This window comes from Xyrauchen texanus, chromosome 45 (assembly GCF_025860055.1).
Source record: "Xyrauchen texanus isolate HMW12.3.18 chromosome 45, RBS_HiC_50CHRs, whole genome shotgun sequence".
Taxonomy (NCBI): domain Eukaryota; kingdom Metazoa; phylum Chordata; class Actinopteri; order Cypriniformes; family Catostomidae; genus Xyrauchen; species Xyrauchen texanus.
This window is the reverse complement of record NC_068320.1, coordinates 19,713,185-19,835,080: the sequence shown is the minus strand read 5'-3', so window position 1 is coordinate 19,835,080 and position 121,896 is coordinate 19,713,185. Positions and strand designations below refer to the sequence as shown.

Here is a 121,896-nt window from a genome sequence, read left to right as displayed (position 1 = left end):
ATAAAGTCAGGGGCCGTTTTATGATTTCTGAGGCCCCAAGCAACCAACCAAGCTGTGGCCCCATTTTGAAAAGATTTGCTTAAAAAATGGCATTTATTTTAAATCATAATTTTAAATACATTCTATCAATCATTGTAGTCAAGTTTAAATTTATATATAGTAAATACAAATAAATAAATACAATTAAACAGGGTGTGCAAACCTCACCCAGTAGCAGTTTGGAATTCAGTTGCTATTTATTAATTTTGTCAGTTTCCATTATAACATGATACAGTATTATTATTACTTTGAGGATTTGTTGTATACAATAGTAATATATTTCTGTCTTATTTACTTTACTTTCACCTGGAGTTTATATTCTTAAACTGAGGCTGTATTTTATGTAAGCATTGTAGGCAACATTCGCAATTAACAATAAACATACAAAGCACGGAGGTCCCTCAACACACTAGAGTAGGACAAAATCATTGCTGTTTATCAAGCGCTGAAACTTTGCTTGTTGCAGATCTGGAATAATGTGAAACATTGTAACAGTCACCTCTTTGCCACCTGAACTTGTTCAGAACGTTAAACCTTTGTGACACCAACCTAGACACAGTTCAACGACTGATACAGAACGCAGGTGTCTCGGCATGTGTTTTTTTTAAACCTGAAGCTCTTATTAACTTGACACTAACAGTGTCTAAAAATGTGCCAGTCCTCCGTGTGACACTGAAAAAACATCGAGACGCGGTGCAGCAGGTATGGACGTTCATCCAGAGCGTTTACACAGGAAATCAATGGAAAAACATAGCAGACGAAGGGTAAAATACGTTCGGTGTGAACAGCCCCTAACGCAACCATTTGCGCATATCGCGTAACTGTGAGTGAGAGCGCGTGCGTGAAACAAGTTCAGACAGCCTATATAGTTTTTCATAAATTACAAACCAGAACCCTACTTTAAAAAACTCACCTGTCCCGACCCCAGCGGCTTTAAGGTGAACCGTTCTATGAGCGCTGAAAACAGCGTATTTTATATATAGGCCTATATAAAAAAATATTTTAAAAAAAACATAAGAGGTATGCAGTTTATACTGCACAGTATGCAGTAAGCAGTGTGGTAAGCAATGTAGCATACTACACATTCATTTTATCTCTGCATGTGTATTATTTGACATAGTATTTTTTTAAATAGTAGGAAGTATGCAGTGTTTGTAGTAAGCAATGTAACACACTACATCTTTCAATTTTATCAATGCATAATACTTACTAAACATACAATTTTTAAAAAAAGAAGTAGGATGTATATAGTGTCTAATGCACAGCATGCAGTAAGCAGTATGCTAGGGTTTCTTTCAAAAATAGCTTGTCACCTCTGTCACGTGTCTATTTCCTCTCCGTTTCTTTTTCTCTTGTTCTCTCTCTACACTGTCAATTGTGGTGTTTTATCCATTGCTTTACATCTGTTTAAATTCATGAAGCAGGCCAGACCTTAATCCCTGCGCTTCCCTCCCTCAGCCAAGGATGTCGCCCATCAAGTCCAGAGCAGGGCCAAAGATTCCCTCCATGTTTCCACCCAGTAGCTCTTAAGCGTGACACCTGGAATGCTCACACAAATAAACAGATTGCTGGGCAGAAAATCTGCTTGCTTCAGCGGAAGAAACCGCTTGGTAAGAAACGAGGCTCCGTTACATGCTTCATCTGTTTGAAATTGCAGGGTTATGGACTTATGGTTACTGCGTGGCATGAAATGAATATCTTATGTGTCAGATATGTTACTAAAACGCGCCAGACTGTGCAGTATATGGCAAAAAGAACTTTAAATCTTGGTTACAGCCAAACAGATATTTATGTGAAAGAAGTTGAGATGTCAAAGCATTTGACTGAAAATCGAAACACTTCATGTTTAATGCACTGTGATTCACATGCAAGACAAAACAGAGGTTTCTCAAACACTAAACACAGTGCCTTGAAGAGTTCGGCCCTCTCTTGTAACCAAACAGTATGTGTGCACTATTATTGTATTAAAAATGAATACTACTCTGGTTCTAAAACACACTTGCAACAGTCCATATCATATATAACTGTGCTTTTAAATTAAGACATGAAAATCCACAATGTATCCCAGTATCTTCAATATCAGCCTTCAGCAGCAATGTCTTTAATTCCATCTGAAATCTTTCATTAAGCCTTAAGCTTGTGCATATGTGTGACTACATATGTCTGTGTGAGTGGAATAAAAATGACCTAGCTTGTTGTCTTTGTTAGTGATTTACAGCTAGGTCTGTGTTAGCTGTGACTGTCCTTTCTGTTAAAAGAAGAAAGGTTTAAAGAAAACCCCTTTCTTTTTTATCTTCCAAGTTTATTCCAGAACACCTCCTTTAGTCTATAGAGTGAGATCCAACAGCTTTATTTAGGAAGAACATAGTGAATCTTCCTCATCTTTCCATGAATGGACTACAAAAAATAGCTCCAACTTCCACAGGTAGATACAGGTAGTTTTCAAAATCAATACGCTTAGCTTTAGTTCACACCTTTGCCCAATGCACAACCAATCTTGACATCCTACTTCGTATTCCATAAGGTCCACTTTTTTGGTCTAGCTCTACACTGTCTGATCCAATCAGTGTCAGCAGAGCAAGAAAATCATTTTGAGTGTCTCCAAAGTGTCATGGTGGCAACTGATTTGTTGTCATGAAGACGGCTCTGGTCTGATTGACTGCTAGGAAAGCTGTTCCATCTCAAACTGAGTGTGTCCGTTAGGGGTCGTGTTGGCCCAAGCCTCAGGCACTCGTGAATGTGAATGGCTGGGCTTCAAGGAGTCTTCAGCAGGGCTGTGCGTATGGGTATGGGTTAGGGTGTCCGGGGATGCTGGGTCGGGTGGTCTATGGTCATAATAAAGAGCCCATAGGAGTGTAACAGTCAATGTCATGGCTAAAATCTGGGCTACTCCAATTGACACACCCAAGAACCTTAAAACTTGCAACTTCTTGGTGCCCCGGATAAAACTGTAGATCTTAGGACCACAACCCTGTTGAACAAACACAAACACACACACACACACACACACACACACACACACACACACACAACATTTTAGTAAGAACAGAATTTGGTATGTGGAATTAAAGCTGCTGTAAGTGGTTTAAGCCATCTTGCTAATGCTAGCTTTCACCAGACTTGGCAGTTGAATTGGTGCAACGTGTCAGAAATGAAAAATTATTTTCTACATTTGGGAGACTAATTCAATGAAGAGTTACACCAGAGTCATTAGTTATTTTTCCATCAAAGTTATAATTATAATCGCAAAAACAATTTGCGAATAAAGAGGAGTTTCCATCCCGTGTGTTCAAAAGAACAATGTAAAGCTTTACTGTTTGCCAATTTTATATACACTGATGTTTTTGTAATCATGTAACTTTCATTTATGTATCATTTGGTGATTATTCAGAGCTCATATTATTCATAATATGTTTTTGGTTATCACCATCATTGTGATTTGTGTGTTTAATGACAAGGTCTAGACATGGGTCAAATTCATTGCGTGAGCTCTGAGAAACTTAGAGCCACAGTGAATTTCAAAATAAATGTTGCAGAATTTCTTTCTGTGAATCTTAATTGCTGGTCCCCCTTAGCACGTCAGGGACCAAGATGGACATCTATTGCACAGGCCAGCACTGACCACATGGCCTCTTTCTAAAACCATTCTCCAAAGACATCAGCAAATCTGATGTCAACAAACCTCAATGTGCAAAATGATTCAAAAGTGTAAAATGATTCAAAGGTGCAAAATGATTCAAAGGCTGAGAGGCAATTCTACATGTTCTAAATGGCTAACACCAGGGATTTTGATCATTAAGTTGAGTAGCTATTTATTTCTATGCAGGACCGGGGGTGGTCCTCCTTGATAATTTAGCTTGGGTTGGTCCCCATTGTTCGCGTTTCAGCATTGGTCCTGGAGGGCATCAGAAGTTGCCCCACCACCACCTTTAGGCCCGGCCATGGCTAACATGCCTGGGTTGCACTTAGATTGTTGTTTTTGTGTGGTTTACAGAGTCTGTGGCTGTCACAGAGACAGGTGTGATTTCTCACAACACCTATTTCAGTGATACCTGTCATGTAACGGGGACATTTTATGCGTGGTATTCCAAAAAAATAAAAATTTGCTTGCAGCAGCTTTGAGAGCTTGTTTTCCATGTTTTCATAACTCTCTGCAGATCCAGCATACATTTCTGCCAGCACAACAGCTGCCAAGATAATATGTGAGCAATGTGACACGTTCATCCGCTCGCGTGTGTTGGGTATTTCCCATGTTGAATGGGGGAAAGGCAGGTAAACTATTTCCTGTTAGTGAGGGATTTATACTGCAGATTGAGATGCCAGACATAACTCTTCGTCAACCATTCAGAATGAGCGTCTGCTTAAAAAAAAAAAAAAAAAAAAACTGCCTAAGCTAGTTTGCTGGTCTTAGTTGGTCTTTCAGCCTGGTCAGGTTTGCTGGCTAAGACCAGTAATCCTAAACCACAAGAGTGGGTGAGGATCAGTCTCCACACCCTTGGTCTTTCACTTCTAACTGTCCCTCTAGTGATTAATGTTCCTGTCTTTAACAAAGCACTGTTTCACTCTTCTGCTATGGGACGGTCTATAAGGCTGGGCAGTTTTAGCTGGGTTTACCACACACACAGACACTGTATTCAGAATGTTTACTCTATTTAGTATAAAAATGAACCTCTCTCTCAGAGGACAGTGGTTCAGCCTGAGAGAAGGTGCCAGATGTGTGTGTGAAATATTTGCATCTCTGTGTGTATGGCCAAAAACATACTTTACACAAGTGTACAAACACAGATGTGAATGCTTGGCCAATACATTGCAATAATATGGTACCTTTAACTTTCATTGTATGGAAAAGTGAATGGGGATGGAGACTAACATTCTGCCTAACATCTTGGCGGAAAGAAATTCAAACAGTTTTGGAACTACATGAGGGTAAGTAAATTCATTAAAATTTTTGGGGGAGTATTGCTTTAAATTTGTATATTCCTTTAATTCACATTTAAATTGTATTATATAAATACTGGCATTGTATCAGACATTGCCCACCATGTTCTCTTGATATCGGCATCGTCCATTGAAAAAACAATATCAGTTGACTGCAAGTACCATGACCTCTCATGCAAGTACATTTATTATTCCATATGGATCCATTGGATGCATACACTATCACAAGTTAATGTAACTTAAACTCTGTTGTTGTGCCCTTCACATGCCGGAATCGGACCATACTGCACACCTCAACGTTTGAATATGTTTCAACAAGACAAGCCATCATAAAACTGATGTTGTTTTGGATTTTATGAGCAATATGTGGTGTGGTCTGCTGGACTTGCAAGGAAACAGTGCAACCTAATCTGGTAGGATAATTTTATTAAAATGGTTAAATGTACACATTTTTCAATACATTACTGAAACGTCCCCATACCTCCAACAAATATCCTAAATCATGAGTAAAAATGACATATACATCTTTTTCATCTGGCCTATGGTCTAATGTATCTTGGTTTATCTAGGATTTTGGGTCACAATCAAAAATAATCTCACCTCTTGATGAAGGTCACTGAGGTCATGGTAGTGGGCATGGCGGGCACATCCTGGATACTGATTGGAGCAGCAGGAGTCGGGTGGCCACTCCATCTCAGTCATCTCCAGCCAATCAGTAAAGTAGATCACTCCACAACACTTTAACTGCAACAAAGGTGGGAATGTTAGCATATAGGCCTACCATGTCGCACTAAATTCTGACTTTTTAACTTCACACAGCATTTTCACTTTAAGGACAGGAAAATGTGTCATGCTAGAAATGTGTCACAACATGCCAAGTTAAGTCACATGAAGTGCTATCCTGGTGATGTTTTTGTCCTCTTACCTCAGTTTGTATGGAGTTCCATGCGTGTGTGAGCCACTGGTAGCGTTGAAGGCCAAAATGAGACATACGTGACTTTAGACTGATCATATCAGACCTCTGTACCATAGGCTAAAGAAAAAAAGAGAAAGAAGTATGTTTATGTTATGTTATGAGAAAGAAGCCAAACTTTTGATGGAAAACAAATTAATCCAGAGTATTAAGGTTAAAAAAAATGAAGGTTTTGTAAGTAAAATTACAAAATAGTTTTGATAGCCCTGTCACTCAACTTTGTAAATAACTTCATAAATCATATAAAATCTATCCCCAAAAGTTTATTAATCACGTATTATCAATAAAGAAAACACTGTGATTCAATCGGGCAGTTTAAAAGACCATCCATAAGCCCACACGTCCAAATTTTGGCTCTCTTATGATAATTTTATTGGGTGATGTTATGAAATGCCCTATTCACAACTGCGCCCATGTGCTATTTATACAAGCTGGAATTTCACAGTCTGGTCCAAGACATCTCTGTTTTTCACACCTACATTGTGATGAGCACATGATAAGCCAAGTACTCAATGCCTTGAAGCTAGGAGTGTCAGCTCTTGTTTTGGTGGCAAAACGGCATAAATGCTAGTCAGTTTTAAAATCAACATGAAATTCAAAATTGACTGTTTACTTTCCTAATACAAGTGTCTTATTTTGCACGATTCATCAGTGCACGTTATTTCATAGAAAATGTTTGTCTTTGTTATCTTTCATCAAAAAGTAATAAACTGCTCTACCTCTGAACTAACTTTCCTTTTTGACTGATGTCACCAATGCCGTGTGGGTGGGAAAAATAATGTTAAGCGATAGCCAAATAGCTATTTAGGCACTGGAACACACATATTTCACAATCCAATCAATTCCTAATGGTTAAAATAAATTCCAGGCCTACATTTTTATCACATTAAATCTTCTGTTTCACTCAGAAACATGTCATATTATGGAAGTAAAATGGGTTGTGATTGCCATTCCAAGTTGATTGTTCCCAGTTCAATACAGGTTAAGCTCAGGCTACATCCACACTAATATGTTTTCGTTTTTTGACCATAAAGAAGGCGTTTTTGTCAGCGAAAACACTCTCCAGAGTGGATGCATTTGAAAATGCCGTCTTCGCATTGTAGTGTAGACAGGGCAGACGGAGATATCTGAAGACGATGACATATTTGTTGTCATGTGATGCAGTCATGTGATCCATTCAATCCAAAACAATCAAGATGACTACCCATGCTGTAGCTGTGTTGTTTTTTCTGATATCCACTTTGGTAGGATTTTTTTTTTGTTATGGTTTTTTCTCACCCTTTTCTCCCCAATTTGGAATGCCCAATTCTCAATGCACTCTAAGTCCTTGTGGTGGCATAGTGACTCGCCTCAATACGGGTGGTGGACAACAAACCTCTGTTGCCTCCGCGTCTGAGACCGCCAATCCGCGCATCTTATCACATGGCTTTTTAAGTGCTATTCTCCGCGCCATCCACGCACAACTTACCACGTGCCCCACCGAGAGCGAGAACCACACATTATAGCGACCGCGAGGAGGTTACCCCATGTGACTACCCTCCCTAGCAACCGGGCCAATTTGGATGCTTAGGAGACCTGGCTGGAGTCACTCAGCACGCCCTGGAATCGAACTCACGACTCCAGGTGTCGTAGTCAGCATCAATCCTCACTGAACTACCCAGGCCCCTTTTGACAGCATTGCTGAAGATAAATGTTACTTTGTACAACCTTCATATTGCATTCAAAGGCGATGGGAAGTTTACTGAGAATTGCTGTCCGGCGATGGAACACGAGGACAATTGCGCTTCAGACCGTACATGGATAGGCGATTTTTCGCATGCGCTTGAAAACGGCAGTGTGGATGTAGAGCATTTTTAATCTGGGATGGCATGAGGGGGAGTAAATGATGAGATAATTTTCATTTTTGAGTGAACTATCCCTTTAAAACATTTAATACCTATGTCTTATGGCAACAATTGAAACTGTTTGTATTTTTATGTTTACAGACTAGCCCCATTCACTTCCATTGTAAGTACTTTAAATGCAATTTTTCTTTTTTGTCAAATAAACGAGGGACGAGCCGAAATAATTTTTGTGGTAATCAACATTATGGGACAAATTCCACATCATGTCGTTTGAGCTTAATTTGTATTGAACCCGGAATATCCTTTTAAACAGAGAAAATTGAAAGTGGATGATACAATTGGTTAAAAGTAACCAAGCCAGGTGTATTGGTGTAAACAGGCTGATTTACCACCCACTCACCCAAACACAAAGGTCAGATTAGTTCAGAAATACACAACAGGACCATCAAACCCTTTCAAAGGCTTTTGGGTTACTGATAAGACCCTGTCTTGAGGAGTCTGTCTGAATGAGAGATTAAAGGCAGGTGTGTGATATCTCTCCTGAAACTCAGCCTTATCTCTTCTCTCCCCAGTTTAACAGAAGCAGATGCTACCTGAAATCCCTTTCCCCCTCGTCAATCAAATCTTTTAGTCTGCTTAGATCAGGGACAGCTTGATGGTAATCTTGCTGCAAGAGCCAACAAGATCATTTACATAGATGACTCCACCCTTGACACATATACACATGCTCTTGCACGTTAAAGCACCCCTTATTAACTCCCCAAAAGGAAATGTGTTTGAGCCAGGCTTTTGAACTCATAATAGTTAAGATTAGACTGTAAGCAGGCAGCTTAGAAATCCAATCCTTATTCCGCCACGCCTAGGAAGGGCCATGTTGTTGACGCAAGAGATGAGGAGGAGAGAGAGAGAGAAAGATGAGAGGGCTGGTTAAGAGAGCAGTTAGTAGGCTGGCATTCCTGTTTATTCATAGCACTACATACCTCGTCATATGTCCATACTCCGCTGGCCAGCTCCACACAGAATATCACCATCAGACTGCCAAAATACTGCAGACACACATACACACGCACAAAGAAAAAGTTGTCTGGTTAAAAATATCTCAAGCAGCTTTTGAAACAATGGAGCAGACGGAAGGTGTTGTTGATGAACAAACATTGTGGAGAGAAGGGTAGCATGTATGTGTGTGTACGTATGCAGAGATCTGGTTTGTCACTCTGTCGTCTCTTGAGAGTTCTGGGTAATCGTGACATGGGCTCTTTGAATTAGAATAGTGGTATGGTAAGTATCACACACAATTTTTAAAATCAACATTTCAAAATGTACCATATTTACTTTTTTAATACATGTTTATGGTCTTGTTCTGAACAATTCATTAGTGCACTTTATTCCAAAGAAAACAAATTCTCCGTAATCGGTCGTCAACAACTTGTGAAACACCGCCTTTGAAACACCCAGCATTTCCCTTATCTGGCCAAATGAGGGTGTGGTTGTGCATGCCAGAGCCAGTTGCGTTCCCACCAGTAGAGGTTCTAGCTCGTATGGCACCCTGGGCGAAACTCGCTTCAGCACGCCCCCAAAGTTGTTGACCCGCCAAGATGCCGCCCTGTCTAATGCCCACCCTGCCTATGCCTAAATCCGCCACTAGTTCCCACTGTCACTTTCGGGGCTTCATCGTGCCTCTTTGGGTCAAACAGCCAAGCACCCTGCCGTGCCAATTACCCTTGGGCCAAAGAAGGCCGACTTGGGATTGAGCCAGAGTAAATGTCAGCGGCGGAGTTTTGCTGACTCAGGTAAGAGGTTTCAGCACCAAGATACTCATTTCACAATTTTTGATTTTCCCTCTTGCTTGTGAAATGGGTGGGGTGTGTGATGTTGGCACCAGGGCGGCATACTAAGGGAGGGTTTTAGGGCATCACTGCGGGGCTATTGGCCCGATAGTGGGAATGCAAATCGATTTTGGTCTCACGGCTCTAGGCTTTTGGCCCCGGCTGACAAGTTGATAGCCCTGGCTCACCCGAAAAGTGGCTTATAGAGGCCTCTTTAGATCCACTAAATTCCTGATGGATAAAATCCCACCTTATATTTGTTTTCACCGTAAATATCCCGTTTCACTCAGAAATGTGTACATTATGGAAGTAAAATGGGTTGTGAATGTTATGTTAAATTTAACATCTCAGTAACACTTTACAATAAGGTTCCATTTGTTAACATTAGTTATTGTATTAGGTATCATGATCAAACAATGAACAATATTTTTTACAACATTTATTAATCTTAATATTAGTTAATAAAAATACAATTGTCATTGTTAGTTCATGTTAATTACCTTTACATTAATAAATACTGGAAAATTCATGCTAACTAATGATGTTAACTAATGTTAACAAATGTAAACTTATTGTAAAGTGTTACCAACTAGAAGTTCCCTCAACATCTCCTTCTTGTCTAATAATCTGATAATTAAAAATAATAATAATAATAATACTAAATAAAACAACACTGTGGCTTTCACTCCAGGTCCTAGTGCAGCTTTATACCCTGCACTGCCCGTATACAGTTTATACTGTGCAGTATACTTGTATTCTACCCAAATATCACCATGATGGAATACAAGATTCATTTAGAATTTTTTATCTTGAAAAAATGGTTTCAAAATAAGAGGGAAAGGGAGAGCGCTCATCCCAATTTTTTTTTTCACTCACATATGCACAAATTTAGTCTTTAGAACCATTTGAACAAACACACACCTCTTATCTCCTTCCTTCCCGAAGACAAACATGCTCTGTCCTTCTCAGGATCTCAGTAACATGTACACAGTTCCTCTCTGTTGAACACGCACTTTGAGAGAGATTATCAAGATGAATGACAGTGTTAGCAGCCGCATTCATAGCAGGTCCGCCTGACAGCTTGTTTATTTGGAAGACTCTAAATATTTGTTTCTGACAGATTGCTTGAGCTACGACTGTGTTAGCATTTCGGCACATTTGGAAACTGCCAGACGCCCACCACAAAAAATTATAACCTTTCCTTTTAACCCCCTTGCCTGCTAATAGTTTGAATTCAGTGGAATCCAAAACTCTGGGATTCTTATTTAAACAAGTTTTGGAAAATTGTAAAACAAAGAAACATTATGATGTTAAATGAATAGGATGCATTAAAGATTCTGCACTATTTCTTGGTCACTAATCAAATCAACATATTTGTGACATTGGCCATGTTAACTCCTTAGTACAAATGGTCAGATTTCCTTGCTTCCATTGAACCACACAAAATACTCTTTGGAACATTCTCAAATAATGCTGGATAACATGAATAAGTCCATGCCGGCTCAAGTACATGCTCTCATTAAAACAAAAGGGCAATAAAGAAATACTAAGAAATTCTGAATTTCATGTCATTTTTAAAGTTTTAGTTATTATGCTATAATATACACTCACTGAGCACTTTATTAGGAACACCTTGAACACCTACTTATTAATGCGATCAGCCAATTGTGTGGCAGCAGTGCAATGCATAAAATCATGCAAATACAGGTCAGGAGCTTCAGTTACTGTTCACATCAACCATCAGAATAGGGATCTCATTATCTCAATACTGTTCTCATTCCAACCATAGGATGTTTGTTGCTACCAGACGGGCTGGAACTGCTGATCTTCTGGGATTTTCATGCACAACATTCTCTAGAATTTACTCAGAATGGTGCCAAAAACAAAAACATCCAGTGAAGGGCAGTTCCTTGTTGATGAGAGAGGTCAATGGAGAATGGCCAGACTGGTTCGAGCTGACAGAAAGGCTACGGTAACTCCCTCTATACAATTATAGTGAGCAGAACAGCTCAGAATACACAACACGTCGAAACTTGAGGCAAGTGGGCTGCAAAAGCAGAAGACCACGTCTGGCACTTTATTAGGACCATAGTCTTCCTAATAAGGTCCTCAGTGATTGTAATTTGAAATGAAAAAAAAAACATATTAATTAGAAAATTCCAAAAAGAAGACTGGACCACACAGTACATCCCGGGTGAACTTCTAACCCCTGGAAATTCCCTCAGATACCTAATACACGCTGGCTCATCTGAAATCACACATTGTCAGAGAGGTTACATTCTCTCAGTGACCTCTCAGTTTATTGATTTGTTGAGAGTTTTACTGTTCCTCTCTCAAACGTATACATATACACAGACAGAAAACAGGACACGGCAAAATAGATGGATTTCCTTTTCACCGGAACAACCCCTTTCGCTTAGTCATGCTCAATGCAAACAAAACGAGTGACAGACACGTTTAGAGTCGATTACTACATTTTTCAGATTTGTTTGGACAGATGGCTTCTACTAACATCATTATTCTCCAATAAGTGATGCTTGAGAAAGCTATTGCTATAAATGTTTCAAAATCACAGACCCCAAGTATTACATTTCATCAGTTAACCTGTATGAGTGAGTTTTGGTTTGGCAAGCACCACACTCATATTTTCCAGAAAATCTCAAAATGAATTAGGATAGACTTTTGTGAGCTACTTTTAATCAATTCACATTCTAGAATATAAACTCTTTTCTCCTTTCATCGCTCTTGTGATCTCCTTGTCGCCTCCTTTTCTTTGCCCTGATAGGACAAAGGAGAGTGTGTGAGAGTGTTTGAACAAATGTGTGTGTAAGAGTGTGTGTTCTGCCAGGTCACAGCTCTCAGTGAGAGTGCTGCTTCTGAATAGAGCCACCACGTAACCCAAGTGCCTCTCCTCTCTTCATGTCTTCCCGCTCCCTTCGTGGATTGGTTTACCTATTGTATCTCAACCAGATAATATTGTTTGTGGGTAACACAAGCCTGGTGGGGCAGGGAGGACAGGAGAAAGGCTCCTAAGGAGATGAATGGGGATCCAGAGAGAAAATGACGAGGAGGGGGAGAGATGGGCAAAGGAGTCCCAGAAAACAGGCTCTCTGTCTGGGTCAGCAGACGGGGAACCCCACCCTCTCCACTGCCGCACACCTGTGATCGAGAGCCACAAAAAAAAAAAAAAAAAATGTCTGCCTGCCCTCTTCTCCCCCTCCATGCTGGGTGTTCTTTAGTTCTTCATAGTAAAACAGAAGCCAGATTTGCTGGCTTCCAAAAAACAGCATATCATCAGAATTCCCAAAATGTTTGACCATTGAATTTCTATGGATTTTACATGAATTTTGCAGTTGTTTGTAAATTCTAGGTTCAGGATTTTTTATATTATTCCAATTCAAATGTATTCAATAATAAGTTATTCAGACAAATTTGAGAAATGGTTAATTTCATTGAAGAGAACCAATTCAATTTTCTTACAAAATTGTTCATCACTATGGCCTGCGAATAGGTTTCTTTCAACACAAAAGCAATATTTATTCAATGCAGTATTTTAATGCAGTGCATATCTAGAAAAGCTATATTCACTATATGCCAATTAATTTTTTCATTTCCATGACTATTCAGGCCTGCCAATCAAAAATGTAACTTAAATGAATATTCCAGGTTCAATTCAAGTTGAGCTCAATCAACAGCATTTGTGGCATAATGTTGATTACCACAAAAATGTATTTCAATTTGTCGCTTCTTTTCTTTAAAAAAGCAAAAATCTGGGTTACAGTGAGGCACTTACAATGAAACTGAATGGGGCCAATCCTTAAACGTTCAAATACACATATTTTAAACATTGTAGCCACAAGACAGAAACAGTATGCATGTGAACATGATTTTAGTGTGATAAAATCATTAATAACCATTCCTGTGTAACGTTATAGCCAATTTTACAACTTCGTTGCCATGACGACGTAACACCACAAACACTAAAATCCTACAACGACTGTAACAACATAGATTTAAAAAGCTTTAAAGTTGAAATAAAATAAAAGTTTTAACATATAAAATAATAAGTTGCACATTTCAGCTTTTAAACCCTCCAAACATTGACCCCATTCACTTCAAGTGCCTCACTGTAAAGTTGATTTTTGCTTTTTTTGAAAAATAGGAGGGACGAGTCAAATATATTTTAGTGGTAATCAACATTATGCCACAAATGCGGTCAACTGAGCTCAACTTGTATTGAACCTGGAATATTCTCTTATTTACCTGATGTTTCAAGGCTTTCCATGACAGTGTTAACCCATTATCATTGAAAACAGCATTGATTTTCCTTGCTCTTTTGAAATACTGCAAAAAGCGGTCAAGCAGTCCTGACTAATTATTAGTGGGCTTCAGGGGGAAAAAAGTAATATGCTGCAAAATTTAAGAATATAGCCCCTTTAAAATGCAGAATTATGTCTTGAATTCCAACTCTCCTTGCCCATCAACTTTTTTTTATCTATGCTTACATTCTGTCAAGATCTTCAGAGGTAATTATGTCACTAATACATCCCTCAAAACACAAACACACACAAACAGCTCTGACAGTGGATATAACTGTGTGCCCTTTATTTGGCCCTGCTTGACAGTGCATCTTGTTGACTGATTGATGCGCAGTGCTCATCAGTTACTGCCATCTAACTCTTTGCCTCCAAGACTCAAAAGCTTCACGGCTTTCATAACCCACAGGAGCGAGTTGCTACACGTGTCTGATGGTGCTATTATGATCTGGAACACTCTCTCTGCTGACAATCGTAAGTAGACACAGGGTGTGCGTACCATGTCGGGATCATGTGAAAGAAATATTACCTTGTAGTGTTTAGATTCACAATGTAGTTATTAGATGAGAATATAGAAACTCTGTGTTCGTAATCGAGGTATGAAATAAAACATTTTGCCCACCGACCACAGTGGCTGGTAATTGACCAATTTTACCAACCACTTTGTTTTTATTTCCAGCCACTGTGATATATATATGTGAACCTGCAGAGCTGCATTCACAGTGCATGTAAAGTGCAAAATGCTTGGTAGATATAAAGCAAACTCAACTCAGAGCACCTCCTGAGATGGTCTGAGATCATTTGCAGCATTCTCAATTTGTTTTCCGAAGACCGAAACAGAAAAGAGTAAGAACTCTTTACAGGCAAGTATTCCACGAGACATGCTCACACTGCACACGTAAGCAGTAGACCGACATTGAACCTCTGAACAAACTGCGAATCGGCATTTCTTTCATCTGTTCTTCAAATATAATAAAGTGGGTTTCTTCAATGTGTATTTGTGTCTAACAGCATTTCTTGTCATGTGTTACTCTGAGATGTCTTACAAAATACTCTGGTCTAAACAGAGTGCAACTGTCTGGTTCCAGAAGTAAAAATTCCATTCATTTTCTTCATAGGTAATTGATTTTTAACAATAACAGAAACCTTTAAAGACAGTTCTGCCATGAGCTCTGAAGTTGTTAATCAATGGAATAGGCTTCTGTTGAATCTACATACTCTTGGTTGCATTAAAAAAAATATTTCTGAGGTGGAAAAAATGTATTACATTTTGATGAAAGATTATGAAAATAAATGTTTGCCTTTATAATAATGTGCACTGATTAACAATAAAACCAGGGGCATTTATTAAGAATGTAAACGGGTAAAATTTGAATTTCATGTTTTCTTTAAAGTCATCATGAAATGGCTTGTGCAAAAAATATTGTGAAAAATTTTATTTTTTTAAATAAGAGTGCTTGGTGAAAAGGAAAGTCTTTTCAGAGGCAGAACAAGATATTACATTTCAATGAATGATTATGAAGGCAAACATTTTTATTCTTTGTAATAGTGTGCACTAATGAACCATGTGCATTAAAACCAGGGACATTTATTACAAAAGTAAATAAGGTCAATTTTGATTTCATGTTGTCTGAAATCTCTCTCTCTACTCCCCTCTAGTGAATAAGATAAAGGTATCAGTGAGGGGCAAATGGATGTTGATAGCAAATATTATTTTAAGTCTGCAGCGCAGGGTGTTCAACCATACCAACAGCAGCCAAACTCAGAATAATCTATGCACATTAAACTACACAGAAGCCTTTTTTTGTTGTTTTTTTTTTTACTCCCAGTTATACGTACCCAGCACAGTAGGAGAAGATTGCACTTGAGTGTTCCGCAGTAGCCTACCATTGCCACGATGATTAGAAAACAGCACACAGCAATTATGACTGGATGGACAACAGGGGAGTATGTGAGGACGGCTGCCTCCTCCAGTCTGAGAGAGAGAGAGAGAGAGAGAGAGAGAGGGGAAGAGTCAATTCTTGGCAGTCTTTTTGTTTATTTATCTGTCCATCCTGCTTGCATTCCCACATCTCTCAGAGAAAGTCTCCTCTCTTTGGGCTGTATATATGAGTAATGCACAAGTTACAAATAAACTGTGATTATTCTCTGTAGGAATACAAACTCTCTCTTCCTTTCTCTTGCAGTCTGTACTTTTGTTTGGCTCTCTTTTTCTCCATTTCTCACCTTTAAGAGCTCACCCTTATTTTCACATAGGGAAGACATGGGAAAGTTTTTAAGTTAAACAAGATTTGCATTTCTTAAAGGGGTCATGACGTGGCTTTTTATTATTTTGATATGTTCCCTGAGGTTCACTTATAATATTAGAAAAGTTATTTTTTTGCACAATATATTTTTAAAACATGTTCATTTTACACCCTCATTCTGTCAGAAACACTCAGTTTTGGTGCTGCTTCTCCTTTAAGACTTGACCGTAAACGCCCACTGTTCGGATTGGCTCTCTGTTCTTGACTGATCTGCTTTCTCTTCTTGCCATCTCACTGCTCAACACTACTGGGCGGACTACGGTAGTGACTAAAGGTAAAGTAGGCATTGATGTGTTGTTGTGGAGACGGTCAGATGTGACGTCACAATGTGATGTCACAATGTGGAGGAAGTAAAGAACGAGTCTCCAGCTTGGTTTCAACAAATGCTCTTTTTGAAGTGAGGTGGAGATTTTGAGTTCTGAAACTTACAGTATGTTTTTATCAGCCTGATCTCATTAATATACATAGTGATGATTAATCGAGTGAAGAGTTTTTATTCATTTTAAGATTTTAAGATTTAGTCTTGATTAAAAGTGAATTAATCCTTTTATATATATATATATATATATATATATATATATTATAATGTCAGTTGCATTAAATAAATGTTAACTAATCTAATTAAACATATATGCAATCGAATTAATTGATTCATTCCATGCATTCAATATTAATCATTTCAAAAAGTACACATAAACATCTGTACATTTCTAATGGTGTTAATACATAATTATGATGTTTAGATGCTGTAAATACGTAATGTTGTCTGTGCAAACGTAAGAGAATGTACGTTTGCTTGTACCAAACTTTATGTAAGAATACATTCACATTCTCATGAGATCAAGTTGTTTTTATAGAACAATGACATCTTATATGCCATGGATCAAGTAAAATGTTATTCCTCATCTCATGACCCCTTTAAAAGGAAATTACAGTGCTTGCAATGCAGTAAAAGAATGCTAAAAAATGTCAAAGTACATATCATTAATATACCTAACAGCTATATGCAAAAAAGTTTGAATGGAGTCTGTTAATTCAGTGGTTCAATCTGAAGTTTAATACTTTGAGTTAGGTGTTTTGTACAAACCCTAACCAGAATGTTTCAGGAATATCAATAGAGTGCTGCCCTGAAAACACCATTTAACTAATAAAGAATGTGTGAAAACCACCAATAACCCAAACAAAAACCATCTTCAGTCACCTAAAAATAAATTCTATGCCTCCTCTTTGGCACCATAGAAAGAGCTATCACTGGAAGAGATTCAAACACATAAGTATCATATATTTAAAATGTTCAACTCTAATTAATATCAACTCTCTTTCTTTCTGTGGAGATGAGATTTTTAGAGTCGTCAAAAGGGGGGCTAACTCAGCAAGTCCCCACGATGCAACTCTGGAAATCCTAATGTGTTGTGTAGAATTAAGTCTTCACACAATTTTCACTCTGTTGAGTTCCACTTATGATGTAAGCCACAGAGGTCTCTGTGACGACTCTGTATTATAATACACACCTTGGTAATTAATAGTTTTTTCTATCAATCAACACTAATTAGATATCACTTGCCTCCAGGTATTATTGGGACTTTTGGGAGGGAAAAATCTGATTTTTTTGTAATGCTCAAAAGCATTTTGAAAAAAAAAAAATAAAAAAAAATTTTGATTTTTCCCTAGAATTGCACACCTCACTTATGCTTGTAATTAGTTCATAAGCTAGAGGCCAGGCCGGCTGAAAATTGGGAAAACAGTAAATTAGACATTTACATGGACCACTGCCCCAAATGAAAGGATTTTTCGGCTCACACCTGTCCGTCCACTAACACTCACCTGGTGTCGGCGGTTAAGGTGAGCACATTGTTCAGGTGATCCCTGAGGCAGGCGGCCACTCCTAGCACACACAGGGCCATAAGCTTGAGGGGTGTAAAGAGAGAGAACCAAGTTGCATTTATATTAAAGGAAGATCACATGCACACATTTCAGGCAAAACATAAAAAGAAGAAGGTTAGGTTTTGCTAGGTTTTAAATGACAAAAAAAATGATCTGCAGTTCATAGATAAGACAAAAAAAGTATTTGGACACGTTCTGGCTGTCAAACTTAGTGGAACATGTCTATTGTTAACATGATGAGTTACATCTGTGGTTACTCTGCTAGGACACCAGTGTGAACGTGAAGGGAGCTGACTTTATATATCCACTAAATAGTAGGGTACATGGGGCTAGAGGCCCACCGGGGTAAAAGGCACATTTGATTTGATTTTCTCCCAAAACACTAAATAGCAACAAAAACCACCACAGTACTTACCTAAACACCTGTTTGTCACTATATACTGCAAAACATTCCTGATCCATGAGATTATTGCATTTACTGTCTAAAGTTTTATTTTGAGGTAATTTGATCTAATATTTAATGATTTTAAAAATCTTGCAAATTTACGTTGCTAATGTGAATCTCTGAAATTATCACATTTATTTTTAGCTAAACTACTTATTTGTCATTTTTAGTTTAGTTCAAGTTGATTAAATGAATAGTATTTTAAAAATTGTACAATAAGTGAAAGGATGGTTTCTGGACTTAAAAGCCCCTTTGCTGCAGAGGCTAAATGCCCCAATAAAACATATTGTTTTTCTTAAGTGGGGTGAATAGATTGTTATGAACATTTTAAAAGTGGGCTCATATTTACTGATCCATTCACAATAGAGATTAATTTGTTTATAGAATATTTGAGATGTTATGAAATGCCAAATGTGACTGAAATGAACAGGAATGGTTAACCATTTTCTGTAGTTATTTTGAATAATAATGATCTTAATTTGTTACTCTTACTGTCTCAAATGTATTGCCTAAGTTTACAAAGTTTGCCCTATAAATATTTTACCCTATATCTAGTGCACATGATATCACTATAACCACCCTGTGGGCCTTTTACCCCAAGTGTCGGGGCCTTTAATATTTTGTCATCTCTAATTCCATCAAATTAAACAATTCTACTATGTTATGTCTAAATACCACAAATGTGTTACATGAATCTGTGTTTTGTGTATAGTGTTGGCTTGGAAACCTATTTAGGTACTGGGCTATGTTTGACATGCAGCAATATTATAGTGGCCTACGCAAGCATTCTTGGTCTAAAAACACCCCCTAATGCTTATCACATTAATTCCCTAAAATAGTTCGCAGCAGAATGTGAGCTGTGTGCCATTTGAGCATATCTTAGATTCAGGCTGCACTCCACATGAATATAACAAGATGGTGAGTGAGGGAAACAGATTGCGCGTTGGAGAGCGAGTGGCTGTTGCGCATCTGTAGCTCAGAGCGCACTGCAGCAGCAGCAGCTCGTCGGCGCGCCATGTAACGTGAGCGCTCACTCGGCCACCTGCTCCAACTTGGACTCGTCTTACCCAAAAGAGAAAGTTGAGCGCGTAGAGCAGACAGCGCAGACACTTCACCGAATCCTCCCGGGCCATTCTGAGCGCACCAACTGCTCGCCAAAAGCCCTCATTTTAACTTCTGCCACCATGGCACCATAATCCGCTTAGGGGCAAATCAGTTTTAACACTGCACTTTTTAATTGTTTAACATATATACAGCTTGCTTGAGATGGCAAGTGAATTATAGCTATGTTTTTAATTCATTCCCTGTTACATGTCCTTGTGCGCATTCAGTGCGCATCCATAATAACTTGCTATAACGCTGTATATATCCGTGGGAGGTTTAAGAAAGCAACAAGATGCAATTGTCTTGTCCTGCGGGGTGATGAAATGAATCCAGATCATTCAGGACAATTCAAACCAAAAAAATCCCAGGAGTCCCACACTTGAAAGAAAAACATTTCTCAGACATCACCAGAGTTTGTCTTTTAAATGTTGTGTGAAATAGCGTTGCAGGACAACTCCTCAGACTTGGTGCATAAAATGTTGACATTCATAACGGGGCGACGCGCAACAGTCACTGCCATCCATCCATTCACTCCGCCACTGTCATTCCAGGCGTTGTGTACTCCAGTCAATGCCAGTTGTGCACACCTCGCCTTTCCACAAATGTTGTGTTAAACTTGTGCCTGTACGAGACTTCCACTCTAAAAGTGCTTTCTGTCATCCGGAGCAGCGGTTCCTCTGGGTCCTAGAGGCAAACTTTGGATCAATGCACCCAGCCTGATCATGGGACGGGATATTACTGACTGTTTCCTATGATAAATAAAGAGCCTTCCTCAAGGGGCGCATGGTGGCTCAGAAAAGCGTATCCGCCATTGGGCCGCATTCAAATCTCAAGACGCATTACTGATGATTTTGTACACTAAACGTATAATATTTTTAACACGTTTATTCCAATTATTAGTTACTGACATTAAAGTGAAAATCTACTTTTAAAATTTAAAACATGTTTTCCACTAATCACAAACGACTTTGATTGAGCCATCTTCAACAGCGCGGAGAAAAGTTACAGCTACCATGTGAAAGCGATGCTCCGACCGCACTGCTTCTTCTAATTAAGTAACGCTGAAAAAGTACTAAACGACAATTAATTTAAATACACATCCAAGGTTGACTATTTAAATTGTGAGAATTATTACGGAGACCCATGTGAACCTGACTAATACGGTTCAACACCTAGCCGCTAAGCTCTCCCACGCTGGAACTCTTGTTTAATGCTTATTTCAATTTTACCAGGCTATTTTGTCTCTATGGTCATTATTGTATGCATCCCAATGCATGTATCAACAGTCCTTGGAATGTGTCCAGATCCCCGCCTCAGAGAGATCTGATCTCTGAGGTCAGATCTGATGAGTGTATTGTCTTGAGAGAGACAGTCACAATCTGCTATTATCTGGGGATGTGTTGATGAACTACGGTGCTTGCAGCTGTCCTAGATATCACTTTATATCACAAATGCAAATATAATTAGTTACAACAGAAACAATACAGTTTATTGGTTGCTTTACAAAACAATTACACAATATGAATATGCTAATGTAACGGGAGTGTATGATCAGGTTTTGTGAAGGACGACTCACAAGATGACTTCTTGTCTTTTCACAATTTATTGGTTCCTGTAGAACACAATGCACATTAAATTGCCTTCTGGCTTCCTCTCACTGCACCTCTGCTTCCCTCAGCAGTATAAAACGAGACTGAGCACTTATGTATTTAAAATACATTACAAATGCATTCATTCAACATTACATGAGGTATTTTGCTCAGAGTGCACATTACCTATAGAAAACCATTAACACTTCAGAAAATATTAAGCATTAAATGCAACAAACACATAAACACAGTACATATGTTTCCATAAAGAAAATAACAGCAACCCATGTTAGGCTGAATGAAAAGTGTGTGTAAAGTCATAGAGAAACGAAAATTACATTAATAAACAAAGAGAAAAATGCATACCTGTAGAACACAATGCACATTAAATTGCCTTCTGGCTTCCTCTCACTGCACCTCTGCTTCCTAAACATACATAAATACAGCGTTTACACAAAAGAGGCCCTGAAATCTCCGACGAGCTACATTGTTCACATGGCGACCCGCCTGTCGCTGGGTAAAATGGCGGCAAAAAAAAGTGAATATAAGAACACTGCTAAAAAGTATTTGTGCGATTAAACTAACACAAGACTGCTACATAGCATTATTGTATTAATATAAGACGTTAAAAGTAACTTAAATAATTAAATTTCCGAAGAAAACAATACTTTAGCCCAGCAGCACATTTCCACACAACTTACCCTCAGCAGTATAAAACGAGACTGAGGGAGATGGAGCACTACGGAAGCTTAGGAGGTACAAAAGGGTATAGTGTGCATGTAGGGTCATTTCCACAGGCACATTCGCAAAAATAAAGATAAATAAAAATAACACAATGAGATAAAATTCACAGATATTCAATAAAATAATTAAATGGCAAATAAAATTCACAGATGTTCAATAAAATAATAAGAATTATTAAAGTGCATTTTTAACTCCGTTACACCCACCCCCACTGAATTTTATCGAACTTGGGCACCTAGTACACAACCACTGAAGAAAACACTAACAAAATTACAAATTACAGAGGGTCAACATCAAGAAAACCAACACCAAATGTATCCCGTAAGGATGAAGTGGTATGAGGGCAGCCTAAACCCTCAATCCAGCAACTGGCAACACAGGGGTGCCTTGTACACCCCACAAGACCCTAACGCAGTGCAATGTAGGCCCATGATAGTAAAAAAATCTTTTACAGTTTAAAAGGATACCAAACACCAATACAAAGAAACTACAGCCAAAAACATAAGCTATATGGTATTGCTTTAGTCAGTAATAGCCCGAACATGGACTTGCAAACAGTCTTAACATTAAACTTTTCCTGAACAACGTCCTGCCTGGACATAGTTTGTATAAGTCTGTTTACAGGTTTGACTAAGCGTCCAAATCTTGACCTAACCTGTGTGAGTGCACTAGAGTCACTAGAGTATATGGATGAGGTCTGAACAGTAGTGTGTAAAGTGTCTGACAAATTGTCTGTCTGTGTCACAGTGTCATGAATGTGGTCTGATTGTCTCAGGACGTCCACAGCAGTCACAGGTCTAGAGTCATAAGTTTGGTTGTCCTCAGACAAGACTAGGGAATCGTGAGGGTCACGGGTCACACTTGTTACATCAGCAACATCCACTTCTGACTGACTAGGTGTAGACAACTGTGTGATCCATTCTATGGTTCTTTTCTCAGAGTCCACAGGCTCTGGAACCGTCAAGGGCTCTGTCCCTCTACCACAGTCATAGCTGAGTGTCCATCACTGCCATCAACAAGGCTGTCACTAGCATTGAAAAGAGTCCTGCTCGCTCTCTCAGAAGAGATCTCTCCTGCCTCTCTCACATCATCAGGTGTTGGGGCTGAGGATACTGCAACAGACACAGATGAAGCGTGGTCAGACAGTCCAGATGAGTCACCCACAGGGAGGAAATTTACAAGCATCAGCAGGTTCCTGTGGATCACCTTCTCCTGTCCAGTGATTGTGTCGCGGATCCTGTATGTGTGTGTCTCTGCGTTCATGTCCACCACAGTGTAGATTGTTGATTCCCAGCGGTCAGCAAGTTTCTTTTACCCCTCTCTTTCCTGTTGGCCATGAGCACCCTGTCACCAATGTCAATTTTGGAGCCCTTCACTTTCTTGTTGTACAGCTGAGCATGTCTACACTGCTCTTTTGCAGCATGGTCTTGTGCAATAACCATTGCTTCTTTCAGATCATCGGCGAGACATGCCACGTACTTGTCGTAGTTCGTCACAGCAGAGTCATGAAGGACACTCCGGAAGAGGACGTCAACAGGTAGGCGAGGGATACGACCAAACATGAGGTAAAAAGGGGGTAGCCAGTCGTCTCATGGGCTGTGCAGTTGTACATAAAAGTCAGAGTCTGTAAGCGTCGCGGCCAGTCAGCTTTATCTTCAGGAGAAAGTGCGTGAATCATGCCACCCAAGGTTCTATTGAAACGTTCCACACTGCCGTTTCCCATAGGGTGGTAAGGGGTTGTGTGTGACTTCCTTACACCTGAGACTTTTAGCAGCTCACTGATCAGCCGACTCTCAAAATTTGCACCCTGATCACTGTGGATCCTCTCTGGGAATCCAAAGACACAGAAGTACCGGTCCCAGAGAACTCTTGCCACCTGCTTAGCCGTCTGGTCTTTACATGGAAACGCCTGAGCCATCCGTGTAAAATGGTCTGTTATTACCAAGACATCAACAGACTTGTTTCTGGAATTTTCTGCCGACCAAAAATCTATACAGACAAGCTCCAGTGGCCTGGTTGACATTATACTTTCCAAGGGGGCCCGCCCTTCAGGCTCAACAGTCTTGCTGACAATGCATCGCTGACAATGACGGACATAGTCTCTCACATCTCTGTCGAGGTTTGGCCAGAAAAATCTCTGTCTTGCCAAGCTGAGGCTCCTGGACTGAGCTTGATGTCCAGCTCTGTCATGAACTCCTCGCAGAATATCAGTCTTTAGTGAGTCAGGAACCACATATTGGAAACGTTTTGCCTTGGTTTTCTGGTCTCTTGAAACCCTGTACAGCACGCCATTGCTCACTGTGAGCCTGTCCCAATGCTTCAAGTACCTAGTGACATACACTGACTCTTTGAACCTTTCTCTCCTAGAAGGCCTCCTACGTCTCTCAACATAGGACAGAACACGAGAGAGAGTTCCATCCTCCAACTGCTTATCACGGAGTTCCTTTTCAGTGTAAGCTGGTAAGCTATCTTGTCCAGGTGGAACCAACTGAGGTAGGTGTTGCAACACTGAAACAGCACGAGCCCTCGGGCCAGCATCCCACTCAATGTGTGACTGTAGCACAGCAGACACATCCTCCACTTCAACAGATTGGGCGTGCATGCGAATTGGACTGCATGCGGACTGGGAGTCGTTACTGACTGGATAAGGTTTCCTGTGACCACTGGATGACCGGAAGGCATTCTGGACAGAGGTACTTGACATGTCTTTGACCTCGTTCAAGAGGCCCGCATAAGGTTCAGCAAGCAGCCTGCAGCCAACACTCTCCTTGACAAATGGCACACGGCTCAGGGCATCAGCAACGATGTTCTGCTGACCAGGGACATACTTGATATCGAAGTCGTAACTCGCCAACTTGGCAACCCAGCGTTGCTCACAGCAGTCTAGCTTTGGCTTAGTCAGGATATGAGTCAGTGGGTTATTATCTGTCCAGATTGTGAATTTGTGGCCTTTTAGCCAGTGGCTGAACTTGTCACAGACTGACCATTTCAAAGCCAGAAACTCCAATCGGTGGGCTGGATAGTTCTTTTGGGACTGAGATAACGACTTGCTGGCAAAAGCGATGGGCCTGGCACGTGTTTCACCTTCTTGAACTTGAGACAGAACAGCACCTATTCCATCCAGAGATGCATCAGTCGACAGCATAAAGGGACGGGTGAAGTCAGGATGAGCCAAAACAACACTGTGAACCAGTGAAGCCTTCAGGTTTGCAAAAGCCTCTTCTTGCTCCTGTGTCCAGTCAGATACACACAACTTCCTGCTTGACAGTTTGTTTTTATATTGCTTGCCTTTCCTTTTCTCACCTTTCAGTAGTTGAAACAGAGGTTGGGCGATGGCAGAATATTTGGGCACGAAGTGCTGATAGTAATTAATCATCCCCAAAAATGATCTTATCCGCTTCTGCGACGGAGTAACACCATCAGTCTCCATGAGGTCAGAGCTCGTCATTTTTGTTATGTTCTCAACCTTACTGGGGTCCGTTGACACTCCAGTCTCATCAATTATGTGACCGAGAAACTTAACAGACCTCCTGAGGAAAAAGCACTTCTTGGGGGCCAACTTTAAGTTGTGGCTGCGCAGTCTGTCAAACACCATCTTCAGGCGCAACAAGGCAGTCTCTTCATCAGGAGCAAACACCAACAGATCATCCAAGTAGCACAGTAGACTTAGGTAGTTTTGGTCTCCAAAGATGCTGGTCATCATTCGCATGAAACTGCCAGGGCTGTTGCAAAGGCCCTGTGGCAGACGATTATACTCATACAGGCCTATGGGAGTGGTGAAGGCAGAGTATTTCCTGTCGTCCTCATGCAGTAGCATGTTGTAGAAACCAGAAGTCAAATCCATTGTGCTGAAGAAACAGTTGCCTCCCAGCTGCCAAACAATCTGCCTGGTGAGGGAGGGATGAGCATCCTTGAAGGTCCTCTTATTCAACCAGCTGAAAGTCTGTACAGATGCGGAGATCTCCGTTCTTTTTCCACACAAGCACCAATGGTGACGCATATTCACTTGTCGATTTCCTGATGATTTCCTTCTCCTCCATCTCGCTCAGTACCTGGCGAAGTTTCTGGTACTGGCCAGGGGCACTCTCCTGTATGGAAGCCTGAATGGTCTGCTGTCAGACAGGTGTATGCGGTGTATAAAGCCCTTCGCCTCCCCACAGTCCAGGTGGTGGCGTGAAAAGATGTCTTCATACTGTAAAACAAGGTTCGACATCCTCCTCTTACAGTCCTCTGAAACTTCACATGATTCAATGTCAACAGTACTGAGCCCAACCGACCTGAGCTTGTCCATGGCGGCGTTTCCATCAGCAGTACATGATGCAGCTGATTGGGTGCAGCTGACCAGTGGAGCCTCTGAACGCTCAGCAACATCCATGTCTTCAATAGACACACAGGAATAGACATCTGCCAGCTTAGCATTGCGTCTCAACAGCACCGGTCTGTCAGATGTGTTTATGAGCTTTAGTGGGACCCACCTGTCTCCCCACAGGGAAGTCACAATCTTTGCAACCAAAACACCTCTTGGAGCTGAGCGGGATGACGTGAGCTCTGTCACGATGGTACTGCCTGGGGAAACAGCTGTGTTTTTGGGTAGTTTCCCCAGATGAGATACTCACGGCCAGGCTCGAGGCATGTAGCTGAGTTACACCTAACTGTCCCGATTTTGACCGGAACATCCTCACCTCTCCAGGGGTTCAGGCCAGACAGCATAGACAGGAAATGTTCAGCTTCTGGGTCTCTGGCAGGGCAGGGGCCGGACACTGTCTCCCAATAGGACTCACATAGCTTAGACTGATGCAGGATGTGCTTTATAACATTGGTTCCTAGTATCAACTCATCGTGTTGTCCTGGAACTACAAGCGTGGGGACTAACACTTTACAGCCATACACTTCCATTTCCACTTCAAAAGCACACTTTGGCTTAACACGAATTCCACCACATCCAACAAGTACAACATTCACATCCATCAGCTTTTGGTCTGTTATCAGCCCAGCATCTCTCAGTTTTGTCTCAGCTGCCTCACTAATGCTGCAAGCCATTGAACCACTGTCCAACATTCCGCCCATTTTCACTGAATCACCCATTATCACAGATGTGTAGAAAAGACTGCCACTGTTGCCAACTCTGTGAATGTTCTGATAAACAACAACTTCAGATTCATTACATGAGTCTTTCACAGACGTGTAAATTATCTCAGCATCAAACATATCATCGGTATGGGAGTCTAAAGAATGACCTGTACTAACTCCCTCTGGATACAGGTCCTCTAGTTTCCCTCAGACTGGGATTGGGAGGAGTTGTTAGCGGGGCAATTCTGTCTGGTATGGCCTGGAGCAAGGCATACAAAACACAGTCTCTCCGACATGCAGTGGGAAATGGTGGTGTGACTGGACCCATTACAAACTCTACAAGCAGCTTCCCTGGGACGCCTGTCTCGCACTGTGCGCTGAAATCTCCCACCTCGGATGGGCTGGGAAATATTGCGCTGCTGCATTTTATCCATCATCTCCTGAAATATGTCGGCCATTCGAGTGAGGAGTCTATCCTCTGACTGTTGGAGGTTTTGAGCAACAACTGGGACAGAGGCATGGCTTGGAGTACGTTGGGACTCACCTTGAAATGGGACAGGTGCTGGAGAAGAACAAGGAGGGTGACACCCTGGGCGCTGAGCATGGAGAGAGGAAAGTGAGGGGCTTGAATCAGTGCGCTGCTCTGGCAACGCCAGACTTGAAGGTGGTAGAGAGGCCTGCTCAGAGGTGATGGTAGTGATGTGGCTTTTCAGCTGAGCAGTGCCAGTTGATCTGTAACTAGCCCTCAGCTCTCTCTGATAATCATCAATCCTCAGCTGAACATCACGTGAGGTCCACTCATGAATTGGCTTACACTTTAAGGTGCAGGACAGCTCTGGGTCGGGGCAGTGTTTGACAAACATGAGAGCCACTTCATCATTCATATTCTCTGTCTGTTTCCCTTGTCTGTGTAACCCTTCAAGAGCTAGGTCTGCTGCCTTGTTCAGTCTAATCCAGTAGTCGACTGGGTTTTCCTTGTGTTTAGGTAGAGTAGCATAAAAGTCTGCGAGTGGGAGACACGAGGGAGCCTCACTGAAATAGTGGAGAAGCACATTGTATATCAGTTCAGGTTTACGTTTAACATCAAGTGCAGGATCACTACGCAGGGCAATCTTCACAACATCTCTGGCCTTGCCCATTAAATGGCTCATAATTTCTTCTGCTTGGTCATGCACAGGAATCTCTTGTTTTCTGAGATGATTTTTAGTCATGTAAATCCAGTCCTGGACTGGGGTTTTGTCAGTGTCGTCACCTCTGAAAGACTGAAGTCCTTTATCAGATTTAAGATGGACTGTCACATGTGGGAGGTCACGTCTATTAACGTCACAGTGTGTGTTCTGGTCGGAAGAAATAGTCTGATGGTCACCAGTCATGTTCACAACACCAGCTGACATCAGCTTTGCAACAATGGATTCACCTATTTGAGCACCTAGCTGCCCTACCATATCTGTGAGATGGTGAATGACATCAGCATCACTGCCAGGTGTGGAAGTGTGGGGACCATCCCTAAAATACCCACTAACAGGAGTACATCCCGGGCTCTGACCTAGCCCTGTATCTGTATTATCAACATTTTTACACTTGGAATGTCCCACATCCCTACTGATAGTACCATCATTGAGCCAAGCACCCCTACCTTTTGGCAGACTAGGACTAGCAAATGTATCCATAGTTATATTATAGCATCTGCTTTCAATTTATCAAATATACTTGCGTTGTGTGTACTCATAAAAAAAAACAATAGTAATGGCAGATTAATCTGAAGAACAAAATGATGTATACAACATTAACAAAAGTCACCAAAAACTGATTAGTCTTTTTTTTTTTTTTTGTTTGTCCGTTTTGCTTTGTCGTTTCAACCTGACCACAAAGTAATCTTGATTGCAGAACAGGAGGACAGCATCCACGGCGATGAGCATCAAGCTGATCTGTAGATCCGACAGGTCACGGCACCAGTGTAACGGGAGTGTATGATCAGGTTTTGTGAAGGACGACTCACAAGATGACTTCTTGTCTTTTCACAATTTATTGGTTCCTGTAGAACACAATGCACATTAAATTGCCTTCTGGCTTCCTCTCACTGCACCTCTGCTTCCCTCAGCAGTATAAAACGAGACTGAGCACTTATGTATTTAAAATACATTACAAATGCATTCATTCAACATTACATGAGGTATTTTGCTCAGAGTGCACATTACCTATAGAAAACCATTAACACTTCAGAAAATATTAAGCATTAAATGCAACAAACACATAAACACAGTACATATGTTTCCATAAAGAAAATAACAGCAACCCATGTTAGGCTGAATGAAAAGTGTGTGTAAAGTCATAGAGAAACGAAAATTACATTAATAAACAAAGAGAAAAATGCATACCTGTAGAACACAATGCACATTAAATTGCCTTCTGGCTTCCTCTCACTGCACCTCTGCTTCCTAAACATACATAAATACAGCGTTTACACAAAAGAGGCCCTGAAATCTCCGACGAGCTACATTGTTCACATGGCGACCCGCCTGTCGCGGGTAAAATGGCGGCAAAAAAAAGTGAATATAAGAACACTGCTAAAAAGTATTTGTGCGATTAAACTAACACAAGACTGCTACATAGCATTATTGTATTAATATAAGACGTTAAAAGTAACTTAAATAATTAAATTTCCGAAGAAAACAATACTTTAGCCCAGCAGCACATTTCCACACAACTTACCCTCAGCAGTATAAAACGAGACTGAGGGAGATGGAGCACTACGGAAGCTTAGGAGGTACAAAAGGGTATAGTGTGCATGTAGGGTCATTTCCACAGGCACATTCGCAAAAATAAAGATAAATAAAAATAACACAATGAGATAAAATTCACAGATATTCAATAAAATAATTAAATGGCAAATAAAATTCACAGATGTTCAATAAAATAATAAGAATTATTAAAGTGCATTTTTAACTCCGTTACACTAAAAAAAAGTGTGCTTGTGGTCAGTTCATAAATACAATGGCCTTGGTTAAGAAGTTTTGATAACCTCAAGCTTTATTTTAAATGTCCATTTACACATTGGCTTGAATATGTTCACTTCACTGAATATGAAATAAAGACATCATATGGTGAGTAAATGATGACAGAATTTTAATTTTTGGGTGAACTATACACTCAAATATATATACGTTTTGTTGCTTGTTGAATGAACTAAATCAACACATATCTAGTGCATTTTGTTTTAAACTTGATTGGACATTAACATTGCAACATAATGCCCAATTAAATTTGAAAAATGGAAGGTTACTTAATCCATTTGAGTTGGAACTACATGAATACTTTTTGTGGTGTTAATGTATCTTTGATGAAACTGCAGGGGATTTTCATATTCCTTGATTTGATAGGGAGAGTAAATGTTAAAATTAAGTGTTATTTGAAGTGTTTTTGTGCTAGATTAATATTAAGAGGGATGATTGTACATTTTTAATGTTGGAGTTGGAGTTTTGAGGGTACCATTATCACGAAGAGTGAAGCTTGAGCTAACTGTCAAGAGAGTTAGATGTCACACATTAAATTAATTGTAATTAATTGCTTCGTTGAGCAAATTTTGCATTAACTGCTGATCATAGCATAGTTATTAAACTATACTCTGTAGTGCTTCCAATCACCATGTAGTTAGCATGCTAACTTTCACTTGTTAGTGCATAAAGACATAAAAGAGATTTATTTGAGTTACTGTTATGTCTAATTTTGTTGGGTTTACCCAATTCAACTAAGTTCTTTCTACAAAAAGGGTTAGTGTGGAAATTACATAGTAATATTAAGTTAAGAAGCCTCATTTCAAACATGTGGAACAACTGTGACTGATCGACTCAAGTGTATTCCTTAAAGAGGTCTTGCCAGCATAAAATTAGACTGAAGTTTGTTTCTACTCATTCTAGCACTCTAAATATATATTTTTAAAGCATCTTCATTTAATAATTCTTGTATAATTATAATTTAAAAAGATAGCAGAGAAAAGGTAAAACGCAGTTCAAGAATAAATACACAACTCCAGTCTGCATTATACTGTATTTAGAGCATCCTAGCAGCTGACTGACTGATATTATGTGATATTCAAGGAGAGTGCAAATATAGCAGCAGGAAACTCAGATGAGACGAAATATAAAAAGACAACTAGAAATAGCTTTCACACTGGAACTGTCATCAGAGAAACCACACATCCTGTTTATGATCTTGAGCATATTTTTATTTGATCTAATTTGAGCTCTGAGATGCAATGTCATTTTGCAAAACATTTCATCTATACAACTGTGTGGTAATTTTGTCTTAGAAAGGAAAGATTTAAATGGAATGTTTTATAAAGCCTCTTCCGCCATGACTGAACCAAATCTGTCTACAGTAAACATGAGGGGTCAAGTTGAGGTCTCTTCCACTGAGGAGAGACTTACATTGTCATCCACAGTCTAATTTCCAGTGGTATGTTTTATAAAGACCTCTTCCACACAGACAGCACCAAATTACAAGTGTCTAGAGCAAATGCAAGAGGTGGATCTAAGGGCTAAATTGCAGTCAGTGCTGCCCTCCACAGGCCAAAGCTGAATGAAATATGCAGCACACGGGGACAGTATACTGAAGAACAAGGGTTGTGTGTCTCTGATACAATGACGCATAAAAATAACGCAGAATAAATCGTATTAGCCTATTTTTTAACTGTAGAAAAGAAATTTGTTACCAAATACACACATGTATTTTTGGTCATGCCATTACATTCAACAGCTACTGAGAGACATTATTATGCTTATTGCAAATAACGTCTTGCAAGATTGTTCAATGCATTTAAAAAATATTATCTTTGAATATTTTGAAAGAGACCCCACAAAAGAAAGTTTTCTAAGAAGTCAAACACTATGTGAATACTACATCACAATATCTGTTAAAGGTGCACTCTGTAATTACGCCTAATAGCGTGGATGCAGCATCATATAGCCCTAAACGCAATAGTTTTCAGTTACCAATGCCATTGTGGAAATTCACTATTCACAGTTAGCCATAATTAATTCAATCCAAGTGGGAATGTATTTAATAAAAGAGATAAAGCAAATAGGATTCGGCTGGTCATGTGATCATAACATGGCCGCCTCATGAGGGGGACCCTCTTCATGTAGAATAAAATAGCTTTTATCAAGATGTTAATTTGACTAAAATTATATATATATATATATATATATATATATATATATATATATATATATATATATATATATATATATATATATATATAGTATAATTCCTACTGGGATTGCACAGATTATAGTTTTGTATTTTTACACTACATATTGTATTTTTCTCTCCACTGCTATTTTTTTGTGTGCATAATTTTTACATAAATTTAAATTTTCACTCTCTTTCCGTCAACTCATTTTAATCTTAGACTCGCTCTCTATAGCAGTCATTTCAAGACAAAGGATATTTTTTTTCATATGTTCTACTCTCGCATATTAAGGCATATATTAGCTCATAAACAACTAGCTATCAATGTGTGATGAATCTAGTTTTAACTCCGCTCATTTAAAAAACTACAAGTCCAATAAGCATCAAACACGAAGCCGTCTTCCGCGCAACGCTCATGTTGCCTCGTGGCCCAATCAGATCGCACGCCCCAGACGCAAACCCCTCCCCCTCCCAATATGTTTTTTTTAATCTCCTTCAGTTCTCCGCAACCTGCGACGCCATATTGTCGAAAAACACCCTTTTCCTAAAACGCCTGAAAACTCCTCTCTGCCAGAATGCTGTACCTAGAGGACTACCTCGAAAGTAAGTATACGAACTCTCTTAATTGTTCATGTTCATATAAGGGGGATTTTGGGTCTGTGAAGGCTGTTTAAGGCGCGTAAAGACGTCGCTGCTGTTAGCCAGTAACGCGAGGCTCTGTTTTTCTCCCCGGCAGTGATCGAGCAGCTTCCCATGGATCTCCGCGACAGGTTTACGGAAATGAGAGAGATGGACCTCCAAGTGCAGAGTACAAATACACTCTAAATACACTCTTAACACACTCTTCTGACATTAAACAGCACATTTACCCCTGACTATTACAGAATGCCATTTATAACAGTGGGGATGTGTTTGGTGTTGATTGTGATTTGCATGCATAATGAGATGATTGTGTGTGTGATGTTGCATCCTGATGAGAAGTGCTTGAGAACATGTGAAAGTTTCTAACTCCGATCAGGAAAGACTGAAGACTGTGTTGCGCTGTTTAGTTAGATTATATTTGTACTATCTGCTGAATTTGTTGACAAAGTTGTCAATCTCACTTCTTAAATACATCGGCTCTAGTAGCTTCCATGGTAGTGGTCCTGTTTAAGTGTTGTTTTTACCTTTATAGGTTTTATATGGTGCATAGACCATCAGAATTAATTTTGCCATGTAATTCATGCAGTTTATTAAGTATTCCTGCTAAATTGTAATTTAGCTGATGATGGAAGGCAAAACGTACAGTACACTTTAACTGGGACAGTATTTCTTAAAGCAACCAAAGATTAAGGCTAACAAACCTGTCATATCTGTGTCAAATTTAATTAAAAAAAAATATATATATTGTGTAAGAAAATGAGGACTATTAATATTTTATGAGTTGTGACCTTATTTACATGAGTTAGTTTATCATATGTCACCTCTACCTTTTGTTGCTGTTATGCTTAAAAGTCTATTTCACATAACCATAAAGTGAAGAAAAAGATACATTGTTTTAAATGGAGACATCTTGTTACATCACAGTATTATATGTTATATTGCTTTTAGTTTATTTAAAGTTTATCCTGTATAAAGAGAAATATAATTTTGAGTAACATTCTGTATTGTAGCAATGAGTGAGATTTCTTTGCATTACAATCATTAGAATTAGGTGGAGTTGTTGTGAAAATAAGTGTCTTAAAATATTCTTCATTTTCTTAATGCAAATTATTATAACATAATTTTCTTTTGAAATTGGGGTGAAAAACGACAGACATTTCTTAAAGTAATATTCCAGGTGCAATACAAGTTAACCTCAATCGACAGCATTTGTGGAATAATGTTTATTACCACAAAAAAATATTTAGACTCGTCCCTCCTTTAAAAAAAAAAAACAAACATCGAGGTTACAGTGAGGCAATTACAATGGAAGTGAATTGGGGGAATTTATGGAGGGTTTAAAGGCAGAAACGTGAATCTTGTAATTTTATTGAAGCACTAACATTAATTCTTCTGTTAAAACTCACGTTTTATTTGAGTTGTAAAATTGTTTAAATTGTAATTTTTACAGTCATTTTAAAGTTTTCATCATGGCAACAAAGTGGTAAAATTGGCTATAACTTTACACACAAAAGGTTAGTAAGTGATTGTATCACACTTAAATAATGTAAAGTAATATTCCTTTAATGAGATTGACATTTAAATCAATTCAATAGATTAAATTCACAGTTCACCCCTTCAATTAATATGTCATCCAGTGATCTGATCATGGATTTTCTTAGTAGTCACACCCTTTGACATCGTTGTTATTGAATGCTGGGCTATTGAACACTCTTTTACGTTTGTTCAGATGCCATGGATCAGCTAGAGCAGCGGGTTAATGAGTTCTTTACTAATGCAAAGAAGAACAAGCCTGAATGGAGGGAAGAACAGATGGAAATCATTAAAAAGGTAAAGAACAGATGCCTCAATTCACACTTCTCTAGGACTCTGTTAATCCACAACAAGTAAGAATAGTGATATTGCTAGGAATAACTAATTATTTGTAATCTATAATAAGATGGCATATAGAATAATTGTAATAAAATATTTAATTAGAAGTCTGTTCATTGGAAGCAGCACAAACCAAAGCCATAAGTAAAAGCGAACAAACAAATCACTTCTTATTTCAATCATTGACAGGGTTTTTTTTCTCTCTTTCTCTTTTCATCAGGATTATTATAAAGCTTTGGAAGATGCCGATGAAAAAGTCCAGTTAGCCAATCAAATTTATGATCTGGTGAGTAAAACCATTAGGGGATGGGATGTGATGGATGTACTTTTGTGGCAGTACATCGTTTTCTCCTGTAGGTGGCAGCCCATCACATAGTTAATGGCAGGATGTCTGTTAGTGCTCCCTCTACTCCCACTGTACATAACAAACACTGCTGCCTTTTCATGTGCTTGATCCAACATTAAAGATGGTGCATGCACATGTCCCTGGCAAGATGGGTGACATTAAATCTGCTGTTTATTGATCATGTAATGGTATATGGGTCTCCAATTAGGTTGATCGTCATTTGCGGAAGTTGGATCAGGAGTTGGCAAAGTTCAAAATGGAGTTGGAGGCTGACAATGCTGGCATCACAGAGGTCCTGGAGAGACGTGAGTTTAATGGTTTTCCTTCATGAGTAAATATAAAAAGTTGCAATGCCTTGTAATGAAAAGAGAAAGAAGCAATTTTGCCTTAAGCTTCGGTGAACTGACTCTTCCGGGTCCTGTACCATTTAGTCTTTGTGCTGATTTAATTTATGAAGCTGTTTGTAATGTCAATTTTACCTTTTTTCAGGATCTTTGGAGATGGACAGCCCCTCCCAACCTGTCAATAACCACCACGTTCACTCACACGCCACTGCTGAGAGTAAGCCCTGCCCCCCAAGCCCTTGCAATCAGTCTTTTCTCTCTCTCTATCCCCCAACTTGCTGTCCCTTTCCTCTGACCTGTGTCATGTGGGTTTGTGTTAACAGAGAGGAAGTATAGCACACCAGCCCACCACACTACTGAACACGTACCAGAGAAGAAGTTTAAATCAGAGGCCCTGCTCTCCACACTCACATCAGATGCCTCTAAAGAAAACACACCAGGTAAACACACACACTCACACAAGAGCATATTAGGTATAATGCATGCATTCACCCTTGCTCTGAGTCATATTTATGAACACACACTTATATTAACATGCTTGGTTTTTTGCCTGACAACTTGAATGTCTATGTCTCAATTACACATTTTGTTGTCATTACCATTCAAATCAAAATCTAAGCCCATAAAGAAATATTCCATGTTCAATACAAGTTAAGTTCAATCGACAGCTTTTGTTGCATAATGTTGATTACAACAAAAAATTATTTTGACTCGTCCCTCATTTTCTTAAAAAAATAAAATAAAAAAAGGAAAAATCGAGTTTATTTTAACGTTTACGGATTGGCCCCATTCACTCCCATTGTAAATGCCTCAATGGAACACAGATTTGCTTTTTTAAAGAAAAGGAGGGGCAAGTCAAAAATAATTTTTGTGGTAATCAACATTATGCCACAAATGCTGTCAATTGAACTTAACTTGTTTTGAACCAGGAATTGTCCTGGCTAAGGCCTGGATTTCGGGTTTTTATTTATTTTGGCTAAGGCCTGGCTTGTGACTAGTGTGCACACATATATACATAGATTACACATGTATCTATAGAAAGCACTGATTCCACTAAATATGTTGTGCATTGCACATTAACTGAAATTAATAGTTGATGTTTTATAGTCTTAAGTTAAGTTTGGATAAAAGTGTCTACCAATTGGAAACATGTAAATAAGTCTAATATATGTGATCCTATGTGTCTTTCAGGCTGCAGAGTGAACAGCACGTCGTCCTCTAACAGCGTGTATAACGTAAACTCCTCTCAGTCTCTTCCCTCATACAACCCACTTCCTGCCGGGCCTGCTGCAGGAGCGGGGGCTATTTCCATGGCAGCAGCCCAGGCAGTGCAAGCTACCGCACAGGTAAAACCCTCAATCCCCTTTCCACTCCAATTCTAGATCTATTTGTACACCCCTCTTCCCTTCACTTCCTGTTTCTACTGTTTTTGGCCTCTTAGGGGTCTTTTATATTTTTCTTTTTTTCTTTCTAGTAGTTCTGCTCTGTCTGCCATCTTTCTGTCAGATTGCCTGGCACACGGCTCATGTTAATTTCAGAGTTCACTACACAGAGGCCCTTGTGATATCCTATGATGTCTTGAGGGAAATTACATCGACTGTGCAATCATTTTTGGTTTTTCATTAGAAGCTTTTATTTTATTTTTTCATTTAGGTCCAGGGAGACTCTTTTTCCATTAACCATTGATTTTGTTTTTGTTTTCTTCAGCTTATATATTGTTTTTCTCTTGGCATGGTAATGATACTTATAAAAACATCAACACGTCTCTTGGGGGTTTAATAGAGGAAGTGCATAGCAGCTGTTTCAGTCAGTGTATAAATGAAATATCATTACTGCTGTAAGGGTGTGACCTCTGATATTTTTGTGTGTTTCAGATGAAAGAGGGCAGGAGAACGTCCAGTCTCAGGGCCAGTTACGAGGCCGTCAAGAATAATGATTTCTTGGGGCGTGAGTTTTCTCTGAGCAGGGACTCCAGTGGTTACACGTCTTCTGCATTAGCTAACACACTCACACAGCCCCTCACGTCCAGCAACAGCTCAGACGCCCGCACGGGACGCAAGACCAAGTATGACATGCTCTCATTCTCCTTAAACTAGTGATTTGTCATTGTCAAATTTTTCACAAACCCCCTTCTTGATCATGATTTTTATCTGTTTTTAGCATTTTATTGCATTATTACTTGAATACAACTTCTTTTAAAGAAATGTAAGTTCTTTAAGTCTTGCCGCCCCATTGGAAGTTTGCTGGTTGAGAACATTGCCTAATAGCATTTTTCCACTGCACGTTACAGTTAGACTCGTCTCAACTCTACTCACTTTACTTTTCTGAGCTTACTTTTCCACTGCAGTTTAGTGCCGCAACAATGTGGGTGGGATTATAGGCTGATCGTCATAATTGCACCGCCTCTACTGCCATGACATCATCTTAAACTCGACACAATCAGACCAACACAATAACACAACCGCTAGTTGTTAGCTACTAGCTCATTGTACTGCATAAAGCAGTTGTTTCATGGTGATTTTACACAAGTGTAACAGTTAATTTGGCCTGATTGTTTTAGAAACAAGCATCCAGTGGCTGGTCAACTAAATAAAGTGAAGCTTTCAAGCAGAGTATAGGTAACAAAACGTACCATCCTCCAGCGTGACTGAGTCCAGGGCACTCTCCCTCCCATTGCTCGCCGGTTTAGATAGCGTCCGTTTTATTGAACCACTTCAACTTTTCCTTGATGGTTCTGTAGTCACTTGCAAGTTTTTTGTTTTTTTTTTAGTTTTCCCTACACTGTTGCTAGGTCCGGTGGTAGCCATGTGCGGCCAACAGCTGAGACACTTCCTGAGAGATCTTTTAGTTTTGCGTGATTTCTTTCTAAGCTAACGAGTGGACAGTCTGCACCTCGTTTATTGATCACGTCATGGTTTTGCGCACAGTGCACTATTTTCACAATTTGAAAGGTGCGTGTACAAATGATACTGTTATCTCTGTTGCTTACTTTACAACTAGCGGATTGATGTCCCGTGTCGGAAACCCAGTGACATTGGTAGTGACTGTTCTCCCTGACCAATCAGTGATCTGCAGGATTTTGACATCGCATTTAGTATCGGCTCGGCTCGCTTCGAACCTCAACCAAGGTAGTACTAAAAAAAAAAAGGTACTATCCACAGTGGAAAACCCCCCAAAAAGCGAGCAGAGTCGAGTCGTACCGTGCAGTGTAAAAGCCCCATAAGATTCCTCACTAGGCTTGTGGATGAGCTCTCTCAGATGCACGAATGTCTGTGGGGCTTGGTTTTGTCTAGCATAGTCTTGTTTACATCCTTTCTTAAAATAAATTTTCATATGGATGATTTAATGTACAATAAATACATTAAAATACAAGCATGTATTACAAATTAAAATACAAGCATATGCATAAGTGATTTGATTAAACCAAGTCTCAAACTGTCATTGCCTGTTATAGAGGCAACACAAAGTCTTCCAACCACCAGTCCTCTTCGTCATCCTCTTCCTCCTCACTGTCGTCCTGCTCATCATCCTCAGCATTGGCTCATGAACTAGTACAGACCACCATCACAGAGACCGACACCAGCAGCCAGGTGGACTGGACATATGACCCCAATGAACCCCGATACTGTATCTGTAACCAGGTATGCTCTTTGATGCTAATAATTATTGCTTATAGTTGCACGTTGAGCCATGTTGCTCATAGAGTTGCAATTTTGAACCAACCCTGCTTGCGTTCTTGATCTCTTTTCCCCCTTCCAAAAATATGTTATTCATCATTTATAAAATAATTCTGCTTAATGCATTACAGCTATATTTTGGGTCAGTTATGTGACTCATTTCTTTGCCTGGATCTATATAAATATTTACTTGGCATAATGGGGTTCAAAAGTCTGATTCAAAATTGAAATTAACACTGGAAATAAATAAGTTTGAGGATTTTTGTTAACTCCTGTGCAAAAGGCCAGGTTTTAAATAGATTTAGGGGTTTTAAACCACCCCTACTTTTAACACAAGATCATAAATCAAAATTAAAGTGCTCTTTAGAAAGGAGAGGTTATCACTCCAAAAACTGATTACCAGCAACCTCACGCTGTTTTACAGATGATTTGTGTGTGCGTGTGCACGCGCATGCAAGTTTTTTTATTTTTGTATGCGTGCAAAAGAATTGTCTCCCCTGAAAGCATTTGTCTTATATCCTCAAAGTAATATTGCTTTTGTATATCAAAAATAGAAATGTGTGTGTGTGTGTGTGTGTGTGTGTGTGTCTTCAAATAGACATCAAAGACAAAACTTGCTGAGAGTCTTTGTTTGCAGGTGCACATATGCGTGTCTCTCTAATGCAGGTGTGCCTGTGTGCGTTTGTCTCTAAAGTTCTTTCTCTCTCTCTCTGTGTGTGTGTGTGTGTGTGTGTGTGTGCAGGTGTCATACGGAGAGATGGTCGGCTGTGATAACCAAGATGTAAGTCACCCCTTTATCTCCATAGACACTGCCATGTTTCCCCCTTCAAAGAACAAATACTAGCTCTTTTTCTGGGCTTTGTGCTCTACATGCACTTACAATGAGACCCTCGGGGCAAGCTGAGATGATCTCTAGTGATAAGAGCAAACCTCTTCTCTATTGAAATAGTAATCAGTATTACTGGGCTAGTGTTCCAGGAAGAGAAAAATCAAGTTTACTGAACGATGTTTCTGTAAATTCCATTTCCCGGTCAAGAACCCAGTATGGAACAGAGGATGTTTTAAGTTCAAATTAGTCTCATTCTGTTCTCTAATGGCCATTTTTATGATGGTTGGAGTCATGTAAATCTGTAACTGTGCACCGATAAATGAAGTGATTAGTTTGATCCTAAGCTCAGCCGCCGATGGCAGAAGAGATGCATGTTGCACACAAAACTGAAAACCATTTAAAAAAAATAAATGCAAATGAAAACAGACAAACTAATAGGAAAAAGTGATATAAGTGCACAAAAAAAGATAGGGGAAAACATAAGTGCAATTACCAATAATATTGCACATTTTGTCCAACTGAAATGCTCATTTGATGGCAAGGCATTGATTTTCATTCTGCTTATAGAAGTAAATTGACTGGTAGTCAAGGATTATTCTAGGTTCAATACAAGTTAAGCTTAATCGTCAGTATTTGTGGCACCGTATTGATTATCACAAAAAAATTATTTAGGCTCGTCCCTCTTTAAAATATTTGCTGTTTCTCCCAGATGCAGCTGAAATTAAGCACAAATGCAACATTTCGCGCAAAACGATAAATTATTTTATCGGAGTTCCTATGTGTGCTTTTCATTTGTGCAACTGCATGTTGATATCAGACACACTGAAGGAGATTTGGGAAGTTTGCATGCTTGTGTATTTATCAGTTTTTTTTCAAAATGTAATTTTTTTTTATTTTTTTTTTTTATTTTTTTTTCACTTTAAAGGCTCAGAGTAACCAGAAAAGTTTAAACTCTTGGATCTCACATAAATGATCTGTGCTCCTTGAGTAAATGCGCCTGCTCTTTGCTCGCGCTGTGCTGATAATTGGTCCTGATAGCGCAAAGCTCTGTTTCATTCTGCTTTTGATGCATGTGCATTTTGATGTTGCGTAGCCTAAACGGGGAGAGAGTTGGCCAACACTGTAGTCGCAGCAGTGTGACCTACAAAAAAAATTTCCACCGGCTGGAAGAATTGGTATTTTAAATGCAACCTATGTTGCAGTCTGGACCAGGTCTTTTTGTTTTTTTTAGTCTGATATCTGTCTATGTAAGATTTGTTTGATTCTGACTCTCTTGTCTTTTTTTTTTTTTTCTTTTCAGTGTCCAATCGAATGGTTCCACTACGGCTGCGTTGGCTTGACTGAGGCACCTAAAGGGAAGTGGTACTGCCCACAGTGCACGGCTGCCATGAAGAGAAGGGGAAGCAGGCACAAATAAATCCCAAAATCATTACCGCCACGAAACTCTTGGAAATTGCCGTCCCCCTCAACCAAGACTTATCTGCACTCTATTAAAACTCTCCAAGATGCAGTGAGCTTCACTGAGAGTGTACATGTTACATCGTCATGCAATCAGGGTTTGTGGATATGCGTGAGTGAAATGTGTATGACAGAAAGATGTGGCTGGTGTGTGTTAGTCACATCCAGATCAGGAGTTTTACTTGGTGAATCCGTCTAGAAGCACACTGCCCTCAAGACTGTTGTTTTTATTTCTTCATCTTCATTAATCTGTATGAAAGGGGACATCCAAGTTGTTTTTTTGGAAACCTATGTATTTTAACATTCAAGACATTCCTCGGCTTGCCATGCATAATCACACCTGGCAGAGTATGGATTGACATGATTCAGACTGGGAATTGTAGTCCTGATGGATTACATAATATCAGAGACATTCAATTGGAGCTCTGACAAATCTTACAGGATCCTGATATGAACAGATGATGACAGAAGCAGTGATTATCATCACTGAAGCCTATAGTTCGTGTTGCTTCCAAGTGAAAACTTTCATTGGTTTATTTGTGTGTAATGGATAGATGATGTATTGTGCTCCACTTACAGGATCAAAAGTTTCTTAATTCTTAGCGAGGAGCTCTTAAACTGTACAATTCACAAAATGAACAACTGCGACCTGTGTGTATGTTTGTGTGTCTGTGTCTCTAGCCTGTACTGAAGTGGTGATGCAAAGATTTGAGAGATGTAGAGAGAGAAAAAAAACAATAAAATGATCGAGAACTTTTGGTACTCGCTGTCTCAAAAGGACATTGAAAAAACTGAAACCAACACTGGTCAATTGAAGTTTGCTTTGTTTTTCAAATGAGGGAATTTACTGGGTTGACATATTTTGGAGCCAAACCATTTTCCTATCAACCAACCAGTCACCTCTGATTGTATTAAGCATGTAGGATTTATGTGAAACTGGGGGGAAACATTAAGTGTATTGATTATTTACAAAAATACTGTGGGGAGTGACACAGTAACTCCTAAATATGGAGGTGGGCATGTCCTCTAGTTATAAATGTTTGACCAACAGAGGATGTTTGTCCAGGGACATGGTCTACTTGGATATATCATGTTATGTCTAACGTTTAAATCAGGAAAAAATTATTCTAGTAAAAATGATGTATTACTGTCACTGCTACAACAAAAAGCACATGGCCCCCCCTTCCATTTATAAACCAATGATGTCCAAAGCTAAATAAATGTGATCCTGGTATTGGGACCTATGGCCGTAGCTAGTGAGGTGAAAGGTGGTAACGATTCCAGGGGGACCTCCACAACAAATTCTATACTATATGTTTTTAATAGGAAAGGGTTGCTGACCAATATACAGTCAGGGTGCCCAGAATACCTTGCTACGGCCCTGTTGGGACCCCCTGACAGAGTGGTTATGTTTATGAATCTAGACAATCTAAAACACATTTTCAGGATCTTCAAAAAGAGGATTAAGTTCCTTTTGCTGTTTTTAAAGTCTTTAAACTACTAGAGGGACTTTCCAAAAAGTATTTTCTTCATGGTCTCATTTATTTTCAAAGAGCAGCAGCTGGATCTTTTTATGGGAATCCAGACCTCCGTCCGTGAAGGGGACCTTCTGTTTACTTTTCTCTCCTCTCCGTAGTAACGCAAACCGGGTGTTCCTAGTTCCTCTCTGGTGTTTCAGGACAATAATTGTATGTAAACACGCGCTGGACACACGACCTTCGAGACAAGAATTTTAGTCACTGTTGCAAGTTAAAAAGAACTGTTAAAATGCGCCTTGAGACACCTTGTTCCTGCTCTATTTGTGGCGACCCGTCTAGTCCTTTTAGCTGTAGGAGACATTTTTGGTGTGAACAGACCCTATCTGTTTTCCATTTGAAACCCCGTCTTTAAAACGCAAAGTTTTGGGCGCTCAAGGCGCTGAAACGTCAAGAACCGACGCAGTTGCTTAAGGTGTCCGTTATTGTATTTTAGCAAAAAACAGCTCAGACTGTTTCAAGTACGAGCCCTGTGTGAACGCCCCCTTGGGTTGAGAGCGAAGGCTTTATAACGGTTTGATAAAAGGCGGCAGACGCTTTCTGACAGCGCTGTGTTTAGGAGGCGTATCATTACTCTCAGTCATGAGGTTTCGCCACTCGGGAGTGTTTTTAATCAACCAAGGGGCTCAACAGCTTTAAGAAGAAGAAAGAAGCCTTTGGATAAACTTTTCACTCTATTTGGATCCTCAGACCGTTACACTGAACGGTTACGACCAGCTCTGACGCACGTCGAATTAGTTAAAGGGGACGTTTTTGTTTTTTCTTGGGGGACTGCTCAAGAGGATGCGTTTGGTTTAAAGGACTCCAGTTTGTCCATGTTTTTTCTCAGATATGTGCGCTTTTAAAGAGCGCATTGGATTCCTGAGGTGCGCGTTGGTGGACGCTTCTCTGCGCAACAGCGCGACGTGATCCTCCGAGGGATCATGCGGGTATCAAACGCACATTCCCAATTGTATGTCTCTTGACTCTGCCCAGGAATATTTGTGCAGAAGTGGGAATGCTTTTTCGTGTTATCTGGACGCTCCGCCGGAGGTGTTGCACGGGTCCCCTTCTGCTGCTGGGGATTGCGCTGGGGCTGTTTTACCACACATTGACTATTGACAGGGACAGCACGGAGTTCAAGTCCAGTCATCGGGACCACAGAAACAAATCAGTGGCGTTTGATTATAAACAACTACTTAAGAACACGGAGAGGCTCATATCTCTTCTAGAAGCCTCACAGACTGATAGCTTTGTAAGTATGACTCTTTCATTAGTTTGAAAACTGCTTTATTTTGCCAGCTGTCTCGTGGAAAAAATAAAATAAGAATATATATTACTTGAATATTATTTTGCATTAACATAGACATAGTAAAAATATTCTATGCATTATATTTATATTTTATATATATATATATATATATATATATATATATATATATATATATATATATATATATATATATATATATATATATATATATATATAAGCTAATAATTCAACATTATCAGAGAAACTCTTATCTCCTCTTTAAGCATCACAGACTGATGGTTTTATAAATATGACACTTTCTTATGTTTGAAAACGACTTTATTTTGTCAGTTGTATTTTGCAGTTAAAAATACAAGTTGAATAAAGTTATATGTTTAATAATATAATGTAATATTTTCCATATTTTTGTATTATTTTACATAGAAATAATATTTTTTTTTTATTATGCTTTATATTTATGCTATAGTTTAATACAAATTTTTATCATTTATTAAATATATTTAGGTAAATTTGTAATTTAATAATAACCTGATACTAATAAATAGTCATCTAAAAAGCTGACATAATTATAAAATAGAAGCATCATGTTACAAGTTTTGTAACCTAACACACACACATATATATATTATAAATACATATTTTTACATTTAATTAAAACAATTTATATAAAATCCTTTTTTTCATGATAACCATAAATTAATAATAACCAAACAGTGATTTTACTCATTAGTTACATTTATTTTTTATATCCATAACATTATTTTATTATTGCTGTAGCCTTTGTTTAAAAACTATGGATAGGCCTAGTTCCATAATTTGCAGCAAGGCTTGCCTTGGGATTTTTGTCTTCCCCGTTAAGCATGAAACCCCTGGTTAAAGATAGCCAGTCCCTTTGTTTATTTATGATTGGTGTCTTTATGGGGGTATTTTAGGTAGAAACTCTAGGCTGGAAATCCATTGGTTTAAGAGACCACATGGAGGAGGAGTTATTTATGAGCGCACACATGCTTTCGTTAGAGTGCTGGGATGATTGACATCAGCAGGGAAGTGTTATGTCAGTATAGAATTGTCGGATTAAAGGGGAGATGCCATTCGTAATGACGGCTGTCATGCTAGATGCCTAGCCATAGATTTATTTATGACTTTTTTTCAAGAGGGTGTGGGGCATGAGAGAGAGATCTCTCTTAGATGAAAATACTGTCCACATTTACAGTTCCAAAACATAACTTTTTCTTCTGTGTGAAGCATAAGGACATTTTAGGCACAGTGTAAGCCTTAGTCAGCAATCACTTTATTCTTTGGAATAAAAGTGAATGCTGACTGGGGCTAATATTGTGCCAAAAATGTCCTTTTGTGTTGCTTGGAAAAAAGAAAGTCATACAGGTAAACGTGAGGGTGAGTAAATCATGCTAGAATTTTCAGGTGAACTATTCCTTTAAGAAGAAAAACAAAGGGATACAAATCTGAAAAACGAGACAGAATCAGAATTGACGTTCAATGGCCAAACATCATTTTCTCATCCTCCTGCCATCCCAGATGCATATGACTTTATTTCTTCTGCTGAACACAAACAAAGTTTTTTAGAAGAATATTTCAGCTCTGGACGTCCATACAATGCAATTGAATGGTGACCAAAACTTTGGAGCTCCAAAAAGCACAAAGGCAGTATAAAAGTAATCCATAAGACTCCAAAGTGATTCTGAATCGATCCAATCGGTTTTGAGTAGGTAAAGAGAGTCATAAAAATTTGGGATGGCATGTGGGTAAATAAATGATGAGAGAATATTCCTTTTTAGGTGAACTATCCCTTTAATAGGATCATGACTTGGTGGTTTGTACCAAAGAACACAAAAAATATGCCATATAACACACAAAATAAATGTATTGCAATACAAAAGTACATAATACACAGTATACAAATGAACGTGTGTGTGTATATATATATATATATATATATATATAGACATGGTTGTGGCGGTGTGCCTCTGATAATTCTACACTAACTAAAAGCTGCCACATCTGAAGTGGAAGTCGTGTTTACATCCATTGTTGTCAGAAAGAACAGGAAACATGGACGACACCAGGTTTACTCATTCATATTTCTTGAGGGACATTTATTTTGACACCATAATACCTATCAATCAGTTAGCTTGCTGAAGATAATGGAATTTCTGTCAAATTCAAGCTATTTTCACAGTGTAAAAATGTATAATATGCATAGAATGGTTGCTGATATACATAAATGACAATGACCAAAACGGCAAGCGCTAACAATTAGCTGTATTTAGAAAAAGTCTTTCATTCACTACAGTAACAGTACTCTCCTCCGCCATGTTGAAAGATTAGGACCTCCTCCCATCTCGGCAAATCTGGTATCATCTAGAATTCCGAGTTTCCCACTTGAACTTCCGATTTCCCTGGGTCATTCATGTGCTCGGAACTCGTAATTACGATAATTCAGAGTCCACTTAAATGGTACAAAACTCAGAGCAGGAAGAGTACACTGACAACCATGACAGCTGTCCCCAATCAGCTGTTAGTGCACCGTGCTTGAGTGTGTGTTCACTCGGATAGAGTTATCACGTTTTATGTAACAAAGTATGACAAAATTAGTGTGGCAGGCATTTAGTAATTTGCTTGAAGTTACCTCAGTGTTAAATTAATAGTTCACCCAAAAATACAACTTCTGTCATCATTTACTCACCCTCATGTCTTTCGAAACTTGTTTGAGTTTCTTCCGAGGTTCATAAAAGGAGTTAATTATAGCAGAATATCCAATCTGCTTTATTTCATACAATAAAAATTAATGTTGGCCAAGTCTGTCCAGTGAGATTCGCAGGGCAAGGTTTTGAGCACGTAACTTACATTTCAGTTGGTTCCTTAAAGCTATCATCTGGCAGTTTTTGGTGCTTTTTGTCCTTTTTTGAGCTTGAAAGGCCCTTGTCACCATCAACTTTCATTGTTTGAATGAGCGCAACTCGAACATTCTGCTGTTCTTTTGTGTTTTATTGAAAAAGAAAGTCATATGTGGTTTGGAACGACATTGAGTAAATGATGACAGAATTGTCATTTTGCATTTGTATTTGTTTGCTGTTTGTAAGTTATTTTTCCACTCCACAACAGCAAAAGTGAACAGTATAATCACCATAATGTTTCTTTGGTGGATTACCTTAATGTAGTATTGCATAATGTACGTATATTCATAACATTCAAGTTAAGAAAGAGAAGCTATGTGTATTGTGAATAGGTAAGATTTCCCACCCCGCAGACCAATGCCGTTTCGTTGCCCCAGGAGACCAATGGGAGAAGCTAATTCATGTTAACGAAGTCACTTCTCTGGACTGGAGTCTGTCTGGTGCTGATCCAGAATGGGTCAATTCCATTATTTCCCAGTGCCACACACACACACACACACACACACACACACACACACACACACACACACACACACACACACACACACATAAATAATGTGAACAACTGCAGTGACTGCCAATGTGTTAGTTTAAGATGAACCTCACTATGCAGTGCTTAGACATTACACTTTATCTGCCTGTCCTGTAATATCACATACGAATCTCACAGAATCTATATTGAATTGTGGCAGCATACAAGCCATTTCTTGAAGGATATTAGCACCTGCCCACCCACCAAATGTGGATAGAAATCGGCTCTAACTAGCCAATTTGGCGGGTGACATTTTCAGGGGTTTTCCTGCATTGAAATTTCTATGAATGTTGGGCCACAGAAGTATATTCAATTATATTCATTTTGCGTTCAGTGTTTATAAGCTCTAAATAAATTGTTCTCATTTGAAACACATGCAAGTCTTTTGCACGGCGTGACTGAAGTCTGGTTTTGGAGTGTGGCATGAGCCACAGACCCACTTGCGTGACTGAACCGCTCTGCGCTATCCTATCACTGGAGCACGTGCATCAAATTTTCTTCTCTCATTATCCACACATTATCATTATGCTCGCTCAAGAGATAGGATAGCGCAGAGCTGATCACATGCTGGATTCAACCAGGCTTCCCTTGATATTATGGCACAGATCACAAAACAATATGCAACCCATTAGAAATTTTACATAGATTGTTCTATATTATAGTGCTTTGAAGAAAATTAAACAACTGAAATTACTAGATAGCCTCGACATTGAACGGCACCAGGCCAGGCAATCATTATATGAATGATATCTATACTATGACATACAGAATAAAAGACAAACCTTTGCTGTCGCAATGCTATCAGGAGACAGGGTACCCTGCTGTCTTTCACATGCTATTCACACTTAAGTCTATATTAGGCCTGTGGTTTGGATGGTCAACTGCACTCCATTACTTCTAGGGCTCAATGCTTGCTAAATAGACTCTGTGTAAGTGTGCATTTTAGTTCAGTTCAAGTAGGCTGAGAGTTTATTGTCTGCTGTTTTGACTGAGTGGGGAGAGGACAAGTACAGTAGGTCAGCAAGCAACGTGAACTTGTTTCGTACACTAAGCGGCACATTCTTATGGAGGGTCTAGATGTGGCAGAGAGGCATGTTTGGTATGTTATGAGTTTGATGTGGTTTGCGTCGAAAAAGTCTCTATTTAGACGTGGTCACTCTGTGTGTTTTTCTGATTGGATAGCTGTGTAAATGCTCTCCAAGATGCATTTGAAACGTAGAGCAACCCGATCACTCAAACCACCATGCAGGCCACAAACATAAACTTTACTACTCCTAAATGGAACTACGTCAGCATCCAGAAGTTTGGGAGCCAACTGACGACAAAAAAGAAAGAAAAAAATAGTCAAAATGAACAAGCGTCTCATGCTTTTAGTTTTTAAAAAACATCAAGTGCACCAAAATTTCACTGCTTAGGATTAGAACCTCTAAAGCGTACAGCATGTGAATAGTTTATCAGATTTATTTCCATTTGTGGAGACACATTTATGCGGCCAGGGGTAAATGGAATGTGCATATCCAGTTGGATAGCAATATGATCGATTAAGGCACATTAAATGTTGAAGTGTAAAAAGGCCCAGACAGAAGAGTATTTTTATATATGGGTGCCTCTCAACAGCCATGATTAACCTTTGAACCTTATACGTGGAGCCAGTGGTAACAGAACCTCTCATCCAGAGTGGCACACAGAGAGAGAAAGAGGTATTTGTGGAGGGGGAGGAAGAGAGAAAAAAGAAAAACAAGGAGAAGAAGTTTGTGGAGGAAAAGCTTGAATAAAATGTTGAGTCAATGCCAATTGCTTGGCCAAGTAAACTATTCACTTTGCATAGACAAGTAGGGTTTGACAAGTAGGGTCTCTGCTGAATACTAACAGAACCCACATTTTGTTGTCCTCCCCCCTCCTCCTCTCCACATCTCAAGCGTTTTTTGAAGTAAACGACTTGTTCGGTTAACCTGACCCAGATGTGCCTTGAGGTAAAACATTGTGTCTGGATTACAGGATTTTATTAATTTTTTTTAGAAGAATGAAAAATGACTTTTACTACAGTTTCTTAGATTTTTCCAAAATGATGATAGAAAGTTCAGCACAAGTGTGCTGCGCATATAGCCTATGTTACAATGGCTTTCAACACCGCTCACCCAGTCAGATTTTTGGAAGTATCCATTTGATCTTTTTCGGAATTCTCTGTACTTTGTTTTCAGTGGTAAACAAATACATGCTACAGTTAATTCTAAGTATACAATTGCCCGTGTTACGCTTAAGGTTAATTTTCAAAATGCCATTCCTCTGACCCATGTGAACACAGAAATTGACTTTAATAATTATGGCAATTATGTATGGCCTTCCTTTTTAGATCACTGACGTTAGTAACCAAAGCAGGGTTTATGAGATGGTAATGGCCTTTTGGCAATCCCATGTTTTTTGTTTTGATTTCTTTTTGAACATAGACCATAGTAAAACCATGTTTTTGGACATATACCATAATTCCACCATATTTTTGGACATGGACCATGTTTATGCTTTTTTTTTTTCTTCTACATTTAACATGTTACCATTGTAAAGTGATGGCATTAGATGTAAATACCCAGGTACTTTTATTTATTCCATGGTACTAAATGATAACCATATTCATGTTCAAATAGTGTTTACATGGTACTGGAGTTTCAAAGGATGGTGCTTCAAAGAATACCATGGCATTACCATAGTACAGTATTGTGCAAAAGGTTTAGGCATTTGTGAAAAATGTTGCATAGTGAGGATGTCTTCAAAAATAATGCCATAAATAGTTTTCATTTATCAATTCATCAAAACAGCTTACAAAGTCCAGTAAACATAATACAAGCTAAATCAGTGTTTGGTGTGATCACCTTTGCCTTCTAAACAGCACCAATTCTTCTAGAAACACCTGGACACAATTTTTCTTGATTGTTAATAGATAGGATGTTCCAAACTTCTTGGCGAATTCAGCAAAGTTCTTCAATCTTTTTTAGGATGTCTCAACTGATTCAGTCTCTTCTTGTAATCTCAGACTGAGTCAATGTTTAGTGGTGGGCTCTTAGGGGGCCATGCCATCTTTTGCAGGGCTCCCGGTTCTTCTATTCTTTGCAAAAGTTTGGGAGTCTAAAGTTATATTTCATATATTGATACACTAAAGCTGAAGATAGAAATAACCATCTTAAGACAAATTTTTTTGTAAACATCTTATGTGCCTAAGAGTTTTGCACAGTACTGGGTATATATATATATATATATATATATATATATATACAGATTTCTGCAGAATTGAGACATCTGTCATTCATAAAAGTTCTATGCATTCCCCACTTCCTTGTATGGTTGTTTATTAAACATTTTGGCTAATTGTATGATGCTTTCAGCTACCAACAATTGTTATACTCACAGTTCCATTTAACACAGTTCACTATGTTTAAATCCCTTCTGCAGAATTCTGATGAATATTTTCTCAAAATGTGTGCAGAAAATGTGAACAAATCTGCAGATTCTCTCTGGGTCAAGTCATGACCCTTTGTGTACAGTGTCAGGAGGTTGTCCTTTAAAGATAGTAGCATTATTTTTAGTCTGAACACTTTGGTGTTTAGTTACCCACATACCAAAACACAGTCATCGCTGTCTCACATACACATCCGCGATCCCTAAAAAATAAGGTTTGTCAAGTTTGATTTCACACATTTGTTTTTTAGACTAAAGTTGTTCAGTATGTCTGGCTCCCACCTGTTTTTAAACAAACTAGCTGTTCATAGTTTTACACTCATCAGTAAAAGGGAAAACAATGCTTTATTTCAGCTTTGATGAAATCACATTTCCATAGATCCCTGCACGCATCGCAGACTAAATTAATATTTATATGCGTATTACTATTCAGTTTATATGCCTTGGGAATTAAAGGAAAATTTCACTGAAGGGATTTAATGTTTTCTCTGTATAGCTGATTTAATTTCAGACCTTATTAAAGTTAATGTATCATTTTCACTTTCAGCTCTTTCGAGTTATATATGTTTCTCTCTCTCTCTCTCTCTCTCCCTCCATTTCCCACTCTCTCATTGAGATGTTTCTTTTTGGTTGTTATTGCTTGCTTTAAGCGCTGGCCTGTTAATGAAAACAATGATGTTTGTGTCTTGGGCCACAGACACACAGAGCGAAATGAATGCAGTCCAGTAATTGCATGTTTTAGATTAGCGTCTGTTGCCTGAGGTCTCCAAGAGGGGCAAGAGCGAGCGAGCAGACGAGAGGAGGAGCGACAGACTGGGGGATAGGGGGAAAAAATGGAATAAGGATAGAAATATGGATGGAATAAGTTGAATGAACATGGAAAAAACATTTAGGCGAAAGGAAAAGTAGAACAGTTGGTGGGTGGTTGCCAAGGCATTGCTATGCATTTGCTTGGGTGTTCTGGGTGGTTTCTAGGTCTGACCCTCAAGTCTCTATGATATTCTGGTCTCTAGATATGACCCAGGATCCTCCTTATTTCATAGTAAGGTTATTTTTTTCCAGGAATAAAAGAGAGAATTATAAGGCATAGCGATATACTTTAGGCATTTAGGACCCTTTTATTAATGTGGCTGAACTTCCAGATGGAAATATTTACAGGCAGGGATGAGTTGAACCTTGGAGGAAAGAGAGAGATGGTAATCGAGAACATTAGGAAAGCAGAAAAGATGGACACAAATGGAGAGTAACAAAAAGGAAATAGTTGCATCCATGCTGAAGGAGAGGAAAATGCTCCCCTCCCTTCCTCAATGCTGAAGCTTTTCCCAAGTAACTTGGAGTTGCTACGATCCTGTTATGCAACAAATAATTAGATGACTATGAGATTTGTTTAGGAGCGTTGGTCAGGGAATCGTTATCCTGAGAATCTAGAATGATTTTAATAAGACTATTTTTGTCTTATTTAGTCTTGCCAAACCTTCCCTTTGTGCTCATGTATGTTAACCATTACCTAAAACTGAGAGCATGTCCAGGCGTCTCAAGTCTGCTTTGATCTAATCCTTATCTCAGAGGAAACACTGTTCACCCTTCCTCCCTACCTGGCGGCCCACATTACTATGCTAGACTGCATCGTAGATACTTCTGCTGTCTTTCTGATTAGCCCCTGGTGTTGTGATCCTCACATGTGACAGCTATAGTTCTGGCTTTCTTTGGAGGATTTCTATCTTATAAATCCAATTATATTAGTGGGGCTGGCTGTGACTCATACCTGTTTTGTTTTCTTCAAAATGATACATCAAATTGTGCAGCTTCTTGAGGAGAGGTGTGCTATTGTGTTTCAAAGAAAAAATACTTACATTTTTTACCTAGTGGATGATAAAATTGGTGAAAAAAATATCATTCAACTTTATTGAAGATTGCAAGCCATATCTTGAGACAAGTGTAACTTTTAAACTAGGCCAGTGAGTAACATCCCAGCAACCATCTTACAGTGCCCTAACAACCACCCAGAACACCCTAGGAACCTAAATAACAGCATAGCAATTGCTTGGCAACCCACCCACAACATTTTTTCAGGGGTAAACACCACTCAGATTTTCTTCAGAAAATGTAAAAATCTAGTTGCTAAAAGTAATCGAGCTCTTTTCTTCTTGTTCTTTCTTTTTCGTAACCATTTTTTAGGTGCAACATTCTAAATGCAGCTGTGCAGGAAAAGCCATTATTCTAACAGGCCAACATGCTCCGACAGACACGGAGGTTCAGTTGTATCAGAGAGTTCTACAGCAGCAGGGGTATCGTGTGGATCAGGCTCGCTACGCTGAAACCAGCACCATTCTTAGACTGAACAGACGAGGTGAGAGAGGGGCATCCAGTCCTGTAATGTGTAGACACACACATGCATGCTTTAAAATGTATAGGCTGAAGATTGGCTATGTTTGGCCTTAAATACAGTACTATCATGCTACTTTTTTCACAGTAGGCAGTAGGCCTATGTATCGCAGTATACACATTTTCTGTATGCCAGGAATATCTGGATGTTCCACACTATGGGAAAATGTATCCCAAATGCATGACCAACTTGACCTTCCATTTTCACTATGATGATTGAACCAAAAAGCAATGTGTACTTGTGGTTTAGGAGTTAATTTAGACCCTAGCTCTGCTTCATGGTCACAGCTGGGGTCCTAAAACCATCCTCCCCTCCTCCTTCAGGTCATGAATGGGCACAGAGAGGTCATTGAAATGAAGGCCTCTCCTGTAAACTGCACGATAGCTTCTGTAACGTCGTTCTCCTACATAGAACCTATTGATTCAGTGTTATTCCATTTCTAAACTAGCATTACGCAATCTTATCACTACAAAATGAGGTAGTTAAATGTGATTTTGAGCTCAATGCCTAAATAATAGGCTGAACAATACATTTTTCAATAGTTATTTTGATTCATTTTGTTGAACACATTTGCTGAATGAGGATGTGATGACATCATTGTAGATGGATGAATGTAAGCAAAATACGTTTTTGAGAGAATGCACCATATATCAAAAACAAGTATATGCTTGCATGTGTGTTGTGTGAGCATCCAAACAGGTGTTTTCTATGCCAATAAGGGTAAAGACAGGTTGTCAACAGCTGTCTGTCTTGATGGATGGGCAGGCCTGCCAACCACACGCTGTCCAGATCTAAACCTTTATGAGGTCATCAGGGCAATAACTCCACCCCCAAAAACTTTACCAGAGAAACTGTCCTACACACACACACAGGCACATACACAGATGCTGAGAATGCTAGAGGCATCAGTGAGTTTCCCAGTGCATTCCATTTCTAGAACATTAAAAGATTGCATAAAATTATCACAATAAACAAGTTAAAGGTGCACACAGTAATTCTAATCCAATTCACTTTTTGTCAAATTCTGAAAATATCTCCTTATATTCTGCTAGCTGTCCATTGTTGTGGGTGGGCTGGAAAAAGATCTAGTATTTGTACACTGTCCTGACTCTGTAAATGGGAGAAAAAACAAAGTGGATCGGACCGATCCACACAACACTATTCCAGCCAATCAGCAACAGGGGGTGGTTCTTGCATGTGCACAGGATGGGGGGTGGGGGCAGATCTGGTTGATGCAAGCTTATTATTTTAACTCTGCATTTGGGTCCTGAGCCTCTCTGATTTCTGACACCTTATTGTAAAGTGTTTACCATAATCCTTTAATGTTAACATATGCAACTTTGAATGTTAGAAATGTGATAGTATACTGTATGTTCAAATTAACATTAAAAGAATAATAAATTATTTAAAAGTATTGTTTGTTATTGGTTCATGTTAACTAATGTAGTTAACTAATGTTAACACATTGTAAAGTGTTACAATGTTTTTTAAATTCTAAAAATATGAGTTTTTCGTGTAGGTTTAGTTTGAGAAAATCCCTCCATTATATAAAAACAAACATGTGTAGTTTTGGGGACAAATGTGTCCCCAGAATTGAGCAAAATCTGACTAAACACCCTTTTTGGGGAAATTTGGGGGATGTCCTCCATCCATCCATCGTCAACCGCTTATCCTGTGTACAGGGTCGCAGGGGGCTGGAGCCTATCCCAGCTAACATTGGGCGAAAGGCAGGGGACACCCTGGACAGGTCGCCAGTCCATCGCAGGGGGGATGTCCTCATTTGGAATAATTATAAATAGTTTAAATACATTTTTTTTTTTATTCTAAAAATACCAAAAATGTTTCTTTTAAAGGAAGGGTAAGTCTATAGTAATTAGCTTTAAAGAAAAACAATAGAAGTCTATGGTGAGTTCCCATTTAGATAAGTGTGAGGGGTTTTGATCAGCACAGACAGTAATTTAGATACTTGCTCAGCTATGGGCTGTTTGGTATGCAGCAGTCATTGGCAGTAATGTCTGTTGACCAGATTTTGGTACTAGCTGCATGGAAACTTCACAGGAAACTATGGGAAAACTCTGATGCAGACATAAAACAATTAAAATGCATAAAATGTATAATAAATTATGAAATGTTGATAGAATTTTTTGGAATAAAGACTGAGCTGAATTAATCATGTTACTATTAGGAGAATGCAAGGGTTCGTATCCCATGACTCCCTTTAGGCTATAAACAGTATTTCCTGTCATTTGGGCTGGAACGGCACACAGGCACAAATGTTTGGACTTTGTGCCAAATACACACCAGCCCATTTCCTTAAGCGATGCTGACTACCACAATAACTACCAGATGTGTGTTTGCCCCCACTTTTCCCCTCTCCCTGTCTCCCTTTCCCTCTCTCTCTCGTAAAGTATTTAAAAAGCTTTATTGGCACAACAAAAAAAATTTTCATTTTCCAAAGCAATAATAAACATCACGCACACATAAATACATACACAGCTTAATGTGATTTACTCAAGAAGGACATATTCCTAGAGCAATAACAGCCTTGTTTGTTCTGGAAGAAGGTTTCAATCAACCAATGAGATTTTAGGTTTAGGTTTAGTGTTAGGTCTGGGGTTAGGTTGATTCAAAACCCCAAGTATAAACGCATAACTTATCCCACACCGCTTGTGTGATGGACACAAATGATACCTGAAATCGTGCTGCTGTTTATTTTATTTTTATAGGCACTTTGACTTACGATTTTCACCAGGCACATAATAAAATGGGTGACAAATCCCACAGACTTGTATTAAAGGAGGGACCTGAGCCATATTGAGGCACCATAAAGTCATAGTGAATTTTAGCTATTTTGACTTGGACCAGTAAGCAACCACCCAGAACACATAAGCATTGTAGCAGCAATGTTTTTCAGATGTATTGATGTATAATCAGAGCGTGAGGTGAAGAAGTGCAGTTCTGTTTATACCTGATTTTTGTGTAGTAAGAACAAAAGCTTTTGTCTTTTGGTAGTCAGATCTGTTGCCCTCTTACTCAAAAGACTGATGAGTATTTTTGCACTATTAACATTAATAGCATTTCTGGTCAGTTAATCAAGGCAGCATAAAATTGCCTTTTAAGGGCATTTGACAGCTTTCCTGTAATCCTACATGTATATGACCGTATACAACCCTTCACACAGCTTAATAGATCTTGGTGGACAGACTATAGAGTGGATTTCTAGATGGCTGATTGGGCCTCTAAACTCTAGAGTTCTAGAGTATGTGGTATTGAAGCAACACTCATAAATCATGAGTTCATGCATGTTTGCATTCTGAGAGGTGGGGTGGGGAGTTACATGTCTTTGATGTCTTGATCAAAACCATGAATATCTCTCCTTTTAGCTTTTTTTTTTATTTGCTTTGTATGGCTCTGGTTTAAAGAATGCAAAGTATAGATGAAGGCAATCTTTTCAATGAAAAGGATCTTCCTGGCTGTACTTTTAGTCGCCAAAGCATTACGTAATCCACTTTTGTTCTAATTTTTAGGTCTATAAAACAGGATCGCAACTACTGGTCTACAGGTCTTTATTTTAAGATTTTTTTTTTCTCATTTTAAAAACATCTAGACAGCCTGAAGGTAGTTCTCGGATTGATCTGCATACTGAATTGTGATTGGTCTTTTCATTTTAGCATCTATTAAAATAGCTCTGATGCAGATTTTCATTTACACAGAACCAAAGCCTACAACATAAGCTCACCTAAAATTTTAACGCTTTTATTTCCTGCCTTGCAAGCACTGATCTTTTCTTCAGAAAATGCTAATATAGTTTCTCCTCCTCTCTCTAAATATATTTTCTCTTACAGATGGAAGAGACTGGTCTGTCTTGGTATGTTTAAAGGGCTCTGAAAAAAGCTGCCTGCGAAAAATCAACTATGCGCATCCGTACCACCACCAGAGGGTAAGACCACCCACTCCTCTGCTGTCTAAACTCAGATCCAGTGCTACTGAAGAGATTCCTTTTTATGATACAAAGTACTCATTGGAAAAAATGTGGTGTATTATATATCTTTAGAAATGAAAAATGAAAAATAACACAAATGCTTATCCAGGTGCTTCTTGTTAGAAATAAGATCTGGTCAAGAGATTTGGAGGGAGAATTTTTTTTTCTAGAAGCCGGCCTCACTAAAGAAGCACTTTACACCGTTTCAACATTCCAACATCCTTCAAGTGATGGATCATGCAAAAGTAAAACTTCCATCATTACAACGCACATGTTGTTCCAAATATGACTTTCTTATGTAGGGCAGAATGTTAGGGACTGACAACTTCAGTCACCATTCACTTTCAGATCGGTACTTTCCAGCAGGTATACATGTGAATAGGACCGCAGTTGGCCTCTGCGTTATGGACATGTACCGAAAAACAGAAGTGCCATGCAATATGAATTTAACCTGGAAGTTGAATGCAACACAAAGCACAGACGAAGAAGAGAAATAACATCAACACATGTGCATTTCATATAGAAGTGATCATCCCTATGCCCTATTCCCTTCAAAGACTTTGCCATCCACTGTTTGAGTTTTGGATGGTTGAAAGGTGTGGGGTCAAAAACAATGTTGTATTTGTAACTCACCTTTTAAGTAACTTTTATAAAAATTCAGTTTGAAGTGATCTTACAGCGTAGCTATTATGATTGTTCTCCCTTCTTCCTCCCTTCCCCTTTGCAGTAGCATCAAATGTCTTTCTTTATAAAAAAAAAAAAAACAACTATAAAAATGTTTGATTATCTAACATGGACTATTTTCACAAATTCCATCATGAAATACAATAAAAGAGGGCATTAGCATTAGCGTCATGAATGCAGAAGGTAAACATTACAAATGACACATTTTATATGGCATATATTTTACTATCTTTTACTTATCTAATGTGGATTCCATTCGTTGAATGTGTCAGAAAGCATTATTTTTACTGAATATGCAGTTTGGAGCAAATGACAGGTTTAGAGACAGAACTGTTTCAAGCGTTCAGACAACTAACCTATTAAATACCAGCGATCACTTGGAAAATATAGACAAACCATATATTTTCTTAATGGTCTATTTATTCACAACATCTCTCCTCAGTCTAAATGTGATTATTACACATTATACTAAGTTTATAAGGATGAAAGTGAAGCTGAGCAGAGCAATCCAGGAGCAAATGGCTTCGTCTTCTGCCTTCGGACATCACCATAGGAACAACGGTTAATGTGCAGTTTGATCTGCACATGGCTGTTAAGTTTTCCATGCTGTTGTGCCTGTTGTGAGTGTCTCACTGTTGACAAGCTAGTTAGCTGACTTCTTCGACATGCTACTATGACTCAAAAGGTCAACCGGAAAACACCTGTGTTACTTCCTCAGCTGACGTCCTTTCTTCGCTTGTTCGATTGCGCATAATGCCAAAGAAATGAAGACTGTATCTCGACAACGCAAAAACCTGCGGTAGTTCGATTTTACAGTAACTGCCTATGTAAACGTACTCATTATATGGAAAAAAAGATGTAATGATTGTGAATGGTGATGGTGGCAAACATTATGCCTTACATCTCCATTTGTGTTACAAGAAATAAAGAAAGTCAAAAAAGGTTGGAACAACACGAGGGCGAGGAAATGATGACAGAATTTACAATTTTGTGTGAACTGAAAATTGAAGAATCTCTAAAAGCTAAATACTCACCCGTAAGAACCAAAGCAGTGCTGGTATTTTACTTACAATTAATCTTAAACCTGTATTTAGTAATGCTCATATAATGACTAGATTTGCCCTTAAATATCCCAGCTGTTGTTAGTCTCCAGAGCCAGTTCTGGGTGTCATCCAACCTCAGTTGCTACTTTCTGTCTCAGCATTATTCTTTCACATGTCTGTCTCAGAATTACTGAAGGACATGTGTTTATATGTTTTTAAAACTATAAGTCATGGTGGTCTTGTATGAACTGACTTTGGATCCTTCCGGGGGGTCGAATCTCTTTCCAGGTTAACATTATTCCAGCATTTTTCGGAGCGTTTCTGGACATGGGCGGAGTCTGCCGGTTTTTGACGGACAGTAAGTTATCAGGTGAGCAGTGCCACCAGGAATGTTCCAGTTATTTCCTTTGCATAGTTAGATGTGTTATTGTTGTAGATACAGCTATTTTAACTAAATTTTTTACAGCCACAACATGAAAAGACCCAAAAAGTTAACCCAAAATGAACATTCTCTCATCATGTCTTTCCAAACTCGTAGGGCTTTCAATCTCCTGTGGAAATTGAAAGGAGATGTTTAGCAGAATGTTCTGCTGTTTTCCATACAATATAAGCATACAGTTATTAATTAAGCTCCAAAAGGGGGAAAAAGCATCATAAATGCATATTAGAATGCTGCATGATAGACTTCACACATCTTCTAAAGCCATACAATAGATTTGTGTGAAGAACAGACCAAAATGTAAATCACTAATGTTTGAAAATCGACCCTCCCCCTCTACCCTACCTGCCCATATTTACAAGCTGCGCCTGCTAGAGGCGCTACTACAACAATGGCCTACTTTAATTTCCTTTCACACAAATCATGAGTAAAATGGCAGTTCATATATATATATATTATTAAATCAGTTAATAAAAACTTACTTTTTGCCCTGTTCCTCACACAATCCTGTCTTATGACATCTACAAACTCTTACTATAGTGCTTGACATGTAAGGTGATACATTATAATGTTTACATTACATTATCAACTACATTTACAAGTTTGTTCCAATGTGATCAAATTGCACGGTACGCGTCCTGACGAGCACGCGAGGAGACACTTGAGCCGAAAGTGTCAAAGAAGCACCACAAATTTACGTGGTTACTTTAGCAATTACATTTTTTCATGTTTCATTTGCTTTTTAGGACACTATCAGTTAGGTTTAAGTTTAATATTTATGATAGCGAGGTAGGTTTTTCTTTTATTTAAAACTCGATAGATCATTAACCTTAAAAACCTCATCTGTTTGGAAGATAATGTAACTCTCTTTTAATGTCACTCAGTGGACAGTTCACCTCAAACTGCGATATGTGGAATGAACCAAGTAAGATATTTTTGCAAAAATGTCACCACAGCCAATTATTGTCATGAGATCAGGCTAGCGCTTTCAGTTAAACATACCACGTGAAGAAGTGTCACGTCAAACGTCATTGTTTGTGTGGGACGCTCTTCTCCAGTCAGGTGTGTGTTTGACAGTCTCGTGAATGGAGTGTTTTTGGATTGTCTCTATAATTAGGTCAGTGCCAAGGGTGATATTTACTTATGATATTTAATAAGTTAAATGCACATCGTAAATGCCATTTATTTATTTTGAAGAGTATCACTTATATATATTTAACGTATTCTTTGCTTTATGAGTATTTAAGCATTTTTCTTGTATTATAAACATATTTGTTTTTCTCCATTATTTCCTTTTTGACAAATAATAGCCTATTCTGTTATATTCCTAATAAACAGCACCATATTTTACACTTTTATTCAGACATGGTCTGTGATAATCCCATGTTTTTGACACATGTGTCATAGTAAAACCATGGTATTTTTTTTTAAGTATCTCGGAGTACTTTGACAGTATCATGAAATATGTATAAAATCATTCAGTGCAATGGTATTACTCTGGTAAAAGTCTTTTTCTTTTCTTTTCTTTTCTTTTTTTGTTTTGTTATAGGGCTCTAATCACTCTCTTCACTTCTCTCATCTCTGCACTCTCACTTTATCATTTTATCTCTGCTGCTTCCATTCTGGCCTTGTCACCATGGTTTTGAATGGGGAGCCAACATGTCCTAAAATTGGTAATACCATGGTATTTTTCTGAAAGCGATTAGTCTAGTAGTTTAAACAAAAACCAAACTGGCTTTTCCTGAATCAGACAGCACCTTCAGTTAATGGCAATATTCTATAAAAGATATATTTAAATAAAGCTGTCTACACTGCAGGTGTGCCATGTGATGTCAGAAATGCAGTAGAAATCGAGTATTAATATGTTAATGAACTTACAACACAATACACAGAGTGGACATTTGACCTAAACTGTGTTGGTTTGCATTTATAGTTCTGTTTTGGTGTATCTGGATCGTTTTATGAGTGCACAGCCAACATGCTAACTGTATGTTTCATAAATAAACAAAAGCAATGCAAGCAATGCCATTTCTGGATTCAAAAGTATTTATTACATTATTGTAGCATCAAAAGTTCAAAGCATGTAAACATGTTTAGTTACATATTATGTATTATTCATGTTGCTTGCATTGCAGGCAGAAAATAAATGAGGAAATTACTGAATGCTTGCTATTGAGTCGCTTATATAATATTACATAAACATGTTTCGGCATACTTTTGACATTCTGTATACTTAATAACTACTAACCTCAATGACACAAAATTGGTGTTGTTTTAAAGACTTTACAATGCATACAGGCAATACAACCAACTCTTACCAGGTGCTTTTTAATTTGCTGACAAATTAGAAGTGTTCCTTTCCATAACTTATGAAATATGATTATTTACTCGACACAAACTGTCAAACATATGGTCAAATCATTGTGCCGATCTAAAAGTTTGCTAGTAGAAAACAACATATTATCAAGCAATGGCCTGGAGAAAAAGCTTTTAGAGTTCATATGCTCTAAACGGTTATCTTCTGTCATGTTTCGCTTGTAATTTCATGAAACAAAATGGAATAAAAAACAGCTGATGCTCCGTGACGCCACTTCGACATTTTTGCTCCCTCAAAGGGCACTGCTGCGGGAGCATACGCCACTCAAAAGCCTGTTCCATCAATGCGAGAAAATGAATGGGCCCTTCCACAAGGCAAAGGGCACATCCATACAATAATTCAGTGTTCCCTTCAGAGTTCCCACTTCAAGGGCTCTGCACTTTGGAGTGAGTAGGGCATAGGGAGGATCACTTGTGATTAGAAACACAACACCTGCTGCTGTGAGACCGCTCTACTTAAAAAAGAAGCCTTTGTCTTCAGCTCTGAAACAATATTGTCTTTCCTGTTGGCCTGACGCCTACAGTAACATGGCCGATGGAGTCCTGGCGTTTGGGGTTTGGTTTGAAAAGGTTGTGTCCTCTTCATAACACATACACATTTAAAATGGATCGTCTGTGACTAGGTTGAATGTAAACTCAACATAACTCACGTGCTTGGGCAAGGTGTGACTGGAACTTTGGAGGTACTAATGTTTTTCCACCAATTGTTGTGTTAGGTTAAGTTTAAATTGTGTAGATCAGAGAAGAGCGTGATATGTCTACTGTAGTTATGTTTGTGCTCATTAAGGATTGTACGAGAGTTTTGCTGTGTGGTATCATCCTCTGTGTGCCCAGGAAAAAAAGATACAGTTCATTTGATAAAAATGGACCTTGACCTTTTGGGGCTATTTGGGCATGTTGTCACACTATATGGGGTATGATGTCACAATTGAAACCTCCCATTAAACTATGCAGGACCAAATTTGCTCAAAATTAAATTATTAACTAAATATTTAAGTAAATCATTAAATATATAATGCAATCTGTCATTGAGTGACATGCTGATAACTGTTACCCTGAAAATGAAAAAAGACACAAAGGCTTAAATGTAAATTGATGCAAACTGGTGCTAAAATGAAACACAAGGGACAATTGTTGATTTATTTTGTGATGTGTATAATGTTTTATTATTTCATTATATATTTAATGATGTATTTATATATTTATTGAATGATTTAATTTGAAGCAGTTTGTCCCTCCATATTAAACAACCATACATCAAATCAAATGTAAAATATTTGTTTTGACTAACAAATATAGCCATTAATAAATTGTATACATTCACAACATTTAAAGCACATGTGACAACTTACCATAAAAATAAATGTGACAACTTACCCTGTCACCGCACACATAACTTGATCTGTGTGTGTGTGTGTGTGTGTGTGCGCGCGCGCGCGCGCGTGTGTGTGTGTGTTTGTAATTAAACACTTTTATGTAAACTCATAGACCTGGAAACTTACATTAAAGGATCGACCGAGCCATATTTAGGGACCAGAATATCATAGAGACTCATGGATGGGCATTTTCGGCCAGTAAGCAACCACCTACACACCACACAGATTATCCTAGCAACTGCACAGCAATGCACTAAACAACATTCAGTACACCCTAGCAACCTCGTAGTGATGTCTATTTTTGGGTTAGGAATTTTTCAAATTTAATAAAGTCATTTATCTTAAAGTCATCTTCATGAACTTCTAATAACATTTTGAGAACATCCCCCAAATTAATTTTATTTCTACCTTCTAGGGACACTTTTTTATTATTATAATGATTTTTTTTTTGCAATTTTGTCCCAGTAAAAAAAAAAAAAAAAAAAACACTTAAATGTGATGTAACCCTTCCCATACATTACATAATGAGAAATGTATCCCGACAAGTGTCTGGAGGTCTTTGTGGAAAGTATTGAAGTAGATCTGGCCATGCTGTCAGGCTGCAGCTTCTGTTCCAGATGTCTGGAGCATGTGCTATGTGTCCTCCTCACTGAGAAAATAAATGTGCCTGAACTCTGACTCTCTTCTCTCCTCTCTTTCATCTCAGGAGTCACATTATCCATCCTCCCATCTGCCTGCACTCCTGGAACCCTGTACAACACTGAAGATGAACGATCAGTCATGCAACATCTGTGAGAATCAGGCAATCAAACATGAATATTATAATTTAGTTTTACGTGTGCTAAGAGGTTTTCTTCCATTTTTGATATGATTGTACAGGATGCAGCCTATCATACACAGCTATTCAGAAAATCACAGCCTGAATGCCACTGTGAATGTATACATCCTGGTTACCTCGGCAAGCCCTTTAACAGCTTTTGTCCACCACACAGCCTTGGTCAGAACCCACCTGGACAAAAATAGTTATGCCACTGAGGTAAGAAAACAGCTTTTTTCATGAAGTGACAGAGAGCTATTTAGTGAGTGTACTACCAAAAAAAAAAAAAAAATATATATATATATTCGCTGTCCTTGTCTGCATATTGCGGCACCGTTTTATGGTCCATTCTGAGAAGGGATTTGAGTTGATTTATGTTAGCGATCATAGCCCAAAGTTTGGTGGTATACACCCAATCTGTTATTGTTTGTGTTAGCCCAACGCATAAACATATTGATAAAGCACTGCATTACTACAAGTTATTGCTCTATTCTTTATGACAACTCCAATAACATCGACAAACATTTCACATATTTCAAAAAAATTGACATTGGAGACCTAGAAGCTGCGCTGAGCGTAACTTACACAACACACACAAATACTTATTAAGCATGCTAAAAAACCCATAAAAGCAACAATTATTAATAATACTTACAGGTTGTGATTCGGAGGAGGAAGCTGATCCAAATAAACTTGGTACTGAACCTTCCTTCAGGATCAACCGGCTCGCGAATCCACACTTGAAAGCATTCATGTTCGTAAAGCAATCGTCATTAAAATGACGCGAACACAGCACAAGGTTCGGGCTATACTTGTGTGGTATAGTTGTAAATATAAACTCTAGTCACTGATTCTTCACATGCTCGTCCCTGGGCAGTGAAAAAAAGGTCGCTTTTGATACGCACTTCAGAACACAGCGTCTTGTTGTCGACATGATGTTTTCAAGTTTTCCCTGGTGTCTGCGCGCGCAATGAGTGGGCGCGCCAATTTGATAATTTTTTGTCTTGACGTCACAACGAAAAGGAAAATGACTCATTGGAAAAACGATTCATTAAATTGACTCTGAGTCGACTCCTACTTTTGAGAGACAATGAGAGACTTTTTTTACGGTGAACTTTCATACATAAAACTTTGCAGGATGTTTTTGTTCACTTAAATCTATGTTACACACTACATGAAAGGTAATTTTCAAAATTCAAGAATTTTTTTAATTGTCCATTGAGCTTAACTTGTATTGAAACCATAATATTCCTTTAAGATTATATATCAAAATCTTGTAAAATGTATGCTTAAAACAAGAAAATATGCTAAGGAATCTACATTTAAGCCAAATTATATAAGAACAATTATTTGTTACAATCTTTGCAGTGTGAGAGCTGTACAATATTTATACAGTTCAAATTAAATATAATATCTCCATCTCATGGTCTCAATACTCAAATCCATTTAGGAATAATCATAATAGACCTTTTAGCTATTCTGACAAGCATCTAATTGTTTAAATCGGATCACCACTCATTTGTAAAATGAGATTTCTGCCATCTTCATATTGTAGTTTATCGATGATTAAGGCTTGGTTTAGCATTTTTTCTCCATGTGATGTTTATTAGGCCTCTGCATCTTTGAAACGCTGCTCCCATTGTAATATAATGCTGTGTTTTTCATTTAGTGTTTTGTGTGTGTGCAATGCCAGATTACTTTAGAGACTTCAGTCAGTGTCTTGTCAACAGCTGGAAGGCACGTGCAAATCTAATAAGAGACAGAGCATGTTTACTGTGTTTGTAGGGTTGATAAAAAAGCTCTGACAAATAAGATCACTATATAGTGTGCATAAAACTGCACATGCCTCAGTTGTATGAAACATTTTGCACCTTGAACAGCTTGTGTGTGAGAGAGAGAGCGAGAGACAGAGAGAGAGAGAGAGAGAGAGAGATTTGTCCCAAGCAGTCAGCTAAACATGATAAATCTTGAGATTTTGTGAGGTCCTCATTTGAAATAAATACATAATATATATATATATATTGCAAATTTATGTCACTGTGGGAACACAATGCTGATGGAATCATGACAGCATGTCACTGGCTCTCACACAACTGTTATTATACTGCTGTCTACTGACAAAACTGTGTCATTACACCTCAGACTCATTCACTTCCTCGCTGTCTGTCATGCTGCTCATTGTGCAATGGAAAGGGTTCACATGATGCAATAATGTGCATTTGATTATGGTATGTGTACAACCAACTTACAGAGTTAACATACCAAATGCTTCTTTATTTATTTATATTTAATTATTATTATTTTTAATGAATCTTCTTTCAACCATCAATTCTCTGTGTCAAGCCATATTAATGTTTCTGCTGATCTGGAATGAAATGTCATATTTATCAATAGTATTCTCATTGTTTTTGCATGGTCCATAGTATGTGTATATACAAATTTGTATAGTAGACATTTAGCTTTCACTTTATAACCTTTACAATTAGTTAAAACTTGTGAGGTAGCATGTATTAATTTAAGGTTATCCATTAGCGGTCACCCTTGTGTCCTTGAGAAGAGCACTCCAGGTTGCTCCAGGGAGTTTTGTAACTTTAGGTAAGAGCATCTGCTAAATCAGGGTTTTAAAACTTTTTGATGACCCCCTTCTTTAGAAATAAAGGCTTCTATATATTTTAATGTGTATGTGTATATATATACACTGTTTGAGAAATATAGTAAGCATTACATTACAAAGATTTGTTACCAATTGTTTTTCAAGTAATATAATATTCCTTTTATTGTCATTGTACTAAAATCAAAACAGATTTTTACACAAAATTATTTGCTAATTTGTATTTTAATTTCTTGCTTTTAAAAGCTATCGCTGTCAATAGAATAAAATAATGAATCTATTGAATAAAACAGAATTAAAAACAGAATAAAAGCAGAATAAAACTGTTATAATAATTTAAATTCAGTATATGTGTTTTTTTTATTATTATTAAATTAAAGCTAGACCATTAATATCTTAATTTTAACTTTGAAAGGCCTAAAAATACATATTGCAAAATAAAAATGTTCTTGTCTCAAACTTTCCCACTGACCCCCTATAGCAGCCCCTTGCGACCCCCTGAGGGTCCCCAGATCCCAGTTTGAAAACCCCTGCGCTAAATGAGCCTGCTATTGTCAACAAGTCTCAGTGTGAGTTGTGTCTTCATCTAGTGGTGATTTGAGATACAAAAGTCCCTTATTAATGTGGTAATTTAGTTTTTTTCCTATGTGCTTTTCCAGTCTTTTACACACATGAGACAGGAGTATATATTGCTGTAAACCAATTATGTACAGATGTATTGTCACAGGAGCTCAGAGCTTTCACTCTTATGTCTAAAGGAATTGTTCACCCAAAAATTCTCACCCTCATGTTCCTCCAAACCTGTATGACTTTCTTCACAAGAAAACCTAATTACACAGTCATTTGAACCACAACATAAAACCAAAGTAAAAGTAATCAGTATGACTTGTGCATTATATTCCAAGTCTTCTGAAGCCATACAATAATTTCGTGTGATGAACAGACCGAAAAATCTAGTTAGTTTGGGATGCTCCTATTCTTTTCACCTTCTTACACCTTCAGCTTATGTATCAGATGGATTCAGACATCTCTCTCTCTCTCTCTCTCTCTCTCTCTCTCTCTCTCTCTCTCAGCTGCAGGTATTCTTTAGAGATAGACTGGGTTCTATTCTCTCTCAGCAGGCCAGCGAGATCATGAAACACACCATCGATGACATCCTTAAAGCTGCTCTATTAACAACAAAAGAGAGCAGCTTACCCAGGTCACACACACACACACACACACACACATATATATAAGATATTGGATCAGCAGTACTTTTATGTATGATTTTAAATGTGTGTGTTGTTTCTCTCTCAGATGTCAGCTGTGTTTTCAGTTATTGACATTCACTTTGCACTATAATGCCTCTCTTCATCCAGTGGTGGTTAAGGTACTTTTCAATGGTGTCAGCTTTTTTACACTATTTCTTCTAATTTATTACTTTTCTAATCGTAGTACAATATACCTTTTCTAAGAAGAACAATTTAATCCTCAATTGTCAAAGTGTCAGATAAAGTTTTACTGTGTAGCTAGTCCAAACTAGCTCAGGAGCTCTGCTGTTGATTTCGATAATGCAAGCTCTCAACATGGCCACTAGATGGCAGCATATCTATACACATTCACGCTCTCTCATTGAGGTACTACTGGTCTGCTCTCGTTCTGTCTCAGCTTAGGACAGATCTACACTTTGATGGGATGAGGGACCCTCACTTTGATGGACAGATCACCAAAGAATACATGCTAGAGCATGTGTTAAAACTGCTTTTCCCAGCAAGCATCAGTGAGGCCAGAGCACCTGCAGAAGAGAACCAACTAAAGGTAAAACACAGACTTCTGGCAGTACTGACATTACCATACATGTTATTTTAATGTATTAATCAAGATGTATGTATTGTACTTAATTTAAAAAAGTGAATTTAAATGAAATGTTCTTAGTGTAAGTGTCATACTCAACAATTTATACTCAGCCATGCTGTATATTTAGCATTTATATATATCCTTTTCCTTTTTATTGATTTGTAAAGTACAGGCATTTTTTACACATATATTAACTGTTTTCAGTGTTGCTGTCTTATTACTCTAATTTGTGTTGCAGTATGGTCGCTGTGAATGGCCAAACAGTTTATGTTTGCCTCCAGAAGAGATGTACCTACTGCAACAGTTTAATCAACACCTCAAGACACCAGGGCCTTTTCAGCTGGTAAAGACACATTATAAAAACGATGAGTTCTGAATCGTAATTCTAATTGGAGGAGTCACGTTTGACACATTCACCTTTCATATAAAAGGACTATAAAGGCACATCTGTGGCCACACATTCTATATTAATGCCCTTGCCAGGTTGCTTTGTTGCTTAGCAACTGGAAAAGCCTTCAGTAATGAACTACATGGTGAATGACATTTTCAATTTACATTTATGCATTTGGCAGACGCTTTGATCTAAAGCAACTTGCAGTGCATTCATACTTTAAATTGTATCAGTATGTGTGTTCCCCAGGAACGAACTCATGATCTTGGCATTACTAGCACCATGCTCTACCAGTTGAGCTACAGGAATTGATTTTTTATTCAATGCTTATTGATTATTGTTGTCTTTTATAATATTGCTGTTGTCGCCCTTTTATAAAGCAATAAAATATGCACTTGAGTTGTGTGTTACAGCTTTATTTTATCGAACTATTTACAAAAACAATGTTTAATAAGACTAATATAAAATTGAAGACTCTTTCTATGTAAAAATTAACAAAATTAAGTATTTATAACAACAGGTACAGTTTTTATGTGTGATGTGTGTGTGTGTGTGTGTGTGTGTGTGCGTGTGTGCGTGCGTGCGTGCGTGCGTGCGTGCTTGTGTGTGCATGGTTGCGCATTGGCAGCTGTGTCCTATATCTCCTCCGGATCATCTCCAGCATGATCTAATACAGAAGTCCCTCAGTGCTCAGGATTATGGATGGAGACCTGCTCTTATGGCCCTACACCAACAGCTCAGCCTTTACTACACCAGACGAAATCAGACTGATAGGTAATAAACACAAACACACTCTCACATTTACACATGCAAACAGTTTCACCAGATCATGTCATCAAGTCTTGTTGTTGATGAGATGAATTATGTTGCAGGCAAGCACAAATTCTTCCAGGGTCTGTAGATCATCTCATGCAAATAGTTCTGTTTAAGAAATATTGTTTTGTATTCAGTCATTCTTCAGTCATGGTGTCCTGTTAAATTGAGCCTTTGGCACTTTGGGTCATTTTCCACTTGATGTCTCATTTTATTTATCCCTGTTATTTTGTTCTTAATATTGTCTCTGTTAAGAATCTTGAGAAAATCTTGGCTCAGGCAGCCATCTGCATTATGAGACCATTGTAGAGTTTGTTGAGGGGCTGTTCTCAACCTTCTTTGTAAAAAATAATGTGAAATGACTGTGGTTCCAATAATTCCAACAGTATAGAGGACCCTGGAAATGATGAGACAAAACCAGATCCATCAGATTCATTGTCAAGAAAAGGTGAGTACCTAGACAAAGGTTTTGCTTCTTAAGTTATTAGAATGTTAATCAATTGTTGATGTTGCAACATATGAACACATTAATCATAATGTGTCATTTAAATATTCCATCGTGATTAATCACAGATTTGGGAAGCACTGAAATTTGACTCTATATATACTGCTTTTCCTGTCAAAATGCATTTAGTTCCTCTTTTAAGGGATAGTTCACCCAAAAATAAAAATTCTCTCATAATTTACTTACCCTCATGCCATCCCAGATGTGTTTAACTTTCTTTCTTCTGCTTAACACAAGAGAAAACTTATAAAGTATATTTCAGCTCTGTAGGTCCCCACAATGCAAGTGAATGGAATTTTCAAATTTCCAAAGTGTACATAAAGGCAGCATAAAAATAATCCATATGACTCTAATGGTTTAATCGAAATATTTAGAAGCGCTATGATAAATGTGGGTGAGAAACAGATCAATATTTAAGTCTTTTTTTTTTTAACACTGTAAAGTCTTCTCCCGGACCAGTAGGTGGCGATATGCACAAAGAATGTGAATCGCCTAAAACAAAAGAAGAAGGATGTGAAAGTTAAAGTGGAAATTGATAGTAAAAAAGGACTTAAATATTGATTGATGCATTCCACAGTATAAAGATAAAACTGCACTAAAATAGCAGCAAATAAAATAAAATTATACATTTTCCAAAGTCTAATTGGGAGATTAACTAATTGAAATATCTAGTCTCATTAAATGGGCATTCAATCTCTTAAACCCTTATCCTCCACAATATTAATAGTGGCTATCTACTTTACTACAGCAATCGTGAAGCCGCTGTTTCATGGGTTGAGTCTTTGAACTCATATGAAAAGCATTCGTAAAGACCAGATTGTTTTTCTTTTAGCGCTGGCACTGTCCATGTAATGATAATTAATCAGAATTGTCAGAATTGTCAGCCTGCTTCACTCCAGCATGCTGTGTGAATGCATCTTATCACATGCCCCATCTGGGTTTGTTTTGTAAAAAAAAAAAAAAAAAAAGAAAAAGAAAGGTTCAGCTCCAATCATTGTTAAGCACTCACACAGAACTGCATTAAACATCAGAATCTAATTTTTTTTAATCCTATAACTTCAAATAAATTATTCTTGAACTGTACTTAAACTTTTCTAAATGTTAATAAAATCTGTTAATCAAAATCATCCACTCTCTTTATAATTTCTTATCCAAGCAAGTGCATTTGTTGCAAAAGGCTGTATTTAATGTAAGCATCGTAGGCAATATTCATAACAGTATAGTCAAATTAATCAGTTTTAACAATGCACAGCGGCCCCTCAGAAAACCAGAGCAGAAATATTTTGGCTTACAGTTTATCACGTGCTGAAACTTTATTTGTACTGAAACTTTACAATCTGTTTTCATGTGTAACGGTGCAACAGTCACAACCAGTCCTCTTTGACACCCGAACTTCTTCAGAACACTGAATCTTCATGACAACTGCACTAAAAACAATCTAGACGCAGCGCAACAAATGAAACAGAACGCAGGTGTCTCAAGATGCATTTTAAATATTGAAGCTCATTTTAACTTTACAGACTGTCTAAAATTCGTCAGTCTTGCGTGAGACTTGAATGAAACAGCAAGACGTGCCGCAGCAGTCAAAGACATCCGTCTATTGTGTGATTACATCAGAAAACAATTAAAACAGTGCAGATGTGCGCAAAAAACATGTTTGGTGTAAACAGCCCCTGCGATCTCTTAAGTGTATATCTATGTTGCCTTGTCAAGTGCTTTAGTAGGTGCTTGTGCTTAAAATCTGCATTTGTCTTCTTATCTGCATTTGCCATACACTTGTAGTAATGTGGACATTTCCATTTAGTAAAATAAATATTGCCAATGCATTAAAAGGGGCTGTGTTCAATTAGAAGACACTTGTTCTCAGTTATGTTATCATATACGTTTAATTTCAAAATATTGAAATTAAAATATTGTTTTATAGGCTATAGAACTGTTGAATGACCATACAGTATGCATCACATGTACATCATAAGTAACTGTAATGAAATGATTAAAAGAGTAATGCCTTAAATTAATTTTTCAAGTAAAAAGTAATTTAATTACAGCAACACTTTAATTTGTACCGTGTTACACCAAACACTGGTTACAAATTAGTAATAACACATTAATAACTATATTACATAATTTGTGTGCACTGTGTACACAACAGATTTTTTTTTTTAACTATTGAATGTGCCATATTCAGGGAGGTGTGTGGATCCTCATTTGAGACAATTGTACACAGACCCTCCAATGGTCCTTATGCCAACGTTTAACCCTTGGGTGAAGGAGTATCGAGCTGAGGTTCCATTTGATGTGATCACCATTTGGATCAGACCAGAACCAGTGAGACCACAATGCCACATTCACCTGGATGAACATCGTGGACCAAAGTCAGTCACTATCCACTACCCATAGAATAACCATTAACTTTACAGCCTTACCATAGTAACGATTGTTGTGTCATAAAAATAATTATTTTCTAAATTAATCACAATTCACAAAATTCTTCTTTAAAATTACATTCAGTTATTATTATTATATTATGTAAACATAAGTATTATAATATTTGGCCATAATGTAATTATTACATTGATTGTTGTGTCAAAAATATAATTATTGTATAATTACAATTATATATTATAAATAAAATTGTGACAGGTTTAAACATAAAGCATTAGGTTATAGCAGAAACACAGATAACTGTAATTTTTGTAAATAAAAATGTGATAATGTATAGATTTTTTGAAGACATAAACTTCAGTGTGTGGGCTATACTGCCATGCTGTCAGTGATGTAAAATACAGTGGTTTGAGCTGGAAAACAATGAACAAAGAGGCTGTGGTATTATAGTGCCATCACTACTTATTTCTAGGTAATCAGATCTGCCTTATCGGTCAGCTCAAACTCACTTCAACATTTGAACGATTTATCAGATTAATTTCTGTATTTGCTTTCCCATGGCAAGTCACACACACATTCAATGATCCTGATCCCTGCCTATTAGACTCTGTTACACCCTGTAATCTCTAATACCCACAGAGAGAAATAGCTTTCAAATATTTTTAGGTGACGGACACATGATTACAGGTATTTTACATTCTTTATCACTTAATTAACAAATGATACACAAGCAAGGTTAAAGGTTAAAATTGAGTTTTATTATGTTTTAAGATGAAGTTTTACAACTTTAAAAGATTGTTTTATATTTTTGACCATTTATGTTACATCTTGCTGATGTTGTCAAGAGGGTTGACACTCTCATAAAAATTCAGATCCTAAGAGTATACTAATATATTCCAATAACAATAAAGCTGCATTTTTTATTTATTATAAATAGTATTATTAGTATTGTTATTATGAAAATAATACAAGGTTTTTGTGGTGTTTGATGTGACTTTAAATTAAGTTGTTAAATAATTTATCATGTTCTCTAATTGTTGGTAATAAACAAAAAAGAAGTCTGATTATTTACAGTTTAAGCTTAGTTACTGTCAATAATAATTATGTAAATGTAATGTTAAATTACTAATTACCCATTTTATCCTCATATAAACATATTGACCAATTGTGTAATAATTATACAAGAATTCCATGTTTTAATACAGTTTTAGATTGAGTGTGGCATGTCACATTGCCCCAGATTTAAAAAAGAAAAAAGTGTTAAAGTGTTTGTAAGAAATAATAAAAAGTTTGTTGCTGATAATTTTACACTGACATTTTTTTCTTATTCAGTATATTTGTCTTGTTGTCCCAGAAAAATATCAAAACATTCTTCAAATTCGAATTTGTGCAAAAATAAGCAAAATTATGTTTGATAATAACATTGTTTTTTAGAGAATTTGTCTTCCTTTGAAGACAAAATGTTTTATTTTTTCTTCCAGTTTTATGTATAAAAAACAATTTCGAACAAGACAAAAAAAATAAATAAAATAAAATGCACTAGTGGTGTATATAACCCTAATTTAAATAATATTATATAAAAAATATATATATTATTACTATTTATTTATTTTCTTTTTTGCTATTTTAATAAAAGTACATTTATCCAATTTATGTTTTAAGTATTTTTTGATATTTTTACAAGACAAAAGTACTGAAAAGGAAAAAGCATTTGCAGTGTAGAAAGCAAAGACTGATCTGGCTGTGCATTCACAAAGGTTTGGTGAATGCAACAGCCTTATTTGACCATGACAGAGGGGTCACCTGTTGACTTTGACCCAGTTTTAATCCACAGTAATCCTGATCCCCCTGTCACAAAATCAATAACCCCATAAATGAAGTGTGTGAGTTTGTGTAAGTTTGTGCATATACACTGCCTGACCAAAAAAAAAGAAGTCGCTGTTTGGATTTAAATAAGCAGATACTTAAAAACCTATGATTGGACCGTTATTGCCGTGATTAACATGCAGCTGGCAACAATTATTTTAACCCTAACTGATGCAGTGTGTAGCTTCTCATTTCTTAAACAACCATATCGGAAGACGTATCCCATGGTCGTGGAAGAGATGTTACTGTGTTTCAGAAGGGGCAAAATATTGGCCCGCATCATGCAAAAAAAAAAAACTACTTGAAAAAGCAGGTTGCTTCAATTGGTCAGGTCAAGGATTGGCAACGTTATGCTGCAATAAAATGAAGTCAGCTGACTACCTGAATGTACTGAATGACCAGGTTATCCCATCAATTCCTTTTTTCATCCCTGAAGGCATATTCCAGGATAAAAATGGCAAGATTCATCTTGCTCAAATTGTGAAAGAGTGGTTTAGGGAGCATGAGGAATCATTTTCACATGAATTGGCCACCACAGAGTCCTGACCTTAACCCAATTGAAAGTCTTTAGGATGTGCTGGGGAAGACTTCCCAACATAAATACAAGATTTCAGGCAACAATTAATGCAACTCTGGATGGAAATAAATGTTGTGACATTGCATAACTTTGTCTAAACAATGCCACAACTAATGCGCGCTGTAATCAAAGCTAAAGGCGACCCAACGAAATTCTTTGGCCAGGCAGTGTAAATGATTTGGTACACTGTGTTCCTTAGAACTTCTCTCTATTTCCATTAGGATGGCAAACTACCCTGTTGGCCTGGACAACAGCAGAATCAACATTCTGGTGATGGACGAATCAGAGGCTGAGCCTGTAGTCATGACGATATACACTCTGCACATATACCGCGAAAGCAGGCCTAGCTTGCCAATGTTTGACGAGTATGTGATGTGCAGCTTCGTACAGGTACACAGGACAAATGCCCCGAATACACACATGCACACACTTTCTATAACAAGTTCCTCCACAAAACTGTCTAAGAAGAATTTGTCGGCATGCTTATGAAGATGTTTTGCCTTATTTTAAGCCTTGGAGGATCTGTGGATGTTATATATTTAAAGGTAGTACATTTTATTTTTATCTTTTTAAAAAATCTGTTTTAAAGCTCAGACAAAATTACGTTTTTTGTGTTCTTAATTTCTCTCTCTCTCTCTCTCTCTCTCTCTCTCTCTCTCTCTCTCTCTCTCACTCACTCACTCACTCACTCACTCACTCACTCACTCACTCACTCACTCACTCACTCACTCACTCACACACACACACACACACACACACACACACACACACACACACACACACATCCTTCACTCTCTTGTGGATGTTGCACTGATCATAGACTCACAGATATGCTGGAACTCATTCCAGTTTTGTCATATGTCAGAGGTGCTTTCTGCCTCTCTGTCGCTTTCTCTGGCATGATAAATGAATGGCTTATATAAAATAGTTTTTCTTGTCAGTGTTACACTGCTGGGGTGGAACCATCAGTCTAGCATGAGTGTATCCTGTGGTTGAGGACTCATTTTGGTCTGCGTTCTTTGATGCTTATGAGGATTGCAAAAGATCCTTCCTTTCAAATGACATTCCTTCATTCATTCCTTTATCCCTGGAGAAGCTGGGGAGGGAAAGTGGGCTGGAAATAGAGCATTTTATCACGTTTCCCTTCGAATACAAATCAGTCGGTTGTCTGTGCCGTTATTTACAGTGAACCAAACAAATTCATAACTCATTGCTTAGTAAATGAGGGACAGGGCCGAGAACTGTAAACAGTATCACTAGCAGTTGCTCACTTGATTCACAAAGCAGACTTTTGTTGATGATTAACCAATTGCAAAAATGTTTAAAGATAAGAACGGAACAGTCTAGATTTTGGAAATACCCTTATGAGCCCTAAGTGTAGAACAATATGTTGGCTTTTTCAAGCTAATGTAATAAGATTATCACTTCCTTCCAGTGTATGTCATTGATTTCCACATGGTTTTTAGTGTCCTTGTCCAACGCAAAACAAATACAAGCCCTAAGGCCAATTAATCTTCCTCTATTTTATCACCATCCTTCTGGAAAACGTTTAAGCTCTGTCCCGAAACCTGAGCTGCCATCCTTGACAGCATTTTAAGGCATCAAAGTCACAATCCCAACCTGAAGGCTGTTCCAAACCAATACCTACCATATTCTAACACTGTGTGCTAATTAGACATGACAGGATAAACCGATAAAGGCTTCAAGCAACATGCAGCATCAAACCCAAGTTGGAATGAACTGTGGATCCAGGTAATTCACAGCGAGGCAGCTCACAAGGTTTAGTAACAGAACTATTATCCGTGACATGTTTATCAAATATACAATATTTGAAAAGCATCTGCAAATGTATCAAATGTAAAATGGGAATGTGCTGGTCGATAAACAGTTCTCATGCAAAACCATAATAGTTGGGGAATGACGTTAGTTGACGAAATCTCTCCGTCTTTAACTCACCACTTACATAGAGTAACTGACAGATGATTAGACTGGTAGAAAATTTCCCTTCTTTTCTTTAACCATTCACTCACTCCCTCAAAATGCTGGTCCTTTAGACTGTATAAGAACGCCTGTCTTTGCTGTCTTCGCTTAAATCTGAGTTGACATATGGCTTGTGACGGAACGGGGTTTGAGTAGGAAGCTTTTTTCAGAGCAGAAGCCGCAATGAGGTTTTGTAGATCTGGAGCTTTTCCTCCTACATTTGATGGGTGTGATTCACACCTCAAATCGACAATCAGACATAACGGATTGGAGATTGGATTGTTGGCATATGTGCTTTTGATTATGTGTAGAATTTATATTTATGAACTTCTGAGAGACCGTTATGTTGTTCATTTTTGTGTGTCTATCTCTTCTCTTTCTTTTGGATTCTCTGTCCATCTCTTTCTGTCTCGCCAAAACACACAGGGTGGTCTTGGAAAACAATCCGAAAGACTAATTCTTTCCAACTGCATAATGTGCACATCTTTTTATCCACAATCCTCTGCAGCAAAGTCTCAGAGACCACTTTTCATCACCATGTGCAAACACAATCACACATACAGACACATAGTGGACTTCTACCAAGCACTCAAAGAACCGCACAATGTCACAGTTACAAACAAAATCAATTTCAATTCTGTTTCCTTTAGGAATATATCACATAGATTTAAATTCTGTCATTATTTATTCACCATCAGGACGTGCCAAACCCATATGACTTTTTTGTCATTTTTGGAGCTTGACAGCCTTAGTCCCCTTTTACTTTTATTATACAGAATAGTGCGGCAAGAATATAATAAAAACAAAATCACCCATTTTCATCATGCTTCGATCTACTTATTCCATTAAAACATATTTTGACACTCTTCTGAACATCTCCATTTTGGACAGGCCCCGTTAATTCCATTTAAGTGTCTTACTGTAACTGTTTATTGTTTGAAGTAATTACCATTATGCCACAAATGATGTCGATTGAGCTTAACTTGTAGTGAACTCTGAAAATTCATTTAAGCTTCAAAGTGTCTCTAACAGCCACTGTATTGAAAAGATGGTCTGTGATATTCATTAAAAACTCTCTTTGTATGTTTCACAACAGAGAATGTCACATGACGGTGAGTAAATTATGACAGAATTTTCATTTTTGGGTGAACTATCCCTTTAAGTGTCTGTCTATAAATGCTCTGTGATCGTTAGTTCACCTACTAATGAAGCTCTTCACCTCACCTCAAAACTCAAAGATGTTACTTAACCATGTTTTGGTTCCCTTTTACGCATAACTTGGTGGTCGGTATGGTGATACCACTTGTAAAGCACTTGTTTCCTCACGTTGTCAGGAGCATTTAATCCTTCTTTGAAGTGCACCAGCTTGGAGTATCCCCGCCCACAGCCGCCAATCCTCTGGAAAAGTTCCACTGTTTGAGAGTTATCGGTTTGCAACCGAGCGCTGCGTCTGTCCACGCACATCTGGAACTAGCTAACTCTCCAACTATATTGACCAACTACCAACTATATTGGTCTTATTAGCACTGGACTGAGTTAGCACTAGTGAGGGGAAATGCCAGGAGAGAGGTCTTGTTCCCTCCATGACCCAATACTCTCTTTCTGTCTTACACTCTACCTTCCTCTACATCACAGACACATACCAGGTCTTGGGGCCTTTTTTTTTTTTGCTCCATCAGGATCCGGGGTGGAATTGAAATGATTATTTAGCAGCCCATGTGCGCACATGATCGGGAGCTTGGCTTTTGAAGTCTGTCAGATCAGACTCACTCACACAAGGATTAACCTCTTACAGCACTGCCGGGGTCACAGCAGGCCACAGGACAGTGAATGCACACACCACCTATGCACTTTCCAAAAATTATGCTCTTATAATGTGTGCTATGTTTACTTTCTGACTTCAGTGCATGTGAGGTAGGGAAAGCAGGAGTTTGGGCCAGGGATAATTCAGAGAACAAGCCTCCTCTCTGTTTAGTCATTTACATCTGGTATCTGATAGATGAGCCAGGACTTTTAAATCGAGGAGAAAGGGAACATTTGTACTTTATTTTACACTTACCTTGCCAGCATTGTCTGTTCTCGCTATTTTGCAGGTTTCCCTTGATTTAGCTTTTTGTCACTTGGTTTCCCTACCATTCTGTCTGTTTTGTTCAGCGTTCAAACTAGGTTGTCCGCCTTAAGCATTTTGCCACTTCAATACGGGATTTTTTGCTATCTCTGTGTGAAGTCTGTATTAGAGGAATGTAATATATAATGTCTGCTGCCATCAGTTAAAATTCTTGATCCGTGAATGCAATCTATGTCCTTTTTCCCCTTTTACTCATATCCAGGAATAACTTTCATTACACAGATTCTGCATCTTACCAGAAATTCGAACCTGTGTGGTCATTTCTGGATTCTGAGTGCTGGTTAACATTATTAAATTGTTTTGCGGTCTGGCCGCTTTCTGCTTTATGCCTTATAGTTATCTCATAACATCTTTTTCTTGACTACTTATTAGAGTGGACTGCCAAGAGTAAAGCCATTTTTACACAAGATTTGATTAAGCTTTTTTGTATTATTATTCTTTTTATTTCCAAGATAAGTTGATTGCACTTGCGGAGTTGGACATTTAACATAATTCATGTGATAATAGTCTTGTGATAACAAACTAATGTTTGGGTTGTTTATCAAATTGCATACGGTCACAGTCTTAAAAAAAAAAAACGCAGAATGGATACAATATACACTCACTTAGCACTTTATTGGGAACATATGGTCCTAATAAAGTGTCTGACGTGGGCTTCTGCTGTTGAGATGCTATTCTGCTCATTACAATTGTACAGAGTTGTTATCTGTGCCTTTCTAACTTCTCTCATCAACAAGGCGTTTCTGTCCGTAGAACTTCTGCTCACTGGATGTTTTTAGTTTTTGGCACCAATCTGAGTAAACTCTAGAGCAGGGCTATTCAACTTCATCAGCACGTGGGCCAGTTGGAAAAAATATTTGATGCATGTGGGCCAAGAATATTTTAACATAAGCTATCATATATATAATCAGATATTGTGTTATAGTAGGTCTATAGTATTTGTTTACTATATAAATAAAACATCTGTGTTTGTGGCTTTAACATTTTTTTTTTCACAAGAACAATTTTCAAGCTGAAAATTCAGAAAAAATTAAAATGAAAAATCAGATAACTAAAAAGTGCTTTCAAAATTGGTCCATAACAGAGAGAGTAATTAAGAATGACAACAAAAATTGTATCATACAGCAACAGTGAAGTTGCATCCAACGTTACTCAAATGTAAGTTCGATATAAATGCAATGATTTAAATCGAATGTTTTTTTGACCAAATTAACCAACAGAAATTTTCTGTTTCTCCGAACTTTCACGCTTATCAGTCGTCCATGATTTTATTTCTTTAAAAATAACCTTTTTTCTTCTAATGTAATTTTTTACAGATGTTACATTGATTACATATTTCTTAGTGTAAAAGAGTTCAGTGGGAAGGAGGCGGCGAGAAGCGGCTTGACAATATAAATGATATTTGAATGTAAACTGAAACCAAAAGACACAAATACACACATATGACGGACAGCTGCCTGTAAACATTCTCTCTCTGTCGCACCACCGTCCGCAGTTGGCCTTTATCCCTCTCGGAGGCTTGATTAGCCTGATCATCCTGTCCACACTCTCTGTTTGTGGCATTGATAGAAGTTGCCTTGTCTCACAGATACTCGAATCTGGAACAAAGATTACTGCAGTGTGAAAGTCGATGGATATTAGTTACAACCGAACAAGCTCTTGGCCTTAATGAGACCATTAAACCTTTCCTGTTTTGTGTAGGTGTCATTCCCATCCACCGTTTGTTGTTGCTGTTTACAATGGATTACTGATGAATTTATTAGTTCAGTGATTAGCTAGTCTCTTGTTATCTGATCATAATCCATTGTCTCCAATCAGTGTCTGTATTCAATGTTGCGCCTGATTTGTGTGTGTATATGATATATATATATATATATATATATGCTATCTATATTGAAGATGTTAAGCAGATAGTCCATAATGGACTGAAACTTTTGCTACATTATTTCTATTTTATCTTTTGTTTTTGTGTGCACATATTCACCTATTTGGTTGTGCACGCTTTGTACACTTTTGTTACTATACACGGTAAATCGTCAGAAAAATATTTTTCTCAATGGATTTCGATTTTGGACTTTGAACCAAATTTTGTCATTTTTTTGCATCTTTTATGGCCTGGTGTACGGATTCCTTTTTGCGTGTTCCCATTCCGTCAAAATTATGGATAATGATCATTCGTAGTGTAACCTCTGTGCTCTTGCACAAGACACTGTGGAAACATTGGGAAGTGGCGCAACGTGCATCTAGCTCAAGTTTACATAGGAAAACAAAAGAAAAATAGCATAAACAGACACAAAACAAGTTCAGTATGAACAGCCCCTAAGACAACTGACAACGTCAGAAGGGCCACTGAATATTTCAAATGGGCTGGAATTTGCCTGCAGTTAATGCATTAATGCATGTGATTAATTAAAGTTTAACATGTAAATTTAACACGTAAATATAAAAAAACATTTACCGTTAATATAGCATAAACCAGTAAAAATACTGGTGTGAGTAGGCCGTAACCTTTGCAGTGATGTGTGTGTTGTGGTTTGTGCGTCATTACACTGATGCACATCCTACAACACACACACACACACAACAGCGATGGGAAAGGACCTTTTAATGCTATTTGAATGTACAATGCAAGACTTTAGACAGAAGCAAGTACTTTGTAAGGCTCAATTTAATAACTGCAGAAGAAGGTCAAGGCTAAGCTATCACGAAAATGCCGAATGAGACACCTGCACCGCTTTTCATGTGGAGATCAAAGTGGAGATTGACGCTGGCATTGTCATGAATCGTGAAAGCAGCTTTACAAATTCTGTAGCAAAGTGAATAACCACAGTCTGCTGGCTGATTAATATTGTGGAGGATGAATGTTTATGAGATTTAATGCCCATTGCAATTAAAAAGCAACCTATTGGGGGACTAGTTAATTCAGTTTTTTCAACTTGAATTGGTGATATTTTAGGGCATCTCTGTCTTTATACTGGGGAAGGCTTTATTTGGAAAATATTAATATAGCATTATATTGTTACATATTGTGTTTTTTTATTTTCTATAAAAGGAAATACATTTCAGCACTTTCAAAATCTGTGATTAATCGTGATTAAAATTTTAAATCTACTGACTAGTTTTTATATGAAATTACTTTCTCCTATCCCAGCTTAATATGCAGAGAAAACTATAAATAAGGCATTTGTAGGTTGATTTCCCCTGAATCAACACATTCGTGTTTTTGTTTTAGCACCAGCCCGGCATAGCAATATTGTCTCAACTTGTAGCGTGAGTTTGGGGTGGGACTTTTTTTTTTTGGCAGAGCAATGGAAGACGAGGGAGTGTTCAGGAAACCTATTCAAGAAAAGTAATTATTTTTGCAATTCAGTTTTGTGATGCTAATGGTCTGAACTGGATTACATTTCTTAAGTATAAAGTTTAAATATAGACTGATTTTAGCTGCATTTAAGAATAAAAAGAAACTATCAAATCACATACTAAATCTGGCTCTGCACTACCTGATTTTTCCAGTGATTTTCAGGTGTTAGCTTCATTAACATATTCACCGGCCAGGCAGAGGGAGACAGAGCGCCCTTTAGCAGCTCTCAGCGGGAGGTGTTAATCACTTGACCTTCAGAACTCCCTGCTGTGTTAATGGCTTCAAGCACTGAAAAAACACATCTGTTTTGTTTGAAAAAATAATTCTGTCACTGAGAAGAACTGACAAGATGACAAGCTGATCGAAACTTTTTTCTTTTAACACTCAGCTCCATATCATCACAAACGCTGATTAAAATCCAAAATGATTCTGTCATTCTGTGGAAATAATGCAAAAGCAACTAGTGACGGATACAAATTCCCATTTCGGACATTTTACAGTTTTGGTGAATTTTAAACTATAACCTTGTGAAAACCAACTGAACCATGAAGACAATGTAACATTGTAAATATTTTAGCCTGTTTCAGAACAATCAAGCAATCAAAGAGAGAGCCATTACATGTGTCACCCCTCCACCATTTTTAATCGGCAAGTGTGTCATACCTCTGACTGAAGAGAGCGAGATATCCGCAAAACAGTCTGCATGTTTGACACCTTCGGCCAAAACAAGTTGTTGTGAGTCTAATTCTTTCCTGTCTTGTGTGTCTCTTCTCATACTATCCATGTTATCTCTTCCTTAGATGATAAATGCAATTATTGAGAGCTCAGATCCTTTAATAGAACTTGACTCGGCACCAGATTCCATCTGTCATCTTCCATTACGGCTCAAATCTCTCTGAACAGCAGCTGCTGAACACTACATCTGTACGACTCTAAAAAAACAGAGCTTTGATCTGTCCCCCACAAAACGGATGACCCTGACTGGTGATGTAATCAGAGGTCATGAGCCCTCTGAACCACACCTGCCCTACATTTCACCCTGGCCTGGAAAGCATATACAGTGAGCATTTCAAATAACTAATAAGAAGAGCTTTGCAAAAATCGGTAATTAAATTTATCCGGAATTAAACTGTGTACGTATATGTGTGCCATGTGGTTTGTAACCGAATGCATTAGTCCTATATCAGACATAGACATATTTATTATTACTGTCATAGAGGAGCAGGTTTCATTAGATGTTAGGATGTAGGTCAGTTTATTATTAAGATTGCCAAACTATGGCAATGTTCGGAATGATATACTGGAGTGCTTGTAATTCTAATTGTGCAATATACAGTATACAACATACTATATGTAGAAATAGCATACAGACAGATTGCAGAATGTAACAATAAACATTTTGAAACAGTATGAGTAGTATGGTAGTATGCCATTCAGAACACTGTTTTTGTAGATTGAATGCAAAGAGAAGAGGAACATGATAATTGTTGTGGTTTTAAATGAGATATTCATCTCTTTCTATATTGCCTCTCAGATTTATCTGCTCACTTCCGTAAGTGTGTGTTTGTGTGTGTATTTAGTGTATAGTTGGCAATTGCTGTGCATTAGGCTCTAACAGAGTTCTACTGTATGAAAACACAGACAAGATAACCTGACCTTACAAGAGCGTGTGTTTACTGTTTCTCAAAAGCCTGTGTGAGCCATATGGCTTGGATCTGCTTCAGATGATTGCAACCATGTGTGTGTGTTAAACTTGGGTTTTTCTGTGCAATTAGGTTTGGAGACAAAGAGTTGAAGAGCAGAGTGTGTGAGACAAATAGGGCCAGCCCATCCGACGTGCCTGGAGGGGCCTTATGAAGGCGCGAACATGTGCCAAGTAATGCAATATGTCATAAGATTAAGAACATTGATGACTTTTATTTTGAAATTCTCCACAATTCGATGGTTTCTATTGTGCTTATGCAACGTGCATGCAGATGATAATTTAACATACGAATCACAATGATGGTGAGAATTAAAAACAACATATTAAGTATAAAATTAGCTTTGAATAATAACAAAAAGACAAATAACTGAAAGTTACAACAAATAAAATAACAGCAGTATATCTAAAATCAGCAAGAAGTAAAGTTGAGCAGTACATACTAATCTGCATAATTTATTCATAACGCAAAGCATTTGCTGGGAACCACAGCGCAGCTTCTTTTCACAGTATTATTAAACACAGATTGCACACCTTGCTGGATAATTCGCACATCTGACAGAAACGCAGGAAATTATTAATTCACATAAAATTCATATAGAGTGAAAATATGAGCCATTCATCTGGAAAATAGCCAACCCATCCTATCTACAAATATTTCTGCTCTCTAAGATGTATGTGTTTAGTCTTTATATTTGTTTACAAATATTTGTGTTAATTGGCCCAATTTAAAATATGTAATTTTATTTATACATATCCCACACCAGCTCACCCCACATTGGTGTAGTTACCTGATTTTCCCTGATGTTTTAACTTTTATTTATTTTTGCACACATTCTGGACAACTTTTTTTTTTCAGTGATTTTGTTACTCGAAATAAACATTTACACATATGTGGATAGTTGAAATGGAATTTCAAGAATTGTCAGCCATGTCCTGTACTATTAAAACTATCTAAAATTATTTTAAACAACATTATCTTATTTTTGTTACTTTAAAGGGAAACACTTATGGTGGTTGAATTTGTTAAGAATTAGTTACCCACATTAGTTAGCATGAACTAACAATGAACAATACTAAATAATCTGATGTTCATTTATACAGTACATATACAATTTTTAACATTAAATTTCTGTCCATTTTTAACATAAACATTTTTATAAGTTAACATTAGTTAATACAATATAAAATAGCATGAACAAACAATAAACATACATTTTTCTAAATTGACATTAGCCAAGATCAATAAATACTAAAAACATTTTATTATACATTGTTAATACCTAATGAAAACCTTGTTGTAAAATGTTACCCAGATTATCATACTTGTAGTTTTCATGACCTCATATTAATTGAGACTATTTTATGAGGTTTATTTGTATTTGTAGAAAAAGGTTGAAAATAAGGCGATAAAATGGTGACTTGTCACAGCACCTAAAATATACATACTCCCTTATGCGTGCAAGTTAACCTAACATCTTCATGTTGGGGAAAAAGCTATTGGATGTTATTGGAATGTTATTTGTCATCTACCTAGCTAGACAGTCCCAATCCCAGTGGGACAATTTTCATGATTTCGCTTATGGCCCCATAAACGCATGGGCATTCATACCTGTACTTCATGTAGTCTAAGAAGACTCTTCTTATTCTGTTTTGATGGATTTGGTCCGAAAATGCAGCATAATTCCAAATTAATAATTGCATTCCAAAGAAATCAAAGAAAAAGGCAAAGTTCACCCCAAAATTTTAATTCTTATTACTCTATTCTTTCAACTAGAAAATGAAGGAATAGAACATTTGAAATTGCGCTAAACAAAAACCTCTTCTTATTTTCTCTATTTTGTTAGGCTGATATGCTGCTTCAGTTTTTTACTTGCCTGTCTATAATCTTAGGGATTCGACTGACAGCACGGAAATTCTATAGGATTACAATCCACAGTATTACATGAAACACTATTTGTAAGGCCACTTCAATAACAAAGGCTGCATTTGAATGACAAGATGAGACATCTTTATGGCAGTTTGCATAATGTGGTTAATTTAATTACACTTTCGTTTTGTATTAATTAGAGGTAGGCAGATTTCTTCAGTGCTTAGATTTTCTGTTCTCACATAGACATCTGTCTGTGTAATCAAGTTCAACCTATTTTAACATTAACATTTGAGGAAAATGTTTTACCTTTTTGTCAAAAGTTAGTTGACATGAAATACTTTTGGATAGCTGATATGTCCTGCAACATATGACATGCTAAACTCAATCTAAAATGGTTTTAAACAGCATTTTGCTAATTATTTTGGTAATACTTTACAATAAATGTATGATTGTTAATATGAGTTAATGCAGTAGGTATACATTAGCAAAGAACTATGATTAATGTTAATTTATAAAAAATATTATTGTTCAATGTTTGTTCAAGTTAATTCATATTGATGTAAAATATATGTAAAAATAACATTAACTAAGATAAAAGGATTGTTTAGTTCATGCTACCTTAAAGTGCATTACTGAAGGTATTGTTAAAAAATGAAAGTATTCAAGACAATCTTTAGCTTGACCTTCCGTTTAAATCTCTATTAATAGTTTTAAAAACATCCATATATTTCAACCTAAAATCTTGATGACAAATCCAAGTTATCAACTTCCCTAAAACTTTTTGTATAATCAGTTTAAAAAATAAAAGTCTTCCTTTCCCTCAAATGTTGTTCTATTTCATTTGTTGTGTCACTCTGCTGTTTTACTTTGATACACTGTTGCTTTCATCCAGTACAGAAGGACACTTGATCCCACTAGAATGGTTTTACATGTCGGATCTCTGACAAAAAACTGCTAATCCCCTGCTTGTAAACGTTGATGTCTTTCATTCAACTACAACAGAGCTTTATCTCCAATCACGGCTTATTAAAACAGCCTTGTTATGAGCTTGCTTTCAGAGACTCTCTCTTGAAACAAACTTTTAAAGATAAAAGCTAAGCAGAAGCTTCTTGAGCAATCTGAAGGGGTGCATTAGAGACTTGACCACTGTGGCTACAGGTAGCACGATCTAATGTACAAATTTAATCCAGGCTTTTCTATCAACATGGGTTTGCCTCACGCTTTGATCAGCAGAGATTACACTGCTGTTTTTGTTGCTCTCTGGTCCTTCTGAGCAACACAAGTGGATTGGACGAGCTTTCAGGGCTTTAAATGTTCACAGACTCTGGAAAATGCACACACATTGCATTATACACCAAAAGTCATTTCACAGAACCTGATAAATACTTTGAGGGAATTAGAAAATACAGTAATATTCCCTCTAAACAACTTTTTCTTTTTTTTTTTCCTTTTTCTTTCCACCAAACCCACACTATCGTTTTCTTATGTTTGTCCTGATCTCTGTTTTGTGAAATCCTCATTAATCAGAGGCTTTTGATTCATTATTCTCTGGTGTAGAGTCAAATGAATGTATCATCTGAATGCCAAGCTCTCTCATCAGCAAATGAACTGGAGATCACAGTATTACAGCTCCTCTGCTAAACCTTTACCGCACAAACTCGAAAGATCCTGACCTTGGATGGAACATTTTATTCTCTATTTTTCTTCTCTTGGGAATGAAAAAAATTATAGATGACAGAGCTAAAACGAAGGATTTATGAATTTTACATTCCTTTGCCCTCTCACTGTGGTTTAATTATAATAGTTTTCCTTTCCGAGGGGATGCTAACGTTTGCCGGCTCTGCTGCAAAAGCACCGAGCGGTTTCCGCAGGGCTCGGGCGAGCTTGCTGATTTATGCCGGCCGGTCCCGAATCAAAAGGCCGTCCGTGTTTGCACGCACGCACTGTGTGCAGGTATGAACAAGAAAATCCCTGTTAAGTTGACTTGTGGCACTTTGTCGAGAACAGCGGCAGGAGCTTGGGGAATGTTACGTGGCTTTGAGAAGCCCCTGTGCAAAGTGTTTAAGAAGAAGGCAAAGGAGACGGTGAATGGAGAGTGGGACATACTAGAGTGGGACCACTGGTCTTCTGAAGTGGAGCCAGACCCGATGGCTCCTGTGAGGGTCCTCGGGGGTCGGCGGAGCAGGCCTGCTGCTGTCACTTAGCCTTTTAGGTTTGTTTGACCTCTGACCTCTAACAAAGGGGCAAGTCCGAAGGGCAGGGAAGGCGTCGGGTGGCATGCCTGCTTGAAGTCTTTCGTGAGGAACCTCTTGTACACGTTCACATGAAAGCGAAGGCGGAAAGTGAGAAAGGAAAAGTGTACAGGTGAAAAAAGCTATGGAAAGTTCACAACATCTCAATCTTTGGCCATCAAAGGGCTTCATTTTATTGTCTTGGGTGCTTCGATTTTTAACAGAATGGTGCGACCGTTATATTGACCTTGTAGAACTTCATCTCAGAACTTCTTTTCAGTCTCAAACCCATTTATTCTTTTCTGTTCCTCTTTTCCCTTTATTTGAGCAGGACTGTGGCCTGGTGGTCAGACCAGATCAGCCGTGTGGTTTGGAGCCTGTTTCAGGCGTGAGATCATCAGAAGAGGCCCAGGCATCACCTCAGCCTTGTTTATCAGGAGATGAGCCTGGTAGGTTTATTCCACATTCCATGGATTAAATCATACAGTGGCCTGAAAAAGGATTAGGAATGTCATTGCATTCTGAAAACAGACAATGAACTTTTCTAGCCTCACTTTTCTTAGTCATTAATGCAATTACATAAAACTAACTTTAAACCGTTTGATTTTTAGTCGATATATGAAGTCTGTTCCCATAAAATTCACACAGGTGTCCTAGCAGAGTAACCACAGGTGTTTAACCTAAACTAAAGGGATTGCTTTGATGATGGGCTACATTCAAATATCTGAAATTTGAATCTAAAACTTCCTTCAGTCAGATTCACAGCCTTCTTTCATTCCTTACACATGATAGTAACTCATAGACAGTCAATCCTGTCTTTGCAAATACTTTTGTAGACAACTGATTTATGTTCCTTCTGTTTTTCTTGTATATAAGGAGTTGTCCCTATAATATATATTTCAGCTCTAAAGTTGTCTGACATGTGCTTGGCTATACTAACACAAAATATACGCAGTCTATTAGTCACTCCAGAGGAGGATGGAACAGTTTGCTTGTTTTTAGTAATTTATGTGGTGGCCTTTATAGTGTGATAATGCACTGATTCATTGCTTCAGTTGAATCATTGCTGAATTATAATGTAAGGCATCTGATTTATGGGGGGGACATATAATTACTTTTTTTAAAAAGTAAGTTGTTCTTCTCTGTGTGTGTGTTTTCTTTTGCTATAGTATATCCTTTTAGATTTAAAACTATCAGGTTAGGAGTTTGGAGGAGGTTTTAGTGCTAAAAAATGAAAAATGTCATGCTCAGCAGGACAGCGCTTCAAAGTCAGAGGGGAACCGCTTTAACTGTTTAAGATGGACTTACTACACACTGTATGTATGTGTCTGACATAGCCTCTTCCAGGTTACTTTTTTCTTAATCTAGGGACCTTTTCAAAATCTGCATTTAAAAAACACGTTTTTAAACCACTTTACAAATATGATATCCACTTACACAATAATTCAGAATTATTTGGCAAATAAATGGGAATAAAATGTTATTTCAGCAAGCGCAAAAGAAATATGAAATAGAGATCACGAGCAATTAAAGAGAAGAAAAAGATACGTTTTTGTTGTATTTAATGTGCAGATCCCAAATTATTTTACCTCATTATTTTAAATCATGAAACTGACCATGTGTGTCTTAGTGGAGTGTCACACCTAATTCAACATTTTTATGGTGAACATAAGCCTGTTATAGGGCTTGTAGAGATTCACGTCAGTGAGGATCAAGTTTTAACACTGTAATTTGAGTAAATTGGTAATGGAAATGCATTACAATCCTTTATAAAGAATGTATGACAGAATGTATTTTCCATGCCCATCAGCTCGTTGGGTCGTTCCATGCCTAAGCTGTTCGGACAATAGGACCTGTGATTGGAGAGAGGTTGCCTGGCAACCCGACAACTGTTATCACCCTTTGCTGGACCAACCTCAGTTACAAACCTGCATGATGGACAGGAAGGTAAAGAACAAGAAGAAAAAAAATGTTAGCCCAAGACTCTTAGACTTAATGAGAAAATAACATTTGACATTTTTGGATTGTTGGTCTTCAAAATGTAAAAAATAGGCTTTGCCATCTCTACTTTTAGGTGTAAAGGAATATTCCAGGTTCATTACAAGTTTAGCTCAATCGACAGCATTTGTGGCGTAATATTGACTACAAGAAAAATATATTTTGTCTGGCTATTCCTTTTCTTTAAAAAAAAAGAAGCACGGGTTCCAGTGATGCACTTACAATGGAAGTGCATGGGGACAATCTGTAAACGTTAATATACCGTTAATACACAGTTAATATACTGTATATACCATGACAATGTAATGTCAATAAACCCTAAAATGACAGTATAAATGACTATTTAAACAAATTTACAGCTAAAATAATGCATGAGATTTAACAGAAGAATGAATACAAGTGCTTTTATAAAATTATAAGCTTCACATTTCTGCCTTTAAACCCTCCAAAAATTGGCCCTATTCACTTCCATTGTAAGTAACCTCGATTTTTGCTTTTTTAAAAGAAAAGGACAGACCATTCGAAAAAATGTTTTGTAGTAATTAACATTATGCCACAAAAGCTTTCGATTGAGCTTAACTTGTACTGAACCCGGAATATTACTTGAATGGTTGTATTTGTTTTTAAACTTTCATTACTAACTTAAGCAATAACACATTTATATAATGCTTAACAGAACAGTATAATTTTTGTTTGTTCAAATAGTTAGACATGTCATGACACTTTGATGTATGTATTGTATTTTCAATATAGTATTATATTTTCAGTATAGCACACATACATGTACATGAATATATTTTGAATTATATTTTGTGGAACTCTGTTTGAATTAGCCTAGTATGAAGTGCAGGGGTTGCCTTTCCTCCACTTCATATAAAAATAGTTTTTATGCAGCTGACAGCTTTGTCATATGTGTGTATGTATAGTACTAAATAATAAATGAATATGACAGTCAGGCAGCTCAGTTAGCATTGAAGTTGTAGTGGTAGTGAGCAGCTGTTGATCAGAGTTTAGTATCAGGTGCTGAGCTTTTACTACAGCTGCTTAGCTCACATCAAACACGTGATTCAATTACACTGCTGTTTTAATATCTGCACATATAAGAATGTTGTACATTCCTGAGGAGAGAAGTAAAAGAAAAGGGATTTTAGAGAAGAAAATGCTATCTGAGGACAAAATAGGGAAAACTCTCACTCTGTGTGTTGTTGAATTATTGCTTTAAGCCCACCAGGGGTTTTAAAGCTGTTGCATCAAACACTGTCAGTGCTTATGCTCCCAGCAGGATTGTATCCACCCCATCTCAATTTAAGACTCACAAGATCAGCCCTGACACAAACAAATAGCCTGACTACACAAGGGCCCATGCTCATGCTGAAACAGAAAAACCACAGCCTCTGACTCTTGTACTGATCCAGCTAGCTTTTAAAGCTTATGGAAACAGGCAAAGAGTGGTTCTGAAGGAAAAATAGTTGCAAACAAAAGAGCTTAAGGTTGTCACGATCACACAGCTTGACTGAAGTTTATTATGATTTATATTAAAAACCTATTGATCTGAAGGTGCATGTTTAAATGCTTGAATTTAGTTTTGTAGACAAAAAAAAATTGTGCTTACCTTCCTATAAAACTACATAACAATATTCATTTTTTTAATTGTTTGAATTTTTAGTCAGTACATAATTCCCATATCCAGGGTTGGGAGGGTTACTTTTGAAATGTATTCCACTACAGATTACAGAATACATGTAAAATGTCATTTGTAACATATTTCATTAGATTACTCAAGGTCAGTAACATATTCTAAATACTTTGTATTACTTCAGCACTGGTAGAATTTTTCACTTGTTTTGACTATAAAAACTCTGTAAAAATACATTCTCTGAAAAACCTAAATATCTTATGCAGTGTTGTTTCTAAAACAAGATTAATCTAATTGATCTTGTTTTAAGGATTTTTAGATATTTTTACAGGAAAACAATAAAAAAAATTTGCATCAAGAATATGATTTTTGCCCTAATATCAAAGATCTTACTAGAAAAAATAAATTATGATCTAACTTGAATTTTCTTGATAAAAAAACATGATCGTCTCTGGTAACGTGTGCATGTAAAATGGCTAGTAATAGCATTTTAGCTTAGCGTAAAGCTGACAATTTATACAAGATTTATTTATATTTCTTCTGCTCCAAACTTACTTCAAACGTACTTCTCTGTCTGCTCGTATGAATGTAACACATCATAAGAAAGTGTTTCACCGCTGTTCAAGTGCACTTTCGATCGCATCGTTTATATGTATAAATGTTTTCCATCTGAAAGGACTAAATATTAAATGAAACAAATGACAATAAAATGCAAAGTAATCTCTTCAGTAATCGAAATACTTTTTTAATGTAACTGTATTTTAATGACCAATTATTTAAATTGTAACTGTAGTGGAATACGGTTACTTATATTTTGTATTTTAAATATGTAATCCTGTTACATGTATTCTGTTACACCCAACCCTGCCCATACCTCAATATGTGTTATTTCATAGCTTTGATCTGTTAACTAAAGCTGTTTGTCTGAAAGGTGCTTTAAAATCATTAGCAAGTTCTGTTGAGTTCTAGTACTATTGAGAGCCAGGAATGTTCAACGTCTGACTTCCTGCTGAAAGGATGTATCCTTAATCTTATGAGCATATCCACAGTGTCAGCCTATGAATGCTTTCTGAGATCTCGTCATTTAGACTGGCATTCTTGCCAACTTAACCTCCAAAATGCACACACACACACACACACACACACACACACACACATTCCAGCTCATCTGACTCTTGTGAACTGCTTCATGGCAAATGTGATCTGAACAGAGCACATGGTAACTTTTACTCTTATAATGACATATGCTTACATCTTTCCTCCTATTTTTTTAATTAAAAAAAAAAAAAGTGCATACTGTTGTTTGTACAGATGAACATGGTACCTTCAGGCATTTGGAAATTGCTCCCAAGGATGAACCACACTTGTGGAGGTCCACAATTTGTGTGTGTGTGTAATATAATGGTTATTATATTGTAAAAAGGATATGTCTATGGAAAGTCCCCATAAAACATGGGAACCCAACATGTGTGGATATATACAATGTGTATATACTGTGTACTCTCACTGAGCACTTTATTAGGAACACCTGTACACCTACTTCATGCAATTATCTAATCAGCCAATCATATGGCAGCGGTGCAGTGCAAAAAATCAAGCAGATACAGGTCAGAAGATCAGGTTCAGTTTATGTTCACATCAACCATCAGAATAGGGAAAAATGTGATCTCAGTGTTTTCGACCATGGCATGATTGTTGGAGCCAGGCGGGCTGGTTTGAGTATTTCTGTAACTGCTGATCTCCTGGGATTTTCATGCACAACAGTCAGAGTTTACTCAGAATGGTGCTCAGTGCAGTGTATATTCCTTATAGAAATATCTAATTATATACTGTACATAATCTATGTTCAGGAAATCAATCTTTGAAAGGAGACAGATCAGTTTTAACTCTCCTTTAGTCTCACAATATGTCTCCCTTCAGGTCCTGTTCATTGGTGACTCCACCAATCGAGGGATGATGTACTACCTGATGGAGAGAGTGAACACCACGTTAGAGGACTGGGATAAAGCTCACGACACTATCGTCTATCACAACCTTAATCAGGGCCAAACTATTGTCAGTTACTCATATTACCCGAAATTCTGGCTGCCAAAGGCCCAGAGACCCACATTTCAAAGAGCTCTGCAACAGCTTATAGTGAGGTCTGTATAATTGGCTTTATTTATAAACAATAGATTCATCTATGGTATGTCCCCGTGTAGCTTAGTAAACCTGCTGATGTTTGTCTCCATGTGCACCCATGTAACTGTGAATGAGCTGGTTTGGTGTCTGTCTAAAGTGGCAAAGGTCTTGTTAACACACATAATGACTTTGGCTGTGTGTTTGATGGTAGGATGTGGGCAGTGAGTGTGAATGTGTGCGGTTGAAAGACCATGTGTCAGATCATTGTATCTCTGAAGGGACTGTAACCGCTGCTGGCTCAGTGTATTGCTGATCTCACATGGCTACTGATGTGGGAAGAGGGCTGGGATATGAAACACAGATGTTTGAGGGCATAGAGTATTTTTGTGTGCATTTGTCAAGTCAAAGCTTTATTGTTATATGTAAACCTGTTATATGTTCCTGTGAAACCTACTACAATATAAAATAGAATAACAATAATACAGGAAAGATGGATGGATGGATGGGTGAATGGATGGATGGATGGATGGATGGATGGATGGATGGATGGATGGATGGATGGATGGATGGGTGAATGGATGGATGGGTGGATGGATGTGTGGATGGATGGATGGATGGGTGGATGGATGTGTGGATGGATGGATGGATGGGTGGAAGGATGGGTGGAAGGATGGGTGGATGGATGGATGGATGGATGGATGGGTGGATGGATGGATGGGTGGATGGATGGATGGATGGGTGGAAGGATGGATGGATGGATGGATGGATGGATGGATGGATGGATGGATGGATGGATGGATGGATGGATGGTGGATTGAAAATAGGACACTGGACGGACGGACAGCATTTGCCATTTTCAGTGACAGACCAATAATCGGTTTGACAGATATTTTTTAATGGTTACAATTTTATACATATAATATACAGTATATACACTAAATAATAATTACACTGCAACAATAAAAACATAGGATGCGCTAAGAATACAATAATAATCTTAATTTCGCAACTTATCTGCAGCAAATATTACAGAAATTATAGCAAATTATGTGACTATTGGTATGTCTCTATAAATGTATGCTTTTTCATATGCACTTATCTTGGTGAAAAACTAAATGGTTTGTGTTTTAGATGACAATTTTTTTTTTACTTGGATTGTGGGTGAGTTCCTGCTATGGATTGTTGATAATGGTTTTAGGATGTAGTGCTGATCTTTAACCTTTAGCTCTGTAACCACTGACACTGGGCAGGTCACAACCCTTGGAGAACTCTCCTCAGACAGTACTGGTCGCTGGAGGGGTGCAATGGCTGAACCTGAACCATCTGAGGACCATTCAACAGGTTTTAGAGAGGTAACATTCACACAAACATGTACTGAAATGCACAAAACCATTCTCAGCAGCTCAAGTAACCACACTGTAATTGACAATCTTCTGAAGGCAGAGCCTGGTATGTTTTCCAAACCTTTGAGTCCTGGGCTGCTGGTTTTGTGTTGTGTGATTTGCTACTTGGCTGTTGTTCCAAAATGTCTTAGTTCATCTGAATACAAGATCTATGGGCATTTTTATTTATGACTAGTGATGCAGAAAAGCATAAATGTATAACTTCATATCTCTGATTTTCCTCAAAGGGAGGGTCTTCAAAACATCATGGTGGTGGTGAAGTCTTTAGGAATGGGTTTCCATCTGCCTGTGGATGGTATTCGTTCCCTTCCCCTGGTAAGAATCAGTGGAGCTCATGAAATGTCCATAGTAATGCTCTTTCTTTATAGGACAGCTCTCAATTCTATGGACTGGATATCGTTCAGATGTTTATTGGTCAGGCATTTATTAATGTGTCTTGGTCCTCTTCTTACTTTTTGTTTCTAGAGTGGAGTGCAAGAACTCTATAATGTGAACATGAATATTCTGGAAAGTGCCAAACATCTTGGATACGAGGTCATTGATACTCTCAGCATCACCATGGGTCGATACAAGGAGTTCCTGCAGGGAAGGTGTGCCTGTCATTTCCATGAGGTAAAATTTCATAAGGTGTTCATATGTACATTCTTGACCCAAAAATTAAAATTCTTTCATAATTTACTCACCCTCATTCCATCCCAGATGTGTATAACTTACTTTCTTCTACAGAACACAAACAAAGATTTTTAGAAGAATATGTATATCAGTTCTGTTTATCCTCACAATGCAAGTGAATAGTGACCAGACCTTTGCATACTAAAATCTACACTTTCACATTTTGAAAATTAAAGTGGTGATTTACAGTAAAAAAGGGTTTTAATATTGATCTGTTTCTCACCCACACCTATCATATCGCTTCTGCAGATATAGATTTAAGCACTGGAGTCATATGGATTACTTTTATGCTACCTTTAAGTGATTTTTGGAACTTCAAAGGTCTGGTCACCGTTCGCTTGCATTGTATGGACCTGCAGAGCTGAGACATTCTTCAAAAAAATCTTTGTTTGTGTTCCGCAGAAGAAAGAAAGTCAAACACATCTGAGTAAATGATCAGAGAATAAAATTTTTAGGCGAACTATCCCATTAGGGTTGTACTAACTGTAACCCTAAACTGCAAGTTTACATGCAAGTTCTAGACCAGAATAAAACTAACATAATTTTTTGGATAAAACATGTCTGGGTCAGTAACTTTTCACTCCAAAATCAAAAGATGAAAATAACAAACTGATTTTGCATTGAAACATTATTTTTATGATAATTAAGCACATTATCCCCCAAAATGTCTTTACTGTAAGACATTAAAAAATGTTGTACAATTATTTTATTTTTTTTATAAATGTGCTAAAAAATTATCTACTTTAGCTTTAAGCACAATATAATTAATTATTTAATTCCTTTGATTTTGTGTTGAAATGTGACTTGGACATATTCTCGGTATATTTTCGTTAGATTTACCCATTTATTTCCCAAAACCAATATGTTTCTAGATTTTATTAAATAATTCTCATCCAGCAGTCCACCAAACATACAGAGCCAAAGAACATAACACTGTTATTAAGCATGCTGTTGAAACTGGGCTTCTGTGCTAATCTCATGAATTTGTATCTGTAATTAGATTATCATGATTCATGAGTAAAAATTGTACTCATAGGACTCTGTTTTCTCAAGTTTGACACATCCATGTGTATGAATGATATCGTTCTGCACTCAAGATATATATACATGTATATAGATCCTTCTAGAAACACTTCCCAGCCTTCCAGCCCCATAAATCTTTTTAAAAGAGAAGCCATTTCTTTTTTGCTTCACCCTAAAAGTGCCAGGCGGATCATTTAATGAGTAATTAGCAATTAGGCAGGCTTTTATTAGTCAATAAAGTGCAGGCTGGGAACAGATGTATTAGCTCCAAAATGTGTGAAGTGGTGGTAGCAATGCCAAACCTGCTCACATCTGAAACTTAGGTCACCGTAATTTAACCCACTAACCCAGCCGAGCGGCCACATCCGACAACAAGACAGCAGATTTAGACTAGACAAACCCCGCAACACACAATATTAAAGTCTGTAACTCAAGTTTTAGAGCAACTTTTGCTTGTTTTTTGTTATTTTTACAATGAGCTACACACACTGATACATTTTTCTTATTAAAGTGCCAGACATGGTCTTCTGCAGTTGTAGCCCATCCATCTTAAGGTTTGACATGTTGTGCATTCTGAGATGCTATTCTGCTCACTACAATTGTACAGAGTAGTTATCTGAGTTACTGTAGACTTTCTGTCAGCTCAAACCAGTCTGGCCATTTTCCATTGACCTCTCTCATTAACAAGGCGTTTCTGTCCACAGAACTGCCGCTCACTGGATGTTTTTTTGTTTTTGGCACCATTCTTAGTTAATTCTAGAGACTATTGTGCTTGAAAATCCCAGGAGATCAGCAGTTACAGAAATACTCAAACCAGCCCATCTGTCACTAACAATCATGCCACAGTCAAAATCGCTGCAATCACATTTTTCCCCATTCTAATGGTTGATGTGAACATTAACTGAAGCGCCTGTCTCGTATCTGCATGATTTTATGAATTGCACTGCTGCCACACGATTGGCTGATTATATAATCGCATGAATAAGTAGGTGTACAGGACTTCCTAATAAGGTGCTTAGTGAGTGTTTGTTCTATGCAGGTCTATAAGCTTCATTTTCCGACTGCTACTTCCCAAAGAAAGCTGAAGATCTTGAGGCATGGTGAAGAGAGTGGACTCAGGGCCAATGTGCCAACGGGGCCACAACAGCAAGAGGATCCATTGTCTCAACCCAATGTGTCCTACCACGTAAAAGGACCAGTAAACAAGGTCTACTCAGAGATCCTACTGAGCAGGATTTGTGTGAATCAAGCTGTCAACAGGACCTTTCGCCAACAGTGACAAAAAGACAGTTAGCGGCTGGTGACGCTAAGCTGAGTGTGTGTGTGTGTGTGTGTGTGTGTGTGTGTGTGTGTGTGTGTGTGTGTGTATCCAGTGAGAAAGAGTGCATCGGTATGATGAGTAGTTGTGAATATGTATATATATTTGAAGAAAAAGCCGTTATAAAAATGCATTAAAGGGCTAAAGTATATAGTTATTTTTGAAAGCATTCATAGTGCACACAGATCGCTCCAAATGTACTTAGCCATATTCTGGATCAAAGTGTTAAATTGGACAAAGATGGGTTAAGTAGTGTGTGTGTGTGTGTGTGTGTGTGTGTGTGTGTGTGTGTGTGTGTGTGTGTGTGTGTGTGTGTGTGAGAGAGAGAGAGAGAGAGAGAGAGAGAGCGAGCTCCAGATTGAAAGGGGGGTGGGGTTTAATGAGACCCCCTGAAGCCCTACTAAATTGACTTTGGCAGCTGCAGTGTCTCACCTGGTCCCTTCAAACAGCCAACAAACTTTCCTGCAATGCTCATGCAACGTTCTCACAATGCTGCTACTGCTGGAACACAGGTTGAAATGTTCCCAATATGGTTTGGGAAACGTTTTTGCAGGTGCTGTGGAGTGCCTTTAAAGTTACGCTGCCTCACGCTGTCACTTTTATAGAAGCTTGTCGACGTTTTGAAGTCTAGCTTTACACCCCCTTCTTTTACATACCAGGTTTGCAAATATTTATGACGTTTTTTTTATGCCAAAGGTCTTATGAAAGATATTGTATGTTATAGTACCTGTCTTATGTTCTTCACATATATTTCTACATTTAGTTTTTTACCAGTGTTCTACCAGTGCCTTTTCATAATAATCAGTGTAAAATATTTTAAATGCTGTTTTCAAAAAAGAGGTTCTATGTATTTATATGGTTTCTGTAAGTTTTGATGGTAAGTGTTTTTATATGGGTACAGGGTTTGCTCTGATTTGCTGGAATGTATGACATATTTCATTTATCCATAATTTACATTAAACAGGAAGTAGTCTGTGAGTGGAAAAAATTGCAAAAATTATTTGAATTGTCCCATAAAAATAATATTCCCACCAGTAGTTAAGATGAACTCGGTATAGGCATAAAAGCTATTTCCACATGAAGCAAAACAAATTCATATGAACCTGTGTTGACTTATGAACATTCCAGAGCATGATAACTCATATTATTCTGTGTAATATTTCACTGTTTATTCCTGGAAACCATTTCCCGCCAGTGTCAGTATTTGAGGGTCACATCAATTTATTAGAAATAATTATGGGTATTAACGAAGGGCTGAATATTGTTGTAGCCTGCATGAAATATATTATAATTTTTTTTATAAAAAAAAAACTAGAAACATGAACCCAATTAAAAATTTACATTTTCGTAATTGTTTCTTGAACTAATGGAATGTTTTTTGTCATTTAAGAACATGTCAGAATAATTTTGTTTGAAATAATGTAGGGAAAATGTTATTAAATGGCTTTAAATAAAATTGGATTTTGATTAGTTTTTTGTTTACAAATGTGATACATTTCTTTCAATTAATGTATCAAATACAAGTTCATGAAAAACAGAAATAGGCTATTTTACTGAATAAAGTACCCATTTAAAATGTATTCAAGTCGTCTATTTACAATGATTATATAGGCCTATTAATTGACAAAGCTAATTCTCACTTTACAAGGAAATGGATTTCGTTCTCTCTCTCTCTCTCTCTCTCTCTCTCTCTCTCATTTGGATTTATTTTCTCTTTTTTATTTTTGTTTTATTAGTTTAAATCATACCAGAAATGTAGAGTGTTTCTATAAGATCGAAATTACTATTAGTACTTTATTACTTCCTTTTGAGGAAGAAAATATATATCACATACTAAATCGCATATATTCGTCGGTTTTATAGGCTGTTAAACAGTAACTAATTAGGTCTATGGAAATACCGAGGAATACTTTTTTGATTGCGGCCTTCATATCTTAGTTAAAATAAAAAGGAAAATAGCAAGGAAATAAAGAATGTTTTTTTTTTTTTTTTGTATTTTTTATTGTTAAATATAACAAGTCGTGCTTTTTTTTTCCTTCACACAGTAGGCCTACCCTAAATCTAAAAAAAATACAAAATAAAAAATAAAAACCCGACTGAGCGGCTAAAGTTACGGATTCTTTCTTTCTGCCAATCAGTCGAACTCTGTCCTCTCTCGCTCAATCACTGTTGAGAACTGGCGCAACTGTTGAATATTAATAAGCCACTCGACCAATCACAATTCGGCAGCCGAGGGGTTAGTTACACCTTTTTCATCAGGAGCATATAACGGTTTGTGTCTATATTAGCGCGCGCTGATGGAGAAGGTTAACTTGTGAGTAGTTGAACGTTGTTGTAGACACCAAGATGAAATGTTTTAAGACGGACTTAATGGACACAAACAAAGGAGATTTATGAAGTTAAAAGTGTCGCTTGTGGATTATATAAAATAGATGTTAGAATGTAGGTCAGGATTCACACGGTTATGTGTAGAAGCTCTGTTAAATGAAGTGGACATGGATCATACCGGTTCTGGAATACGTGTAATTTACCACTTATTCCTTATATGGCTCTCAATTTGCCCTCTTTGCTCTCAGGGAAGTTGGATGTAAGTATTATAGATGCTATATTATAGATGTTTTTAACTATAATTTTATTAAAATTTCTAGATACGATTTTTTGAAAATTGTTTCATTTTCCTCGGGCCTGGTTATGGCATTTCAATCCAGGCCGACAGGAGAAGAGAACCGCTTCTGATCTTTGTGTCACCCTGCTCCGCATCACAGGTGGTTGGGCATCACATCTGTAGGAGTGCCCGAGAAGTTGGAGTGCGCTCATTTGCCCCTATCCCTCAAGCAAAAGGAGCTGTGCGCGCGCAAACCTCACCTTCTGCCGAGCGTTAAAGAGGGCGCGCGCCTGGGCATCACTGAGTGCCAAACGCAGTTCAAGCACGAGCGCTGGAACTGCTCGACCCGACGGGACCCGTCCGTGTTTGGCTACGAGCTCACCAGTGGTATGCATGCAATCAAAAAGCAATAGGCTTGTTTTAATGTGCATGAAATAATAATAATTTGATAACCATTATACAAGGTTAGTTAAAATTATCAGTACAAGATCATAAACAGCACTTTTCAGAAATAATTTAATGGGTGAAAAATATAGCCGGTACTCCAAATGTGAAACTCATGCTTGTGGAAACTTGGACAGTAGACCTAATGATTTTGGATTATTTAAATAGCCAAAAAAAAAATGCTGTAAAAGCACATTATAATTTTAATACTAAAATATAATTATAAAAATAAATAACTTGTATCAATAGGCCTTAATGTAAACATAGATTTATATAAAGCTTAACAGAATGTTATGTCTAACAATCAGTTAGAATTAAACTTTTTTGTAAAAAAAGTTTAATGAAAAAAATATTAATCAAAGTTTAATTCCATCTGAATGTGCATCAACATTCTGTTAAGCTTTATATTATTACAATAGCATTTGTTTACATTACTAAATCTTTTGACAGATTTAGTAAATTTGAAATCCTGATTTGGGTGATTTGACTCGGGGACCAGCTGTAACACATCTTCTTTAGGTTATGTCCATACTGAATGTGCCATGGCCTACAGCTGGTCCTGTGCAATTCTGAATTTAAAGCCTACAGGATTAGATGGATTACAAAACAAAGAGTTGACCTGTAATCGTAGAACTTGTTTCTTGATTTTTTTAGGATCCACCCTTCAGATCAAACCCAAAGTTGTTGTCCCAGATCAGCTTAAATCCAGGCCTGGTACAGGAATAAACTGAATCTGCCAAATGTTTCTATTCACGTATCCACATCCGTGGTTTACTTCTAAAAGCGTGTCAAATCAAGATCTGTTGTTTATGAATTGCTATTGTGTCTAAAAACACCCTTTAAAATCAGACTCAGAAATGTGATATAATTCTATTCTGTTCTCCATCCATCCATTTATTTTCTATACCCGCATATGCTGTTTAGGGTCATGGGGGGTTTCTGGAGCGTACCCTCTATTCTTCTCTATTCTATTCTAATGAACAAGATTATCCAGTTACTTTGGGTCCATGCTGTAAATGTTTAGGTCACCTCTCTTGCAAGGAAAATAAATAAAACACTCTTCGTTTCTGTAGCATTGAGTGCACAAGGCAAAATAAACAATTTAAATACTTATAAATAAAATGTAAGCAGGCATACATTCGCTAAATTAGTCTATATGTTTTAGTTATATAAGCATATCATAATTAAAATCTATTCAATCAAAAACCTGCCATAAAGATAAACAGATAATACATTTGCCTCCAACTTACCAATTAAAAATTATTAAAGAGGTTGTTGAAAAGAGATATACATATTTGAGCTCAGAAATAGCAGTGCATTCTTAATTTAACCTAATGCAAATAGCCTTTAATTCCATCATAAGCTTTGCATATAATGAACATCTGAGCCAAAAATATAAATGTTTAGATTCAAAGGACTTCCAGTTTTTTTAAGACTCAGTCCTGTCTCATCTGTTCCTACATGAAACCAAATCGTCCCACACCCGTACACATACCCCTGCATAGTTACAGTAACACTTTACAATAAGGTTCCATTTGTTAAGATTAGTTAGGCATTATGTATCCCGAATTAATAATGAACAGTATATTTTTTTACAGCATTTATTAATATTTGTTAATGTTATTAATAAAAATATGCATTTGTTCATTGTTAGTTCATGTAATTTCATTTTGCATTAACTAATGTTAACATACAACGTTTGATTATAAAAATGTATAACTATGTTGAAATTAAAATTAACCGAGATTAATAAATGCTGTAAAAGTATTGTTAATTGTACGTTCATGTTAACTTAACAAATAGAAGCTTCTTGTAAACTGTTACAACTTTGTAGTTGTAGTTGTATGTATGACAGTATGTAGTTGTATGACAGTATGACTGTCAGAGACATTCCCAGACTCCTCTGCTCCCAGACAGCTGCACTGGGACTCCTTTTCACAAACTGTTATATATTTTAAAATTTTGTACTTTGTTTGAACATTGGTATTGTACTTATGTTCTCTTTTTTTGTTTTATAAGGGACGAAGGAGACAGCATTTATCTACGCAGTAATGGCCGCTGGACTTGTTCACGCAGTCACTCGCTCTTGCAGTGCGGGAAATATGACGGAGTGTTCATGTGATACCAGCCTGTCGGGCAGCGGTTCACTCAGAGATGGCTGGCACTGGGGCGGCTGCTCTGATGACATAGCCTATGGGACGTGGTTCAGTCGTCGCTTCATTGATAATTCTGTGAAGAACATATCAGCCCGTAGGGAGGACGCACTGCTCACTATGAACCAGCATAACAGTGAGGCTGGGAGACAGGTGGGTGAGAAACAAAGACTAAACCACAACAAACTTTTTAAAGCAGCGTTTCCCAATCTTTTTTGTCTTATGTACCTCCACAGCCCCATCAGTAAGGCCCCTTCATCGACACCAAACCACAAATGTGCTTTTTGTACACATATTATACTGAATATTATTTAGCGTTATAATTAATAATGTTTAAGTCACTTTTAAATAAAAACAATCGCTAGAAGTGTCATCTATAAATGCATTTAACACATTACACATATTTTGATTGTTTACTTTAAAAGAAACTGAAAAAATTATATTTATCATGATTAGTCATCCTAGTAACACTTTACAATAAGATAATTTAACTACTTTAGATAACAATAGTTTTGAGCACATTTTGGTTAATGATAATTTCAACATAAACTAAAACATTTTCAAAATAAAAAGTTGTATATTTTATATATGGTTAGTAAATAAATGCATAATGATCTAACCTGAAATAACATTTAACAATGTTTTTTTTATACATGAATATTAACCAAGATTAATAAATGCTATAAAATATATTGTTTATTGTTAGCTCATGAAACCTAATGAATTTACTAATGTTAACATTTATAAATTTGTTGTAAAGTGTTACCGTTATTTTAAGCTATGGACTTCCCTTATATTTTCAAGTTGTAATTTCTATTTTTATAGGAAATTTATCAAGCAAAATTTAAATATTTCCAAGTACCCCCTGGAGTACACGACACATGCACTTGTGTGGAAATCACTGCTCTAGAGTATTTTGTTAACTGGAATAACTCACAGACACAAGAAATTATGATAATGTGTGAATCACGTTTAAAATTATGGTATAATTCAATAAGCTGCAAAAAGAGCTTCAGGAGAACTTGGCAAGGCAAAGTGTGAATGAAAAGGAAGGCTGAATTATTCATTTGTGTGTGTCTGCTTGCCTGTTTTCACAAAAGACATGGATACCAATTCACTCTAATTTGAGAAAATGTGGAAAGCATGACAGCCTGGAAAATGTCTGTCATACCCCATTTACTCAGAGACACATTTATAACATATTTCAGACGACAATAGTTACACTAAGCCTTTTTACAACTACATCTCACCCCTGTTATTGTTGATTTCACCAAAGAGAGTCCAACATAAAGAGCTCTTTTCCAAAACCAAGTGAGCTGCCAAACTCTACAGCATTTTAAGGCTTTTTAGCCATGATGGGTGTTCAAAGATGTAGGCAGCAACTTTATACCACCTTCTAAGACACCTTAGTTTGGTCAAATATCAAAGGCTGAAACAAACTCTAAGCAAGTACATTAACACTAAGCTCGCCAACTGTCCCATATTAGCCGGGACATTGCATATTTGGGCGAAATTAAGATTGTCCTCTATTTTAGCATTTAGACGCTCAAAGGGGAAGGTATGGTGTCTCGTATTGAAGCAGCAAAGTGCTCAAATGCGTCCCCCCATCAGACGGCGAAATGCTTGAAAAAGACCCCGTTCCGTATTGAAGCGCTAAAAATGCTCAAAATGACGTCTTCTAGCTACACAAGCTTGATATCGTGTTCCAAAATTTGTCCGAAACGATATCATTTCATATGGGTACTTTCTGTTACAATGCCCTTTTTGCTTGCATATAAAATACATTCTCTCTCAGCTAATGCTTTAAATTATAAAGGAACTTTCTAGGCAATCCTTCTATGTGCAATTTGAAAATATTAATTTTACAAATGACATTTTATCAATTTCATCAAATTGGTCACATTTTAGCTTGAAAATGTTTCAGATTCAGTCTATTCCATCAATTAATTTCTTAAAATTGCATATATTATGTTTCTTATATATTTTTGTTACATTTGTATTGTTTACTTATAATTAATTTGTAATTATATGTAGAACATGTGCTTAATTGTTACTGTCTCTTTAAGACATCAGCCAGTGAGCGCATATGATGAGAGAAGACGTGTAATTGGCAGAGTAAAAATTTTAAGACAATATAACTTACCTGAATGATAACGCGTACAGTTTAATGACTCAGAACTCTATCACCCACTTGAGGTTTTTTACCACCACAGTAACGCAAGAAAGCACGTTCAGCATGTTCAACCAGAATGTGCGTAATGTGCGTATCTTGCATAAAGCATATTTCTGCCCTAATGCAGTAATAATCCCATAATGATTTGCAATAAGCAAATCAAAATGAATCAGAGATTGCAGACATTATTTTAGTGGCACACAGAGTTGCTGCCTCTGAAGAGTGTTCCAAATCAGCCACTTTTAATAGTCTATTATAGTTAGGATACTACCTTAGAAGGTAGTCCATTTTGTAGGCTGTAGACAGCAAGGCAGCTCACTATGATTTGGAACAGAGCTAAGGTCTCCCCAGTCATGACCTCTATGTTTTTTTATGCAAGCACACAAACCAATAACCCACAGACACTCTGATTGTGTTAACCGTTTAGAATTTGATTGTTCTCACCAGCAAATGAATCTTGGACTTGTTCTAACTGACAAGAGAAACTATTTAAAATCAACCGAATAAGAACAGAAATCTTAATGGGCTTCTATAGCTCTGGCAATTTGTCAATCAAATGAGTTATATCTCCTCACAAGGTCTGTTCTTCATTAATCTTAGAGGCTGTTGTTTTGGCTGTTCGAAATTAGAGGAAGATTTGCACCAAATTCCTTAGCCTTGACTGAAGAACACTTGTGAGTGGTTGGATCCTCTAAACCACAACTCTGGTTGGAAATCACTGAGGTGTGTTTAAAGAGACTGAATAGCCCTTAAATCAGCGAACAGGGCCCTCATGATCCTTCAACCAAACAAATGCTCCTGTCTTATGAGAGTTTTCAGCTCACAAAATACACTTTCATGATGCAGAACATGAAGGAAAATCTAAAATCTCTAAAATATCATTAAAAAGCCCCTGAAAAATGATATAGTCATTGGAAATGTGGTTTACAGGGAGAACAGATTCCACTCAGTATGTTAACTCTCCTGATTTGCATTAGTTCTGCGTTTTTGTCTGAAATACAGGAAGTCAGTCAAAACGAATTGAAAATGTTGGAAGTGGGACAAAAGGCATTTGGGCTTGTTTCAACATCGACATGTCTGCATGCTTATTTCATGATTATAATGTCAAGAGTTTGAATAAATATATTTGTAAGGGTAGTTGACATGAAACACTTTTGGTACATTTCTTGTGATGTTGCATGCTATACACCATCTAAAACGATTTTTAACAACATTTTGTTATTTATTTATATTCTTTTATTGCTATGCTGTTGCTTTACACATGTAGCTTTAATATGACATCATATTAATTGAGATATTACATGGAATAAAAAATGTGTCTCACAACTCTCACCACAAGACCATTTAAAATGAACTAGTGAGAGTAAACACTTTTTTAAATGTACCATACAATATTGATGCTGATAAGGATGTGCACGTGTCATATGTAAACCCAAACATTCATACACATTTTATCCTAAAAATGTAAATTTAAGACAAAAAAAAGTCTATGGACATGTTTATAAATTAATGTAAATGTAGTGTGAGTTCAGGAAATCAAAGGCTGCTTGCCTGATCTCAGCTTAAATCAAATCACACACACACACACACACACACACACACATATGTGTGTGTATGTGTGATTTGATATATATATATGTACTGTATATATATAGAACATTAGAATTGTTTTGTTAATTAATATGAACTTCTGTAACATTTGCATTATACAAGGTCGGAAACAGTGCATCTTTTTTTTGTTATTTTGACCAGTTGTCATTTTCTGCAAATAAATCCTCTAAATGACAAAAGTTGTATATGAAATTTGGGAGAAATGTTGTCAGTACTTTATAGAATAAAACAAAAATATTCATTTTAGTCAAACACATTCCTATAAATAGTAAATCCAGAGAAACTGGTAATTTTGCAGTGGTCTCTTAATTTTTTCCAGAGCTGTATATACAGTATATACTGAACACTCAGTGAGCACTTTATTAGGAGCACTATGATTCCTCGACGTGGTCTTCTACTGTTGTAGCACATCCGACCTCAATGTTCAAAGTGTTTCTGAGATGCTACACTGCCTGGCCAAAAAAAGTCATATACTCAAATATATCATTTTGCCTTTAACTTTTGTTACGTTGTGCATTCTTTGTGGCTTTGTTTAGACAACTTTATGCAACATCACAACATTAGTTTCCGTCCAGAGTTGCATTCATCTTTGGTCGAGATCTTGTATTGACGATGGGAGAGTCTAACCACTCTGTAAAGTCTTCTCCAGCACATCCCAAAGACTTTCAATGGGGTTAAGGTCAGGACTCTGTGGTGGCCATTGAGTGTGAAAATTATTCATCATGCTCCCTAAACCACACTTTCACAATTTAAGGAAGATGAATCTTGACATTGTCGTCCTGGAATATGCCCGTGGCGTCAGGGAAGAAAAAAATCCATTGATGAGATAACCTGGTCATTCAGTACATTCAGGTACTCCGCTGATTAATTTTATGAAACTAAAACATATTAATCACTGCAATAATGATCCAGTCATGGCCTTTTAAGTATCTGCTTATTTAAATCCAAACTGTGACTATTTATTTTGGCCAGACAGTGTATTCTGCTCACTACAATTGTACAGAGTGGTTATCTGGGTTACCATAGCCTTTCTCTCAGTTCAAACCAGTCTGGCCATTCTCCTTTGACCTCTCTCATCAACAAGGTTTTTCCATCCACAGAACTGCCGCTCACTGGATGTTTTTAGTTTTTTTTACACTCTAGAGACTGTTGCTCGTAAAAATCCCTGGAGATCAGCAGTTACAGAAATACTCAAACCAGCCCATCTGGCACCATCAATCATGCCACAGACAAATGTTTTTTCCTCATTCTGATGGTTGATGTGAACATTAACTGAAGCTCCTGACCTGTATCTGCATGATTTTAGGCATCGCACTGCTGCCACAAGATTGGGATGATTAGATAATAATATGAATAAGTAGGTGTAATAAAGTGCTGAGTGAGTGTATGCAATTTATTGATTAATTTGATTAAAAAATGTTAACGATTCACAGCCCTAATACATCTATTTCACTCTTTATTTAATGTAAAATACTTCACTTATCCTCTTTCTCTACAGGCAGTGGCCAAGACAATGTTGACTGAATGCCGTTGCCATGGCATATCAGGTTCGTGTGCGGTAAAGACGTGTTGGCGCACAATGGTTGCGTTTGAGCTTGTGGGTGCCTACCTGAAGGAGCGCTACGAGACCAGCGCTCAGGTGGTAGACTGTACCAAACATAAGGTGCGACGTAAGGACAAAGACCAGCGCAACATGCCTATAACCAAAGAGGAGCTAATCTTTCTTAACAAATCGCCCAATTACTGTTTGGAGGACCGTCGTTTGGGTGTGACGGGGACCCGGGGTCGCAGGTGTAACAGAACTTCAGTCGGGTCGGACGGCTGTAACCTGCTCTGCTGTGGGCGGGGCTACAACACACATGTGGTTCGACACATAGAACGCTGCGAGTGTAAGTTTGTGTGGTGCTGTTATGTTCGTTGTCAACGCTGTGAGACAATGAATGACATACACACCTGCAAGTAAAGTAACTATGAGTGGAAAGCAATGATGAGCTCTCATGAGACATAAGAGAAAAGACCTTGAGAGAGAAAGTACAGCTGGGGTGGATCATCTTTACACTGTCAAGCAAGCCCCTTAGGACCTAGAAAAACAAGCATGTTAACAAAATATCCATGGCAACTGATGATCCACAGCGGAAACCATTGACAAATGGCATAATGCCTCAAACTCCACATGTGTAACTCTTCCCATGGGCTTCAAATGGGAATCAAGCCATATATATCTAGCCACATAGCCAGCATATACTGTAATAATGACTATGGAATATAACTGGAGCCTAAAGGGAACTGAAATACTGCTTCAAAAGGAACTGCAAAGTGTAAATATTAGGCCTAAATGTTTTGTCTGTACTGAGAATTAAGGAAGCATCCCTTTTTGACAATCAACTGCTTAGTCTCTAAGGCATTTAATGGCATTGGTTGTAACACCTTGGCTCCTTCAGTTGAGTAACATATTAAAGTGATTGTTATGAAGCAATGTAGATAATATGCCAAGATATTTTTTATATAATGTTTTATATTGTGGGTCCCAAATGAGAATCCCTTGAATAAATCCCACAAACAATTCCAACACAAGTTGCATTCCCAAAGATGCAGTTAAAAGAATCCCAGATTCAATACAAGTTACGCTTAATTGACAGCATGTGTACCATAATTTTGATTACCACAAAAATGTAATTAGAACTGTCCCTCCTTTTCTTTCAAAAAAGCAAAATCTGGGTTACAGTGAGGCACTTACAATAAAAGTGAATGGGGCAAATGGGTGCAGGTGTTATGAGTGTGCGATAGCTTGATGCGACTAGCCCACCGAAATGTCCAACTTTGGCACACAATTCTTTGAACATTGCGCTTGTCATTCGGAGGTGTTTAACCCACAGCTGGTCAATAAAGTGGGTCCTCACAATCCGCCAGAACAGTTTTGAGAGCGGGCGCTCCTAGGTATGTGGAGACTGGCGGTGTGTGGGCATCGTAGCTATTTATATCAGATATTAGACTTATTCTATGGTGTCTCGTAGATGCATTTAATAAAATTTGTTACTTGTTCCAATCTTGTAAATAAAACTCCCCAATGTAGGGAGAGGCCATTCAGCTGCTTCATCATGATGCGGTGGCTCCCTCATGATAATGCGCAGTACGTAGTGGATGGAAACACGCAACAATTCGTATTTTCTTAAGGCAAATTTTTGGAAATGTGCTTAAAAAATGCTAAACCTTTCTGATGGAAACCCAGCAACTATAACCTCAAATTATTTATTTTTTAAATGTAAAGGTGGGACGAGTATAAATCATTTTTTGTGGCTATCAACATCATGCCACAAATGCTGTTGATTGAGCTTAACTTGTACTGAACTCAGAAAAAAAAAACCTTTAAAAGGATATTTTATATTATTGTAGCTTTGTAGTTTTGCCATAAATGTACATATTAAATCCTGAACAATGGGAATTGGCTTTAGACTAATATTACACATATTTTGGCTGAAATAAAACTTTAATAAAAGTAAATAGAGATTTTCAAGCTTTTTCATTTGTTCATGACTGATGATGTTTTACATATTTAAAAAATTATAGCATTTTCACAGTGTATGGATATATTCAGCAGTTCAGGTTTGTCACTTCACAATTTAAATTGAAATGACAAATTATGGCATAGTAATTGCGACTGATGTTTAATATATTTTTCCTTTTCTCTAAAGCTCAAGCCTCCCCCCCTATCGGAAAGAGTAGTGCTTTGCTAGAATTAACAGATTTGTGCCAAATGCCATGGCTGCATTCTCTTAAACAGCCCTTAAATGCTAAAGCAAGTGGCCCTTTTATGTAGCCACATTCCAGACAACAGGACAGTGACGGTTTACGGAAACACACACAGACCATATCAGAGATCCAAAGACAAAAACTCTCTTTCACACAGAACCAAATATGTTAAAGTTATAGGAAAATCTCATTTACGCCATTACTATTATCTGAATGCCTGCTTGTTCATTCTCATGTGGTTGTATTTACTGCTAAGTGGAAGCTGCATCTGGCTTTTAAAAATGTATTTTCTTTGATTGTAAAATAACTCAAAACTACTTTGGAAACATTACTTTTTTCTAAACTAATCCTTTTGATTAGATGCTAACTATTTTGGTTATATTATCCTCTAATGATAGTTAAAGAATCCAGTGACAGTTTTCTTGCAATATAGTACATTACTGAATCAACGTGTGTCCCTAGAACATCATTAATGATATCAATAAATGAAACTTTTGACCTAATATATCACCCTAGAAATGTTTGAAAAGGAATTTTTATCCTTACATTTATGCATTTGGCAGACACTTTTATCCAAAGCAACTTACAGTGCACTTGTTACAGAGACAATCCCCCCGGAGCAACCTGGAGTTAAGTGCCTTGCTCAAGGACACAATGGTGCTGGCTGTGGGGATCGAACCAGCAACTATCTGATTACCAGTTATACGCTTTAGCCCACTACGCCACTGCCATTCCATTGATTCTGAATTGGATTGCCTCAAAACTGCCAACTTCTCTTCTGCCTCATTGTTGTCTCTAACTCTTCTGTCTTCCTCTCATTATCAACATATGGGTTGTTTAATGGTTAAATCATAAGTAATATTACATTTTTGAAGCAGAATGATTTGTCAAATTAAATCTGCTGTACTGCAATATAGCCTTTTCAGCTTTTGATATGCCATTGCTCATGAGCTGAGACTGCTTTTCTTAATGTTTGGTACGGGAACATTCAGATGTGCTAACATTACATCCACAACTGTTAAAACAATATACAGTATATATATATATATATATATATATATATATATATATATATATATATATATATATATATTTATATATATATTTTTTGTCTCATTTAATTTCTTGTATTTTAATGTAATAATTCCTTAGCCCCAGTTGTTTTTGAGGCATGTTCATGACATTTTTTATCATTCACTTAAAGTAAGTTGTTTTGAAGTGAGCTATCATGAACTATTAAGTAGATAATTTTTCAAAATAGATATAAAAGTTTTTGGAATAACTTTCAACATTTTTCTTTTTTCAAAATATCTATCAAAGTTGTTCCATTTTCGAAAAAGCTTTTACAGTTTCGTTTTTGGAATAACTTTTGAAGCTGTTCTTTTTTACATTTACATTTACATTTATTCATTTGGCAGATGCTTTTATCCAAAGCGACTTACAAAAGAGGAAGAACATCAGCGAATCATCTTAGGGAGACAGTGGTACAAAAGTGCCATATTACAAAGTTTCACTATCATCAGAATAGTATACAAAACAGATTTAAGTGCAACAAGAAATGTAAATAATTTTATTTATTTTTTTTTAGTGACCGGTTAAGTGCTTTTGGAAAAGATGTGTTTTTAGCCGTTTTTTGAAGATAGAGAGTGAGTTAGCTTCCCGGATTGAGTTGGGAAGGTCATTCCACCACCGTGGTATGATGAAACTGAAAGTCCGGGAAAGTGTTTTTGTGCCTCTTTGTTTTGGTACGACAAGGCGACGTTCCTTAGCTGACCACAGGCTTCTGGTGGGAACGCAGCTCTGCATAAATGTTTTTAGGTATGCTGGAGCAGACCCAGTGACTGTTTTGTATGCCAGCATCAGGGCCTTGATTTTAATACGTGCATGAACCGGCAACCAGTGGAGAGAGACAAAGAGTTTTTCTTAATAGCTATCGTAGTTGTTCATCTTTCAGCTATCAAAGTTGTTCTGTTTTCGAAACAGCAATCAGTGTTGCTCAGGTTTTGGAATTGCTATTGGAAGAGTGGTTCAGTTTTCTGAATTAAATTTTTTCAGTTTTTTTGAATAGCTATCGTAGTTGTTCATCTTTCAGCTATCAAAGTTGTTCTGTTTTCAAAACAGCGATCAATGTTGCTCAGTTTTCAGAATCACTATCAAAGTCGTTCCATTTTCAAAATAGCTGCTCAAGTTTAATTTTTCGGAGTAGCTTGCTCAGTTTTTGGATTTGCTATCAAAGTTGTTCCATTTTCAGGACAGCGGTAAATGTTTCTCCATTTTCAGAATTGCTATCAGAGGTGTTCAGCTTTCGGAATAGCTATCAAAGTTGTTCTGTTTGCGGAAACAGCAATCAATGTTGCTCAGTTTTCAGAATAGCTATCACAGTTGTTCATCTGTCTGGAATAGCTAAGTTGTTCTGTTTGCGGAACAGTAATCAATGTTACTCAGTTTTTGGAATTGCTCTCAGGGTGTTCAGCTTCCAGAATAGCTATCAAAGTTGTTCTGTTTGTGGAACAGTGGTCAATGTTGCTCAGTTTTTAGAATTGCTATCATAGGTGTTCAGCTATCTGAATTGCTATCAAAGTTGATCCGTTTGCAGAACAGCGATCAGTGTTGCTCAATATTCAGAATTGCTGTCATAGGTGTTCAGCTTTTGCAGTAGATATCACAGTTGTTTAGTGCTTGGAATAACTTTCAAAGTTTTTGGATGTGCTATCAAAGTTACATTTTCAGAACAACGATCAATTTTGCACAGTTTTCAGAATCCCTATCATATTTTTTCAGTTTTTTAGAATAGCTTTCAAAGTTTTTCAGTTTTCAGAACAGCTGCATATAAAAGTTGATCAGTGTATGTATTGTTGAGTTGAAACTGAAAGCTCACAGTTGGTAGTGATGCCATATAGACACACAGACAATACATTTTTGACATTAATTTAATCCATGCTGGCCTGTGGAGTCCAGCCTCATCACTCATCCAAGCAAAGCATTACAACCTAAGCCAAGAGTCATGCCTATTTCACTGGCCCATTCCTGCATGCTCTATGAGTGGTGCCATGCTCTGCACTCCTTTCCAGAAGTCTGTAGGGGCTCGTGGCTGTGTGTGGTTGTGTTAGTAAAGGCCTGAGGGGTTTTGGATTGGCAGCACTGTTTCCCTGCCAATAACTGTTGCTTAAACATCAACAATTTCCACAACAACTGCTGCGGTGTCAATGTTAGGATTCTACACACGTCCTTTTGTGCTAGCATGCCTTAATTCACGCATGTTATTCATTTTTTCTTTGTTTCTTGCTTACCTTAAAATTGGATTACTATTAAAATGATTGTTTATAAACTCAGCAAAAAAAGAAACATCTCACTTTCAACTGCTTTTATTTCCAGCAAACTTAACTTGTGTAAATATTTGTATGAACATAAAAAGATTAAACAACTAAGACATAAACTGAACAAGTTTCACAGACATGTGACAAAGAAATTGAATAATGTGTCCCTGAACAAAAGTAACAGTTAATGTCTGGTTTTGCCACCAGCTGCATTTAGTACTGTAGAGCCTCTCCTCCTCATGGACAGCACCAGATTTGCCATTTCTTGCTGTGAGATGTTACCCCACTCTTCCACCAAGGCACTTGCAAGTTTCCGGACATTTCTGAGGGGAATGGCCCTAGCCCTAGCCCTCACCCTCCAATCCAATTGGTCCCAGATATGCTCAATGGGATTGAGATACGGGCTCTTCACTTGCCATGGCAGAACACTGACATTCCTGTCTTGCAGGAAATCACGCACAGAACGAGCAGTATGGCTGGTGGCATTGTCATGCTGCAGGGTCATGTCAGGATGAGCCTGCAGGAAGAGTACCACATGAGGGAGGAGGATGTCTTCCCTGTAACACACAACATTGCAGATTGCCTGCAATGACAACAAGTTCAGTCCGATGATGCTGTGACACACCGCCCCAGACCATGACGGTCCTCCACCTCCAAATCAATCCCGCTCCAGAGTACAGGCCTTGGTGTAACGCTCATTCCTTCGACGATAAACACAAGTCCGACCATCATCCCTGGTGAGACAAAACCGTGACTCGTCAGGGAAGAGCACATTTTGCCAGTCCTGTCTGGTCAGTGGAGGATGGGTTAGTGACCATAGGCGACGTTGTTGCCGGTGATGTCTGGTAAGGACCTGCCTTACAACAGGCCTCCAAGCCCTCAGTTCAGCCTCTCTCAGCCTATTGCGAACAGTCTGAGCAGTTATGGAGGGATTGTGCGTTCCTGATGTAACTCAGGCAGTTGTTTTTGCCATCCTGTACCTGTCCCGCAGGTGTGATATTTGGATGTACCGATCCTGTGCAGGTGTTGTTACACGTGGTCTGCCACTGTGAGGATGATCAGCTGTACTTCCTGTCTCCCTGTAGCACTATCTTAGGAGTCTCACAGTACAGACATTGCAATTTATTGCCCTGGCCATATCTGCAGTCCTCATGCCTCCATGCAGCATGCCTAAGGCACGTTCACGCAGATGAGCAGGGACCCTAGGCATCTTTCTTTTGGTGTTTTTCAGAGTCCGTAGAAAGGTCTCTTTAGTGTCCTAAGTTTTTATAACTGTGACCTTAATTGCCTACCATCTGTAAGCTGTTAGTGCCTTAATGACCGTTCCACAGGTGCATGATCATTAATTGTTTATGGTTCATTGAACGAACATGGAAAACATTGTTTCAAGTAAAGTCAAGTGATTTTTATTGTCGTTCAACCATATGCAATTAGTACAGTACACAGCAAAATGAGACAATGTTCCTCCAGGACCATGGTGCTACATAAAAAACAACATAGGACAAACACAGAAACACATGAGACTACACAGACTAAATAACATGTCTACATAAAGTGCACGTGCAAACATGTGCAAAAAAAGTAAGGGGCAATACAATAAATTACTATTAGGAACAGGACAATAGGCACAGTAAGCGACAGTGCAGTGTCGACCAGTAGTGCAAAAAGATGACACTTTCTAAAAATGCCAAATGTAAATATAACATACTATGAAATAGTGTTCTATGGACATAGCAGTTATTGAGGTAGCAGGCAGGTATAAAGTGACAATGAATTAAAATGCAACTCTGGACATGTGCGAAAGTTGGATGGTGTATAGGTGTGTGTGTGTGTGTGTGTGTGTGTGTCAGTCCAGTCTCTGAGTATTGAGGAGTCTGATGGCTTGGGGGAAGAAGCTGTTACACAGTCTGACCGTGAGGGCTCAAATGCTTCGATACCTCTTGCCAGACGGCAGGAGGATGAAGAGTTTGTGTGAGGGGTGTGTGGGGTCATCCACAATGCTGGTTGCTTTACGGATGAATCGTTTTGTGTAAATGTTTTTGATGAAGGGAAGAGAGAGACCCCGATGATCTTCTCAGTTGTCTCTGCTCACTACCATCTGCAGGGCTGTTTAAACCCTTTACAATAAAGATCTGTAAAGTTATTTTTATTTTTACAAAATTATCTTTAAAATACAGTGTCCTGAAAAGGGGACATTTCCTTTTTGCTAAGTTTAGATAATCATCATGAATATGCAACAGTCAGTCTGGTCTTATATGACATAGGCTTTATGTTCTTGTCTTACACACTGTGTGAGGAAAATGTGATCAGAATGAATCTGCAAGTGTTATGGTATCTACCTCCATCTGGTGGAGTCACAAAGTCTTGCCAGAGAAGACCACAAGAGGGAGATTGATTCCAAACATCGGCATATATCAGTATTTCAGGTCAACACTCTTAAAAATTTGGGGTTGCAGCCTAAAGCCAAAGGAGAAACATTTCAAGCCATTGCTTTTTAAGATTTGATGTTAAGTAGTATAACCTATGTACAGTTGTTTCACAAAAACATTTGTTTTATTTTTATCTTCAGCTTATAATATACATGTAAAACTCCCAAACATTCCTTTTGCAAATACTCTCAATATAGCATCGCAATGTTACATTATTTTAAGCAATTTGGGGATTTTTTTTTATGTGTACAAAAAATTACGAATTAAAAGTGATTTATAATTAATAATTATAATTAATTTGTAGTTACCATTAGGGTTTTTGGTGTTCTGTTTGGTTAGGCACTTAAACCTTTTTTATATTTAATAAATTCTGTTTCAGCCAGTGCTATAATGTTTGAACAGAACATGTTTGTTTGCTCTATGAAGGAAGAGAATTGAGTTGAATGAGTTCAGGGACTCTCATTGTGATGAATGCCAGATAATGGACTAATACACCAATCATGCACTCTAGAATGAACACAGCTGAAAATGTGCCAAATTAGGTGGTTCAGGGGATAAAGTTTCAATTTTTGTCCCTGAAATTCTGGGTTCAAATCCAACAATTTAAATGTATTTCTTCATATGTAACAACATGACCCACAAAAACACACTGCAAACCATTCCAAACTCAGTGGCTCAATAGATAAGCTTTTGCCTTTCAAAAGTCCACAAAAGTCTTGGTCCATATCCTTTTTGTTTTTTTTCGTCATATGTAACAAAACATGCACCCCAAAATATCACGTTGCTAAATGCTCCTAAATCAGTGGCTCAGAGGATAAACTTTCACCTTTTGTTCCTTAAAGGCTGGGTTCAAATCTGACAATTTCTTATTTATTTCGTCAATGTAATAAATAAAAAATTGTTTTTTTATATATTTCAAGACACTCCAAGCTCAGTGAATCAGTGGATAAACTTTTGCCATTCATTCCCAAAAGTCTTGGTTCAAATCCAAAAAATTTTAATTGTCATTCGTCATATGAAAAAAAAAAAAAAAAAAACATTCCTCCCAAAACCACACAGCAAATTCCTCTGGGTCTGGGTTCCAATCTGACAATTTTTTCATCATATGTAACCAAACATTCCTCCCAAAACACACTGCGAATCACTCTAAACTCAGTACCTTAGTGGAAACACGTTCATCTTTCTTAAGTTTGGGTTCAAATCTGACGATTTATTTCTTTCGTCATATGTAGTAAAACATGCGCCCCAAAAAACACAACACAAAGTACTCCAAACTCAGTGGCTAAGTGCTTAAACTTTTGCCAATTGTTCCCAAATGTTCTTTGTTGAATCAATCTATTTTTAGGTTTCTTTCATCATATGAAAAAAAAAATTATAATTTGCCCCCCAAAACACAGAAAAAAAACACAAGAAATAATTTTAATCTACGTAACACCATAATAACCTGTCATTATGGTGTTTTTGCATACAAAGTCACCATATGATGTTTTGAAAAGGTTGTCACCAAGTTTGGATTGTTTTTGTGGGGGATGTTGTAGGAAAGAATTTTAACCTACCTGTTGGCGCACATTTAAGTTGTTTTGCACGCGTGTTGCGGGCGTGCTGTTTCCTTGTGGCTTAAAATAGTAAAATAATAAACTTTCAAAAGTCTGAACTTAAAGTCGGATATGCCAATCCATTTATTAACATAACGAAAAATAAAACATTTCTTAAATAATAAAGTTAAATCAAGGTAGTCTCCATGATTACACGCCGTGCCTCACGGTCAAAAACCATGCACCTCCCTGTGTACCACACCTGCACTAATTAACCCCGGTCTTAAGTAGCGGCTCGTGGCAGAACACAGCACCACCCCATCCCAATACACAGAATGGCTCCAACACTACCTCATGACACTTTCAGCCCCTTTACCCATTCCTTCTGGAGGACAGCCATCCAGACCTCATTCCATCACACCCATTTTCAGATACAGCTGAGGTTGGATTTGAACCCAGGTCTTCTATTGGTATGCACTCCCATGCAACACGTGCCAACCACTGAGCCATCATCATCTTTTTAAATGATTTTAATACATTTAACCAAATAAAATGTCTTTTAAAAACTGAAAAGTAAGGGTTTGTCTTCATACATTTGCACTTGAGAATAACATTTTTACAGAGGACAAACATTACATTAACAAAAAATTCTACCTTCTTGTCCTCCAGCAAAACTCCAAATGCAAACATAGCTGCAAGCAGCAATGACGGGTCCAAGCACAACTGGTCCATTTCCACCCGGTGGCTTTCAGAAAACAATGCAAAGTAGACAATGCATATGGTATTTGACATTATTCTAAACAATTTTGAAGCAATTTGGGTAAATATAAGAGGACTATTTTAAAGTCTGTTGTTAGATCTACACTTCCTGCTGCCAGGTGGTGGCGCTATGACCGTGACCCAAAATAGTCAAATCCATGTGATCAGCCCCCAAGTCTAAACATACATCTCAATTTTGATTGAAATCACACATTGCACACAGAAGGTATGAGACACAACTTGTATCCCATTTTCCACCATTAATCGAATGCCTCACCATGGCAACACCGTTCGATACATCAAAAATATGTTCACAATTTAGCATCTTCAGTGTCTTGCCATAATGTTGTCTAAATGTGGTGACCGTCTCATGAATCAACTAGGAGGAGTATTTCAAAGTTCAGAGAATGCAATATTCCAAAAATTAAAAATGGCTGGCTTCTTGTTGGGTGGACCTAAAGACTATAATTACGTAAGTTGTCTGGCTTTATGAGAACTATATAAGTACCCATTTTGGTGACTGTGTGTGAAAATGGGAGTGCTACAGAGGCCGTCTTACACACCCATTTTAAAGGGAGCATTGCAGAGCCCCCCCACTCACCCATGCGTGAACTTTTGCCCAGATAAAATGGCCAGCGGTCTGATGTGTGTGTAAAATTTTGAAAAAAAAAAAATGAAATTTTAAGAAATCCAAGTGCCTCAAAAACACCCAAATATAGGAAGAAAGGAATAATAAAAATGAATGCATTGCCATGGAAACAGTATTTAAGATATCAATTATCCCTTTACAAATTTACATCAGCAGTGTCTTGACATTTTAATAAATTAATATAAACATAAGAGGGTTATATTAAAGTCTGACGCCGCAGCCAAGGAGCCAGTATCGAGTGGGAACTCCCCATCTCCGGGGCAGAGGGGGAGAGAGAGATGAAGAAGGGGGCTCGCTAGGCCCCGGAAAGGCCGCCAAATGGTACTCCAATAGCTGGACAGTATCATCCAGCGTTGCCGGGTGATGGCACTGGACCCACTCTGCAGTTCTCTTCGGCAAATGGCCGGTGAGTTGCTGCTGTACAATCAGATCTGTCAAACACCTGACGTTGCGATCCTCCTGGGCCAGGACCCACCTCTGGCAGGCATCGCGGAGCAGCTGAGCGTACACAAATGGGCGTCCGACTTCCTCCAGCCTCAGGGAGCAGAATCGCTGGCTGTGTTGTTCCGGTTTATGCCCAATGTGCTGTAGGATGGCCTTTTTCAGGTCCTCATTGGCCAGGTGAGTTTCCGCTGGAAGCTGATCAGTCATGAGATGTGATCAGTCATGAGAGTTCCTAGAACCGAGTTCCTGAGCCAGGAGGGCTTGGTGGTGAGTTTCCTGAATCTCTGCAAGGGCCCCGATGATTTCATCAATGAGGAGGACTCTATGACAACACTCTTCCTACTTTTTCTCGGGTTTAGGCACCAGTATAAAATAATCGGGTTCTTGGGGTGAGAAAGGAGGAATCGGGAACAGTGAACTTAAACTCAAATGGTATGTTTATCAGATCAAAAACACTCTCTCGCAGCACTCTCATCCCACACTGGCGTCTGGCTCGTTTTTACTCTGTCTCGTCTTACTGCATAATCAAACAGCTGTTAGAGACAATCATTGACAAGGGATGATCCTTACTATTCTCATCTGCCGATCTAGCTCTCTATACACAAGCTGGTGCTTTACCCCCCAAAGCTGTTGAGGCAACTGCTATCAGACGTCACGTTGCAAAAGATTTCACATGTGTCATGCTGAAAGTAAAGCCACGTAGTGGAGCAAATGGCGATCTTCACTTTGGTTTTCTACCATAATAGTCATATACGAATATACATATATTTTTCAATGCCTGCTGTTGTTGGTTATGCTTTGGGACTAGCTTTTTTCTGTTGTATTTGAATAATTAATGAATGTAGTTATATGCAATGTTTGAGGACTGTTTGGAAATGTTAATAGTTGTCATTTAATTGACAATTAATTTAATTGGGGGCTATAATTCTATTTCAAGTTCTGTTTTGTGTCAGTTATGGAGTTTTATGTTAATTATGGTTACCCTTGGAGAGATTAGTGTTTGTGGCAGGGCGGAGGGCGGGGCCGGGTCGTGATCCTACACACCCGGTCCCATATTAGGCTAATTAAGCCTCCGTGAGGGATAAAGGTCGACTGCAGAGGATCGTGCGGGAGAGAGAGATCGTTTATGGACATGTCCGTCGTGTGTGTTTATGTTGTCTTTTAAGTTTATCATTAAACTATTATTTATATTGAAAAAGCCGGTTCTCGCCTCCTCCTTTCCATTGATCACTTTACAATGTTCCTTTGAGTTACCTGTTTAGGACTATGTACAGTATATTTATACTATGTTTAAACAGACCACTTGTTTACATGTTATTTTAATTACATTTAGTCAATGATATATAAATATACACTCACTTAGCACTTTAT

General features: G+C 37.7%; 4 protein-coding genes across 6 annotated transcripts; 3 read left to right on the top strand and 1 right to left on the bottom strand.

Moving 5' to 3' along the window:
• Positions 1 to 1,548: 1,548 nt before the first annotated feature.
• LOC127637567 (tetraspanin-12-like) lies at positions 1,549 to 30,029 on the bottom strand. 3 transcript variants are annotated; one of them, XM_052118683.1, is made up of 7 exons: positions 29,457 to 30,029; positions 18,067 to 18,149; positions 15,776 to 15,911; positions 8,775 to 8,840; positions 5,903 to 6,010; positions 5,578 to 5,721; positions 1,549 to 3,010 (listed from the first exon to the last, which is right to left on the bottom strand). In XM_052118683.1, the coding sequence occupies exons 2-7, from the start codon at positions 18,144 to 18,146 to the stop codon at positions 2,702 to 2,704; spliced, it is 843 nt and encodes a 280-aa protein (XP_051974643.1). In that variant the 5' UTR covers positions 18,147 to 18,149; positions 29,457 to 30,029; the 3' UTR covers positions 1,549 to 2,701. The 3 variants fall into 3 exon arrangements, with proteins under 3 accessions (XP_051974643.1, XP_051974642.1, XP_051974644.1); XM_052118682.1 differs by lacking the exon at positions 29,457 to 30,029 and adding an exon at positions 19,639 to 23,294; XM_052118684.1 differs by lacking the exon at positions 29,457 to 30,029 and adding an exon at positions 21,631 to 21,691.
• Positions 30,030 to 32,766: 2,737 nt separating this feature from the next.
• Positions 32,767 to 42,224, top strand: LOC127637465 (inhibitor of growth protein 3-like). Its single transcript, XM_052118551.1, has 12 exons — positions 32,767 to 32,871; positions 33,005 to 33,076; positions 34,640 to 34,740; positions 35,003 to 35,068; positions 35,337 to 35,433; positions 35,618 to 35,689; positions 35,796 to 35,912; positions 36,664 to 36,818; positions 37,347 to 37,537; positions 38,927 to 39,113; positions 39,892 to 39,930; positions 41,279 to 42,224. The coding sequence occupies exons 1-12, from the start codon at positions 32,844 to 32,846 to the stop codon at positions 41,393 to 41,395; spliced, it is 1,242 nt and encodes a 413-aa protein (XP_051974511.1). The 5' UTR covers positions 32,767 to 32,843; the 3' UTR covers positions 41,396 to 42,224.
• A 1,256-nt stretch (positions 42,225 to 43,480) lies between these two features.
• LOC127637547 (cadherin-like and PC-esterase domain-containing protein 1) lies at positions 43,481 to 100,213 on the top strand. Its single transcript, XM_052118649.1, has 21 exons — positions 43,481 to 44,205; positions 53,299 to 53,470; positions 57,352 to 57,446; positions 59,504 to 59,585; positions 64,113 to 64,197; positions 64,286 to 64,442; positions 67,908 to 68,035; positions 68,134 to 68,206; positions 68,485 to 68,634; positions 68,912 to 69,016; positions 69,693 to 69,838; positions 70,264 to 70,325; positions 72,571 to 72,757; positions 75,432 to 75,600; positions 88,817 to 88,934; positions 90,296 to 90,432; positions 94,040 to 94,260; positions 95,491 to 95,592; positions 95,871 to 95,958; positions 96,109 to 96,255; positions 98,378 to 100,213. The coding sequence occupies exons 1-21, from the start codon at positions 43,969 to 43,971 to the stop codon at positions 98,615 to 98,617; spliced, it is 2,901 nt and encodes a 966-aa protein (XP_051974609.1). The 5' UTR covers positions 43,481 to 43,968; the 3' UTR covers positions 98,618 to 100,213.
• Positions 100,214 to 100,890: 677 nt separating this feature from the next.
• Positions 100,891 to 111,422, top strand: LOC127637645 (protein Wnt-16-like). Its single transcript, XM_052118816.1, has 4 exons — positions 100,891 to 101,243; positions 101,422 to 101,648; positions 103,725 to 104,011; positions 109,141 to 111,422. The coding sequence occupies exons 1-4, from the start codon at positions 101,089 to 101,091 to the stop codon at positions 109,603 to 109,605; spliced, it is 1,134 nt and encodes a 377-aa protein (XP_051974776.1). The 5' UTR covers positions 100,891 to 101,088; the 3' UTR covers positions 109,606 to 111,422.
• Positions 111,423 to 121,896: the final 10,474 nt, after the last annotated feature.

Bases quoted from the DNA above. Each gene is read 5' to 3' on its own strand.
- LOC127637567 (XM_052118682.1), bottom strand. From the start codon at position 19,704: ATGGCCCGGGAGGATTCGGTGAAGTGTCTGCGCTGTCTGCTCTACGCG. The intron at 18,150-19,638 runs GTAAGACGAGTC...ACACCCCTCAAG, and splicing joins CGCTCAACTTTCTCTTTTGG to CTTATGGCCCTGTGTGTGCT. The intron at 3,011-5,577 runs GTGAGATTATTT...TTTGTTCAACAG, and splicing joins TCAGTGACCTTCATCAAGAG to GGTTGTGGTCCTAAGATCTA.
- LOC127637465 (XM_052118551.1), top strand. From the start codon at position 32,844: ATGCTGTACCTAGAGGACTACCTCGAAA. The intron at 32,872-33,004 runs GTAAGTATACGA...TCTCCCCGGCAG, and splicing joins CCTAGAGGACTACCTCGAAA to TGATCGAGCAGCTTCCCATG. The intron at 37,538-38,926 runs GTATGACATGCT...TGCCTGTTATAG, and splicing joins CGCACGGGACGCAAGACCAA to AGGCAACACAAAGTCTTCCA.
- LOC127637547 (XM_052118649.1), top strand. From the start codon at position 43,969: ATGCTTTTTCGTGTTATCTGGACGCTCCGCCGGAGGTGTTGCACGGGT. The intron at 57,447-59,503 runs GTAAGACCACCC...ATCTCTTTCCAG, and splicing joins ATCCGTACCACCACCAGAGG to GTTAACATTATTCCAGCATT. The intron at 59,586-64,112 runs GTGAGCAGTGCC...CTTTCATCTCAG, and splicing joins GACGGACAGTAAGTTATCAG to GAGTCACATTATCCATCCTC.
- LOC127637645 (XM_052118816.1), top strand. From the start codon at position 101,089: ATGTTAGAATGTAGGTCAGGATTCACACGGTTATGTGTAGAAGCTCTG. The intron at 101,244-101,421 runs GTAAGTATTATA...TCCGCATCACAG, and splicing joins TGCTCTCAGGGAAGTTGGAT to GTGGTTGGGCATCACATCTG. The intron at 104,012-109,140 runs GTGGGTGAGAAA...CTTTCTCTACAG, and splicing joins ACAGTGAGGCTGGGAGACAG to GCAGTGGCCAAGACAATGTT.